Here is a 133,346-nt window from a genome sequence, read left to right as displayed (position 1 = left end):
CCCTCCCCTCTTTTCTGCTTGCTGGGAAAAAGATGGATATCCGTTCGGGTATTGAGAAAGGCTGCAAAAAACCTTTTATGGTAGGTTTTTGATCTGTGCAAAGCAGATTGTGTGGTGCAATAAAGGATTAAAGAGCAAAAAAAGGAGAATTCCTTAAAGCATTTGTTTAGTTGCTGCTAAATCTTCAATGTCCTGAGTGAAACTGTACCCCCAAATTGCTGTTGCTCCGTTAATGCAAACGCAGTATGGGCTGATGAGCCACGGGCGAGGTGTGGAGCCAGCCCTGGGTGTAAATCCTGTCTGCTGCATGTTTGCACCAGTGCATGGTGCATCCTCTGCCCCAGCCAGCCCTCCAACATTTGGCTCACTCCTGCCTGCAAACCAAGGGCCACTACCAGGCAGGGTGTGCTCATCCTGCCCACTCTGCTCCCTGTCTGGGCACCCAGCCTGTTCCTGGTGGGTGACACCGCAGAGTCCCCTGGGCCACCTGCCCGGCTGTGTCGGCTGTGTCAACCACCATGCTGAGAGGCAGGACCGTCCTCCCGAGCAGTCTGGTTTTGCTCCCACCCTTTGAGAAAAGCTGTATTAGTCTTCTGCCTAATTGAGACAACTGGGAAGTGGTCCCTGGGCTCAAATACCGGCCCAGGGCTGGGCCATGAGCCCTCCTGCACTCCCTGGGCTGCAGATACAGGTAGTGTGGAAGCAGCTTTGGAAAAATCCCACTGGGCATCCGAGTGCAGCATCTGGGGAGCCTAAATCCCTGGGCAAGCCCAGCCTGAAGCAGGAGCCAGGTTGCTCCCAGCTGATGGGGAATTAAAAGCCTTGTGGGGTGAGGGGCCAGGGCAGGGGCTATGGGGCATCGCCCTGCCTGCTCTCCCTAAGGGCTTGTCCAGGCTGAATCCCCCTGCACCAGGCCCTGCAAAGTCTGGCCAGGCCCATTGACATGATAATACTATTAAACTTCAGCAATTTGAAAAACAATCAGTCAGCAAGAGCCCAAAGGGGGATGCTGGAAACCCCAGGCAGCCTCTGAGGGCATTGACCTGTCCCAGGCAGGACTCCCTCCACCCTTTGCCCACCCTCTGATATTTAATCTGGATTTTTGGCAAGGAAAATTAGATTTGTGGTTGGCCGTGCCGGCTGTCGGCTACAGCCCTGCCCTTGGGGCCCAGCTCTGGTTCTCCAGCAGCCAAGGTCCTGCTCCCTGCTCAGAGCCACCGCACTCCCCGCAGGCTGGGATTCTCCCAGTAGGACTGGTCCTGGGAGTGGTGTTAACAGGGCTTATTTTACTGGTTCACAGCCCGCCTTTGCTCTGCAAAAGCCAAGGCTTGATGGCCTTGCACTCAAGTCATGGGTGTGTTAATTAGGAGGGAAACAATAGCTGGGTTCATGCTTCCCCTGCTCAGGGATGGAGTGGGAGCCTTGGGCTGGTGCACTCCTTCACCCACCTCAGGCAGAGCTTTAAAGGCAGGTTTAAAGGTTTGAAAGTGCCTGCTCAGCAATGAGACAGACAGTTGCATTAAAGTGCAGGTAAGGGCCAGTGCATGCCAGCAGCACCGCACCACGAAAACACCCAGCGTCCGACTGTTTGTGCCACAGTCCCACGGTGCAGGGCTCAGCCCAAGTCAGCTGTAGCACAAGCTGCTTCACCGCCTCCAGTGCCACATGGCTCTGCCCGGCTCCAGCACCAGAGCACCACGCTTGGGCACCGCGGCCCCTCCACCTCCTCCTGCCCCTTCCCGTGGGGCAGCTCTGCTGTTCCTGTTGCCCTTCCTGCAGACCGTAGGGCAGGGCAGATCCTCTCTCAGCAGGTACCGCCATATCCTTTGCCTCTCTGGTATTCCCATAACCTGCGTCATTGGACATGGAAAGAGGAGCCGTGGTGCTCTGGGGACATCAGCCCTGGAGAACAACAGTCTTGGGTCAGGGTTTGGAGGAACCCAAACTCCCTGGGCTGCATAGACAGCTCTTGTTCAGGCTAAAGGAGGGCATAATTCCCATGGGGAGAGCTGAGGTGACAGGAGCTGCCAACTAGAGCACCCTGGGCTGCTCTTGGGCCCCTGGCTGGACTGTGTGTCAGAGGAGGAGCAAGAGCTGAAGAAATGGGCCAACGGGAACCTCATGAAGTTCAACTAGGGGATGTGCACAGTCCTGCCCCTGGGAAGGAACAACCCCGGGCACCAGGATGTGCCAGGTGCTGCCCAGCTGGAAAGCAGCTTGGCAGGAAAGGCCCCAGGAGTCCTGGTGCACAGCAGGTTGACCACGAGCCAGCAATATGCCCTTGCAGAAAAGGCAGCAAACAAACGGTGTCCTGGGCTGCATTAGGAGGAGTTTCACAGCACGTGGAGGGAGGTGATCCTTCCCCTCTGCTCAGCACTGGTGAGCCCACCCCTGGAGTGCTGGGTCCAGTGCTGGGCTCCCCAGTGCAAGAGAGACAGGGACAGGCTGGAGAGAGTCCAGCGAAGGGCCATGAAGGGGATGAAGGGACTGGAGCATTTTTGCTAAGAGAAGAGGCTGAGAGAGCTGGGACTGTTCAGCCTGGAGCAGAGCAGGCTCAGGGGGATCCCACCAGTGTGTATAAATACCTGGAGGGAGGGTGCAGAGAGAATGGACCCAGGCTCTTCTCAGTGGTGCCGAGGGACAGGACCAGAGGCCATGGGCACAAACTGGAACAGAGGAGGGTCCCTCTGAACATCAAGAAACACTTCTTCACTATGAGCAGCTCCTTTAGATTGACCCAGAAGGATGGTTATTTTCTTAACTTGGTGCCCCTGCCCCAAGACAACATTTCTGAAATTAAATGTCTATATTTATTTTGGTGCTGTTTAATACTTTTGAAATGACTGAGTCATGACAGGTCAACCTGCTGGCCACAGTTCTCGTGATGCTGTCCAGGATATGGTTGGCTTTCTGAGCTGCGAGCGCACATTGCCAGCTCATGTCCAATTTGCCACCCACCAGTATACCCAAGTCCTTCTCCTTACAGCTGCTCTCAACCCATCCAGCCCCCAGTCTCTGCTGGTACTGGGGATTGCCCTGACCCAGGTGCAGGACCTTGCACTTGGCCTGGTTGAACTTCATGAGGTTCATATGGGCCCAAATAGTTTGGGGGTTTGCTGATGTTTCTTTCTCTCTCTTTGGATGCAGTGGTTGACCAAAGCAGATGAAGTGGTTTTGGGGAGTGCACAGGAGAACTGCCCCATCTGCTTGTGTTGGTGGCACCAGGGGCGTCCCAAGAGCATCAGCTGATGGGTGATGCGAGCCAACGTGATTGAAAAGGCTGCCCTCTGGCCTCTGCACTGCTGGAAAAGCTAGGAAGCCAACAGCTGAGCAAAACCAGCGGAAGGGCCTCAGTTAGTACCAGGACTAAGAAAAAATAACAAAGTGTAGAAAGGGCTCTGAGCATTGCTGGATGAACTGGCATGTCTCCTGGGGTCCTGTTTCCCACCATGGCTGGAAGCAGGTGCTGAAAGAGGGTGAGAACAGAGTCCGTGGGAGAGACGCTCCCGGCCACAGTCACCCTGAGCCAGATGTGGCTCTGGCTTCCAGTGCTGTGGAAGCAGCACCATCTCCACGCCCACACCCCACTCCCACATCTCCTTGCCAGACCAGAGTTCAGCCTGCCTGGGTCCTCCTCAGGTGCAGGCTGGTCCATGCTGCCAAACCTCCCAGTTGCCCTTCTCAGGATGCTTCCACTTTGGCTCTATCTCTTTTTTATATTCAAGTTGTGGGCAATAAAAGGACCTAGTAAATGGCTGAACAGTGGTCTCTCTTTTAATCTCCTTTCTTTTCCTAGGAATTCCTAGCATGTGATTTTCTTTCTCCTTTTTTTCTTGATTTTGACAGCTGCTGAGCTCTGACCTTTCCTCGGGGCTGTCTTGGGGCACTTGGAGCCTGTTGTCTCACCCGTGAAGTCAAGGTTGATCTTCCCCATGTGCTTCACTTTCTGTCAAGCCACCTATGACTGCATTTGCATTTCAGTGCTTTTCACTCAGCCTCTGAAGTCCTGCAAGCCACCCCCATCTTTTTTACCCAAATAATTTCTTGACCCACCTGCAAAGAGCTCCAGAAGGTGGGAGAGACAGGACTCCCTTTTGCAAGGACCATATTTACTCTTCCCATACTTACCCCAGTGACCATTAAGTTCCTCTACCTTGCTAGCATCAGGGTTGAAGGATGCCCTCTCCTGAGAGTCCTGCAGTGTAACTATGGCTGTGCTGGTGAAGGGGACAGCTCAGACACAGCAGCTTTAGTAGCTGCTTGAGACTGCTTCTGAATGCCCCATGCTGGAGCCTGTGGCAGCTCTCTGCTGGGGGCCAGCAATGCCCGCAGCCGGTGGTGGCCACCCACCAAGTCCATCCCACTCCTGACACTGGGAGAACCTGGGCTGGTCACAAAAGCTGATCCTCTGGGGTCAGTGGGGCTGAACATCGCCCCTGGATGCAGCTGCCTCCAGAAGACAGTTTGCCCATAGCATGGCAGAGACCCTGCAGAAGCTGGAGGCCCTTTCCCACACCACTCAGTTTATCTCCAGCATCAGCCCATCTGCCTCAAAGTGAGGTCTGTAAGACATTCACTTTGGTGTGCGTCCCACTGAACGGGGCTTTTTAAAAGGCATTCCACCCCCCAAACCCACCGCAGTGCAGCACGGCATGGCACTGGTCCACGAGGGAGCCACATACAGCATGTCTCCATATCACACCCATCAGGTGTTATATGCCACTTTGGCTTCCCAAATCCCTCAGATCACAGGCTCTAAAGCCATAAAACAGCCAGGGAGGAGGAAACAAAGTGGGTTTTCTTTCATGAAAGAAGGGAGCACGGGAGCAGAGGGGGGAGGTGCTTTCTCTCTGTGCTACAGCCCCGAGACAGGGATCGCTCAGGCTCAAGCCAGCCAAAATCCCCACAGGCCAGTGCTCACCTGGGATGCTCACCCCGGCCCCAGGGACCAGCGGCATGGTGGCTTTGAGGGAATCAATGGCTGCTTGGTGGGGGTCCCAGCAGGGTGAGCCTGTGGGTAGGAGAGGCAATGGGAGGGGAGGTCTGGGGCTGACAGATGGGCACACAGCGGTGCAGTGATGGGAGCGTTTCCCCTCCAAGCATGACCTGATGCAAGGTGCTGGTCCTGGGAGGTGTTTCCCATGGGGGGAGCCTGCTGTGGGGCAGCAAGGGGGGCTGAGGGGTGGGGGGTCGTGCACAGGAGGAGGCAGAGGGGGTGAGCAGCCCCAGGCTCTAATCGTCCTTGTCCTTGGCCCCATGCTTCAGGATGCGGGTGAACTCCACGTAGTTGAAGTTGCCTTTCTTGTCGATGGGCGCCTCCCGGTACATCTCATCCACCTCCTCATCGGTGAACCTGTCTCCCATGGTGGTCAGCAGCTCACGCAGATGGTCCTCATGAATGAAGCCTGCAGGGATGGCAGGGGGTGGCATTAGCAGGGGACACTGTGGGAGGGCTGAGTGGCAGGATCTTCCCCCCGCTCTCCCAAAGACACCCCTGCCCAGCTCTCCCACTCTGGAACTGCTTGGGGACTGTCCCCAAAGATCTGGCCCCAGCCCTCATCCTGGCTGCACACCTGAGGGGCAAAGCACCCAGGCAGGAGGCACGGGGCTGTGCAGGCAGTGCCCATACCTGACGCCTCCTCATCGAAGCAGGCAAAGGCGTTGCGGATGACGTCCTCCGGGTCGGTGCCGTTCAGCTTCTCCCCGAACATGGTGAGGAACATGGTGAAGTTGATGGGCCCCGGCGCCTCGCTCATCATGCCCTCCAGGTACTCGTCGGTGGGGTTCTTCCCTGGCGGACACAGGCAGTGGTGTGGGTGCAGGGCCCTGTTCACCCCTCCCCGGCACCCATCCCCAAGGCCAGCCCATGCACTCAGCTGGCTGTTTTTTTTAAATTGCAAATGAATTTGCTGGCACATGTTCACCCACCCCAAGAACAAGGGAAGGGGGTTTCCGCAGCGCCTGGTACTTCCCCCTCGTCATCTCTCCCCATGCTTTAAACCATGCTGGAGGACACCTGGAACCATGCTCTGCCAGGCTCAGCCTCAAGGGAGATGCAGGAATTCATCTGGGGGCTGCCGGGAACTAAATCCACAGCTTTTCTCCATTCCCCTGGCAGCTGACACCCAGCAACACCCAAGGAGAGGGGCAGCAATGTCCCCACATGAGCCTTGTGCTGCTGATGTCCCTAGCCCTGCTCCTACCATGGATGCACCAGGGATGGTTTAAGCTTCTCTGCTGAAGTCTGTGGGCCCCCAGCACCCGGCCCCTCTCTGCTCCCAGAACTATGGCTCACAGGGGAGGAGGGAGGTCCCTCCCACTGCCAGGCAGGACCTCCAAAACAGGTTTGGCTGCCAGGTCAATCATTGACAGACCTCCCAAAGCGCAGTGGAGGTACCGCAGGGAGCAGGAGGTGAAAGCCATGGCCTGCAGCGAAGGAGAATGGGCTCTGGGTGGGGAGCGCAGCCAGACCTGCAAGTCTCAACCAGCCAAGGTATCACACCAGTCGTGCAGGGACCCAGGCTGTCACCCAGGCTGAGAGCAACGGGGAGGCTTTGTCCTGCAGGGGATGACATCAGGTGATATTCTGGGGTGAGACTACTCAAATACTCAACAGCTGTGGCTGGTGGTTGCTCCTAGGGCAGAGCTTTTCCAACCCCAAGGGTCTCTTCCCTTCTAGTGAGGATGGTTGTAAGAGCAACACACCAAGCTGCTGCCTCTGAGTGCCTCCACAAACGCACCTTCTGCGGTCAACTGGAGAAATCTGCCCCCCCCCCCCCAGTTTTGTAGCCAGCATTGAGCTGGCCCAAAGCAGGAGGGCTGTGCCTCAATGGCAACCCACCAAAGCCGGCCTTCAACGCTGGGTGTGAGGCACTAGGTCACCCAGCAGCTCTCCCCACTTGCTGAGGAGGCATTGAGGGCAGAGGGGCTGAGGGACATATGGAGGCATGAGGGAAGGATCTCCTCACCGAGGGAAGCCAGCATGTCATGCAGGTCCTCCTTGTCAATGAAGCCGTCGCGGTTCTGGTCAATCATGTTGAAGGCTTCCTTGAACTCCTGGATCTGCGACTGGTCAAACATGGCGAAGACGTTGGAGGTGGCGCGCTGGGGACGCTTCTTGGTGGTCTTGGCTTTCGCACGTTTGCTGGACATCTTGGCGGCTGGGGTGGTACCTAGGGGCAGGGCAGCAGGCAGGAGTGTCAGGAGGGCTGGGGACAGGCAGAGCCTGACGGGCTGGAGCAGAGAGCCAGGGACACACAATTCCTGGCACCTCCAGTCCCGTGCCTCAGTTTCCCTGGCTGTCACACAGTTTGGCAACAGTGAGGTAAGGGGGTCGCAGGGTCGGACAGGCAAGACTCAGGCTCTAATGAGTCCCTGGGGAAATCACAAGAACAGGCAGTGCTCACTGGCACCTCTTCTTCCCCAGGGCAGTCCCCACGGGCTGTAGGCAGGGCTCCCTGCCTGCACCCTTGGCCTCCAAACCCCCAAACCTAATGATTGCTGCCTGTCCCCTTTGCGTCCCAGCCACAGGGACAGATGCCAAGCCCAGCACCCAGCATCCACCCACCGCCATCAGTCCTGGGGGGGGCCAGGGGGACGGGTGCCTCGGCATTTTAGGCAGAGCTTGGCCGTGCCCCTGCCCCGGCCTCCCCTCCTCTTCTGGCAGGGCTCTCCCCAGCCCAGCTCCTGGGGTGATTGGTCTCCCTGGCATCCTCCATTTCGCTTCGCAAAAGCAGCCCCCAGCCACGTCCCCCCGGGAGGTGGGCTCGGCACAGCACCCAGCACCCAGCGGGAAGGGGTTATCTGCTCTGGGCACATTCCTCACATACCACTGCTTCCCTTCCCCCTCCACCCACCCCACCTCCTGCCACCGCCAGGTCCGGCCGGGCCAAAGGCCGCTCGCCATCCCCCTCCCTACCGCAGCGCCGGGGTGCACCCCACGCTCTGCCGGGCGAGCCCACGGGAAGGGCCCCGAAGCGGAGGGGAGAGAGGGCTGGTGGTTCTCTGGGCGGCTGCAGAGCCCCTGCGGGGCAGGGGAGAGCGGCCAAGCAATGCCAGGAACCTGGGGTGCTGAGGACTGGTGCTGTTGTTACAGGTAATGAATGCCAGGAGAAGGGAACAGCCTGGAGGTGCAAAAAGACGGGGACAGCAGTGGGACAGACAGACCTTTGGGAACACGGCTGGGGCAATGAGTGTCCCATGGGGAATGGCAAAGGGACCATGCAGACCCCAAACACCACCGAGGCAGGACCACGGCAGGAAACCTGGTCTTTTGAAGGGGGGGTCCTGCCCCCAGACCAGCAGGGCGCCCAGCAGAGCTGGGCTGGAGCAGAGTGCCCATTCCCACCCCGAGATGACACCCATGCCCCTTCACAGCCTCCGAGCAGGGGTTTGGTGATACCCCCCCTCCACACTGCCAGGGTGAGGGATGCAGTCAGTATTTAAGACACCCACCACCATTAAGCCATGGGTGCTGGGGACCCAAACAGGATCCGTATGGGGTGCTTGGCATACCCAGCGACCACCAATGTTGCCTGAGAGGAGGATGCTCAGACCTCTTCCAGTCAAATCCCGCCAAGCATAATTCAGCAAGATGCCAGCAAAGACCAGCCTGGCAGAGGGACGGTGTCGGCTGCCAGCTCAGCATGACCCTGAGGGAAAGTCTGGGACAAGGTCAGCCCAAGGGAGAGATGCTGCTCAGAGCCCTCATGTTTCTACCACAGCCATTTCTCCCTCACACGCAGCCCTGTGCCTCAGTTTCCCCATCTGGGTCAGCAGCTGGCATGGGGAGCAGCTGGAGGAGGCAATGTTAAATTAATGGATTGTGAATGAATTCCGTGGGGGAAGAGGAGAGTATTACTACCCTGCTCTGCTGTGTGCCCCATGCCATGGCGGGCAGCACGGCTGCCTGGGTTCCTGCCCTCTCTGCCAGGGGACACAGGGTAGTTAAGGAGCCGCATCATGTTGCATGAAGCAGCACAAAGCAACAGCACCAGCGAGCTGCGTGCCAGCAACCATGACCGGCTGGTTTGGCCACCCTGGGCCTGCTGCTCCAGGATCCGCTTCCCAGCTGGGTCCTTAATGCTGATGCACCCAGGGAGGCTGCAGGGCCTTGGGGAGCATCCCTCCCAGCGGGACCCCAGTGCTGGCAGACTAGGCCAGAGCAAACAGCCTTCTGCACCCACACAGCTCCCGCCAGCCCTCCCCACACCATACCTGTTTTCCAGCTCTTTCCCTCCCTTCCTGCTATCCCTCTTTCAAGGGGTTGCAGAGGTAGGGGCTGTAGCGGCCACCAGCCTGGTCCCCACCCTGTTGCAGCCCCCAGCCTCCCCTAGCTGGGCTGTGCTGGAAGGACATCCTGGGAGCTGTGGTAAGTGCCAAATCCCAGCTACGGTGCCAGTGCCAGCAGGGCTGCCTGTCACCGCAGTGCCCAGCCAAGCTCAGAGGGGGCTGGGGACTCTCCCCCCACCCCCCGACACCAGCTCCCATCCCACTGTGGGAGCAATGCACCACACCAGAGAGCCTGGCAGCACCCGCCAAGCCCAAGCTGGGCCCTTCATCTGCAGGGGACATGCTCCATGTCCCCTGGGAGATAGTCCCCCGCCTCGTCCCCCAGGAGCCCCAGTGGCTGCAGGCATTGGGATGGAAACTGCACTGCCCTCAGCCCCCTCCCTTGTGCTGCCCCAGGCTGCCCTGGCCGGCACCCAGCACCTAACAGCAGTCATCAAATCACCCGGCCATCTCCCAAATGCTTGGTCCTTTCCCAGTGCCCACCAGGAAAGAGATGTTTGTCACCAGCCAGCTGAGGAGAGCGGCAGGACTAGAGAGCCCAGCCATGCCCACGGCTGGGTGGGCAGGAGATCTCACCCCCCATGGCCCACCTCTTGCCCCCTGCTTCCACCAGCACTGCTGCACCATAAAGCTCTTTGCAATCACGGCCTCTTTCTGCATGCCCTGCCAGACACCAGCATGCACTGCCGGCCCATAACCATCCCCCAGGCTGTGCCGTGGGGAAGCTCAGCTGAACACCACAACTTTGCTGTGCAGGACCAGAGCCAGCAATAAAAGCTCTGCTGCTGGCCCATGGCACTGGGCTCAGCTTTCAAAAGACACTAAATTATTAGCAGAATTATTAGCAGAATTATTAGCAGAAGACTAGAGAAATAAGCAGGAGTTTTGCTCTCACTACATGAATTAATATTATCCAAATATTTACCCTGCCCTGGCTGTGACCAGCAGCAGAAGCGTGGCTTGGCACTCTCTCCAGAGAGATGGTTCTTGTTAGGGGGATTAAGTGCGATTTTGACAGCACATGGTTTTGCTGTTTGATCCAATATATGCCCTGGAAAGATGCCTGGTCCCAAGGTCCAGCCCGGCCTGGTCATCTCCTAATCATTCTATTTCTGCTGTTAGCAGACCTCCTGGGGCTGCTAGCTGGGGCTTGGGAAGAAACTTTTTTGGGTCAGTGCAGGGAAAGGTGCCTCTAGCATGAGACAGAAGTGATTTGCAACGAGGCCTGATTCGACAGGGGTGATCCATGCTCTGCACAAGGGCTCAATGGCTGTGCTCCCCTGGTCTTCAAGCCCACGCTTTCTGGGATTACCAAAAACCCAATGCCAAGCACATTCCAGGGAATGCCCAGCCGTGATGCCCTGCACACTGGGGTGGACTTGGCTGAGCCAACCGGTGCAGTCACCAAACCTCCGGCTTCCTCCTCGGCAAGAAGGAAACCCACAGAGACTGGTCCTGCTCCTGCCACCCCCTGCTAAAAGCCCCATCCCAGCGCTGCTCCAGCCCAGGAGCTGCTGATCTCAGGCAGCAGAGTTGAGGAGGTTAGTGCTAGGATGAGACCCCAGCCACCCTGGCATGAAAGGTATGTGCCAATCTGATCACCACACTCGCCCCGTCACTGGCTGCCCTTATTCCCTTGTCCTTCAGCCACCACTCCTGCCGAGATGATCTCCCTTCTTCCTACACCACCAGGCTTGCGCCTTCCCCACCTGAGAGTCAGACCCAACGGGCCATGGGGCTGGCTTAAAAAGTTCATAAAATATAGTTCAGTTTTAAAGAGAAAGAGCAAAGACCCACAGTTATCAGAAAAATAAACCACAATGTGTTTCCTCCTTGGTAAAAACCAAACGAGCAACTCCATCCTGGTGCTGCTTCCTGACCGTACTGGGGAGGGTGGGATAAGCCAAAGAGACATCGCAGTCTGGGCCCCGTCCTCCTCCCTCCTGCCTGCTTCCACCCTTCCCTACCCCGCACCTTCTCCTGGGCTGCTCCAGCTCACTATCCCAGCTGACAAATAAAACAGCGCGGGAGCTCCTGCTGGGCCAGCAGGCTGAGTGGGCTTGTGGCTGGTCTGGCTGGCACGAAGGAAGGGTGCCTGGGTGGGGAGGGGACGGGGTAGCTCCCCTTGCAGTGGCAGCAGCCTGTCCCTAGGCGCCGAGGTGTTCCTGTGTATTCAGAATCTATGATCACCCGGGATATGCTGCTAAGGGTTTCCCAAATGTGGCTCCTCCAAAGCTGGCCATGCAACTGCAGGAGCCACCTCTAAAAAAGTGCTGCTGAGGCTCCGGCACCGCGTGGGGCTGCCCTGCAGGCTCCAGCACAGCCGGAGAGGGACATTGCCTCCTGCTCACAGTGAGCTCCTCTCCTCCATGAGATCCCAGCAGCGAGATGCATGATGTGCATCTGCTGGATGCTTTTGGTCAGGATAGAGAGAGCGATTCAACAGCCTGGGCTGTTACAGAGGACACCCCTGCAGGGTGAACGGTGGCCCCTTGCAGGGACTGTGGTTCAATCTCTGCCCAGTGGCTCTTCCCAAAGTTAGTTGCTAGTACCAGGGAGACACAACACAGCCACACCTTGACACTTTACAGCACCGCAGGGGTGCAGTCCAGCACAAGCAGCAGTTCCCATCCCCTCTCCCAGGGTGGGTGGCACAAGGGCCAGCGTGGGTGATGCCTTGCAGCATCCCACACTAGCACAGGAGGCTGCAGGGCAGTGCTGCAGCCGGGTCATCCTTCCACCCATAAAGCTTTGCTGTCCACCAGGCACCTCCCCCAGCATCAGGACTGCCCAGGAGCTGACATCCTGCCTCCGGAGCCAGCGGGACACGCTGGAGGAGTCAGCGGGGAGCAGCTTATCTTCCCTGCCTAATTTGTTGTTAAACTGTCCCTTTCCTCCAGCCCGGCCCCACTCAGGATGCCCTTGGGATGTGGCATTGCTCAGCTCCATCCCTGCTGCTGAGGGGTGCCAGGGGAGCCACACTGCCGGCCAGAGGCACTGGAGCTGCGGGAGGAGCCCCCCATCCCGCTCGGCACTGCGGGAACGGAGGCAGTCTGCCATTCTTGCTCCTTTTTTGGCCTTATTAGAGATGGATGTGGGAAAGTGAGTTTGGAGGTGAGGGAAAGCAGAACCTGAGCCCCAGGCTGTGTCCCCAGACCAGCCATACCCACCAGTACTGAAGCTGGTGAGCAGGTTTCGTGTGCGGACGGGAAGGAGCAGGGCAGCAGCAGGGAGCCAGAGCTAAGTGTGCAGCGATCCCCGGGAGGGAGAGTTCATCCCAGCCCTCCCTCAGCTCCTACCGCACACCGGGGACCCAACCAGGCCACGCACAGCTGTGGGGTTCGGCTGTAAGTTCAGCAGATGGTTTCTGGGCTGGCTCCTTCCCACCTAGTTTAGGGGACAAGGACTTCATCGTGCCTATGTGGCACATGCAAGCCCCTCCAAAGCGCAACTTCTGGAGCCACCACAAGACGACCATGCACAGACACCATCACCACGCAAAAGACCCAGCATGCAGCACTCTTCTGATGCCTGGGGAGCCTGGGAAACAGGACCATGGGGCAGAAGGTCTTCATGGCCTCACGCCACCAGCATAACATGCCCTAGACTGGATTTGATATTTTCCCAGGAGAATTAAGGGGCTCACCTCAGCGGGGGAATCTGGCCGCAGCACCTCAGAGGGGGAGGTGACCGCAAACTCCTCCTACAGCTGCACAGAGCCTGCCAGTGATGAGAGGAAAAAAATTCAAGTGACTGAAGAAACCCAACCATCTTTGGTCAGTGGCAGTGGTTGTTGACACTTGGGGATATTCCACTCCAAAGAATGCGGCTTCGGCCGCCGCCTTCTCCTACACATCCATGTTTTAGAGCCTCTCTGTCTTTTATCAGTCGTAAGATTTTGTACCAAAAGGGCATGCAGGGAGAGAAGCCAAGCGGACCTCAAGTTTTCACAGGCAAGGCTAAACAAAACACAACGTTCCTCCGTGTTTAAGACCGAGGGAAATGAGTGAAATAAAGCTTTTCTGCCTTACAACAGTTTATTGCCAGAAGTTGCTCACAGGTCACTGGGGAGATCTCTGGAGCATCATGCATGCATCTGGATCTTGTCTCTGGCCATCAGCACTTTTTGCTGGGGGGACAAGCAGATGTTCCAGGCAGGAACAGCTCTCACAAACCAGGAGGCGGGTGAAGCCATCGGCGGCAGGATCTGCTCTTGCAGCACTGCCTTCCCGGGGAAGCTGGGGTGTCCCCAGCTCCAAGTCATGGCAGACAGTTACCGAGGGCTTTGCTCAAGACCACTCCTCGCCTCCCCTGGCCCAGACATCCTTGCCGCGCCCCGGCGAGGGGCTCCCCCCGCCTGCCCGGGCAGAGGAGGGCCTGGCAGGGACGCACCGGGGCCTCTCCTGCCGCTCATCGCCCCCTCCTCAGGGCTCTCCCCAGCACCAGCTCCAGCACCGCCGCAGTGGGGGGCCGGCCGGGGCTGCTCCCTCCCGCTCTCCCCGGGGCAGCCGCCTCCTCCCGTCCCACCACTTCCCCGCCGAGCTGCCCCCGGCTCCAGCCCGCCCGATCCATCGGGGCTGTCCCGGCTCCAGCCCGCCCGCCCCGGGGCTGCCCCCCGCTCCCTCCCGTCCCACCTGGCGGAGCGAGGAGCAGCAGGACCGGGACCCCGGCGGAGCCGCCTCACCTGGACCGGAGCGGGGTTACTTGCAGGGCGGCGGGCGCTGCTCTGCCGGGGCCCGGCCCGCGGCGCGGCCCTTAGGGGCGGGTGGGCAGCGGGCGCCCGGGGCGGTGCCGCCCGCCCCGTCCCGCCCGGCCCGGCCCGGCTCGGCCCATAGAAGGCAGAAGAATGCGGCGGGGCCGGGGCCTCGGGGCCGGAGCGGCGGGACGGCGCTCCCAGCCCTTATATAGACGAAAGGGCAGCGGGAGCGGCCCACGCGTGTCCGCTTTCCCGCGGGGAGATGCGCCCCGGGGGGGGGGTGGGCTGGGAACCGGCCCGGCCCGGCGTTCCCGTGGGGCGTCCCTGCGGCTCCCAACCTGGTGACACAGGGGGATGCCGTGCTCTGCGGAGCCGTGGGCACCCACGGGTGACACCAGCCAGGGGCCCGTGGGTGGCGGTTCACCCCGGCGCAGCCCTGGCTGCAGCAGCACGGCCCCAGCAGGTCCCTGCCTGCGGGCGTGGGGCTGCCTGTGGACCCATTTGGGTGGCATGGAGGGGCCCTGGGGCATCCCAAGGCTGCACCACGGCTGGCCGAAGGCCTCTGTTAATGGTCCAGTGGGACCACTCTGCAAAGGGAACGGTGGCCAGAAGGACCAGCCAGCCAGCACTGAGCCCTGCCTCTGCCTGCGGCTGTGAGCCCCCAGAAGGACCCGGTTAAACAGCCCCTCAAAGGTCCTCTAAAAAGTGGCCTGGATGGAGAACTGCCAGGGAGCAGCGCTGTTCCCAAGCTGGGGTCTGGAGCCTGGAGGTGCAGGGATGGGGAGCTCCCACCTTTCACCCGAGGCCAGGCAGACACCAGTCCTGGGACACCTCTCCAGGGCAGCAGGTCTTGCCCACAGTTCCTTCCCATCAGCAACCCCGTGCCACATCCCTGTCCTGCAGTCACCAAGAGGAACTCCCCGTCCTGTGGGCTCCCCCTCGGAAGGGTGATGCCACCCACCAGACATCATCCCGGGGGGATTTATCTTTGGTTTGCAGGACCCCACTGGGTTCAGAATTCAGCCTGCAGAGGAGCAGGCAAGTGCAAGAAGGAGACACCAGGAGTGTTTCTGAGAGGGATTCACCCAACCTGGAGCAGGCAGCCGGAGCAAGGGCTGCTCTGCCTGGGCATTGCCAGCGGCTCTGTCACTCCCCATGGAGAGGTGGGAGCTTGAGGACAAGGAGCATACCCTGCTGTCGCCCCTGGGCTCTTCCCAGTGTGGCAGAGCTGTGTCGATGGGACAGTGTGGAGCGCACGGGCTGTACTTGCAGCAACACAGGTGAAGAGCAGACATGAGCAGTGACACAAATTAACCTTCAGCTACCATTCTCCTTCAGGGCATCACTGCAAGCAACAGTTAAAAAGCCAGAAAACCTGTTTCATCACTGACACAAAAGCAACGGCCATACCCTCCAGCAGCCTGGCCAGACCCTGCCCAGGGCATGGATTTTGTTCCCATTGGCTCAGAAAACCAGTGACCTGCTCTGCCAACAGCCTGCCAGACTTGAGGACATGCTAACCATGCCTCTGAGCTGCTTGGACAAAATCTGCCAGGGCATTGCCTCCTGTGGGGAGCGGGGGAGCCATGGAGGTCACTCAGCCTTCGCTGGAGGAAGGTGTCCCACCTGCATCCCCTCCAAAGGACAGGCTATGCTGGGGGAGGAATCAGGAGCTGGCCAAACACAGAGACGGGGTTGGAAACACCATCGAGTGCTGTGCCGGGCCACAGGCGAGCCAGGGATAGTGCAGAGCCTTTGCCATGCCCATGATCTGGCCATGAGGGTCCCATTTAATAAAAATGTAAGGAAAGAGAAAAAAGAAAGAAAAAAAAGAACAAATCCTAGGAGTCAGCAGCCTGAGCTGCCACCCCGTGGCTGGTCCCAGGTTTTTCTCTGCTGGAGGAAAGGCCCGGCCTCAGCCACCTCCAGGTGGTCCCCGGGAGCCCAGCAGAGGGCAGGAACCCCCTCCAGCCCCTCTGGAGTGGCCACTGTACCTCACCGAGCGCCGGTTCCTTGCCACTGGGCAGGTGTCAGGCCAGGTCCCGGAGGGGGGGAACTGGTGAGGAGGGGCAGTATGGACATGGCAGCTCCTTGCATGCTTTGCAGCCTCTGAAGCTGTGTGCACGTAAGAGGCTGCTGCTGGCCACCTTGTGCAGCCCCTCGGGCTCTCCCTTGAGCCCCATCCAGCCCTTCCCGCCTTCCCCTGCCTGTGCCCAGGTTCCTCATGTCGTCCTCCCTTACTTCCACGTGCCTGCCAACATGCACCCCTTACAAGGGGCCTGTTTGTACCCCTGTGACATTCTCTGGCACCTCTCCTGCCTCCTCCTTGTTCTTTCAAGCCCCAGTTTAATTTGTTTTTCTCTCTGGGCAGTGGATCAGGCAACGGAGATGGAGTAAAACAAGCTAGTTGTTTTTTTAGCATGTGAATTTTAGGTCAGTTCCCTGATCCAGGTGTCTCATCACCAATGCAAGCACTTCCACCCCTGCAAAGTGGCCTGGGGCAGGTGCATGGAGCTGGGCACTGTGAGACTCCTCACATGCCTAGGACAAAGCCTGAAGTCCTGGAAGAGATCAGCCATGGGGTCCCGCGGCTGCCACCTCTCCCTGTGCCCAGTGATGATACCCATCACAGAGAGGAGGGTGCAGAGCAGGAGGGGGGCTGCCATGCCCCAAGCATCTGAGGAGTGCCCCAGGAGCGACGCTGGAGTGGGGGCACATGAGACCTGGCCTCTCAGTGAAGGGCCGTCATGGTGGGGGTGTCAGGGGCAACGGTCCTGCTGGAGATACAGCGATGACTCCCCTTCCTGCTAATGCAACATGGGTCCATTGACTTGGACCAGCCTTTGGCTTGTGGCAAATGCCCAAGGAGTTGGACACGTGCTCAGGGGTCTGATAACCGGAGCAGGACAAGACACTTTTGAAGTCCCAAAGTATCTTGCATAATCTGTATTTAAATTACATGGCCTGGAAGTGGTTGGAGGTCTGGGACAAGGACTCATCTGCCTGCTCCCCTCTGTGATAACGACACATGGTTCGGGTAGGTCCAGTCTACCCCTGAGGGTTCCCAGGTCCTGATGAAATCAACAGCAAGGCGGCTGCTAGTGAAGTATTTAGCACTGCAGACAGAGAGCAGTCAGGCTCCCGAGATGCTCAGCATGTCATGCGTTTGCTGGTTTGTGCAACAGAAGGAAACGCAGGACCTTGGGCCTGGGGTTTGTTCGTGGTGAAATGAAACAGTGAACCTCATCATGCGTCAGCACCAGTGGGGATGTGCACGGGCAAGCGGTGGCTCCACATAAGCTGTTTTTGCAGGACTCGGGCTTCACCACCACCAGCAAGGTTCACTGCAGGATCGAGGTCTTCTAGCAATGCCTCGAGTGGCCCCAGCACTGCTGAGCTGAATGGCTTGTCATGCTGCCCACCAGAAGGAGGTGCCTGGACCCACACCCATGCACAGGCAGGCAATTCGATCACTTATTGTCACAAACCCAGGCGCTTCTCTGCCCACAGCTCACCCTGAAGAGGGTAAAAGTGAAAAAATCCCAATCTACCCCATGCTGAGGAAGTAATTCCCAACATGTTTTTTTTCACGAGGAATGCAACTGTTTTAAGTTGAATACCATTGCTCCTGTAAGGCAAGAAAATTAAAAAAAATAAAATCTTTAGGACTCCACATGCGATTGTTTTATTTGCATACACTTCCAAGAGCCCAACTTCTGCTGATGGCGTATGTTTGGCTGCTGTAACGTCTGCTCCACTAAACAGAGGTAACAAGCTGTACCGCCCTGCACAACCACGCTGCATTTTACAGGCTGTCCTGCTCCAAATGCCTCCAGTCCTGCAGCCTGTCTCCAGAAAGGAACCACTGAGAGTCTCGCAAGCGCGGCTACGGATTTCTAGCAGGCAGCGTAGCACAATGCCTACGTGCACTCAAAGGGTCCAGCAAGGGGGGAAGCTGTCCCCTGGGAACGCCGCACCACGCTTAGCCGCCTGTGCTGGTGAAAAGGCCGTCCCCTCTCCCACCCAACCTGCGAGGCCACCACGGGGGCTCTTCTCCCGCCCTTCCACCGAGGAACGGCCCTGCGAGGCAGCGGTGCCCGAGGCGGCCCGTTACCGACACGGGCCCCTTTCGCCTCAGGGCCGCTGCGGGCCCAGGCGCTACCGCGGCGGGGCCGCACACGCCACCTCCGCCCGGGCCCGGCGCCGCCGGCGGCCTGGCGGAGGGAGCCCGGCCCGGGGGCCGCCCCACGCTCCGAAGGCCCCTCCCCGGCCGCCGCCCCGCTCCCGTGCAGGACCGGGAACGGCGCAGGGCGGCGGGAGGGGTGGGGCCTTACCGAGCCCAGGCTCCGCCCCCCAAGCCCGGCGAGCGCCGCGCTTCAGCCTGGCCCCTCTCCCCTGCCGTAGGGGGAGCGGCGCTCGCCGTTGTCACGTGTGACGCCAGGCGCCGCCGCGATTGGCGGAACCACGGCGCGGGCGGGTGACGGTGCGCGGCGGCCGCTTCCGGACCGGCGGCGGGGCCGGAGCCAGAGCCGGGACCGGGATCGGGATCGGGGCCGGGGCCGGGATCGGGGCCGGGACCGGAGCCGGGACCGGACCGGAGCGGGGCGGGGCGGGGCGGGCGGGAAGGAGGATGAGCGGCGCGCGGCGCCGGGAGGAGCCGCCGCACGCACAGCAGCACGCGGTGGCCAACGGCGGCGCGGCCGGGCGCGCCTCCGTGTGGGGCAAGGCGCTGCGCAGCGACTCCGCCTGGCACGACAAGGTGGGGCGGCGGCGGCGGCGGCGGCGGGGGTGGGGGGGTGAAGTTGCATATTTGCAAATGCGTCTGACCTGTCAGGTCTGAAGGGAAAGGGCAGCGGCCAGAACAGGCTCGTCAGAGTTTGTCCGCTCCGGTGTCGCGGCGCGGGGATGCTCTCACGGAGCAGTAACGTCATGGCGGCCGCTCCGCCGCCTGCGGTTTGCTTTGCTGTTCCTAGCCTCGCCGTCCACCAGTGCAAAAAGAGCTTCGGCTTCTACAAAACTTCACGCGTGTGCTCAGCTTGCGTGTTTTGCTCGTGTTTGTCAGCGAGCCTTCCACGTGTGAGGGAAAACGTGTCAGCCACAGACTTCCCAGTGGTTTTAGCGCTGGTGAAGCCTTTTCTCCTGTGCATCTGCCCCTGGTCTGCGCCTCTTCCTGCTGCTGCCCCCCAGCAGCACACCCACAGGGTGCTCTGAGTTCCTGCAGCATCCCGCAGCATCCCGGGTCCTGCCATACCCCGCACACGGCCCATGTGCCAGGGACATCTGCTCCCCGGCTGGCTGGCTTTGCCTTTCAGCGGGGAGCAGGTGCGGGCTCTGCCCTGCTTTTCCTCGGGAGACAGGCGAATCTGTGTCACTTTTTTCTTATCGGTTGCTGTTGCTCACAGAACCGGCGGGGCTCTCCTGTACTCGACCTCATCTCCCTCTGACAAATTGGGCAGGAATTTCAGAGTTAGCACAGGCTGTGCCAATGTTTTTGATGCAATAGGATGTGAACTGAAGGCTAAAACAAGTGAGAAATTTAGTGACTGAGAGAAACGACTGTATCTGATGTGGATTCTAGTCTTCCACGTGGAGCAAAACGACCTCGTGCATCCTGCAGTAAAGTCACGAAGGCCGTTGGTCTTTGGGGGTATGCTGTGGCAGTCCCGTCCTTGGGGAGGCTAGGAAAAAAGATGTGAGCAGAAGTGAATTTTATTTAAAGCGTGAGTCAGCATTGTCCAGCTGCAATACTTAAAGTTGTATCGGCCCTGTGGACAAACAGGAATGACCACTTTGCTGCTGCTCTGAAAGAATGCAGGTGCGCTTGTAGTATGTGTGAGATATGGTTTGCAGTTTGGAGTTGGCATGGGTACTGGCTACTGGTAGCACTTGTTTCTGGGTGGGACAGAGGCTGGGGCACTGAGAGTGGTTATAACAGTCTTAAAGCATAAACAGTTCTTTAACTTTTTATTCCAGTGAGTTTTTATAGAATTGAATCTTTAGTAAACTAGGGGACTCAATACTTGTTCGCCTCTGTAGTTAGCCCATGGGAGGACAAAGCTGTATATTTCATTTGGAAGCAGAACAGCCCAGGGTGCATGATGTCATAAGCTGCTTTCATCTGCTCTGAGTACAATGTCTTATACTTTGAATGGAAAACTAAGTGTTCAGTGTGTTAAATTTTCACCTGTTAATTGTATGATGCTTTAAAAAAAGGAAACATAGTAAATGCCAAAATCTTTCTTGTACTTTATCTCCTCAGGACGAGTTTTTAGATGTGATCTACTGGTTCCGGCAGATCATTGCAGTTATTTTGGGAATCATCTGGGGAGTAGTTCCACTGAAAGGATTCGTGGGAATAGCAGTGTAAGGTTTATTTCCTTTTCTGTCTCCTGTACTTTCGCACATTTGGACTTTACTTGGTGTCTGGTTTAAAGTTGTGCTATAAACAGTGGGCTGGCCAAACACAGCCTCTGTCTGCCATGCATCTTAAAGCCAGCGTTGCATTCCAGATTGTTAATTATTATGAAATTCTTACAAATCATAACATGTCTTCATCAGCCTCTTTCTCTCTCCTCAGCCCAATTAATGCTTTTTAAAATTATTATTTATTTTATTATTTTATTATTATTAAAGGGGCAGGGGTAGAAGAAGGGAACGAGAGGTTCAACTGACTTCTGAAGTGGCCTGTTCCTGCCTGTGTGAATAGGGGCTATGAGTATGGTGCTTAGTGTGGCCACCTAAGAAGTAAGGACCATAGAGGGGAAGGTGTGGTAGTCCTCTTTGAGTCAGGAGCCCTCCTCAGAGAGGAGGTTCTGTTAGTAGACAAGAGGGGCAGCTTCTCTTTGAGAAAGAAAAGGTTTCTTCAAAACACCAAGGACCATAGGTAACAAGCAGGCAAAGTGGCACCATTGGCAGTGCTTCTGCAGTGCTCCCAGCTTGCTGAAGGTCTTCTTTCAGCCATGTGGTGGCGGGGAAGGCAGTACCTAGAAGGGTATGTACACATCGGATCCCCACCAAGACATGGGATTCAGGTCACCTCCCAGGAGGTGTGCAAAGGCTGCAGTGAGCACTCTGAGTTATGAAATGAAAATTTGTTTGGCCCTGGCATGTGCCTGAAAGCCTCTGGAGGGACACCAGAGATGGGAAACACAGGCCTGCTCTCTGAACACCGGGTGTGGGAAGATGCTGTGTCTGCTCTGGGGAGTCTCCATTTGCAAATGTCTCTGCCTAGTCAAGCTCACAACCTCACAGCTTTTCTTAGGCAAAGTTGACTTGTCATCTTGTGAGTGTCCTGGCTGTGGCAAGAAAGTGGAGGGAGTAGCAGCAAGTGTCTCTAAGGAAGAAAAAAAAACAACTTGAAATTTAGGAAAAAGGGGCTGTAAAGCAGTGATGCTCCAATAGGAACTCAATAGCTACATGCAAACAGTTAAATCTGAAGTGCTCCCAGTAACAGATGTGGAGTAGCTGAGAAGCATTGTTCTTACTTAGTCATCCATAAATTCATAAGGCACCTCAGCCAATTCCTGTGCTAAATGTTAATAAGAAATAGAAGTGATTTGGTGTACGGTGAAAAATGAAAAGCTTCTAGAACTCTGTGTGTGGTTTCTCTGTGGTACGCAGTCGCACAGCTGCTCACAGCTTGCTGCCAGTCACTGAACTTGTGTGTATGTCTTCCCGTATTGCCCTGCCTACACAGCCTTCTTTCCAGGAGCGCCCCAGGGTGCCCCAGTTCTAAGCTGGGGTGGTGTAAAACCAAACGTGTCTAAGGACAAACAGGACGTCATGTTTTTTTCTCTCTGTTGCAGTGTAACTGTTGGCACAGACTAGAGCATGCTAAAAGTTGTCTCAAGTTGAACCCCAGTGCTCTGACTCTGAGGGTGCTATTGAGTCTTCTCAGGCTCTCATCTCTAAGTCACTGTGTTTGGTCGTAGGACACTACCAGGGATCTTACACTGAGCATGGAGTCTATAACAGTCTTTCCTCTTAGCAGCCTCAAAATCAAGTAGCACACACACAACGAAATTGGATTTTCTGTGGGAGCAGGACTGCTGATGATCTGCAGGATAGGAAAACTTGCAGGGTTTGTAGATCTGCTGAAACTTCCATCTTTTGACTACTGTCTATTGAGCCTTACTAGGAGTAGGTTGTGCCTTGTGACGTGAACTTCATCCAAACCTAGCATGCTACGACAAGCTGACCTGGAGGTGCTCTTTTAAGGAATTGACTGAGCTGCCTGGGAAGCATTGCAGGAACAGCATTCCTCTTTGCTTCCTCTCTGCTGCGGATGAAAAGACGTTTCACTGCTACGTTGCTGTATGGCATGTTGGATACCTGCATCCTATATCACCGAAATGACGGTTCCTAACCTCTTTCTTCCAGGTTCTGCCTGATCAATGCTGGTGTTCTGTACCTCTACTTCAGTAGCTTCCAGCAGATAGATGAGGAGGAGTATGGCGGGACATGGGAACTAACAAAGGAAGGATTCATGACATCTTTTGCACTGTTTCTGGTAATGCCTCTTGCTTTCTTTTAAGTTGATTAGTGAATTGTGTTGGTACACTTTCTGAGATAAAAGACCTGGAAGAAAAGCTGGTGAGGTGGTACGCTGATAGAAGAGAGATCATCTAATCTAATCTAGTTAACGTCATCTAATAAGTGGAGTTCACTGGGAAAGAAAATCACAAAATCTGATGGCTACTGGCTATGAAATACAGTATTAATGCCTGGGATTTCTCTGTAGGAAAGGATGTAGGAACAGGCAGCTATACTTCTGCATCTACTACTTAACTTTTATGTCTTCCCATCCTCTGTCCCAGATATCCTGGCAGAGTTTCATCTAGAGCCAGTTACACCCAAACTGATTTTTGGGGTGTCTTCTTTTTCCCATTGCTCTCCTCCCTGAAGTCTCTGAATACGCTCAGCACTTGATTTGGTGGTGTTTCTGAATCACTAGAGGGACTGTGGTGGGATTTTAATGTGGAGAAGCTAGTCACCCCAAAAGGCAAGTTGAATGCCACCGTCTGTGGGACATGGTGATCCTAACATCTCTCCGAGACCATCTCAAAGCTGGAATTCAGTCCCCAAGTCCTCTGTTGAGAGCAAGAAGTGAGTCTTCCATGTCTGAACCCTCCCCAGAGGCATCAAAATAACCTTCACTTCCTTTCCTCTCCACAGGTTGTTTGGATAATCTTCTATACTGCTATCCACTATGATTGACACAGTCTGCAGCTTTTGCCTGTTAAATCAGTCGTCAGTAAATGGAGAAGGTTTTAATAAATCATAGTCTTTAGTGGACTGGTGGGAAGTTGGGGGAAGTCAAATCAACCCCCTTCTGTACGTACCAGTGGTCTGATTAGCCTGGAAGAGCCCCAACTCTTCTGCTGGAGAAGTCCGTCTCCGTTTTATATACCTGTTAATTGTTGGAACTATTAAAAAGCCATTGGAATTATTGGAAGTGGTTCAAGGCTGTTGAAATTTGGAACCTTCCATGACTCTAGCCAGTAACTCTTATCACTGTGTGGTGAAGGTTGAATCTGTTAATTTAATGTATGTATGCCCTTCTGTTTGAAATCTGTCATTAAATCCTGACTTGTCTTCCATTGTTGTCCTTCAGACAAACAGTTTTTAAAAAGCAGTTGTAGGGTACATGGGAGAAAGGCACTGCAGCATCCAGGATATGAGTTGAGTGGCTGTCCTTAGCATGTTCTTGTAGTAATCAGATCTGATTTGATTAAACAGATTGTGTTGTTACCATTTCTAGTATTTTTTGTTTTACATGCAAATCAGTTGTCGACCAGAATTTTTAAATGGTCTTTGCTGAAGACAAATTTTTAAGCAATTTTGCTAGAAAGAGCTGTGATTCATTTGGTTAACAAAGGTGTATTCAGGAGGCTTAGAAACTCCGCTGCATTCTGCTAGCCTGACTACTAAGTTGCCATCGTGTACCTCAGAGCTTGGTAGTCTTGAAGGAGAGTCATTCTGGAGATACCCTTTTAAAAGTCAAGCATTTAAATTCTTTTTTTTTTTTTTTTTAAGCTCTTGAATTCAACTGCTCCTTGTTAATAAATGCAGGAGACTAAGACACAATTGAGGCAGCTATTATCCTAAATGCAGAATTACTAACTTGCAAATCAGGCAAAGTACATAGCCTCTGGTTTGTGAGGTGCTTTTTGTGAGTCAATCACTTCATAGCTCAGTTCCTCCCCAGTCATGCCCTTTTTGTGCATCAAGGGGGGAGCCTCCGTTTCAAGATATTTTTAAGGACGTGTCTTTCAGAAATAGTTCTTGGGAAACACGCACAGTCCTTGTTATTGTCCCAGGACCTTGTAGTCTTGTTGCCATGTGGTCCTTGCTTTTCTAAACAACAACTCAGGCACCCAAAAAGAGTCCTGACCTAAAGCTGCCTTATAGTGAGGAGTTGAGTTTTAGTGTAATCTTGCTCAAAGTCTGCATTGCTTCCTTGCTGATGGAAGTCCAACAGCCTGGTTCTCACATATGAGTATGCAAAGCCAGGGATCTAAGTGCTGAGCTCCAGAATGGCCCACTAGTGCAGGCCTCCATTCTTACCAGGGAAAATGCTGTCTGTTCTGGGTGGAAAAAATGTGCCTGGCTATTTTAGGTCCTTGGGATGCCAAGGGAAGAGTGCAATAGCAGGCAGCTTCTGCTACTTTTGAGTTGCCAATTCAAGTAAGTGATCTCAAATAAAATCTTCTCTATTTCCTCCTCCCCTTGCTCAATCTTTTAGTCTGATCCTTTCTTTTCCTCTTCTTTCAGCTGAAAGCATTAATTTCCCACAAGAATTGCAAAGCCTGCTAGTTCTAGGTCACCCTTTCCTACTGGCATCTGTTTGCATCTTAGCTGCTCACAGCCATCAGTAAAATTATTGTATACTTGAAATGCTCTAATAAATGTTGCCTGGATAATCCACTGTGCAGCTTCTGTATCCTCCGGTCTTGGAAGTTTTGTAAAATAGTGGGAGTGTGGGATTCCTTTAAGAGTTTGATTTTTGGTAAATATCTAAGCCAGCAGCTCTTTGGGACTCTCAGGTCTCTTGTGCTGCAGGCTTGAGTCCTGCACTTTTAGAAAGGGTCAGAAGCATTTGTAGTGGAAGTAGTAGCTAATGCTTAGAGCCATGCTTTAATGGGTGATTAAGCAGATTAAGCCAAGTGTTGCCTGTATGTAAGCTGTTCTGCTCCTTCAGCAGCTGTCCCTGCCCCGTGACACACAACCATGGCAGAGCCACTGCTGCATTGCAGAGTGGCCAAGTCTGGTCCAGAGCAGGACTTCAAGCACTGTTGTAAAATGTGCAGAGTGAGAGAGTGCAGAGCTGGAGAGTTGCTTACTTGCCCCTTTGCTTTCTTCCTTGCTTGCCTGCAGTCCCACCAGCTGAGTTTCTTGGTCTTTGGAGTTCTCTGCTGTTCTAGTGGCTGGAAGCTGAGGCAGAACCCAAGCTGATGAGGGTCCTCTGTTGAGGAGGATCACGACCATGTGGAAGAGACGTTGGTCTCTGGATCTCCTGAAGGCTCCGTGTGAATAAGTGATTGCAGTTGCTCAGCTGCAAGCTTTCAATCTCTTAAGGTTTCTATTTTAAGGGGTGCCTCAATGGCTAGAAGCAGGTATCCTCAGTGCTGATGACCAAGAGAACTAAAGCTATGGTATCTGCCTCTGAAGAAAGGAGGTTAATTTTAAGAAGCTCAAGGGGATGTGGCAGCCTGTAGAATGGAGCTGAGCATCTTACAATGATAAGCACTGTAAAAACAAGGGGTTTTTGCAGGGACTTGAGAGATTGACACAGAGATGATCTAGCAGAGAGCATGAAATTGAGTGCTAGGAGGACAGAAGAGCAGCACCTGACAGGAGTAGTGACTGCAGTGGTGGGGACAGGGGCTTGGGCAACACCTCTGTCCTCAGCACTTTTTGGTATTGGCACAATGTGCACGCTCTGCACTTTCCTCTCCTTGAAGGGTGGGGGACTAAAGCAATGGCTGGTGGGGGTCTGCGCTACTATGGAGCAGCGACTCGGGAAGAAAAAGATCTTTCTTTCCTGCACCGGAGAGCTGAGCTGTGGGAGCCACAGCTGTTAGGATTTGGTTCTACCAGGAGGCTGCATCCTTATGGGGTCTACATGATGGTGCAGAGAAGAGGCTGTACTGCCTGCAGGCTGTGTGAAGCTCACTGCTAGGTGCAGACCTAGAGCAACATCACTTTGGCTTTCAGCAAAAAGCATCCAGTCCCTGGCAGGAAGGAGAGTGAGATATTCCCCAGCCTCACTTCATTGTGAGGAGAGGAGCAAATGTATTCTGGTGTGGAACTGGCAGAGAAATTTCTTATGGTCTTTCTTGGGCTTCAAGTGTATTATCTGTTAAAAGTTTAATGCAAGTTATTTTTGGTGTTAAAGGGAAAAATGGTGTGGGTGCAAAGATGTGCTGACAGGTATTGAGAGGTGGCTTGTGTGGCTGGGCATCTTGCGTCTTGGCAACATCAGTTGTCAGACCTCAGCTAAAACAGCTGCTGCCCGCCGCAGGGTAGCTCTGCAGCGGCGATGGCTGAGCATGCAGCATGATGTAAATTTGTTACCTGTGGGTTTGGTCCAGCAAGGGAATGTTGCTGATGTCAGTTGCTTTAACAGTGTTTGGGATGTTCTTAAAGCGAGTGGTGCCTGTTGGGGCTGGGAGCACACCACTGAGGAGCCTCTGTCCCCTCCATGGAGGTGTCATTATCTCTGCATTTCACCAGCTTGACTACCAAGCTTGCAAAGGCTGTGCCTACATTTGCTGGGATTTAGCTGCCCACAGGTGACAGAGCTGATCGGTTTTGGTTTGTCAGAAACACAAGAGTAATAGAGGCTGGGTTGGTCTGGGGCAAGCAGGGTCTCGAAAGCCCAAGAAGCAGGAAGTAGAGCTTTGTCTTCAAGCAGTGTTAAGTCACACGTATGTCTGACAACTGGGGATAGTGTTTGCTGAGTGAGTCCCTGCACGCACTTCCTAGGGTGTTTCATTTCAAGGATGTCTGTTAATAGTTTGCCAGGCAAATGGGCAGAGGAGGATGCAGTATGCACAAAGCTCCTGGCCTTGGAGGAGCTGCTTTGGGGTGGAAGGGACCACCTCCAACTGCTGGGGATGAGAAGGCTGGAGAGATGTCTGAAAATGGAGCAAGCTGAGACTGGCTTGCAAAAGCCGAACTATCCTCCCATGAGTATTTAGTTAATAACTGACAGTGCCCATTATGCCCTCAGGTTGCTGGAGGGCACTAGCAAAACCTTGCCACAGCCACAGCAAAGGAAGATTTAAATCTCCCTGCATTAAGGAGCATTGACCGAGCTAGTAGAGCTGCTCACAGAGGGAAGAGCAGGGCGCATTAGCTGGCTCTTTGGAGGATGAGAAAGTAGGACATGTACCTCTCAGGTGACTTCCCCAGAGCCAAACAGCCCAGCACTCAACACACTCCATCTCCCAAAACAACAGATATCTAGGATAGATCAGGGCAGAGAATGGATTTTTCAGATCTGGCAGCCGCACAGCCAACCGTGTGTGCCAAGCTGAGAGGGAGAGGCCAGTGTCGTTGCGGGGGGAAGTAATTTGCACAAACCTGAAGCGTTTTGTTCAGCCCAGAATGAAATAACCTCTTCCATCTTCCAGTTATTTTACTGCTATTTTTTAGGTCAACCTCTGAACGAAGCATAGGGGGAAAAAATGAAATGTTTCAGCCAGTCTGATTTCAGAAATGTCCATGCATACCAGGCCTCCCCTGCTGTATGCATTTCAGTCAAAACTCTTTGCCAAATGGGAGCTGTTGGCAACCATAGCTTGGGTTTGCCCCAGGCATGGCTGGTTCTGCGGCCCCAGTTTGGGCTCTGCCTGTACCCACCTGGCTCCGTGCTGGCCAGCTGCACTGCCTGGCAGCCTCAGCCCACCCTGACACACATGCTGGTGCTGCTGGAGGCAGCAGCAGCAGCAAGAGCCACTGGTGCCAGGGCTGAGCCTGGCCAGCTTCACCTGCAAAAACTGAAACCTGTTGCGCTGCGAGGAGGACTGCAATCTTCAGCTCTCATCTTCAGACAGCCATGCACGAGAGGTCCATGTTGGAAGGCCAAGCTGGCTGAGAGAGCACACACGAGGCTGCTTTGTGGCAATGTCACTGTGTCTCTTGCTGATGGTTTCCCACTGGGTGCTGGACCCCCCTTGCCGCCGTGGTAATGCATGAAAGGGTGGTGCGTGAGCCTCCCTGCTAGAGGTCGGCTTGAACAAGCGATGACACAAAGTATGTGCACGTCCCTCGGAAAACTCTTCCAAGCCCTCTGGAGACAGGACTAAGAAATCTCTGATCCAGCTGCCCCGGAGGCTTGGCCCAGAAAGCAGACGGCCCTGCTCTGAGGGGGGCCAGGGCTGATCCCCCCCAGCTCTGACCCCGCGTGTGGAGCAGGGGACAAGGGGGAGCTCAGACCCCCAGAGCTTCACCCGGCTGGAGCCCAGCCCAGCCCGGCCCTTCTCCTCCGCCCCGAGCCACCCTGCGCCTGGCACCCCCACGCCGTCCCGTTCCCCTCCCCAGGCTCCCCCGCCGCAGCGCTCGGGCTGCGGGGAAGCGCCCGGGACCGGGACAGGGCCCGCCGGCCAGCGTGGAGGATCCAGGCCAGCGCGCCGCCCCTCTGCGGCCCGCCCCGACCTCCAGCGCCCGCCACCGGCCGCTCCCCTCAGGGCCCCGCCGCGGGGAGGGGCCGCGAGGCCGCCGCGGCGCGGCCCGGCCCGGCCCCTTCCGGCGGCGGCGGCGGCGGCGATGGCGGTGCCGGCGGAGGCGGGGGGAGGCCGGCAGCGGGCCCTGGCCGCCGGCTCGCCCGTGGACTACATGAGCATCACCAGCTTCCCGCGGCTGCCCGAGGAGGAGGCGGGCAGCGCGGCCGAGGGCGGCCTCCGCTCCCGGAAGGAGGAGGACGCGTTCCTGGGCGAGCAGGACACGGGTGAGGGGCGGCGGCCGAGCCCGCCCGCGTGCCCCCGGCCCCCGCCGACCCCCGGCCGGCCCTCCCCCCCTCCTCAGGCCCCCCACTCCACCCGCGGCCCCGAGCCCGCCCGCCGCCGCCAGCAGGCCGGCTTCGGGGGTCCCCTCAAACCGCAGCCCCCCCGCTCGCCCTCCGAACCGCCTTCCCCGGCGCTGCCGGCCCTCGGCCGGGCAGAGGGGCTCCCTCTCCCCGGCCCCCAGGCAGGGAGCGGGGGGGCTCGCCGGGCTCCCAGGTCCTCGTTTCCCTTGCGGGGACGTGCCGGGAGCCGCGGGCACGGGAGAGCGCCAGAGATAGCGGGGGTCTGGCACGGAGCTAGAGGTCCCTCCCGCCAGGTGCGTGGCTGTAATAAAGTCGGGTGGTCCTGGATCCTTGTGAAAACCCTTTGCCTGTTTTTAGTCGATTGCTTCCTTCTCAGTAGTTCAGAGAAACGATTTTTCTCCCCCATGTCATGTTCCTCCAAGCAACGTCGCCCTTCACCCCCGGGGCTGCTCCGTAGCCTGCAGGCAGGTCTCTGCCCCATCGACCCTCAAACCCTGTTTGAGCAGGCCCCGCGTGCCCCGTGTCCTCTGCCTGCCCTGCTGTGACCACCGGGTGAAGTTCCCGTTGCCCGTTCTCGTCCTGTGCCATCCCGCACTGTTGGGGCGAAGCCACCGCATGCAGGTTTGCTGGAACAGCTCTTTGGAAAGCACAAGGCCTCTCGTCTCGCCGTGCAGATCACGAGCAGTGTTTGGTGCAGTTTTGGCTGTGCTGGTGCCCTGCCAGGCGCGGGGTCTCAGCCTCCCCGGGTGCCTGCATGTGGGGAGGCTGGAGGAGCTGCTGCTCTCCTGCAGCGTGGAAACTGGTGTTCATCTGACACTGCATGCGTGTTGCGAAAGCCAGCTGTGCTTCTCTGTGCCACGTTATCTGCTGGACTGGCAGGGAGGGAATCCAGACTTTTGGTTTCTACCACCCAGAGATCTCATTAATAGGACGAGCCCCTGTTGTGCTGTCGGTGCTGGGGACAGACCCCCCAAAGGACTCAACGGTCCCACGTTGCAGTGCCTGCCAGAGCCTGCAAGATGCTCCAGTCTCTGCTGACCCCTCTGCAGTGGCTCCAGAGCTGGGGTTGCCCTGGTTCCCCAAAGCACTGGTTCCCCCGTGAAGCCAATTCTCCTTCACAGCCCCCATGGAAGCCAAGTAGGGTTTGGTGGCTTCTCTTTCAAGTGTGGACATTGGTGGTGGGACGGGCACCTGTGTGTTGGCCTCGCAGGCTGCTCCTTGCCCTCTGTGCTCCTGACTAACCTCTTCCAGCTGCTCCTGTCCCCAAACCAACCACGGCCCTGCTGTCCCCATGCAGCACCAGTGGTCGCATAGACTAAGTGACTTGCCCAAGGCCGTGTGGGATGTTTGTGGCAGAGAACAAAGGGACTTGTGCTGGGTGGGAGAGGCCACCCTGGAGGGCCATGGCCTGTCCTTTCCCATGGTTGCTCCCTGAATATTCATGTCCCCTCGTGTTGGGCTAGCATGTCACCAGTGCTACAGAAGCAGAGTGGAGAGACTGTGTCCTGGAGGGGTGCGCTCCTAAATCACTGCAGCATGAATGAGATTAAATTCACCCTAAGGGGATTCCCTGGCTGCAGGGGGCTTACTTCTGGTTGCAGTATCACTGCAATTAAAACAAACTCCCTGCCTGGCCCCAGGAGAGCTGCACCCAGCAGGTCTTTTTAACATCATGGCAAGGACAGGGCTGGCAGTACCCAGGGAGATGCTGCCTGCCAGAGCAGATGGAGAGGCACGGTGGGATGTTGGGGGATGCAGAGTTTCCTGCTCACTCCCTTTGATACTGAAAAGCCGGTTGAAGAAACTCTCTAAGACTCGTTTTGGAGTCTTAGAGAGCAGGCATTCTTTATTGCAGTGCTGGATGCATGGGGGATAATTCCACCTAGTGTGCATGCCACAGCTTCAGCACAAACAGGTTATATGGAGTAACAATTACATATTAATCAAATTAGTATACATATACATAAAAATTATTGTAACTGATTATCATAGTACTGCCTACATCTGATCATGTGCAATGAAGAATTCATTTGAATCGAAGGGCTGCTTTTACGACCACTGACCTATTTGAGATTCTCTTGGCTGTCCTTGAAGTCCTTGTTCTTTGATCTTGAAGCTTAAGGCAGTTTCAATCACATGTGGTCAGTTTCAATATTGTTCTCATCTAGTGTACAGGAACATCTAGTCATAAGAGCAAAGAACTGCAAAACTTATGAGTAACTACCTCTACTAGTTAATTGCTTGGCTATACTTTTGTCTATTGTTTCAGTCATAGTGTTAGTGTAAGATTTCTAATAATTTTTTACCAAATCTCACTTTTACAGTCATCTAGCAGCAAACCAGTTTCCACAGCTGGTACAAAATATTAAAACCATCAGAATATTTAGACATACCATCAGAATATTTAGACATACCATACAGAATGTATGGACATATGCTATTACCTTCTCTCTTACCCCAAACCTGGGAAATGTCCCCTGTGTGGAGGGACAAGCTTCCTGTCTTTTCCACTTGGTGCTCTTCTTCTTCCCACCATGGATGCACGGGGCACTGCAGCCTCCGCTGGCTCTTGGCAGCCCACCAAAAAATTCATTCAGGAGCCCTGGATGATGCCCTGAGCCGCTTGGTCCCATTCAGTGCCTGGCAGGGACGGGCATGTCCCCACGGCTGCACCAGCAGTTCCACGTGCCCGGCAGCACTTGTGCGCAGGCAGGGCACGCTCAGCCAGCGTCCTCCCTGCCGCAAAGGCAGCAGCTGATGCAAGCAGAGATTCAAGGCATCTTTCAGAGCAAAAGAGAGACTTTTTCATCCTGCTGAGCATTGTTTGCTGTCTGGTGGATGCCCAGCAAAACCCTGCCCCATGGCATTTGCCATCTCAGAGCTGGGCATTCGGCAAGTGGCTTTATATCACAGTGGGCCTCATCAGCCGGAGGAAGCAAGAAATTAAAGCAGAGCCTTTCCTGCCATCAGAGCAGGTGGACGTGCCAAGGCCCCCTGGTTTGCAGGTTTGCTTCTCTCTGCCCTCGCTTTGCCATGCTTCCATAGAGGTATTTCCTGTGCCCAGGCCACACGTTTTGCTTCGCCTCTGTTTTGCTCAGGTGCTTTAGCTCAAGCATAGCTCCAAATAAGGCTGCTGGATTTTTTTTTTTTTTTAATCTTAATTTCCTCTTCTTCAGTCCTCCTGCATTTCAGAGACCTGTTTGCAAGTTGGTGCTGTTAAGAAACCCTCCAAATGGAGCAGTAACTGTGGGACCATTGCTGAAGACTGATGAGTGGACTGAAATGGAGCAAAATTCAGGGGTTTTTGCCCCTGTTAACTCCAGGGAAGTCAGTTTGGAATAACTAGAGCTAAAGGAAGGGATCAGTAAAATGACCTAAAGCAGCATCTGAGCCAGAAAGTCTCTTGAGAGCTGGGAACAATAGGGAAGGTAATAGCCTTGCTGGAAGGGGCACGGTGTAATGTTAGCGCTGGGTAAACACTGCAATAAGAGCCCCATGTTGCTCAATAACTAACACTTGTTTTCTCCCTGCTGCCCACAAAGACCCAGACTCCTTCCTGAAGTCTGCGCGTCTCCAGCGCCTGCCCTCATCCTCATCAGAGATGGGAAGCCAGGACGTGTCTCCTCTCCAGGAGACCAGCAAGGACCCTTTTTCTGGAGACTGCAGCTGCCGGCAGGATGGGCTGACTGTCATCATCACCGCCTGTCTGACCTTTGCCACAGGAGTCACGGTGGCCCTGATCATGCAGATCTATTTTGGGGACCCTCAGGTAAGACGAAACAGCAGCTTTGCAGTCAGGCTTTGGCTCCAAAAATAGGAGAAGCTCCCTAACTTTCCTCCTTGCCAGCAGTTTAGTGGGGTAAGTGCTGGTGGGCCCTGGCCAGTGTCAGTGAGACCCTGGGTGCTGAGTCTCTTTCTGCGATTCCACCTCCAGTTGTCTCAAAAGCTTTTTCCTGAAGCTGGGGGTTGTGCTCGGAGAGGTCAGCTGGGCTCTTGGCACTTGTCCTGTGGCCGGGGCATGGGTGGCTGTGCCTGGCAGGCTTGGGGATGTGGCCGGGGGGAAACGGGCAGCCCCACTGCTCTGTCTGCAGCTGTAGTTTGAGCCAGATGTGAATGCTTTCAGAAAGCAATCCTTAGTTAAGCAGTAGGCACCTTTCGTACATCTCCACTTGGAGAGAGTTTTACAGATCTGTATGCCCAGGCTTGCCTCTGGAAGGATCTGTCCAGGGCCAAGCAGGAAAATAGCTGAAAACAGAGCTAAGCCTCCTGCTAATCTGTCCCACAAAGTAGTGCTGAATTGCAGAGCAAAGGCAGCATTGCCATGGGGTCATACTTTCCTGGAGAACATCTCCTGCCAAGTACTGCAGCCTGAGAAGGGCCAAGGGGCAGCCAGTAGTCACCATCATCTTCTCCATATGCTGCCCAGCAGGGCAGAGCTGCCTGCAAGTCCACATGAAAGAGATCTGTTTTTTTTTAATTTATTGCTCTGTCACTGGCATGCAAAATGCAGCCGTTGGGAGTGGAGTGGCTTGGCCCTGTGGCTGACTGAGGTGCAGTGCCGGAGGGAGGCTGTGCAACACAGCCCCTTTCGTGGCACTGCTGGAAGGGCCAGTCCTGCCCACCGGCCTGCCGTGGCCCTTCCATCTTCGCACTTCCCACGGCCACTCTGGCTCATGCTGAGATGCTGCAATGTGTACTATAGGGTTAAAATGAACTTTTTAAAACTTTTTGTGATTGCATTATCACTGCCACTGGCACCAGGGAAGGATGAGAACAAGCTGTGGTACTGGGAGGGATGCTGCATTCTTTGCAGCGATATTCCTGTTTCCATGACCGCATTGCTGCAGTGCAGTGACAGCATGCTGTCGCCCATTGCTCTTGAGGATTAGTCCAACCCTGCTCTGGGGTTATGGAGGACAGGGTGAGATGTGGCCCACCAGCTTAGCATGTCTAGTGTTGAAAGCAGCTAAGTTGATGGCCGTGGCTACATGCAGAGATGCCACAGCTGCCCTGGTGCAGGGATGTGCCAAGGGACATGTTACTCCCACTGGCATTTGGAGGCACCTGCAAATGCAGATCAGCCACAGTCTTGGCACTGGCCTCAGGCTTCAGGTGCCAGAGAGCTGGGCGAAGATCTGGGCAGCCCCAGCACCCCTCCCTGGTCACAACCACTCTCCTTTTCCGGCAGATCTTCCACCGTGGTGCCGTGGTCACGGATGCTGCCCGCTGCACGGCGCTGGGCATAGAGGTGCTCAACAAGCAGGGCTCCTCAGTAGATGCGGCCATTGCCTCAGCCCTCTGTGCGGGAATTGTCAACCCCCACACGTCAGGGATTGGCGGGTAAGTGTTGGTTACTCACCCTCTGCTGTTGTCTGCAGTTGTCCTCAGGCAGGTGGTTTCCCTACCAGCTGAGACGTGCCTTCATGGTAGCCCGAGTCCCAGCACGTGGTACCAGGTCTCTGACATCAGGCAGTGGACGTGTCCACGTCTGCACAGGGACAGGGATCCTTCCTGTGCACCAACTTGACAGCGAGGGACAGAGACCCCCAGGGAGGGAAAAGCTGCGTCTGCCATAGTGGCTGCCAGAAAAATCCAAGCCTTAGGCTCGAGAGAGTTGAAAAAGTGACTACAGATTGCCGAGCCCCTCTGCGAGCGTGCCAAGAGCTTGCAACACCCTGGGCTCAGTCCCAATGCTTTCAGAGATTGAGTGCTTCCCTCCATAAGCTCTGCTCCTGCTGCAACAGGAGGCTGAGGTCCGAGCCAGGCTCTGGGCAGCAGCCAGGGGAGGCACGGCGGTGAGGGGTGGCCTCCTCCCAGCCCTCATCCCCAGGGTGGCATCCACGTGAGCCTGGTGCTCTCGGCTCTGCAGGAGGTCTCAGGAGCGTTGCATAAATGACCACCACCCGATAGCTTCTCCAGGCTGCGCCTCGGATTGCTGTTGTAAGCAAAAACCCTGTTCTGTTGCAAAACTGCTCAGATTAGAAAGAAAATGGCAGATATTCCCAGCCTGGCAGTGGAACACAACCAGTGGCCCTCTGGCCAGGCTGGCAGGGACTGATCCAGCCTTGCTGCAGGCTCAGCATGGGGGCTGCCTGCATCCCGCACTGACCCTGGCTCAGTTGTCCTGAACTGCTCTCTGGGAAAGGGCAGCAGCATTCCCCTGCGCCGCTGGCCAGCCCTGGGTTACTGCTGAGGCTGGTGACCTGCTACGATGGCCCCACCATGACGGGACTGGGCCTGGCCCCAGTGGCACCCGTGCTCTTCATTTTGGCTGTGTGGCCCGGCTGTTGCAGGGACAGCCGGTGCTGTGCCATGACCCCTGTCTCGCTGCAGGGGTGGGGTGATGCTGGTCCACGACATTCGGAAGAACAGGAGCTGGGTGATCGACTTCCGTGAGGTGGCTCCCCTGGGCATCCCACTGGAGGGGGACCTGCAGAAGGACACCAAGGTGAGGACCAGTGTCCCATGGCCGACCCCTCCAGGGCTGTAGCTGGCTGATGTCACCAGCTCTCCTCTTGCCACAACTTTCAGGCCGAGGGGGAGATGCCCGGGGAAGCAACAAGAGGCCTCTCCCACCATGGGAGATCCCAGCCCCTACAGACATGCAGAGTCCAGGGAAGATACTTCTTTGGCAGGCCCAAAACAGCTGGAGCCTGCAGGGCTTGGGGAGTAGAGGCATGTCCCTCTGGCAGTGGGGACCTGTAAGAACAGGAGTCCCAGGAAGGAGCAGAATCCCATGTCGTTCTGCTGAGTTATTTCTCCTGACCAGACTGGGTTGAGACCAGGATTGAATTTGCCTCTTTCCTTCCAAAAACTTGCTCCCTAATTTAGTGTGTTGCTACAGACCTCCTCCCCTCTCCTAAAGACCATGCAGACATTTCCCATGTAAACATGACTTGCATCTCCTTGACTTGCAACTGGGGACCATGTCCCATGACCTCATGGGAAGGAGACTACTCTTCCTTTTTGTCCTTCCTATTTTACAGCCAGGTCTGCTCGTGGGCGTACCAGGCATGATACAAGGAATGCACCAAGCGCACAAGTTACACGGGAGGTAAGACTCGAGGCTGGCACAGGCAGGCTGTCCTCATGCCACACAGGCTGTGCCCTGGGGTCCCTGTGGGGGAGCTGGGAGCACACGAGCCCTTGTCATCAGACCCTGTTCTCAGCCACCAGTCACAACCATCAGCTAAGGTGTATTTGGAGGCTTGTGTTGACAAATATGTTCATTTTTTGGTACTTCATTTAACAAAAGAAAAAATTCAGCTTGGTCAGGTTTTCTGCAAAGCAAAATCTTGGCTAACAAGACAGACAATAAATGTTCTCTTAGAAATAGGCACAGAACATTTTCATGCATGTCTGTGTATTTTCATTCTCTCTTTAGCTGGACCCTAAGAAGTGTGGCTCTCCTTGATGCCCTGTTGGGACAGGGAGGGAGGGATCTGAATGACTTGTTCAGGGCTGGAGCCTGGCTTGAGATTTTGCTCCAGAGATGCCCCCTCCCCTGTCTTTGCACTGACGTTCCTCTCTGATGCACATCGTGGAGCACTGAGTTGATCCTGCTAAAAAGAAACAACCCACTGAAAGCTCCTTTTGGCCACTGCTGGCTACACAGCCTGGTATTTCAGGAGCCTCCTGACTGCAGAGCTGAGCCCTGCGCTTGCTTCCCACCACCCTGCCCTGCTGCACCCCTCCAAGGCACGTTTCTCCTTGTCCTTTCTCCTTTGGCAGACTCCCATGGTCCAAGCTGCTGGGCCTCGCGGCCGCTGTTGCCCACGATGGGTTTAATGTCACACACGATTTGGGTGAGTACCTGATGGGGACCCAAGGGTGGCTGCTCAGCACGGAGGAGCACACTGGCCACTGTGCTTGGGTGCGAGGCAGCTGGGGATGTAGATGGTTATTCATGGGAGATTAAGGCTCTTTGCACCTGGAGATGGATGGTGTTGGGAGCTGAGCAACGCGTGAGCCATGGTCAGGCAAGGGGAGAGTGTGGTGGCAGCAAAACTGGAGCCCTTTCCCAGGGCTGGTCAGGGACAGGTCAGAGCAGCCCACGCTGGGCAGCTGCCCAGGGCCAGCCAGGGAAGGGCACTGGGGTTTCTCTGGGTTTCCTTCCCAGCTCTAATGGATGCATGATCCAGCCTCCCTCTAGTTTTGAAATAGGGCAAGAGGCAGCAGCAAGTCTCCAGCATCCCCATCAGGTGCACAGTGACTCCAGGTCCCCTGCGCGTTCCTGCACCCTGGCTTTTCTGGATGTCCTTCCCCTTCTCGCCCGCAGCCAAAGCCATAAGTGAACTGAAGGACCTGAACTACTCTGACAAATTTCGGGAGATCTTCCTGCCGGATGGCCAGCCCTTGGTGCCTGGCATGTTTGTCAGGCGCCTGGACCTCGCAGCTGTCCTGGAACTGGTGGGGGCAGAAGGCGTGTCAGCTTTCTACAGTGGAAATTTGACCCAAGAGATAATCTCTGAGGTGAGCCACGTCTGTCCCTGTGTCTGCCCCAGACCACACAGCACAGCCCGGGCTGGGGGTGCCACCTGCCATGTCATCTGCTGAAGGTGACAACCTGGAGATAAGCCATAGCCAAGTGTCAGCACAATGATGGGGACAAATGCATGGAGCATCTTTCTTTCCTGTCCCTGTCACTGCAGTGGTGTAAGTGACACGCGGGTCACATCCACAGCCTACAGAAGCAAAACCTCCATTTTGTCTATAACCAGGACAGACTGTTTTTTCTAAGGAAAAAAATCTTAATTTCAAGCCCCGCTCTGGGCTGTGTTAATATTAGTGGCAACCCCCTTTTCCCCATAAGGAGAGGTGTCCTGCTGTTGAGAAGCAAATTTTTCTTGTTAATGGGACTGTGAGATATAGACTCCAGGAAAATGGTTTAAAAATAAAACTGTGAGCCTTGGGAGCAGAAGATCAGACAGGCTTGGTCCCACTTAGGGTTGCCCTAGTTTAACTCCCATTGTTAGAGGTTCTCTGGAAAAAATAGCATCAACAAACAAAGTAATTATTCTGGTAAAAAAACCAAAACAACAAACAACTTTTATACCTGGGTGGCTGCAATCAGGGTGGTTGGTGGCACAATTTTTCCCTACCACCTTGGTTCAAGTGATGCACCTTCAACATGTCGTCAGTAATTGGGAAGGGATTCATTCAGCTCAAGCCTTAGATATTTGTGAGCTCTGTGTTTGGAGATCTCCTAAGGTTCACCTGGACCACAGCAGAGGTAGAGAACAAGGAACAGGAAAAGTCCCAAGCTTGTGGTGCATCTCCGCAGCTAAACCCTCCTTTATCACCCCGTTCCCCAGACCTGAGGGCTGCTGCAGGGACGCACAAACTCTCTATGGAGGAGCAAGGCCCAGGGTTGCAACAGCAAAGACCCTGCAAGCTCTGGGATCAAGTGCGCAATTCCAGCTTTGGTTGCAGAGCAAAGCAAAGTGCTGGCTTCCCACAGTGGTTATTGTTCCAGCAAAGGGAGGGCATCAACATGGTGAAATCAAGTAAAGCTCCAAAACACCCTACCCTTTGTTTCTATCCTGTGGCAGGAAGGCACGGGTGCAAAAAAGTGCTCTCTGGGGAATTTGAGATGGTGTCTGCAGTGTGTGGCTGGCCAAGGCTTCTCCCCTTTCTGTGCCATCAGGCTCCTCCTGCCCCACTCCCCACTGCTTTGCCCAGGCTTTCCGCTGGCTGAGCTCCAGGGAGCCAGCTCCTGGCACAGGCTCATCTCAGCTGTTGGGTTCAGCCTGGCCTGTTCTCTGGGACTGCTTTGGGAAGGAGGCAGGGATCCCCTGTAGGGGATACATCTTCTTTTGCAGCTTTGGGGTGGTTTGACATGCTGCCCCCCCACAACGTGCCCTGCATTAGCTTTCCTGCTCCAGTCATTCATCCATTTCTGCCACAGAAGGAGTTTTCTTGACAAGTTAGCTGGCTAGTTTAGAAATCAGAGCATGCACAGGTTATTTGTTCTTGCGCATTTTTGAATGGAAATCCAGAGGACTCATAGCAGCTACTCACCCCAGCAGAACCTCTCACCAGGTTGTGTCACTTCTCCTGGGTGGCGAAAGAGTTGGCCCATGAGCACAGTAGCACCTGTATGCTGACTGAGAGTATTACCTACTTCAGGAGATCTTAAGATCAGCGGAATGCAGTTGTGATGGTCCTACCTCATCTCCATCATGACTCAACCACAGAAGACCTGCAGTGGAGGGAATTACCCATCTTTACCATGTTCATGAAAATTACCAAGCCCAGTAAATTGTAACTCTGGGAGAGTCTTACAGAAAGACCAAGGGTACAGCAGACCCACTGTCACCTGAAATAATTAAAAATAAGTTGGGAATTGTATGCTAAAAATTTCTAGTGATGACAACCTGCTATACCCATGTTCCTTCTCTCCCGGATCCATATAGATCTTTTATCCTGGCAGTATTCAAATGCTTCATAACCTTTAACATACTCATGCTTGCCACCCAGGGGAGAGAAGGCTGTGAGGCAGTGCCAGTCCCCATTGTCACAGGTAGGCAGAACATCTACAAAGCACCCATGGGGTAGGTGAGCTTTTGGAGGTGAGCTGCAGAGCCTTCCAGCAGTGGTGAATGGTGAGCCAGGCCACCAAGGCCATGAAAGCACAGATTTTCAGGGTATGCTGAGGAACCTGGCACTTGGCTTGGGAATCTCAGTGGTATTTGTTTGACAGTGTGGTGTATGTTCATCTGGGCAAGCTCGAGGAACACAGAAAGCCTTGACCCAGCTTTCTCAGTGTGCGCTGCTTTACTCTCCTACACAGGTCCACAGCTATGGAGGAGTCTTGGTGGAGGAAGACTTCAGCAATTACAGTGTCACAGTGGAGAATCCCATCCACACAGTCTATCAAGGTAAATGCCTGACCCATTGCCATGCAACTCCAGTTAAAAGTTTGCTTCACCTGGCAAGAGGTGGCGACAGTATTTAACAAGAGTTGAAGTCACAGCTGTGCTGAGGCATCTGCAGAAAAGCCCTCCAGGGTGTTTCCTGCTATTGCCTGCTGACACTGATGCATCCTAGGCAGTTCAGGAAGTTTTCAGCACTTCAAAATGGGCCTGTTTTTTCCTTGGTAGTGACCAATGGTATTTTGATAGTGTTAAAGTATAAAGATGCAATATGATAACATATTGATGCAATGTCTGGATAGAAGCTGGACCATAGGCTAGCACCTACGTCAGAAGGCAGTTCCCAAAGTTGATCTACAACGGAGAAAAACATACTTTATGCAAAAAGTTTCTAAATTGTCATTCTTTTCTAGGAATCCCTGTGTTTACTCTCCATACAGCTGTAATGTTGCAAACCCATTTTATCTCCGTTTTTCCATACTGCAGCCCAGAAACCAACCAGCTAACCAAAAAGAACTGAATTTCAGATGTAAAAAAAGCATCCCTATTTAGGCTTCCTTCATCCATCATAGAGAAACAGAAAGATACAACAGGAATGTTTTGGGAAATCCTTTTCAAATCATGTTACTTTCCATTATTTCCCCTCAAATCTGGAAAGGTTTCCCTGTCCTCAAGGACACTAGCTTATGGGAAAGTGTTATAACTGGACAGTATCTGACAAAAGCAGCTTCATTCCTCTCTTCTTTCCTTCACAGGTCATCTTGTTTTCAGTCCCCCACCTCCACATGCAGGTCCTGCACTGATCACAGCACTGAACATCCTTGAGGGCTTTAATATCACAAGTCAAGTATCCAGGGGGAATATCTTGCACTGGATGGCAGAGGTGAGAGGAGATTCAACATTTGCTGAATTTCTTGTGCTGCTAGAGAATAATTTATTTGTTGCTTGGTTGTACAAAAATATTTGTAGGTAATTCCCAGAGGAGAACGACCAAATAGACTGCTAAGGTGCAAATTTGAGCTGTTCTCCTGCCTCAGGTGGGTGCAGGTGCTGGAGCCTCCTGCTCAGCTGAGCTCTTCCTTCCTTAGGCAGAGCTTTTTCAGAAGAACAGTCTGTGACTTTTGCCCATCTCTTGTACACGATCGTCTCTTCAGAATGACCCCACAGCAGCTCAGGGTGGTCCCATCTCTTTCCTCCACCTCTTATGCTCCAGTGGCCCTGGCCATACCAGAAAACCAGAGCTCTGCTAGGGCGCTGCAAGGAGAGTAGCAATCTGATGCTGCAAGCAAAAACCCATGTGTGGCAATGACAAGGAAAACTGACCCAACACTATATTTTTTCAAAATCCTTACATTTTACCCCACCTCATGATCTCAGTGGTCTAGATCATGATTTTTCTAGTATTTAGGGCTGTCAGCCCTACCAAAACATTGCAGCTTCCCAGGAAGTCAAGCAAGTGCTCTGTTTCATGCCCTGCAAGGAGTCCTACATTCTTAGATGCTTAACAGATCGACAGCTGGGTTTTATGAGTTGGGAATTTTAAGCAAGGATGTAACCACATCCTTGTAGCAGACAGGACAGTGGGTGCTTGGAAGTTATTGCCTCTCAGCAAAAATGCAACAGCTGGAGGTGTTACATGCTGCTACGCCTGTGCAGAAGCAGAGGAGGTTGACTCACCTAAATTATTTTTGAGCTCTCTTCAGGAAGCTTTGGATGAATCTGTTTGCTCTGCATTTGCACCAGGCCAAGAGTTTCACCCATTGGTTATCATGTCCCAGCTTAGGAACAGCAACCTCCAGATAAAGGGCAGTCACTTCAGAAGATGTGTAACCCTGATCTTGGGATCTTACTTGGGATCACACGGCTGAACACATGGCTGAGATTTAGTGCTAAGTCAGCACCAGATAGTCCAGCCCTGGGACAGCCATGACCAAGATGACCTTAACCTGTGCCTATGGGGTGGATGTGGTCTGCTTGTTTCAGTGGAGCTCTTCCTTGGCCACCAAGCCTCTTGTACCTCCTCTGTATGGTATGGTGGTCAGGAGACTGTTTCATGGAAATGCCACCTTCTCCAGAAGTTAATCATGTTCTACGCTGTACATCAGAAGATAAATGATGATGCTTCAGGAGAAGTTGTTGATGCGTGGCACATGTCAAAACAGAAGTCACATCTAGCTATCTACCTGCAGCATAATGTACTGTCTTGAATCTTGAATGAAAATGGGATGACCTGCAAGCTGAAAGTCTAGTGCATTTCTGCTAGGCCCAAGCTGGCTTGATTGAAGAGCACATTTCTCCTTGTGGTTGTCCCCTGGCTATGCACTGTAACACCAGGGCTGGATAAACTGTGTCTTTTGAAATTGCATCTTCCCATTTTTGATGGACTGGCTTAGGCAGGATTCTGCATGTATGAGAAACCAGATGCCTTCCCCTTTTTACACCATCATTCCCTTAAGTGTGCTGGGACTAACGCTTTCTGTTCAAACACTTCGGATGACTTACAACTAGGAACATGGGTAGCAGCTGGTGAGCAGAATAGCTCATTTCTGCTCGGCAGTAGTGCTGCACCAGTGGAGCTGCCATCCAGAGGCAATGGCAAGCCCAGGACCCACTGTCCCACTGGGATTCAGTGTGATCTCTGCTGTTGTGGCGACCACTCAGGAATGGAAATAGAAAGTAAGTGGCATCCTGGTGACCCTGTCTGCCAGCTGGAAATGCAGCTGAACCACTGAGCTGGGCTGAGCCAGCTGGTCAGCTCCTGCCAGGCATGTTCCACCTTGTGCAAACACTGCTGCATACGCTTGGCTCCTACAGCACACAGTTTGCCATGCCAAACTGATGCTTTTTGGTCCCCATACTCATGTGTGGCAGCCCTTTGCACTGAGGTATTCCCAGGACCAGGCTTTTAGACATTTTTCTTCATAGGCTTCAGCCAACATGCCAGGAGACCAGATACCTCTTCCTGTTTGGAGTATCAAAAGTTGTATTTCCAGGGCCACTTAAATGTTTTTCTTTCTTTCTTTGTGTGTTCAATTCAGACATTAAAAATAGCCCTGAGTCTAGCTAGCAACCTGGGAGACCCATCGGATGATGTATCCGTCACTCACGCTGCAGAAGACATGGTGAGGTAGGTCCGAGGCTGACAGGCACAGTGACAGTTGCAAGATATGTGGTTTGGATATCATTCCTGGATTTGCTCTTTTCAGTGCACAGGGGAAGCTGAGGTTATTCTACTTCTGTTTTACTGAGGAAAGGTCAGTCCTTGGGTGTCCTCCTAGGGCTCACTCTTCAACAAGGATCACAGCTGATAACATGGGGCTCTGGGGAATGGTCATGGAATGTCCTCACACAGAGGTTTCCTGGAGCCAGCTTGATCTTGAGGGTTCCTCCCACTTTCTCACCTCTCTAAATATTCCTTCTCAGCAGGTCAAACAAACAGCCATCCACATGACCATGACCACACATGCAGTTTCGGGCTCTCCCTTCCCCACCATGGGGCTTGGGTGCCTTTGCAGTACACCCAGACATGCGGGAGAGGCCAGGCCTGGGGTTTCAGCCCAGCCTCCTACCTCAGAGCCAGGTCCAGCCATGGGTGGTGGCCAGAGCAGGACCTGACTTGCCAGTCCTGGAGGACTGGCATTCAGCTGGGTGGTGCCAGCCCCTGTCCATTGGGGGTGAGTTTACCACTGTAGACAGAGCCCAGGACGTCCACAGCGTTGTCTCTCTGTGTGGACTGAGCCATCTTATCTCCTTCCATCGCGTGAACCAAAGGAGCTGCCTGTCCTCAGTGCCAGCCCTCTCAGGAAGACACCGCCAGTAGCTGTGTAGATGTACCCCCACAGAGAGACCAAGAGACGTTCAACTTCCTAGGCTCATGGCTTGCTTTCCTCTTTCCCTCCCTCATTGCTGAAGTAAATCAGAAGCTAATTCCCTGCGCCAGCTGATTAATGACTCCCAGTCCTTCTCGTCTGATCTCCGCATGCCTCACTTCTCCGTGGAGAGTGGACCCGCTGCTAGCCAGGTGCTTGTCATGGGGCCCGATGACTTCATTGTTGCTGTTGTAAGGTAAAGGATTTACTTCTTCCCTCCATAATGTACTCAGAGGGTGGGAGCAGGGAGAAGAAAACAGGTTCAACAGGACAGGATGGGACCAGACCTGGAGCAGCTGGGCTGCTCTGTCCCAGTTAGTCCTGCAACAGAAGAAATAGTGAAGATGGGGTGGAGATGTGTGAGCTGGTGCTACTCTGCCCTGTGCAATCCCACAGCCCTCTCATAGTGAAACATGTCTGGATTGGCCTGAATCTGCTCCCTGGATGGCCAAATTTAAGGACTGATGGGGACATGGAGACAGGTCCATCAACCTAGAGGGGAATCCTTAAACACAGGGAGGGACAGAGCTGCCATCGCCCACATGGTTTCTGCTCCTAGGTATGTGGAGACTTTCACTCCTCACATCTAGCCAGCCCTAAAGAACTACCGAAGAGTCTATCAAGCCAGGATGGGACAGAAAATTGGAGCCCTGAAAGCCTCGAGGTGTACAGAAATCTCTGGGAGGATTTTTATGAGATTTCTTCATGTTTCTTTCAGTTCTTTGAATCATCCCTTTGGCAGTGGAATAATAACACCCTCTGGAATCCTCCTGAACAGCCAGATGTTGGACTTCTCCTGGCAAAATAAAACAATGAACCATTCTATTCCCAGGCCGGTAATGAATGACATGACAAATTCTTTATTTGAGCTGTCTGTACCATTTTTTTCATTTTTATTCTCATCTCCACAACAGGGAGGCTATTTAATGCCTTAATAATTGAGAGACAATAGTCTGTAGAAAGCTCCTATTTTTTCATTATATGAGCCACTGAAACGGAGTAAACAGAAGGTTTCATGTGTATCAGTTATCATTATAATGCAGTTTTATCAAATGACGCTGTACATCTCAGCTACCTATTTTCCCTGCAGTCCAGATGCACTTTAAAGCAATCATCCTTTTCTGTGGACTTGAATTAAGGACTCTTTTTATGAATTGCTGCTCTTCAGGTTTAAAAGTAACAGATAGCAGAAAAAAAATCTTCAGGTCTTGGAAAGAAACAACTGCAGACCAGTATTGGTGGCTTCCAGTGCTGCCTTGTTGTTTCTTCTTGCCGTGTATTGAAAAACCATCCCACTTTGCTGGGTTGGTACTTTAGAAGTGGGTGAATGGGTCTGTGTACCTTCTGTAAAAGAGAGCGATGGTGTGAAACGGGACAGATCCTGTTAACACCAGAGAGCATTATCATAGCAGTGAGGATGTCAGCCTTGTAAAACTACACAAGTGCAATTGTTGGCTGAAGCATAAAGAGTAAGAGGTTAATCTGCACAACTTGAGCACCAGCAAAGCTTTAGTGAGCTTGCTGAAATTTTTTGGTCTGTCTTTTCTTCAACTGCAGCAAAATCTCATTCAGCCTCGGAAACGACCCCTGTCTTTCCTGTTACCCACCATCGTGAGACCATCCGAGGGGATGTGCGGGACGTACCTATGTCTGGGAGCTAACAATGGGGACAAAGCCTTGAGCAGCATCATTCAGGTCAGTGCTGCGTCTGGGCACCTGCCCTCTCAGAGCAGCTGTTGAGCTCAACACTGAATAGGGTCCCTTCCTGTAGTACAGGCTTTCCCTTCTTTACGTCCCAGGCTCTGTTGAAACTGGTGGCCACAGGATTACCAGTTCATTCTTTAATGTCACCAGTTCCACATATTTGTTTTTTCAAATCTCTAAAAGCTACCAGTTTACTTCTCTTGCACCTTTCCTGGTGGCACCACTCATAATTGTAGAGGAAAAGCATCTTGGCAAAATCCATAATAGTTTTGTGTCATTCTAATACCTGTTAAAAGCTTATTTTAAGGATCATTAGGAAAAAAAAAGGAGCATTTTGTATTCAGAGAATTGCAGGAGACTGGCAGCCCTTTAGACCTTTTCCCCATGAAAAGCTCCTTTTAGTGCATTCCCGACTGAATTGCTCAGCACTTGCTATAAATTGGGCAGCTCCTCCTAATTTATGATTTGTAATGAGGTGAAGTACTTGCCAATAGCTTGAGTGCATGCACAACGGCAATGGATTGCTAAAAAGAAAGGCACAACAAGAATGGCTCCCATTTTCCTTACCTTTTGGAAGGCATTATTCGGAGCAGAACTAAAGCCAACCATTGCTTCCTAATGCTTTGTTTGGAGAAGTCACGTCCTGAGCTTTTGGCTGTAACTAACAAGTATTTAGAGGTTACATCACATTCCAGACACACAACTCTCCTAATTTAGCAGGAACTATGTGACAAAAAGCCCATGCAATCCTGAAAAGGTACCACTTTTCCACCAACAATATACAGGCTGTATTTCAAGAGCCTCTTTGTATGTGCAAAACCCTGCATTAGTTCATGCAGTTTGGTAAATGGTTCAAAATGTTCTTTGCCTGCTGCATCTGCAGATGTTGGAGCCACCAATTAGGGGGATGCTCGGGAAGTTGGCTTCTCCTATTCTCATTACTTGTTTTTATTATTGAGGATCTTTTATTCTTTTGCAGGTTTTGGTAAATGTTTTAACATTTAACAAGAATCTGAGTGAAAGTTTGTCACTTGGTCGACTTCACCCACAGCTTCAGTCTAACATCTTGCAGGTTGACAGTGAGTATGGACACTGGGTGTGGTGCAGCCTACAAATCTAGCGTGTTTAGAAAAGGAGCAGGATTTTCTTAGCACACTGCTGTGGAAGTGCGGCAGCCTGGCACACAGCTCACTGTGTTCTAGGGTCCTCAGTGGGTGCAGAGGGTTTTGGGGAAGACAGGAAGCAGCAACCTAGCTTCTTCAAAGCTTGGAGCCCTTACTGAGCCATGCCCTCTCCCTCTTGTCTTAGGAATACTCCCTGGCCCCTCCAACACCACCTGTCCAAACTCTTCCAGGTGCTTCTCCCCAACCCTCCCTCTGTCCCAGCTCACGTCCTGGTAGCAGCCTTGTCCTGTGCTTAAAACCTTTTGCAATCTGATGCCACTGAAGATATCCAAATAAACAAGACTGCAACCACAATTTCACCCAGACAGGTCCTGAATGCTAGCAGATCTTCCTACACTTTATTACCACTGCCATAAATGATATTCTTTCACTTCGTAGTCCATGTCCCTTAACTCCACCAGCTGGGGAGAAAACAAGGCTTATGGCAAGGCTTGTAGCTTGACAGTGCTGGAAATGCAGCATCAATGCTGACACTCTGGAGACTGTACTGCCAGCTCTTGTCCTTGTTATTACAAGTCTTCATCTATCTGTTGTTTTTCACAAAGCCCCATACCTTACCGGAGTGAAACATAAGTGAAATTTGGTTCTTATTTCACACAAAATAGCCAAAGTTTCTAGGCCTTCTCATTTCAGAGGAAAATCTAAAATCGTCTGGTGAGTGTGACCTGCAGACTTGGAAACTAGAATTAATTGAACCAAATCCAAAACTTCAGAAGGTCCTAATTTGTGGGTTTGGACATTTGGCATCAACAAGATATATGTTAAGACACATCTGCAATGTATATAGCTTAAATAACTGTGGGATTTCTGTGTGCCTGCTCAGTTTGTCCAGTTGCATTCCCAGTTTTGTATCCTCAGGCACTTCTATTCAGGCAGAAATTACAAAACGTCAAACAAACAAAATAAAAGCAGAAGAGCAAGGAACCTAAGGTAGATGGCTGGAAGATTAAGAAATACATGAAGGGGAAGTTGGAAGGTTTATCACAAACTTTGTCATTTGGCAACTTGTTTTACTATCATTTGTTTTGAGCTGCCTTACGTCTTATTTTGACTAATAACTGTTAATACTATTATTTGTAACTAAGCTCTTAAGAGCAGGGACTGCCTTGTGTACTGTAAGAAGAATAACTACAATAGGTGCCAGATCCTTTCATTTCCCCCACCGCACAGAGCACTGCCCATCTCTGAACAGCCTTTGCTGTTTGCTGAGAGCTGAGAGAGTGAGTGCTGGTCCTCCTCGACTGCTTGGCTCTCCCTAGCTGGGATGCCTTCTGAAGAGGCTGCAGGCAGTTTTCTTCACACTGCAGATCCCAAAAGGGTTAGAACAGAGGTTTGCGTCAAAGGCAACACTGGTTTCAGTTACAAATTCCTCTTTCAAAATCCCTGCAGGTGAGTTTCCTGAAGAAGATATTGAATTTCTTGTAGCCAGGGGCCATCAAGTGGATAAAGTCAAAGTGGTCTCCCTAGTTCATGGGGCCAGAAGAACCAACAGTTTCATCATTGGCCTGAAGGACCCCAGGAGCGTGGATGCTGCCGGAGCCACAATATTGTAGCACCTCCCAGATGACATGTTCACTGAACAAGGCTTAGGCAAATCAACCCAAGTGATGTGCATGTTCTGAAATGGCCCCTTCTCCATCCCCAGGGTGGTAGCCCTGCATACACACTGCTGAGTAGACTTTCTGCATTCCCCACCCAGGATGACACCAGAGGGGTTAGCTGCACCAACATACAGCTCTCTGTTTTTTTAATTTATTTTATTTTTAAATTATTTGAATTGCAAGCAGCTCAGTCCTTGTTATAGGAACGCAGGGAGCACACTTTTCTTTTGGCAGAGTATTGCTAATAATTCAGTCTTTTCAAAAGCCCAGTTCTAGCCAGCATCTTCATTTTAGTGAGCGGGAACATTAGCAAAGGAGAAAACAGCTGCTGATGATACTGTCATCTTCATCTCCCTGTCTTTCCCAAGTTCATTCTTTGCCTCTTGTGTAAACCAATAATAAATGCAGCCTGATGTAGTGTTTATAGGTGCCTGTAGCTGGAATATCAGGGAGTCCATTAATACTCTGTATGGGCCAGCTGATTTTTACCGGCATGCAGCCTCCTGTGTTAGTTCCTTTTCTCACATCACTACATACCTTGAATTTCAGGAGTAAGTATTTTGAATCAAGTTACTGTGCAGACTCATTGGCAGTCTGATTTTGTAACTGGAGCAATGGTTTTCAACTTCTAACAACTTGTGGACCCCCCAATAGTTTTCTTATAGAGGTTCAGCCTCTTCCATGGTGAATTTAAGCTTAGTGGTAGTGGGCTTAATTTTTTTAGATGCCTTTTGGGGATATCTTAGCAGTACTCCACAAACTTGTAAAAATCCACACAAACCATGGACCGAAAACCACATGGAGAGTGTTTAGGTAGGCTCAGGGTTTTCCTTACACTGCCTTATCTCAGTCTGCTCTGAAAGCCTGAATCATGTAATCCCTACACAGAGGCTTGGGATATTCTGCTTACTAAATTCATGCCTGTACTTCAGCTCTATATTTTAATACTGGCGGCTCTATTGCAAAAGCTGAAGAGAGTGAGAGAAAAGGTACAAACCAAACCAAACACTACTGAGATAATTTTCTGTCTGCAGCATGTAGTGCAAAATATAAGAGTACTTCTTCATTTCTTGTCTGAAATAGACTGAGGAAATAATACCACATCCGACAGCTGCACCATTTCATTCAACCCACATTTGGACATTTCCTTCTCTTTTTACTAGCAAGTTAGACAAAGACACCCGACACTAAAATATTCTAGAATTTGATCATTTTCTGCAGTCTAAAATTTGATGATTTCCTTCATGGTGCAAACGCATCTATGGCCACTGTACATATTATATATGTATGTCTGCTTATGGTTGTCTTGTTCTTTCATTTGATGATTACACCAGTCACCCCCAACCCTCCTCCTGAGGGACCCTGAAACACTCATCTATTTGTAACGCACCTTCTAATGCTCACTGCCATTTGATAGGGGGAGCATGCGGGTCATTTTGGGGCAGTCAGGGCGCTACTGCAGATAATCGGACTAATCATTCCTGCCAGCTGAGGATCTCAAAGCATCTTATGTGAAGCCTTGCAAGTTGCGCTGGGGAAGGACAGAGATGCTTTTATGCTCCGCTGACATGCAGCTACCCGTGAGAAGAGCATGGCAGCTACCTAGCAGACGGGAACATCAATGGTGTTTTCTGCTGCAAATGCATCAGTGGCCTCAGCTGAAAGGCAGGAGAAGTACAACATTGTCTTTGGGAAGTTGTCTTCTGTGCCACCACAGTGCCTGTAGGGCAAGAAAAGACTTTCTTCACCATAGGGACATCAAATCTGTTTATTTGTTTTTCTGTCATCAGCACTAGAGTTGGTCACAGCCCAAAGTCAGAGTGTTCATAAAACTTTACCTGTCTTGGAGCAGACCTCTTCAGGTTTCACAGGAAGGGAAGGATGCAGTTATGTGCGTTGAATCTCACTGGTGGAAATTTGGGGTTTTCTAGTACGGTACAGCAGTAATCTATCCCTTGGGCACAGAGGTTTACTGTGCACAGCCGCAAAATAAGTGGTCAAGTCATCGTCACTTCAGTACTTTGCATGGAATATCACAAAACACTTTGAAAGATAAAATTCCTCCTTATTAACTGAATTCGCCAACTCACTTCTGATGCTGGAAACTGTGTATTCATTTGGGAGTTAAAGACTCTGGTCTTGATTCAAAAGGGCACTTACACATCCCAAGGTACAATTTCACAGCAGTTATTCAGAATCTGAAAATAAAGCATGTTCCTAAGTGCTCTGCTGGATCATGGACTATGTTGCAAAAAAGAGAAAATTTAAAATAATCGGAAGATGGGACTTAGGCCTCTAGGTCATGGCTAAGAGAAGTAAAGATATTTTTAATTATTTCCCATTTTCTCTGTTTAAAAATGGCATCAGTATAGCACAGATGTATTCGATACAGAAACCTTTAATCTGCTAATTGGCCCAGTGTCTCTGATACTTTGAGTCCATCTGTTGGGATGAGATCTGATGAATTTAATGTGAGGTACCAAGAAATACCCAATGTTTCCTTCTGTACAGGTGAGAGAGACATTGTGAAATAAAGGGCCATGTTCTGGAGACATGTGTGTACAGAGTAAATGCATTGATTTCAACCCAGCTATTGCAGACATCTAACAGCTCTGAAGCAGAATTTGTCCTGAAGCTTTTACATGCAAGTGTCAGCGAGGAGCTTGGAACACAAAAAACATAATATAAAGTGGCTGAGAAAAATAGTAAAGAAATTTTTTAAAGGAACAAAATAACCCCAAACAAAATAAAGAAGAAAAAAAAAAGACGCCTTTGCCAAATGTGACTATTATGATCTGGAATGTTATCAGCTTGCCTCTGCCAACATTTCCATTGCTCCCCATTAATGTATACTGGTTTTTACATCGGGATAAGCTGAAGACAGGCTCTGCCACTAAATGTTAGCTCAGTTTATTGGTATTTCTCACAAAGGCTCAATACCATTCATGAGCACAGATAACAAGCAGTGCTTTGCTAGCTTTAGATACCGCTGTTCACCTATGTGCATCAAGCACCAATCACTGCATATAAAAGCCTAAATGGGGGATGAGGCAGAAGTCAGCGCCACTGTCCTGCAGCTGGGGGGACGAGGATACTCTGGCCCCTCAGCTGTGCCATCTCATTCTCATTGCTGCCCCGTTCAGTGCCCAGACACTGAGTGGGGCTGGAGCCTGCCTTGCTCCCACTGGTCTGGATAGGGGCAGATGCTGCTGGGGCTGTCGGGGTGGTTAGAGCCACGCTGCCAGTGTGGCTTGGCACAGCGCCTGGCACAGGCGCTTGAAGGGCCAGGGATCCCCTGCTGCCCCTGGGCACAGGTATGAGACCGGCCGGCCCAGGGCACACTGGGTGTTTCTGCACTCTAGCAAGCAGCTCCGGCAGCATGCCCTGCTCTGTGTTTCAGGGGACCGGGGGCCTGCCAGGGTCAGGTGAGGGCAGAGCAGCCGCTGCCACTGTAGCCAGGGCAGCAGGTTCAGGTCCCCAGTCTCCAGGGATGATGACTGGTGTCCTACAGCTCTGCTGCAGCTCTGCCAGCATCTCTCTGAGGGGTCCCTCAGCTGGGGCGGTGAGTCCAAAAGTGCCTGTTAAGTGTCAGCTGGTCGGTCCGCTGGCTGCCAGGAGCTGGACCCTCCAGGTGGCTGCTGGGTCCCTCTGGCTGGACCATCTCAGAGTCTCCTTCCACCTGCTACACAACTCGACAGGCTTCCATGGGCTGATCCTGGACCCTAACTTGTTGGAGAGAAAGGGGAGTCAGGCCTCGGTAAACACCATGAGGTGAAACCTGCAGCTCTTTCATGAACACATCAAAAACACTGAAGATTTTGTAAGGTTTTGCAAAGAATCAGGTGGAGCGGGAAGAGTTCCTGTAGCACCCAGGTATTTTCATCACAACGGTTTTGGAAAGATCTTTCATACTTCAGTGATAGACATCTGCATGCTAGCCAGGGAAAGGAGAGCTCTGACAGGCAGAGCTGGTTTTTGAAGAGGCAGGGCACTATCTAAAATGAAATGCATCTGTGTGGAGGGCAGAAGAGCCTATGGAGTAGGAGCACTCGAGCACTGAAAAAAGCTGCCCAAGAAGGGCCCTCCAGTGACCACAGCATTTTCAGATGCAGATTGTCTTCACAGAGCTGACCCTGCTGCCTGGGGGCAATATCCCATTTGACAAGAGCTACTTGGCAGCTGTGACCCTTCATCCACCCCGACTGCCCCCAGCATGGCTGGGGCTCCCCACCCGGCAGCTCTCACCTCTCCGTCCATCCAGAAGGAAAGGATGACTCCTGTGTATCCCCACCCTATCTATCACGTCTGGAGCCAATTGCCCATTTCTCTCTTTCTCGCCATACTCACAGGTTAACAAAATCCCACATCAAAAGTGATTGTGACTGCAATGCAACAGGTCTCCCTTCCTTCTCTCTAAGTGAGCATCGTACTGGTATTAGAGCAGAAATTATTTTGTTCAAGTCATTGTATAATATTTAAGTTTGGAAAAATCTAAAGCTAGTCATGAGTCTACCTACTTTTTCTGTATAATATCTTTCCTTTGAAAATACTGTCATATGAAAATGCATGTAAATATAACCACAGTTTTGATTGTTGTGATCTCAAATGCATTTCTCTGTTCTTTTTGCGGACAATGAAGCTTTCAAACAGCTGTCTCTGTGTGTTGTATGTAGCCCTCCTTCTCTGCAGGTGATGTTGTATTAGTATGTATCCTTTGTTTTGCAGCAAAGCTTCAGAATCCAAACCAAAATGAGAGTCTGCTCATGGAGGGGCTCCACAAACACAGAATGATGGGACAGATCTAGCCCCCTCAAAATCTCCTGTCTTGGTTATGGTGTACAGAGGCCAGGTGACATCTAGAAATGTTTAAGCTACACAGCGTGGATCCAGGCTGTGCAATAACCTCAGGTCTGGAGATCTGCCTACAGTGCACCTTGGTGCAGAGATGCACCTGCACGTGCAGGCAGCAGGATGTCAGGGTGGTAGTGCTTGAGCTGTCCCATATTTCTTACCCCTTGCAGTCCTCCACATCATGTTATTCCCTTCTCACCACTGCCAGGTATCCATCTGTCTCCTGCTGCATGCATCGGCGGCCAGTGAGCTGCATGCCTTTCGCTAACTACAGCATGCAGGATGGCAATCCCACTTCGGGTTCCTCCAGCTGCCGGTCTTAAGCAGAGATGCCTCAGAAGGGTCCTCGGTCGTGTCCTGTCACCCTGGTGTCCCTTCAGCTCTACCTTCTCTTTACTTTCTTACACTTGCGGCAAAGCTATTTTGAGAGAATGGGAATTAATTTTAGTCATGTGGAGTTTCTGCCAGTTCTGGTCTTTCCCAACAGCGAGCAGCAGCATACGGAAAAGCCATCAGAAGCAGCATGCTGCAAAGCACTAAGTGGATGTACGAGGCTCCAAGCTGCTAATGAAGGAAGGGTTTGTTTGCAAACTCCATGTGTGATTAGGCACAGGAAAGCTACCTGTGTGTGACCTCTCAAGCCCAGATCAGAAAGTCACAGCACTTAAATGGCTTGAGCAGATCCTAGTGAGATACCTCAATATTGTGCTTCCAGAATACACGGGTTTTGAAAAATAGTGTTCTACTTGTTCTTGTTTGCTATTGCGTACGAGATGTGTCCAGTATTAATGTAGATAATACATACGAAAACAAGCAAACAAACCTTAAGGACAATCTTGCAAGACAAGCACAGCAGCATTGATGGGAAAGATGGGGATTTTTTGGAAGCAGCACTCTGATCTAACTGCGCCAGAATGGGAAATGCATGAGCCTTTGGGGGAAGATCAAGCTGGAGGAGGAGGAAGTTAAATGCTGCTGGGTTAAGAAGCATCTCCTCAAATAGCAGAAAGCATGAAGACAAGTGGGGAAGAAAGGTACTTCTCGGGTACTGAAGAAGTCTTCTCTCAGCTTCCTCGTGTTTCCAGCCTGTCTCAAAAGACAGAAGCAGGGTAAGGCAAGGCACAGGAAACATCCATGCTAATGGAAACAGAAACTCTCTGATAGACAATCAGATGTAATGAATGTTCCTTGTTACCACTCCTGTGACTGACGCCCTGTCTCCTCTTCTGACACCTCTGAGGGTCTCCCGGGGCTTGGGAAGGGCTTTTCACTTGTCCGTAGTGCAGCGGAGAGGTGCTGGAGGTGGGGTCCCTATCCCAGAAACTGGAGAAGGCATAAACAGACAAAGGCATGAACAGAACAGTCCTTCAGCAAAGAATTACTCAGTGCTTGTCTGCCAGCAGGGAGCTTTAGAGCTGCAAAAGCAAAAGAAACAAGCAATCTGCTTGCAGCTTTCCACACACCCAACAATATTTAATTATTAAGATAAGTCATATATTAACCATGATGTTCATTATTTTGTTTTGTTTTGTTTTTTTCTTTTTACAGAATGCATTTATATGTCAATTTAAAAAGATATTTTTTCTGTGTTGCGAGCTATAGTGACAAATGAGATGTGGGATTATTGTATTTAAAAGGTTTTGCAAAATAAAAAAAAAATTTCCTCTTTCCATGTCGTTTACCCTGCAGTAATCTGCATAAAGCCAATGTCAGGGGGGCTGTGAGGGCTGGCTCCAGCTGTGCAGCCCCATGGGCCTGCACCACCCCTCCTGAAGCCAGCAGATCCTACTCAAGTTACTAACGTTAACTGCACGTATTTTTGCAGGACTAAAGTCTTTATTTTTCCCACAAGGGACTTTTGATTGTTTTACTAGCCTGAAATAGTAATTGCCATGTGTTTCTTTACCACTGCCAGGTAACGGCCTTCTGCTTAAAGCAATGACCGGCAGGAAAAAAACCAGACATTTCTGCAGTGCCACTGTCTTTTTATACTAATTTATAATTTCTCCTATTAATAAAGGTTTGTAGGAAGAGACAAACCGGGAGACTCTGTGTCCAGCAAGCCATTCTGGGGGGGATCACCTCCACTGTAAAGCGCCCCCCGTGCCCTGAGGTGTCTTTTTAGGGAGGGAGCATCACCCACTGGGGACTGCCGACCTGTTCGTTAACCAGATAAAGAGACTTTTAATTAAAATTCAGCATCGTGGCCTCTGCTGAATCCGTATCAGGTTGCTCTCTGGCTTCTTTCCCACCTCCCCAGTGGTAAAACAGTGCAATTCATTGATATTTATAAAGTCTGAAATCTTCAGACGAAGAGTTCCTCTGAATTAAAACTCCTCTGAATTAAAAACCACGCTTCCTAGTCATTTCCCAGCAAAGGCCTTAATTATTACTTTTTCTTCAGCTTCATCCAGGAAACACTTTTTATTCCGTCGCAGAGCCGCAGGCCGTCCCCGCGGCCGACCCCGCCGCCGCCGCCGCCGCCGCCGCTGCCGCGGGCGAGGCCCAGGCTCTCCCCTCAGGCGGGGCCCCGCCCTGACAGCCCGCCCCGCCTAAGACGAGCTCCCGCCGCTGAGGGGGGCTCCCACGAGGCCAGCGGGTGCCCCGCCCGTGGGGCGCTTCCCCCCCGAAGAAGCAGGTGGCCGGTCTCCCCGGCGGGAAGGGCTCTTCCCACGGGCCGAGCGGAGCGGAGGGGACTCCTCCCTTGGGGCGAGGGGGCACGGCCCTCCCCGCGCCAGGCGGGGAAGGGTCCCCGACTCCCCCCGCGGGGACCAGGCTCACCCTCCCACGAGGGAGGCCGCCGCCGGGGTGGGAGGGGGTGTCCCGGCACCTCGGCGAGGGGACGCGCTCCGCCCGCCCACGCACCGGCCCCACGCGCGGGGGCGCAGCACCCCCACCCCCTCCGCCCGGGTCCGCGCGCTCGGACGCAGGCGCGCGCGGGTGGCGCGGGGCGGGCCGGGTCACGTGCCGCCGCGGCGGAGGGAGGCGGAGGCGGCGGCGGCGGCGGAGCGGCGCCGGCCTGCGCTGGCTCTCCCGGGCGTCCCCGGGCCGAGCGCGACCCCCCGCCCCGCGTCCGTCCGTCCGTCCCCCGCCCCCGCGGGCCCCGCGCGCGCCCCCGCTCGCCGAGGCGGCCCCCGCCCTCCTGCGCGCGCTCGCGGCGCGGGCGCGGCGGCGGTGGCGGAGGCGGCAGCGGCGGCGCCACCGCGGCCGCCACCAGCGGCGGCAGCGCCAGGTGAGGGCGGGGCGGGACCGGCCCTCGGCGGGGCCTCTCTGCCGCCCGCGGGGGCGCGGGGACCCGGCGAGCGGCGAGTGTGACAGAGGCGGCGGGGCGGAAGCGCCGCCCCGGCGGTGTCAGGGCCGGCGGCGGCCCGGGCAGAGAGCAGGCCGGGCCCGCGGCGCGGGCCGGCGGGCGCGGGCCGCAGGCGGGCGGCGCGGCGGGAAGGGGCGGCGGGGCCCGGCCCGCCGTCGGCGGAGCGCCGGGCCGGGCCGGGGGCTGCTGGGCCCGGCGGGGCTCCGTGGCTGAAGCCTGTCAGCGTGCTGCGGGGGACCGCGGCCTGGGGCCCCAGCGCTGGCTGAGCCCGCCCGGCCGCGGCCTGCAGCCTGCCCCTGCCCCGCCGGGCTGGAGCTGCCCCCGGCCGGGCTGGCTGTTGAACCGGCCCCGTTTCTCCCGACGCTCAAATCTCCACCTTTCGCTGCAACCTGTTAAATCCTGAAATCGGCCCTGCGCCCTCAGTCGCGGCCCTGGCCCCGGGAGGTGGTCGCTTGGCTCTGCGAGGCCGTGCCGAGGGCAGCCCTTTATTTCCCGGGGAGGAACGCGTTTCAAGTGAGACGTGGAAGGCAGTCGGGGTACTGTCAGCCACGGGAACTTCTTTTCGACTTAGGACGTTGTTTCTGATTTTAGTTTCTCAGCCCTGACCTCATGGGGGCATTGACGTCTTCGTGAGATGTCAGCGAGGGTGTGCTGACGTTTCTTTGAACCCAAGCTTTTGTTCGAATTCTCTCAGTAACTCTTTAAAATAGTCAGAGAAAGGCTTCTTAACTTATTCCGTGGGTTTGATTTCTGCATTTCTCTAAGTTTCATCTGCTTTTAGAACGTCTCTGAAAAGCCGGGGTTCTGATTCCTTCAGGCTTCCTTGGGGAGCAGGAAGTGGAGAGCTTTTCTGTCACTCACCTCGGCATGGTTCTGAAAGCTGACTGGAAATGGTAGCTTTATGAGCTTTGTCTCTTCAGAACCCCTCAGCTTCTGGACATGCACATTTGTGCTCATTCCCTGACTGACAACTGTAGTAAAACCTTTCTCATTTGAATTTTATTAGATGAAAGACAGTGCCTCTTGTTGGTATTTATCTTTATAATGATTGTGCATTGTAGGCTTTCTGGCTGGTTCTTTGGTTCGGTATTTCCCATATGAGAAAACAACCACAGAGAACAAATTTGGCATTTTCAAAAAAGGTCACCAAGTGTAATAACCACAACTTGTGGATTTAGCAGCTCTTTTCTGGTTATAGCAAGCGTTCCCAGCTTTTCTGTGCATCTTGTGGAGAGGGAGACAAAAGTCTCAAGGCATGTATCCAGAATGGCCAGGTCTACGAGCCTCTGGACTAAAGGCGCTACCTACAGCAAGACATCAAGGTGTTTGCTAGACAGTCGTACGCTCTTCAAATATTCACTGAGCCACGTGGCTTCCTTTGAAAGTTAACTGGCTTTACCAGGAAACCATTTTTCACATGCTGTATCCTGACTCTCCTATGAGAAAAAATAAAATGGGGGAGGCTGTACACAGACCTGATCATCTGTTGAGAGATGACGTTTCTTAATATTTTAAACCTACAGAAGGGTATTCTGTTAGGCTTCGGATTTTGACTGGAAAAACTCCCAGCAGCACTCTCCAGCCATTTTCTCTGGAAAGCCTGTTCTTGTATAGGACTTGGAGTTGTTTACAACAGGCCCTCCAACTGATACAGTAATTTTACGCTATTCTAGTAAAAAAGAGGTGCTTCATTAAAATAAACAACTGTGTGTGGCGAAACCTGTGAAATCCAGGCCACCCTGTACATCTCTAAACTAAGTGTTACTGTTTTCATTTTTCAGTGGCTTGAATACTTGAAAATATGGGGTTGTAGAGGTAAATTCTGCTGAACAATCGTAATGCCACTCTTTGTTCTGTTTAAGTATGATCCTGTCAAAGATTGCGTGCCTTTGTAGTAGATGTTAAATATTTGGAACTGATAACTAAACAGTTAAACAGGTTTACAGTATATTTTTATTTTCTAATACCATATTGATTGCTTTTGGATGGAAGCTGGAGTTACAACTGAGTTACACAGACATAATAAATTTAATAGATTTGCAGTGGCAAAGGGCTTGCTACTGAAGATATCAAAGAGTTAATGTGGCTGTAGCAGTTTGATTGCATTGGGAATAGTGAAATTTTGTAGGTCACTAGTGTACCTGTGAAGGGCAGAAGGCATGATAGTGGTGTCTGTTTCAAAATCATGTGGTCTCTATTGAGAAACGCAAATGCTGTGGCATAGAGAGAATACGAGTGAACAGAAGGCCTGTTAGTGTGTAGACCATTGAACAGCAAGACTTAACCCTGTGTATGTAAAAACTGTGTTCAGGCATAAACTTGTTCCTTAATGCTGGGCTAGAGCAGACGTAACAGGAGAGAATGCATAGGCTTGGGAAAAGTTAAGGGGCAGAAGTGGAAGGAGAAATAATCCTAGATGACACAGACCTGAGGCAGGGAAGATGCATCGTCAGACTCCAGGTGAGATATTTTCCATCTGTTAGCCAGAGGACAACTGTTCTGTGTTTTGTCTTGACACTGTTACAAACTCTGCTGTCCCCTCCAGGTCGGATCACTGATGCTCTTCAGCAGGAACTACCCATTGCAGATAACTGAGCGTTTCAGCCATCTAGTCGGCATGTTCCTTAGTTTCTACACATTGATAACTGAAGGTTTGGCTCAAAGTGGTGTATGAAAGTCAGATTGTCTAGTGTCCTGGCTAATTAGCAGGAAGGAAAAAAGGTATTTTCAGTGATGCTGCTGGAATTGAAAGTTCATCTAAGCTTTGGATTACATAGAAGGATAGTAGTGGAAGTTTTCCAGAGGTCCAGGAGCCTGGGATTTTTCTCAGTCCATGGGGCATTGGGGGTCATTTTCCATCCAGTGTGTCCTCTGTCATTAGTTGATGCTATTAACAGCATCCCGCCTGCACTCTGAATTCCACATCAGAAATGGCTATTGTCATAATTAAAAATAGAAACAAGAAGTAAATTCTGTCATGTATATGTTGCGGCCTTGAGGTTGTGTCACAGTAAATAACCCTTCTTCATGTGTTTGGGAAAAAAGAAAGGCGACCAGTGCGTGTCACAGTGTAGCTGGTTTGTTTGCTCAGGTGAAGGAAGGAGGTGCACAAGGGACTCCATAGCTTGTGAGAGCCATTGTCTTTTTGGAACTGAGAGGACAGTTGCCTGCTTCTCCAGCTTGAATGAGTAGTCTTGAAGCATAGCCCTACACAGCGGTTTGAGTCAGATTTGTATGAAAATTGAAAACTACAGGAGATGAATGATGCCTTGTCTAAATTTGTCTTCATGTAAACCAGTAATTTGGGACAGCTTGTACTGAGTTGCGTATGTGGGAGCCTGAGCATTAGGTTTGATGTATGAAAGGGAATGATTGAGTTATTGCCACCAAAAGATGCATGCTATTAAATTCTCCAAGTCCTATGCATATCATTGTAATTTTATAATTTTTATTCTTTAAAAATCAAATGACCTACCAAGACTGTGCAGCTGGCGTGAGATGGCGTTTCTCATCTTGGTTTCTGGGCAGTACTTGCAGAAACCGAATTAGATGCAAGCCTCTGTTCTGCATACATGTGTGCAGGTGGACTCTCGGAAGCCTCCTTCCTTGCTGGATGATACAAGGAAAATGTGAGGAGTTATTTCTGCCTTGCTTTCTGATCAATTGGAAGTTTTGGCATCTGTAATAACATCGTTTTTCCCAGCAGCGAGTGGAGAGCATGTGAGAGATGAGATAGAAGGCTTGTATTGGCAATTGTGATGGATTTCTTTCCCAGAGAAGTCAAGTTAGCAGTTCCAGTGTTGGGACTATGGCTGTAGGAGCTGAACCTCCCAAAGCAAAAATACTACCAGTTCTTTTTATTGAGGCTCAGTTAAGAATAATACTGGACAAGAAATAGTGCCTCATCTTTTGGTTGCAGCATGGGAGAGTGGTCCTTCTAAGGGTTATTTGGGGTGCTCACTCTTCCCATCTCTGCAAATATGCATTGCTGTGTAGTTCTGTTGCATCCTAGTTTTACCAGAAGGTGCAAAGTTGACCAGTGATGACGTGGTTATTAATAGCAGTAATGGCAATAAGTAACACTTTGGAAATTTGATTTTTCCAAAAGCCCAGAGCAGCACAAAATAAGCTGCAAGTTTTTATACAATCAGGAAACTCTCAGAACAATCTTGATTTTAACAAAACCTATACTTACTTCTGTTATATGAAGGTTTTATGGTTTTTTTTTTGGTCAGGGAAAACGGTCTCCTTATTACTGAGTGCCTCATACCAAAGGAATTACTTTTAAGCTGTTTGTTTTAGCTTAAATCTTTTTGTCATACTTTATAACATTTCAGAATTTTAAAAACACTAGTGAAATCTTCTAGACTTTTTATTACATGTAAGAAGGAAGAATATTGCAATAAACAACAGGTGCAGTTTTCTGTCAAACCTTACTTAAGGACTGGTAATCACAAGAATACCTGGACTGGTTATATTGGCATTGATGAAGCTCAGTGAGAATTTGGTGATAAAGGAGTATCTGTGGGGCATGTCAGCCCAGAAAGGTTTGGTGGAAATTAAATTCAGCTTTAAATAAAAAGCTTGTCGCAGCACAAACAATTAATAGATTGCTACTTGAAAATGAGTTTTCTCATAGTCTTTGGAAGGCAAGATAAAATATAGTTTCTTGTCAAGATGCATCTGATTTTAAATAGCATCTCATTTTACTTGTTTGCTGGTTGCATTGGTGGATATTTTTTAAAAGTTACATGCTGCAAAGCTCTGTCATAGTATCCATCTGTTACAAGCTATAGTGTATTTCTTCCAAATGGAAATATCCTTAACATGTGAAATTAATAATTCAGCTAATGGGAATTGACTGATCAAATATTACACTGTGTAGACTACAGCTTCCAAGAAAATTGCTGATTCCGAGTTAACTCATGACTTAGGAAGAAGACTGGCAGCCCTCTTGTGTTAGTTTCTTAGCTGCTGAAAGTGGGAATTTCTACGTGGCTAACTTAACTGCAGTTGAATCTCATTCTGGAGTTATCATCTTGTTTTTTAAAGCAACCCTGATGATCTTGGTCATTCAAATTCTGTTGAAATAAAAATTAATGGCTCAGTTGAGACGTGTCCATTGCAGCTTGGCATGAGTTGTGCGGTTTCAACAAACTTCATGAAACTTTAACAAACCAATGTTCCACTAAACCTGCTGTTAAAATACATCAAGATACCACTGCAAAAGGTCATATGTGTTATAACAAGCTGTAGTTTTCTCCTTGTCGGAAACACTTGGGTTTAGGTATTTTATGCTTGAGGACTGTGGGAGTGAGTGGCGAGTAGTTCTGTATCAGAATGCGTGAATGAAGCCTGCCTTCCTGTAGAGTTACTTGTTTGTTTCCTTGACGTTTGGGAAAGCATAAGCTCTGAACTGTTTCTGCAGATGGAGTGCTTCATGGGGCTGTTTTTATGGATTCCTTCGTGTCTGCTGAGGCATGTGTTCAGTCTCTCGGCATTTCCAAGTTCTCTGTCAGATAGCTTATTGTAATGAAAGTTGGAGTTGATGAACCAATATTGATTAGTTATTTTCCTTAACCAAATTTGGTATCGTCTTGTGTGTATGATGGGAATGGAGACATCAGCAGTTAATTGTTGTTCTTCCTGTAGCCCGGGCTGAGCATCCTCAGTTTCTTACAGGAGCTTGCTAGGTCAGCCCGTCTTTCCCAGTCCTCTCTTCTCTGGAGCAGTTGAGTGTCCGCAGACCATCTCATATGCTCCACCTGTGGTGAGGGAGAGTCACCCTTCCCCTCGGAAGGGAGAATTGAAGGAGCAAAAAGCCCCTTGGTTCCTTGCACCAAGGAGTTCAGATGATTTTCCCTCCAGTTCACCACCCTTCAGCCAAATGTTGACTCTTACCCCTGCCTTCCTAAGGCATAGATAGTTAGAATGGGGGCTGACTTCTGTCAGGTTTGAGGCTGCCTTAAAAACAGTTTTTACTTGGGAAGTAAGGACTGTCCTTTCACGTGAACTCTTAGCACGGCTTTGGAGATAACCAGCCAGTTTGTTACATGACTCAATTTTAGGCCATCTAAAGTAGTCCATGGAACATCGTTTTATAAAAAGGGTGGGGAAAAAAGAAGTGATGCAATATCCACTCTAGAACGTGGAAAGCTTTCTTAGGTTTGGCTTAGACTTAATAAACTATGTTAAAATTTCATATTTCAGATTTTGGTTTTGCTTGTCAGCTTGGTATCCGGTCGTGGTATTCAGGCAGGTTTGCTTATAGCTAGAAACAGCAAAGTTACTGCTTATGATAGAGCCACTCAGGTCTTATAATTGTACTATACTGCTTCTTGAATTACAATGCTGATTTAGAAATACAAGAAGATACCAGAGGTTGAAAAGTGTTAGATGACTATTAAAAGTGCTACAAAGCATATTGGAGCTGCTTTAATATGAATACTCGTTCCTTCCCTTCGAGTTGCTGGGCTGGCAGAAGTGCAAAGGCTATGGCACAATACTAAGGCTTTTAAAGCAATTTTACTTTGTTGTCTAGATAGAAGATAGCATCTTCTTTATGCTTTATCTTTCGGGGTGTTCTTCCCTCTTCTGCTTCCCCAGTTTGTTTTTGGGTAGTCCCCTTCCCGACTGATGAGCAGGCTGGTGTGTAAGCAGAAGATTTGCTTGAAAAACAGCACTGGGATGTTAATATAAATCATCTTGATTTGAGGGGCGGTGTTTTGTTTTCATTGAAGCCATTAGCATTACTGCTGTGTTTCTGTTACCTGAGAGGTGTGAGGGCAACTTGATGAGACTGTGAACAGGAGCAGGTTCTGGGGATGGATTCACCTTGCTTTGTTGGCCACCTGCAATAAAAATGTCTGTTTGAGGTGGTCCTATGGGCTTATAATGTGTTACGAGCTTAACCTGAGCTTGTTTAGGTGCCTGCTTAGTATGAGCTGAAGTGCATCCTAGTTGTGCCAGTTTCTCTTTTCTGCAGATAAATTTAGGCTAGAAGAGTTTATCTTAAGACTTAATAAAAACATTATTCCAGATAAAACTTGCCATGGTTAGAGGAATAAAATGGTATTTCCAACCAAAAGGAGTATTCGGGTTTTTGCCTGTAATGAAAGATTGATTTTTCAAGATCCTCAGTTTTTGCTGTTAATATTGGAATATGGTAATATGTGCTTTTTACATTACTAAGGAGAGAGTTGGATTTGGTGCAAAACTGCATATTAAAAATCAAGGTATTTGCTGTTATATTCAGTATTTTTGTTTTTTGCATCATTGTCTGATGAAATGTCATGGTTTTCTTTTAGGATTACGTTTTTGGGAGTTGCTGTTTAACCATGTTTGCCAGTCTGGAATTACCTGAAGACCTGTTGCATGTCACAAAATACTGAAGTTGTGGAATTTGTTTTGGTAAGTAAAATAAGTATATGATGCATTTGAGTATCTCTTGTTCTTATATATTCTCCTCCTAACTGTCCCACTAATAGGTCCTTGCCTCTAATGTTTGTGTGTGTTTGAAGGGCTGGGCTGTCTTTCAGACCTGACTTTTCAGTCTGCCGTAGAGGGTTACGGGCATTTGTCATCAGGTTTGTAGCTGTTTTCAGACCTTCCTCCCAAAGAGGACAGTTGAGACGCTTTTGTGGTGTTATCCCTCTTTAATGCTAAAGTTTGAAGTTCCAAATTGATGGAACTACTTCTAGCTAAGTTGTTCCAGAGGAAATTTTGCTGCATGTTTAAGTTTGTTTTTAGGTATTCTTTCATATTATAACAGTGATTCTTAGCCTTACTTAATCTCCTTGTGTAACAATATGACACTTGTCTAGAAGTTGTTTAAAAGTCTCTTTTGTGTATTTTTGCCAAAAACAATTATGTCTTTTTAATCTTTGTATCATAGAATGGTTGTGTGTATATAGGTTTACTCATTGGTCAGATTTAACAAGCTTCAGGATCACTATGCTAGGCAACAAAATGGTTGAAACAGTTGTAGGAGGATAATATGCTGTTAACAAATTTGCAATAAAAAGTGTTATGATCAGACTGTTTCTGGGTTTTATAGGTGGTACACTGTAAAAGTATGCCTGTCTGGGTGCATGTGAGTACATGTTGTGTATTAAAAGAAAGCCACCTTCTTAACAATATTCTGGCAATGCTGAACCTCCTCCATCCCCATCCTGAAAAACTTAATAAATGCCTTTACATATTTTCTCACTGGCACCTAAACCAAATGAAACAAGAAGACTTTCAAGTGGATTATTCAAGACGTTTTTTTTTCTGATTTCCTTTTTTTTTTCCTTCCTAGTAAGTTGCTTGAAAACTATTTTTCAATGAATGCGAAAGCAAGGAGGGTTCTGTATCCTTCAGAAATTATTTTGCTACTGCTATCAGAGACTTTTTCTCCTCACTCTCAGTTCTGGATTCCCCAGGGGACTTGATTGTAGTCTCATTTCTGGGCTGTTTTTTCTTTCTCTTCCCTGTTGCAGCTTTAAATAATAGTCAGGGTGAGGATGAGGACCCTGCTCAGTGCTAACTTCTGCCATCTGCTAGTGAAGGCCGACAGTCAATCCTTCCTTCTGCTCTCACCCTTTCCAAACTTTTGTGTAATTTGGAAGAGTACTTTTTCAGGTGTAGAGCAGGATTTTAGTACTTTCTATTTAATTGGGCTTCTTGCATGTTTGTTTTGAGAGGGTGCATGTTCTGGTGTGACATCAGTTGTGAAAGTGTTTATTCTGAGTTGCCTGAAATGTATAAACAGCTTGTAAATCAATAAATAGACTGTGTCGCAGAAAACCTTGGGCAAGTTACTAGACAAAGCCTGGTTTTGGTTTACTGACTTGTGTAGTGCCATGGTTAGAAGCAAGCAGCACAAGAGGTTTCACATTCTGTTTAAGAAACAAATTGACATAACCTTAAGTTTGGATCAGTTGAGGGGATCTTGGGATGAGGATACCAAGATACCAGGTTTGTTTGTTTGTTTTTTTCCTTTGTGGTTTTTGTTTTGTTTTGTTCTTTTTTTAACCCCAGAGACCAGCACTTCCGTCTGGCAGTGCTGGCACTCCAGAGCCTTCTGGCTTTCTGGTGTTCAGCTGTTCCCCAGCTAGTGACAACTGGCTTTTTCAGATTTTGCTCTAATCCCATCTCTCCCAGGGACTGGATGGGATTTTCTAAGTATTGCGCAGTCACGTGGGACTGGGCTTGTTGTGCAGGCTTCCTTTTACTATCGGGGCTGTTGGTGGGGGGCAACATGTAGTATGATAAACTGCCTTCTGGGTTCCCCGTGGTGTGCAGTGGGACCCAGCTGTCCATCAGCCCGGAACTAGACTGTGGCATTGCTGAACACTACACAAATTCTTCCTCTGGAGAGCGTCTCTCTTGCACATCTTAGTCTGTCCATTGTTTTATCCATATGCGAAGTGTACCTGCGAGTTTCAGCCTCCAGCAGCCCAGGGTGTGCCCTGTATCCTTCAGTTTGGACACTCTGGTCTTCATGGGCTGTTTCCTGCCACCCCCTACCACCATACAATACTGCAGGTGCATTTTGCTTATTAGTCTGTTATCTGGCTATTTATCCCTGCCTCTCTTACTTCGGTTGCATATTTTTAATAATTAGACTGTACTGAATAAGACCAACTTTATAATAAACAGGCTTAACACTGCCCCAGGCCAGGTTCATGAGTAGATCGTTGCCACGTGGTAGCACAGGACTTGCTCTGAGTTTCCAGAAACAATTGCATAATGGGAAATATTAAATCGGAAACTCTAAAACAACAGGGTGCCAGGGCAGGGAGGAGGCCATGCATCTTCTTTGAATGGAGGACGATATTCGGAGACCTTTTTGTGCTGCCATGTGAGCATGAATGCTCAAGTTCATGAAATGTGCTGTGGTTATGCAGATCAATTCAAGTATGGTTCTTACTCATCAGAGATACTCTATAGCCTGCTGGGAGTTCATCTCGTTTACAGGAATTGTTGAATGACCGGAGTTTTACCTGTGTGTGCTTATGCTAAAGGCTTTTTGTGTTTATGTGGAAGAGTGCTGAGCAAGGGTACACGCTAATTATGGTCATGTCCTGGCTTGTGATTTATGGAAGTCAACCCTATAACCAGGTGACAGAATTTGTTAGGACGAGGGATGCAGCTGGGATTCATTTGGTTTGAGATGGACAGTGTGCTGTGCTCTGCCTGAAGAGGAAGATTTCACAAATCATTACTTCCTCCTGTCATACTTGAGATAAATTATACCTGAATATAGGAACGGACTAACCTGTGTGTGTTTGAGAGGGAGAGAGGGAAGATGGATGTAGCAGAGATCCTTCAGGAGTGTAATGTGGAAAAAAAAAAAAAAAAGTGAAGGGAGCTGTAGCTACATGTTCTTGTCCAGAAAGTAACATTTAAAGCTCAATCTTGGTTTGTCTTTTTTTTCTTAACTCAAGCTTTTCCTGCAGTCCTATGATTTTCTGCATCAAATGAAACAAGGCCTGTGGTCCGTTGGGATTTAGCAAACTGTATATAAAATAGTGTTCATGAAGGGCCAAAAGTTCAACAAATCCTGTCAGGTTTTGGCACATTGAGGTGAGGCTGGTGGAATCTGGTCTAAGCTGCAGCATTTTCATGAAGTCTTTAGAACCACGGTTTAAGTAGTCTGGGAGTCTTCTGCTCTTTAACAGAGAACATGGATGCTTCAGACACTTCCATTCAGAAAAAGATTTGAAATGTTTGTGTTCTTATAGAGAAATTTTTATTTCTTTGGTGTCAGGGATTGTCAGAAGTACTCATGTTTCTTGCTGCAGTTGGAACACACCATCCCCTCCAAGTAATGGTGCTTTTTCAACATGTAAGAGCCTGTATATTGAGCTGAGATTTCTGTCCCTGAAAAACTTAATCACGATGTTCAGATAAATAATCTTCTGTGTAATTTTTCTCAAAATAGAGTGCTTATATTTCACAGGATGCTTGCCTCATTCAGTGCACAGAATGACTGTGCTTGGTCATTAAAAAGGTTATTTGTGTAGTATTCCCTCAAGTCAGTGTATATGTAATGAATGATGTAGGGATGCAGAAGGAGAAGGAATTCTATCTTGGTTGATGTAAAGCCAGCTCTGGTAAAGAAGTTCCCTGTCCAAGAAATTATGTGTGAAAATCAATTAAAACAGCTTTTCACAGATGCTTATTAATTGTTATTCTCATTTTCTGGGCATCTGACATGAAACTGAGTAGTTTAACTTAATGGAGGTGCCAAACACTGACCTGTAATTGAGATACAGAGCTGAGCAGCAAGGAGTCTGGGGAAGAAAAGAAGATGTAATTGTCTCCGTGTTCACCTGGTAATGAATTTTTTAAATTTTTATCTCTATTCCCCATCTTTAAAATTTCCATGGTAATAATAAGTAACTTATGAAAGCACTATGGAAATAGATCAGTGACTGTGAAACATTTTTACTTACTTTCTGTTGCAGGACAAGAAGAGCTTGTGAGACAAAATTAGCTTTGTTTTTAATCCGAGATTTGAGTCGTGTTTGAGAATGAAGGCCTGGTGCTGCAGTATGAAGAGAGTAACTATATGTAAAATAGGTGATTATTCATTAATGCCATTTAGCCTGCCTAGTGTGGTACAGGGTTGAAAGGGAGAAAAAAACCCTGTATTATGTAAAATCACAGTGTGTGCATAGAGGCCTGACCAAAAGCTGAGGGTATTTTGTGACTTCCAAGTCCTTGTTTTTTCATTTGTAATATTGTCCCTTCAGCAATGTTACACGAGTGTGCAAACAATGTAGATCTGAGTCTAGTCTAACGTAGTTAGATTTTTTTATTAGAAAAGGCTGTTTTCTGGCCAGTATCTACAGCTCACCTTTTAATCTTGGAGCTGTGGTTTTAATTTGTGTTGGGAACTTGAACCTCTGCCAAAACCCCAATCTGTATGCTATTCAAGGGTATGTCATCCCAAACTAAATGTTTTGGGTGGGTTGTGCTGAATACTGACAGCTTTGGAGTTATGAGGTCTTGACAGTCCTGGCCGTTGAATTGATTTGTTTTTGACAGCAGTGTTCAGGAACAGGTCCCTTTTTTTGGTTTTGACATCAGCTTTGGCTGTTGGTATAGATGGTTTTAATCTTTTAGCAATACTTGCAAAGTGTTGCGGGTGGGAATAGAGGTCTCGCCTGAAGGAGTTAGTGCCATAGCCCTTTTAACGGCTTCTGTTGGAGTGGAAAAATTTCTATCTTAACTAAATGGTATTGTTCACTATAGATGTAGGGAAAACTTTTATTGTAGGTTGTACTTTTGTACACATAACAGCTTAGATTACTATCATAATGTCAAGTAAAATTTATTGCGAAGTCTAGACATTTCATAAAGTAAAAAACATCCAGTATGTGACTTGATGTACTGATTTCATTCTTATCCAAGCTCAATAGGGGCACGGGGGGAGTTGTGAGCTAGCACGGGGGGAGTTGTGAGCTAGCACAGGGGGAGCAAATTTCAGGTTGTAATGTGCATAAGCAGGTGAAAACACCTAAATCTTTACAAACTTTTAGAAAGAAGGCATAGTATGCCTGAAATTTCCCTGGATGCGAGTTAAATATTTGTCAAATGCTAAACTTCTGGTGGTAAAAGTGCTATGGCTTTCCTACTGCTTTGCTGTACAAAGGAGTGCCTATTGCATCTGCAGTCCCTGAAACTAAATTTGCTGGTTTTTCCTATCTTTCTATAATTAAAGTATTGCTGTGAGTCTTAGAATTTCCTGGCAGTCAGGCACTGCGGAATTGGTACTGGGTGCTTGCTTGTCCTCTGTATGATATGGAGATGAATGTAATTGATTTTCTTGTTATTCTTTTTTTCCCTCTACCTTCCTTTCTACCTGACTATCATTGAGGTCAACTGGAATACTTCTCAAGTCACGTGCAGCAACATTCTGTCAGGAAACCACTTCTGCTTGTTCTAGTGGACGAACAGCTTGGATACTGCAATGGCCACCATTTTCAAAGTCGCACAGTTTGTCTCACAGACCCTAGCATTGGGTCAGCTGGTAGGTTTTTCTGTCGATGATCTATGTGCCATTGAAAGCAGTTGTTAATGTCTTTACACACTTATTATTGTACTTATTATAATTCTTTTTTTCCCTTCCAAGCATCATCTTAATGTCTGACAGGCTCCCATTGTTGGAAGCAATGGTTTTGGATGATCTACCTAACTTAAAAGATACATATGCCTCCTTGTACTCCTCAGCTATGGAAGACTTAGAGGTGGATTTTGATTCAGGACTGGAGGAAGATGAACTGAAACAGGAGGCTGCTCCTGAGGATTCCACGATCTTTGTAGCTTTTAAAGGAAATATAGGTGACAGAGACTTTGAGCAGAAGCTAGATACCATATTGGAGAATGTGCCTGGCCTTTTACACATGGGTAATGTACCTTCTTATAATTTTTCAACTGTCCTTAAAATATTTATTTATGTAGTCAGGGTGCTTATAGAAAGAAACAGATTATATTGTTTTGGAGTTACTTACTTTGTAATAAGATTTGTTGGGGTTATTCTTAGTGAATTTGGGAGCTGTTCTTCTCAGAGAGATAGAGTACAAGTTTCTGCAGTTGTTTTATTGTTTAAAACTGATTTCATTAGTGAGTTCATTTATTCCTGTTCAGTTCCCGTGTTTTACTTGGGTTTTTTCTCTTTAATTTCCCACCGTTACACATTGCTGTGTTATGTGAAAGTTAAACCAGGCTTGTCCACACAGATGTTTTTTACTACCAAAACCATCCAGTTTAAACCACTGCAGTTCATCTGAGAATGGGTTCACTCTCAAGTAACTGTCAGTTCGAGATGTTACTGCCCCTTTGCTGCTACATTGACCTATGCTACTTGATTTTTTAATTTTTTTTCCTAATGGAGGACATGGAGTGCTCTGACGTACCCCTGTATGCCCACGGAGGTCTGGGGACAGCTATGTAGCTAGTGAGTGATAATAGGCTTTTGGGACAATAACATCTTTTACCAGCACATCTAGATCTTGAAAAAGACATCTGCCCACTGTCTGAGCGTCTTTGTAAATGGTCTTATGATGACTACTTATAGCTGCTCAGTTATGTAGTCTTGCTTGTACAAGTACAATCTTTCTTGATAGACAGCCCTCCCTTGGTAAGGGTGCAGTGTTGTGATGGTTTGGGTCAGTGTGCTTGTATCAGTGACATGCTCCCTCCGCACTGCCAGTTTCCCCAGCAGTGTCCCTCATCTGAGATTACTTGAATGGTCAGGTTAATGGCTTAATTTCTTGCCATTAGTGTAGTTTGCTATAGAAACAGTTAAAGCTGGGTGGGTTGCCTAAAGTGGGGTGGCACGAACACATACCCAGAAGAGCCTTGGCAACTGGAACCACAGCAGTGCTGACCTGACTTGGCATGATGTCATAAAACTGCAGTCTAAAAGCCACGTAATTGCCCATACACTCTCCCTCTTTCTGCTGATGGTCATCCAAGCTTTTCATGATAACTACAGATTGCCATCCCAGCATGCTGCTCTTCTGTTGCATGGTCTTTTGAAATCACACCATACGATGAAGAATCCACCTTTCTTCTTCAGGCAGGCAGCCTTTGTGTTTAAACAAAGCTAATTTTCTAGATTAGGTTTTAAAATGTTCATTGCATTGCTCGTATTTTCAATAATGTAAAATACCTTTGACTTCTGAATAACCTATGTTATTCATATAACCTATGACTTCTGAATAACCAAACTGAATTTGTCACTTTGTTCTTTTCTTTCCTTTCCATTTTGTCCAGTTGTAGTCACTTGGGTCTGGCATCAATTGTTGGGGTCCTTGCTGTTACCTCTCAGGGAGATAAAAAAGTTGGGATAAGACAAAAATGCTATGAAGAAATACGACTGTTTTGAGCTGTATCTTATAAACAGTTGGAAGTAGATATAAAACTAACAGATAGTTACTGGTGTGAAAGGGTATGTGTTAATACCATAGATGAATTGTGTAGTTTTTCAATGGAAATAAATCCAATCTGTAGCTGTATGGAGTTGCCTTTGTTATACAGAGGCATCTGCATGCTGGTTTGTTATAAATATTAATGGCAGGATTAATAAACATGATTGAGACCTCAGCTGAGAAAGCAGAAGGCAAATTTTTAAAATCAGTGGCAAATTAATTTGAAAATTATCCATGTGACAAGTAATTTAAACTGATTCAGAGCAAAATAGGAAATTCAGAATGTTGAGTTAGTAAATAACATTGCTTTAGACTTGGCAGATGCAATATTTGAAAAACAAGACACTCAGGTACTAATATCTAGAAATACTGAAACTGATAATGCAATTTTTATATGTAAAATATTGGAACATTAATAACAGTAATATAGGACTATTCAAACTTCCACAATAAGTGGTTTTAAAACTACTCCTGTCGTGTTTCCAGCCAAAAATGTGTTTATAAGTAGGAAGAGGATGAATTTAATACCATTGCTGTAGCAGCAGGAGGGACTTGGTGAATTAGTTAAGGACAAGAGATTCCTAAATAGGAGTGAGTTATTGGCATTCTTAAATGACATGTTCTTCAGAATCAAAAAGTTAGCAAACTTTTAGTAAATCTGATGTTACAGTGGAGGAACTAGCTGACTAAAATTTGGGCCAATGTTTACTGGTTTCAGAGGGACTTCCTGTTCAGAAAGCTAGAAACTTGAAGCTTAGAAACCTGTATTAGGAATATACTTTTAATTATCTGTAAATGCATTTTTGTGGCAATAATTTAGGTACCACTCCAGATAAATATATCTAAGATAGCCCTACCTTTTTGCTAATTTCCACCTGTTATTTTTAAAGCAATTGACCTATGTAGAAACACTCGTATGTAGAATAGGTTTTCAGAAAACCTGCAACTAAATATTTTGCATGACTTTAATATGGGTTTTTTTGCAGTGGATTGAACATACCTATTCAGAAAAACTAAATAATATGGTAGAAATTAATTAATACTGGTAGGACTCTGTTAGCACTGGTGTTCTAAAAAGATGGTTTCACAAGCATTTGTAGAGCAAATATTTGAAGAATGAGGGTTTCATTCTTGTAGTCAGTTTTTTCACACATCCATCTGGTTCACTAACAGATTTACTAAATCTGTTTAATTAGATATTTTTATATCTTTCCAAAGTAGTTTATCCACAGAATATTTCAAGTTTTGTCAAGTGATTGCGTTGCCTATTGCATTGGTTATCAATTGGGTAGTTTTTATATTGCCAATTTTTGGGACATACATGAAGTGGTTTGGCAGAATCAGTCACTGTATGCCTTAGCTGGAGAAATCTCCTGTATCTGAGACTAACCACTTGATAATTTTCAAAGCCAAATAATTGTTTCATTTTTTTCAGCTGTGCTTTTTTTGCCAAGTTATTTCATGATATGTGTTTGAAAACTGCCTTTGCACTGACTCTGACTGTTTTTTGTTTAAGAATCCAACAAGTTAAAACTGCAGAAGATAGAGCCTTGGAACAGTGTACGCGTTACCTTCAATATACCCCGTGAAGCTGCTGAGCGGCTGCGAATTCTGGCTCAGAATAATAACCAACAGCTTCGTGACCTGGGAATTCTCTCAGTTCAAATTGAAGGTATTTCACACCTAATTTGCTTCCAAAGGCATTAAGCTAAAATATAAGTGTATTCAACATGCAATTTCGTGTACTGGGTTAATGTTGCAAAACTTCTAATTTAGTAGTTTGGAGAATGACTTCAGTGAAAAGGTGGCTCAAGACTTTTATTCTTTCAATAATAGGTTTAATAGTAAAAATGATAGCTGAAAATCCTCTGAGCATCAGGAAACCTCCTGAAAAATGTTTTTTGAGTGTTAGCTAGCAAAATGTGGCCCAATTTTTTTTTCCTCCTCATTCTTTCATATGAGGCTTTCTTAAGAACAAGTTTCAGTGGATTTCACAATTAAAATACCTATTCTGGACAGTTTTCCAAGGGCACACTCGGGATGAAAACAAGGGCATTTAATGCTTGTCCTGGTGTTTGTTTTTCTGAAAATTGAAATCCAGAAGATAAGAGTAGTACGATGCATAACTATCCTTCTGAAGTGTGCATTATAGGTAAAGTTTGTTCTTCCTTCCTTGACATCTTTTAAATGTCCTTTTGAAAATGTCTGTATTCTGCTTTGCTGTATATCGTTCAGTTCACCCAAATTGTGCATTACTTTTAGGGGAAGGTGCTATCAATTTAGCTTTAGCTCAAAACAGAAGCCAAGATGTCCGAATCAATGGGCCCCTGGGAGCAAGCAACTCAGTGCGAATGGAAACGGGGTTTCCCATGCAAGGGGGACAAGGTAAATTCCTTCGGTTTTTATTTGTTAGCTTTATACACTTTGAACTTTGTTACTAAGCTAAGTGTAAAATTTCACTGATTATAGCAACTATTGTTTGCAGAATTATTATTGCCATTTTAATTGATGTGTGTTCTTGTTTCTGTACTGTCAAACCATGTCCCACATTATGTAAACTAAATAGTTGGCTGCTTTTTGTCCTACAAACATTGGAGTGATTTGGGTGGGGCAGATTGTTTTGGTTTGGGGGTTTTTGAGGGTTTGGTGGTTTGGGTTTGGGTTTTGGCAGTTTGTTGTTTTGTGGGTTTTTTGAAATAAAGACTGTTAATGCAGATGAGTCTAGTATAGTGAATTCACTTAGAAATGTGCACAAATTATCACAGTTTTCTGTTTAGCTACCTTTATGAAAATGAGCATAAGCCTTTATTCAGTGTACAATAATAAACTATGTTAGATTAAATCTATTATAATTATGGGAAGGAGGACACTGTCTTTGTTAGTTTCAGTTTTTATTTTCTGATAAACTTTTGAGATCTGATCAGAGAGAATTAATTTTTGTGGACATAATAAGTAATTTCTAACTACAAAAGTCAGATTTTATGAAGAGTTAAAAGAAAGCTACTATGTAACATATTTTAATATCTTAGTAAATAGGATTTAAAGCAATTAAAAAAAAAAAGGGAGCTTTTTTGTCAGAGTTAATGTAAGATGATGAGAAGGAATGGAAAGAACATTTCACCTCTGTAGAAACCTGATTAAACACTAGTTTAATCACTGTGCATAACAAGGAATGTAAAACATTTAAAGAAGGTTTTACTTTGAAAGTGGCTGCTCTAATCTTCACTGTGACAATCATGAGCTTCATTTCCTACCTGCAGGTCAACAATATAAATGTAAACAGTATAAACACAACAACAGTATAACCAACAGGTCAACAATATAAACCATTTTGTAAAATAGCAGTCTGTTGAAGTGAAACATTGAAATTTTTCTCTCTTATACCACCTCAGTTACTTTCTAGTATCAGCTTTTGCAAAAAACACAGTACATGTATAACTGATAAAATCTTGTCACTTGGTGACTTTAGTGGCAAGTCAGGCTCAAATAATTAATGAGTCAGTAATGTCTCCTTCTGTAACCTTTTTAAAGGTTTGGAGCTAAAGGAAAAGCTTCAGCATGACCTTAACTTGTTTGTTTTATACCAGGGAATCTAAGCCTTCAGACAGAAATGGGTCCTCCAGTTATTTCAGACAAACAGTTCTTAAAGTTTAAAGAAATGTTTTATTAACAAATAGAATTTTTTTCTTGTAAAAAAAATATCTAAAATTCTTCTTTATGTAAAAACTACAAGACTTGATAATTTTTATTTTTATTTTTTAAGGTTTAATAAGAATGAGCAATGCTGCAGCTGTCATGATGTCCCAGAGTGGAAATGTGCCTTCCTCTATGGTGGCAAGTGGTGCTAGTGCTGAGCTGCAGCCAAGAACACCTCGGCCTTCCTCACAGCCAGGTGGTAAAATTTAGTCACAGTACTGATGTGAAAAAGTTCTTGAATTCTTATTCTTCAGCACACAGGCTTGAGCGTGCACTCATAAGAGTACTCCAGAATTGTCCTGGAGTATTTCCCCTGCCCTTTCTGGGAGTTACTCTTTCTGTGGAACCCTCCCTGCCCCCATTAATCTGGTAAAACTTTTCAAATAATTTGGGTGTCTAATAAGTCACCAGGTTGCTTAGTATTTTGTTCAAATGCATTGAGCAGCAGCAGTGGTATTTTTGTAGTAGAACTGTTGTGACTAAGCTTTATGTTTAGATAAAGGTGAGAGAAGGATTGATTGAATGAGGCAGATGTCTCCAGTAGGAAGCAAATGCACCAGACTGAGCACAACTGCTTTTCAGGAGGGGTAGGTAGACTGGAAGTTTAAGGATTGGGGATCTGGGGGTGTGTGAATGTTTAGAGTTTATTCTTCGCAATTCTGCCAGTACAAGTTACTTGCATTTTGGGACTACTGAAAAAGAGAGGGGGTTATTCCTTGTCGCTGCATAAAATGGTGGCAGTGCTTGCCAACTTCTGTAGATCTGTGCAGTATTTATTCTTACAGACAGCATTTTTCAGAAATGTTTTAAATACTCTGGGAATATTAGTTTATGATACTATCTTAATTTCTTGTCATGCCACTTTTTTTAACTGGTAGGGATAATAGCCCCAACAAGTGGGTTATACATACAAACTGGGGGACGAGAGGCTGGAGAGCAGCCCCGCGGAAAGAGAGCGGGGGGTTTGGGTTGATGGCAAATTGAATGGGAGTCGGCGGTGTGCCCTAGCAGCCAAAAGGGCCAGCTGTGTCCTAGGGTGCATCAGGCACAGCATCGCTAGCCAGTCGAGGCGGGTGGTTGTCCCACTCTACACCGCACTGGTGTACTGGGTGCAGTTTTGGGCGCCTCAATAGACAAAAGACGTCAGACTGCTAGAGTGTGTCTGGAGGAGGGCGACCAAGATGGTGAAAGGTCTCAAGGGCAAGACTTAGGAGGAGCAGCTGAGGTCACTTGGCTTGTTCAGCTTGGAGAAGAGAAGGCTGAGGGGTGCCCTCATCACAGTCTACAACTTCCTCAAGGGGGGCAGCGCAGCAGGGGGTGCTGATCTCCTCTGGTGACCAGCGATAGGACACGAGGAAATGGAATGAAGCTGCGTCAGGGGAAGTTTAGATTGGACATTAGGAGAAGGTTCTTCACTGAGAGGGTGGTCGGTCCCTGGAACAGGCTCCCCAGGGAAGTGGTCACGGCACCAAGCCTGTCAGAGTTCAGGGGGCGTCTGGACGACGCTCTCAGTCATATGGTTTAGTTTTAGTCCTGTGAGAAGCAGGGAGTTGGACTCTATGATCCTTATGGGTCCCCTCCAACTCGAGATGCTATGTGATTCTACTATTCTAAGCATGTAGAAGGCTTACATTAGTCTGTAGCAACAAGTATTGTGGAGCTATTGTGCTTTATTGTAGAGGTTATAAATTGATAAGATCTGGCTTCTCAGGATTCCCAAACATTTTGAAAACTTTCAGAGCATTGCCTGTTCTGTCTGTTGGAGAAATTGGAACACTGGAGCGTGAATTTTTATGCAGAGTAAGCAAATGCAAGCAAGCAATTTACCCTTTCTTGTTTTGGGCTGGGTTTTGTCTACAGTAGGTTATTTTTTTTACTTTTCTTTGCTATTTTAATAGATGCAATGGACCCACTCTTATCTGGGCTAAATATCCAGCAGCAAAATCATCCATCTGGATCTTTAGCTCCCCAGCTCCATTCAATGCAGTCAGTTCCTGTAAACAGGCAGATGAACTCAGCCAACTTTCAGCAGCTACAGCAGCAGACGCAGTTGCAGACACGTCCTCCCCAGCCACATCAGCAGCCACAGCAGGGTATTCGACCTTCATTTACTTCACCAGCACAGGTTCCAGTTCCCCCTGGCTGGAACCAGCTTCCTTCTGGAGCACTTCAGCCTCCTCCAACCCAGGGAGCATTGGGTACATTGACAGTAAACCAGGGTTGGAAAAAGGCCCCATTGCCTGGACAAATGCAGCAGCAACTTCAAGCAAGACCATCTCTAGCAACAGTACAAACTCCTACTCATCCTCCACCTCCATATCCTTTTGGAAGCCAGCAAGCTTCCCAGGCTCACTCAAACTTTCCCCAAATGAGCAATCCTGGCCAGTTTACTGCTCCTCAAATGAAAAGCCTTCAGGGAGGGCCCTCACGGGTTCCTACGCCACTACAACAACCCCACCTGACCAACAAGTCTCCTGCTTCCTCTCCCTCCTCCTTCCAGCAGGGATCTCCTGCATCATCTCCAACAGTTAACCAGACGCAGCAGCAGATGGGACCAAGGCCTCCCCAGAGTAGCACGGTTCCCCAGGGATTTCAGCAGCCTGTCAGTTCTCCTAGTCGTAATCCTATGGTGCAACAGGGGAACGTACCCCCCAACTTCATGGTGATGCAGCAGCAAAACCAAGGTCCACAAGGTTTACACCCTGGTTTAGGAGGTAAGAAGTACTGAGACCTTCTTTTATTTTAAAAAGAAAAGAAATATAAAATGGCTAGTACTAATGTTGCTGTTAGTTTTGAAAAGATCCTTTAAAAGACAGAATAAAGGCATAGATTGAGTATAAAGTGGGCATGGGTGAAATTAGCGTCAGCATCATGTCACTTCTACTACCTATCTCTGTCCTGCAGCATCACAGCGATAACCTAATGGTAGACTCTGGGCCACTGCAGAAATTGCTGTATGCAATTGCTGGTTATGACTGCCAGTCATCCTCTTGACAATTCTTCTGTTGCCTTTAAGCAAGTTCAGGATACTCAGAGATGGTGTGGGGTTTTTTTTTTGGTTTGGGGTTGGTCTTTGGGAAGGGGATTTTTTTTGAGAAAGAGAGAGTGAGTGTAATAAGAACAAATGAACATTTTATTTCTCTGTTCAGCTTCCTCTGTCACTATTTACATTTTCTACTACAGAAACAAGGCATTATTTTGCATCTTCCTTTCTAAGTTTTGGATGTCTCTTCTTGAGCCTGTCTTTATTTGTCATCAGTTTCTTCCCATATAAAAGAGGAAAGAGCTATTATTGCCGTACTGTTGTACTCCCTATTCTAAAATTAAGAGATCAAGGGGTGTTTTAATTTCCCCTTTGGCTGTGTTGTCTTTAGTTTTCTCCTTGGTCCTCCACACTCACATCTTTTACTTACTACTCCTAGAATTCTTCTCTAACAGTGAATGAATTTCATTTGTCAATCTCAAGATCTCTTTTGTGTCCTTGGTGTTTTTTTCCTCTTTTGTAGTTCTGTGCCAGACTTGTAGCACTTCTCTCTGCTCACTCATTTGTTCATCTTTCTCTGGAATGGCTGCTCTCAGATACCCATACACAAGGTCTTGCTTAAGCTTTTGAAATACTGTCTTTCTGTACTTAAAAAGTATGAGCCATATTCTTTGTCCACCTACACACAGAGATATATATATAAATATATATTCTGGTTTCTTGTATTCTCACATTGTATGTCTGAAATCTGTCCAAAAAGCTGTAAGGAATACCCGTTTCTTGGTCTGCTGATCTGGACAAGCTTTTTGTTTTCACTCTTTGTACCATGGGCCTCATTTGAATTCAGATGAATTTTCTCAGTTTCAAGGTTCTCCTCTTCCAGACTGTTCTTAGGCTCTGCCAGTGCCCTGTACTTGGTATAGCTTATCTTGTCTCCATATGGAAGCCATTATGTTTATTATTTATTATAGTCACATTTCCCTACAGTTTTGCCTCACTAGCCATATGTCCCTATTAGGAATCATTTCCTCTAGGTAGCGTAGCCATGACCTCTAGATAGTACAACTTGTGTATTCGCCTTCCTTTCTAAGTAAACCTACTACAAACAAAACCCTACTTTTTTTGAGTTAAAAATGACACCCCAAATAAACTATCAAAATACATTATTTGGACTCACTGTAGACCTTATTGCTAAAATCGGTAATCCTGCTGTGAGCTATATCCCCAGCTGATTTAAAAAGACAGGATTCCATTGGTTTGAGTAAAGCTGTGTTGCTTCCACTTGCTGAGATTTTTGCCTGGCTTCTGTGCATGCTCATTCCTCGCTGCAACGAATATGTGAATTAAATTGTAATTATGGATCTTTCAATTTTTGAGCCATCTCTTGTTATGTTAACCAAGTTATAATTACAGATCTTTCAATTTTTAAGCCATCTTGCATTTAAAGGTTTGGTGTAAATGAATACATTCAAATGCTTTCCATTTTGCCTAGTTAATTTAGCAAATCAGAATTTATATTAGATTTGGAATAGGCCAAGTTAACACTTCTTTTTTTCTCAGTTCAAGCATTCCTATGTGCAAAACTTTCCTGAAGGTTTAGCAGAACTAAAACTAGAGTCCAGTGATGTGATGTTTCAAGAAGTATATGTTCCATATTTGCAGATGTGTTTTGTTGTTTGACCTGTAAACTTGATTATCTTGAAATATTAATTACAAACATAAGACCAGATTAATTAACACAAGCAATACAATTAAGTGTGCAAGAAAGCTATAACTGTAGAAGGAACCAAAGTCAAATTCTGGCTGTATATTGTGGGTCAGAAACATAAGGGAGGACAGGGTTGCTTCTAGGTCTGTGGCATCGTCTATTTGACAGTGAGTTAAAAAGAAGTGGGTTCTGTTAAATCCATTTATGCTGCTGCTGCTCACATTGGTAGACAGAGGGAAGGTTTTGCGCTTTGTCCCAGGGCAGCAGTGATGTTTTGATACATCAAAGGGTGAGTGTTGTGCCAGGTAGGGGCCTGATAGAATTACTTGCTCTTGCAGTAAGAATAGCAGGGTTACTTGAATAAGCAGCTTTTGTGGAGGTTTTTGAGTGTCCGTACACACAGCAGCAGTGCCAAGGAGTGTGTACCTGGTGTGTTATGGTGAGAGTTGTTGAGAGGAGCGCATCACGGTAACAAATGCAAGTTACTTGTGTTTGCGTACATGGAGTAAGTTAAGGGCCTGATTAGAGTTGAGATGTAGTAGAGAAGAAAACAGCGAACTATGTTACTTCAATTTCTAGTTTCTAAGAAGTCAAACATGGACTTTTTGCCTTCTCTGTGGGGTAAGTTTTGTTTTTAAACTACAGTTTGAACTGAGTCATAGTAGTTTGTTAGGCAGAATTATTGCACACATAAGAACTATAAATGTCTTCAGTGGGTTTCGTGTATTGGCAAAAAACACTTTCTGCCTAAACCTGTAATGTGACAGTACAGACTCAAAGGTATCCTTCCTATCACAGTCCAATTGTAGATTTTTTTTCTCTTTTTTTTTAAGTCCTGTTTTCCGTTCTTACTAATAAGAAAATCCTTGTGTTCAGGAATACCCAAGCGCCTCCCCCCAGGGTTCCCTGCAGGCCAGGCTAACCAGAACTTCATGCAAGGTCAGGTGCCTTCCACAGCTCCAGGAACACCGGTGAACAGTGGAGCGCCGCAGCTGCAAACTAGCCAAAATGTGCAGCACACAGGTCTGTTTGGGATGTGGTGTTCCTCAGTTTTTTCTTTTTTGTAGAAAATTACGCCTTTACTTGTGTAACACAGATACCAAAACATTAAACTCTTGTCATTAATAGGGAGTTAACTAGCTGGGGCTGCAGGGGCATTCTGTGTGTATTGCTAAATGAAGAAGAGACAAGCAGGAGGCTGCTCATGGCTTTTCAAACAACCCAACTATTACTGATTAGGACTCTGGTGCTAGGATCCAGAAGTATCTGTTAAGAAGTGGAATGGAAGTGGCACTGAAATTTGGAGGCTAGGGGTAATGGTACAATACAAAAGGAACTTCTTTCCAGAAAAAAAAAATAATTGTGTTATTATCTTAGAAGCACAACAACAAAATAATCTTGTTCTGCTTTGAAAAGATAATTTATTAGTTCCTTTGAAAGCTTTGGAAGTCTGCTTATAGTCAGACCTGTAAAAATTAAATCTTTAGTTCATAAATGTCTCCATTTAACAATTCAATTATTAGTCTTTTATCTGGATTATGGGTACCCTGATAATGTCATTTCATCAATACTCTGTGTGTATTTATTTTTTAACCCATTATAAAATAACCTCAAGGTTTGAAGCTTATTTTGGTTAGGAATTACTCTGTTGAGTTAGGTGATATTATGGAAAATTTTCAAACTTACGTACAGGTAACAACTGAAATTAAATTTTTTATGTCTTCTGCAGTGGGGTACATGGGAAATACCAGTCTAAGTGTTTATTTTGAGAAGTATGATTTTCTCTTTTGACAACTGACATGTATCTGTAGCATCAAACACTGCATCACAGGACTGCAAATGTGTCAGATATTCCAGTTCATTTGAAAAGGGAGGAAAAAAATTTTGGAGTACTTACTCGACATCGAAAGTTGTGAAAACTCTTATACCATTCAAATCAGTTTCTTACTGGCAATTTTTAATTTTTTTTTAAGGTGGCCAAGGATCTGGACCTCCTCAAAATCAGATGCAAGCACCACATGGCCCACCAAATATGATGCAGACCAATCTAATGGGACTTCATGGAAATATGAACAACCAGCAGGCTGGTGCTAGTGGGGTGCCACAAGTTAACATGGGCAACATACAGGGACAGCCTCAGCAAGGACCACAGTCTCAGCTTATGGGAATGCATCAGCAAATTGTATCCTCTCAAGGACAGATGGTAAACATTCAGGCTCAGGGATCGCTGAATCCTCAAAACCAGATGATACTTTCTCGAACTCAGCTCATGCCACAAGGCCAAATGATGGTGACACCACAAAACCAAAATCTTGGTCCTTCTCCCCAAAGGATGACCCCACCCAAACAGATGATTCCCCAGCAGGGACAACAGATGATGTCTACACACAATCAGATGATGGGACCTCAGGGCCAGGTCTTGTTGCAGCAAAACTCAATGATGGAACAGATGATGACCACTCAGATGCAAGGAAATAAACAGCCTTTTAGTACTCAAAACCAGTCCAATGTTATGACGGGGCCAGCTCAACTGATGAGAGGACCAACCCCAAACATGCAAGGAAACATGGTGCAGTTTACTGGGCAGATGATGGCACAGCAAGGCCCTGTGAACGGTAATCCTTCTCAGGTTATGGGAATTCAAGGGCAAGTTTTAAGACCCACTGGACCTGGTCCTCACATATCTCAGCAACTTGGGGATACTACTACTACAACAAATAATGATGTGAACTTGACACAGATGTTACCGGATGTTCCTGTGCAGCAGCCAAACATGGTGTCTTCTCACATGCAAGCAATGCAAGGAAACAACAATGCTTCAGGGAGTCATTTCTCTGGCCATGGGCTGCCTTTCAATACAGGATTTAGTGGAACGCCAAATGGGAATCAGATTTCCTGTGGGCAGAATCCTGTTTTTCCTGTCAATAAAGATGTTACGCTCACAAGTCCGCTCTTGGTTAACCTTCTACAAAGCGATATATCAGCAGGACACTTTGGTGTGAACAACAAACAAAATAATCAGAATGCCAACAAGCCGAAGAAGAAGAAGCCTCCAAGGAAGAAGAAAAATAATCAACAACTAGAACAAACAACGTAGGTTTAATATTACATTGTTTTTATAAGGGGCATGGGGAGGCTCCACAGGCAACTTGTCAATATTTTTTCAGCAAGTATGGGGTGAGAAAGGACCTGTATTATTTCATACTCTAGCAGTTTCTCTCAAGAGTTAAATGATAACCCATTGGCAACTCTGCCACTGGAAAGTTCATTCAAGATTAAAAAAAAACCATGCAAACATCCCAGATGAATTATAAACCCAATTTTAATGGCACCATTCTTTATGTTTACTGGGTAAAGGAAGTGTAGAATGTGGCACATGGTGCCACAGCCCTTGGAAGAGGAGGCTGCCTTTTTTAAGCAGCCTGACAGCCACGATCAAAGGTTGGGAAGTACTTTCAGAAGAATTAGAAGCCTCCATGTCACATGTGCAGTAGAGATTTTTGCGGGGTTGTTTCCTGAATTATATGTATATCTGGATGTGTTTCTGCCTGGAATTGAGCTGGACTTCTCTCTTAGTTGAAGCTGCAACTAGAATATAGGGGGAGGAATCTGGTACTTCCTGGGGATGAGGATAACAGGCCCAACAGTGGTGGTCTTCCTGCCCTAGGAGAGATTAGGATGGAAAAAAACCCACAACTCCTGAGAGGGAAGAGGCAAATGGGTAATATTGAGAGATGAATGAATGTACCTGTTTAGTGGAAATATGAGATTGCTGAATCCTTTCATTCCTCTTTGGCCAGCGTATTCTTCGTTGACCAGCTGTCCTATAACCTTTTGCTGTTGACAGTCTACTAATACCAGCACAGGGTGGTAGACTAGTGCTGCTGTACCATTATTTAGCTAAAATGGTAAAGGCAGATATGCTGTATCTAATTATTCTGATGCTGCAGATGAGCCACAGGGGCATTGACAGAAATCCATCTGATGGAACATCTGGGGATTGTTTCCAGTTTGCTTTAGAAAAAATGGAATAACTCTGCACAGAAAATTATAACCCAAGAATATCGAAATTCCAAAGTTAAATTCTTAAACAAACAAACAAAAAGGTAGCAAAGGCACATTAAGCTACTGGTGTGGCTCTGGTTCCACCAGTCCCAATCCTTTGAATAATCATTGCAAGTCTTTAACCTGAAGTTTATGCCACCTTTTCCAGGGACAGATGTCCAGTTCAGTGCAAAGAGTGGATGGCATTCAAGTACTAAGCAACTGTTCGATATTTTATTTTTTCCCTTGGTTATTCAGTGCGTAGCCACAACCTGCATTTTATGCACAATGTCAAGATTCCTTCATGAAAATGGAATTAATTTTCTCATGGACATTTTAGTTCTGGACTGAAACAACTCGCATCATCTATAGCAAGTGATCTTCTGTGACAATTGTTAATTGGTTTAACTAGTACTAAAATAAAATGCAGGAGCTGTTACATGCATTTTACAGATGCAGAAATGCTGCATAGCAAAGATAAAGCAAAGATGCTAATATAATAGGCCTTGACAAAAGTCTTTCAAATACCTGCTATATAATTATATATGGTCCTGGTATGGCTTATCAGCTCAACACTGCTGCAGAACAGGCCATGTGATTTCAGATTAAATCTGAAGGAGTGAACAGTCTATGGCCAGCTGTGAAAACCTGGTTAAAGTAACTCACCTAGAACCAAGTGGCCAGTGTGTGATTAGACTGCAATGTTGGGGTGATTTGGAAACTGAGATACCAGCTTGTCTCTTGCAGTGCCTGACTTGTTAAACCTCATCAGCTTCTGCAATGTGTAGAACAGGGATCATTCATGCCCAGGTGGGCAGCTACGGACAGCCACGATCCATCCAGCTGCAGTGCTGCCACAAGGAGCAGGGCAGGCCTGTAGGGAAGGCCATAGGTGTTGATGTGCTGAGCTTTCTAGCTTTGATAGTCTTTGGCTCTGTGGAAGGGAGATACATGAGGGCATGTAAGTGTCTTAATTTTGCCATTCCAGAAATCTTAAATGCAAGTAATTTGGCAGGAGCAGGTGGTAACGGTACATTGCACGAGGTAGTGTTGTGTTGTCCAGTTGTAAAGAATAGTAGTAGCATAATGGTAGAATGTGCATCTTCCTGCTTTTGATACATTAGATCCTGCAGAGAGTCTCAAATAAATAACAAGCAGATACTTTCCTGTTTGTTGTTCACCTGACATTCAAAGCTATCCAGATGTCTTTCAAACAATAACAATGTCTTATTTTTCTTTGTATCAAAACCATTCATGTTGCATAGCTGCTACCCAGCAGCAATTTGTATAGTACCAGAAGGCACTGCTGATAATTTGCAGTGAAGTAAAATACGCAAACCTTGTATCACTATTGTCATCTACATCTTTCATGGAAAGTGGGATTTTTTTGCCCCAAACCAAAGACAAAAATGGCCTTGTACTTCTAGGTAGGAAAGATCTGGTGCTATGTGAAGGAAGGGAAAAAAAAAAAAGCTTCAATTTTAAATAGGTTCCAATAAAATAATAGTAACTACTACTGTAGTGAGCTGTCTTGCCAGGGAAATGACAGAGGATTCAGAGAGAGCACTCTCTTCTGAAAAGAAAATCCATTAAAGAAAAGCCTTGTTAGGATTTTGTTTTCATTGGTCTTACTGATGATCACCCAGCTTCAGTGTGGCCTGGGAATATCAAGAAAATATATAAAGCTCTCCTATGAGCTTACAAAGCCCCACAAGACTATTTGTTCATTAAAAAGTGTTCACAACAAAAGAAGCCTAAATTACAGCTTTTCTATTGAGCTATGACAACTCAAAAAGAATTCCTAACTCTTAAACCAGGCTTTTAATCAGATTTTGGCGTACTTAACAAAGGAAATACCACTTTGTACTTATTCCATCACTTAAATTTTCAGTGAACATTCTCTTGCGATTGCTACCTGCAGAATGCTGTTTTGGCACCTGGTATGGATTAGCATTTTGTTTCTCAATGGGCTGTATATTAATCACTTTATTCTTGCAGGAGCATTAAGAAGGGAGCTATCCTTAAAAATATTTTTTGAGATTATACTCCAGCAAAAGGAGGGTGACTGCTATGAGAACTGGCTGCAATACCTTCCTGCCTCATTTGCTCTTGGCTTCCCTAGCATTGTTAGGCAAGCTCAGCATTTTCCTCTCTTGGAACTGCTGATTCTTTTAAATTTGATTTGGATCACTTTCTTCTGTGTCAGAAGCAATCAGGATGCTTTTCACTTCGGCTTCTTCTCTGTCATTCTTCCTTAGAAATTTTAGAATTCAGAGCAGCAAACCTTATGTAGAAATGCAGCTAATTTGATAAACATGCTCAAAATGATTCTGTTTTTTTTCTTAGAAATAATTTCTGAGATGTAATAATATAATAACAAAAGTACCTTTAGCAAATATGGTTTGTAGACTGAGCCATATTGGAATGTATGTAGGATAAGTGAGCTATTGAAAGAGTTTATTCATCTGAGTCTGAAATAGTTTTAAGGGTTTGCTTAATTGAGGAACTTGTCTTGGTTTTCATTCCAATGCTATTTTGGAAAAGTAGGTTGTTTAAAAGTGCGTCTATTTTCTGAACTTGAAGACTGTAGGTAAGGGGGTGTAAACTGAGAAAAAGATGCTAAAGGAAATGTGATTGTAGATAAAACGTGTTAGTTAATTCTATTAAATACATGCACAAACAAACAGTTGTTTAATGTTCCCCTGTGCACAGACTGTAAACATCATGTACTTCTAGAACAGAAATAATACACTTGGTGAAATCACTGCTGGCATTCAGATTTGCAGTATCCAGTGTGAAGTGTGATGGGCAGCTGGTGAACAGCACTGCAGGACAAAGAAATTTTTCTCAACCAGATTTAGAGAGCTTTTAACTCCAGGTCTGGAGGTGACAGTCCCCCTGTACACATGGGAAATGAAACTCATTTAGCATCAGAGGATGAGTGCCTTTCTATAAAAGCAGCAGTTGTTGCAGAGCATTGTACTGTGTCGGCAGGGCTGGTTCTGCTTGCATCTGTACTGTAATTTTATTTTTGCATGCCTTATTTCAGCATCTGCAGTCCTTTTTGGTTTGGGGGGGTGGAGAGGGGGTGTTTTGGTTATTTTTTTGTCTTCTGGAGTTCTCTCTCCCGTCTGACGAGGGATTTTGTATCTGAAGAATGTGCTTGAGAATGCAGCTGGTGGAGCAAAGGGTTCACTTATGACAATCCATACTGTATGTAATGTGCAGCTGGTATTTTGTTTGGGTTTGGGTTTGTTTTTTTTTTTACATCCAGAGAAAAAGGGAAAAAAAAACCAAACCAGAATATTTGTCCCCCTCACACAAACTTCTCATCTTGCTTGTTATTCGTATTCAGAATTTGGGGGTTTTTGATGGGTGGTGGTTGCTAAATATGCCCAGTGAATTTCAGCTACCTTCAAAATTCAAGTTATGTTTAAGTTTTCCAGCGATTACCGTAGCAGTCTTTCCTATAATAACTGCTCTTCTTTGCTAGCAAACAAAACTCATGTCTGTTTTGCAAGGTTTGTACATTTTGCCCGATTAGACCCATCTGGCAGGAGATGTTTTCTAAGATCGATTTTGCACCATGATTGTTTTCTAGGTTAAACCTGTTTGCAGTGATGCTCTGCATTGGCTTTTATCTAATCTTTAACTGTAGCATTTTTAATCTCCCACCATTATCAAGAAATAATAAATGGCAAAATTACAAATTTAAGATTGTATTCACAATTTTAGGCAGTTATTCCAGTTATTTGCTGGCACCTACATCAAAGGCTGCAGCTCCTCTGGGTGATACTGCTGCCAGAATTTTTGTTCATTTGTGGCTGCTAATACAATGCTTCTGGGGCACGTGTATGTATTTTGCCAATTTTCATCAAATTTATTGGTGGAGGCATGTAAGCCTACAACAACTGCATCACAAAAATTGGTGGTGTGCTGGATTAGACAAAAGGTATAACTCTAACTACTTTCTTTGGCAATACTTGTCCGCTCAGCAGCAGCGCTTGGAATGGTTCTGTTGTTTGCCCCATTTCTTACCTTTCTTCTCTCTTGGCTTATGTTCTCCCTAGTTTTGACCCGTGAAAGTTCAGGGACTTTCAAGTCACACACTCCTTTTTGAACATTGGTTGGGTACTTAATAGCACATTAGGACAGGCCTGGGTCTCTCCATGTCAGCTGTACAGATGCCAGAAACTGTTACTCTCAAGTAAAATTAAATGAGGTAGATCTCTCCACCTTTACATGCTTCAAATTCTTATTTTGCTGAAAATTTCTTTTGTCCTTGGCATTTCTGCTTTATTCTGTCTCTGTTTGTTGGCAGTGGGCTTATTTTGATGTCTTTAATTTTAACTCGGAGCTTTTACTATGTAGATCTCCCTACAGCCTTCATATATTCATGAAGCCGATAAGCAGTTAAGGTCTTTTACTCTTCATCCGTCTTTATCTTACATCCTCTGACCATATATATTGATAGCTATGGAAACTTGTTTTTTCTAAGTCTGCAAAAGCTGTCTTGATCCAATGGAAGTATTAGGTGTTCAATCTGAACAATTTTAAATGGTCCTAGAGAGTCTCCTGGAGCATGAAGTACCCCTGGAGAAAGACTTGGGAGTACTGGTGGATGAAAGACTGAATATGAGCTGGCAGTGTGCACTTAACAGCCCAGAAAGCCAACTGTATCCCGGCCTGTATCAAACGAAGCATGGCCAGCAGGTCAAGGGAGGGGATTCTGCCCCTCTACTATGCTCTGGTGAGACCCCACCTGCAGTACTGCATCCAGCTCTGGGGTCCCCAGGATAAGAAAGACATGGTCCTGCTTGAGCAGGTCCAGAGGAGGGCCATGAAGATGACCCGAGGGCTGGAGCACCTCCCGTATGAGGACAGGCTGACAGACTTGGGGTTGTTCAGCCTGGAGAAGAGGAGGCTGTGGGGAGACCTTTCAGCAGCTTTCCAGTACCGAAAGGAGGCCTACAGGAGAGATGGGAAGGGAGTCTTTATCAGGGAATGTAGTGATAGGATTGAGGGGTAATGGTTTTTAACTGAAAGAGGGTAGATTTAGATTAGACATTAGGAAGAAATTCTTTACCATGAGGGTGGTGAGGCAGTGGACCAAGTTGCCCTGAGAGGTTGTGGATGCCTCATCCCTGGAAGTGTTCAAGGCCAGGCTGGATGGGGCTTTGAGCAACCTGGTCTAGTGGAAGGTGTCCCTGCCCAAGGTAGGTGAGTTGGAACTAGATGATCTTTAAGGTCCCTTCCAACCCAAACCATGCTGTGATCACTTACAGAGCCTCAAGTATCCCACAGAGGTCTGTGCTCTGGCGGGTGACTTACAATGTCTGACACGTCAGTGTGGTTTTGCTGTGATGTTAACAGAGGTCTCTGATACCCTGAGCTAGTCACTTCTGGGTACAATACTGGAAGAAATGGTGCTACCATTAAAATAAATTCCCATGCATTTACCTGTGATACTTACTTACCTATACAGATGTCACAGCAGTATTAGAGAGAAGCCTGTTTATTTTAAATATATTTATCTATATAATTTGGAATATCCGTTGGCATTCTCTTGGTTATAAAACTCAGATTCAAGGTAGAAACAAAGGAAAGAAATATTTAAGATCAATAGAGCACCAGGCAACTTGTTGTCTTTTCGGTAGTATTTAAGGCACAGGAGTGACTGTCAGCAGACGTAGGCTCTGTGTTCACATTTGTCATGTTATGCCAGAGGTAGCAGTGCATTTTAGTGAGTTACTTGCTGGTCTGTGAAAAATGCTAGGAATTAATTACTTGAGTACTTAGTTATGGAAGCAGAAGTCAAAGACTGATGTGAGGGCTGGATCTTAACTGCAATTATTTTTCTTTCAGTTCTTCAGAACCACGTCCAGCTGGCCTGGAGGAGAGTGATCAGTCATCGATGTCTGGAGAACAAGGAATGAATTTAGATAATTCAGGCCCTAAACTTTCAGATTTTGCAAGTAGGCCACCAGGTACTAGGATTTTTGTGTGTATTATCTGAATGTAATAACTATAGGAGAGCTTTTAACTGATCTTTGTGACAGTTCTATTTTATTTGTGTTATCACACATTCAAGTCCAAAGCTTTTTTTTCCTCCTAGTAACTAATTGGTACTATTGTTTAACTGTTTTCTTTGAATTAGCTCAAAATGAAGAGGTGGCCACATTCTCATGTATCATCCTGCAGAAATCATAGTCAATACTGTAGAGTTATTCAGCAATAACATAATTGGTAAAAATTTCTGTATTTCTAGCTGTAGCACAGACTGATGCCTTAAAAAATTCAGCATTAACCAATGGCTGATTTTTTAGAGTTAAGAAATAGAGGTTGCAGTTGGAATTATCCTTTGCACGTAGGGAGGATTAAATCCAAAATCCACAAAGGAATTTATATTATGAGCCAGACGGGTGATTCTTAGCACCGTTTTTGGCCAGGTAATACATGACAGATTCTACTTTGTACACTAGAAAATGTCAGACCTGTAGCAGGTATGCTAGTCCATGTCCCACAGGGCCTGTCAAATGTTTAGTTTGTTTTAAGGAATGATAATTAGTGAAAGTCCAACTCTGCATTTGTAAGTGAAAGTAAGCCCATGGACAGCTGCAGAGACTTTTCAGGTGACATGAATCTGGAGCTAGTAGCTGATATGTTACACTAAGAGATCTCCAATTAAGTGTCATGCAAGTCATTCACACATTAAGTAAAAATATTTTTAAGAATTAAGTAAAATCTTTGTCCTTATTTGTAAAGCCTGTTTCATTAATGTGGCTCTTCCATAAGATAAACAGGTTCCTGGCTATACTTTCTATCTGTCTGATCCTGTTTGTTACAGGAATTCTGCTTTCTCTGATCTTTGTTTGGTTTTAATGAATGTATCATCTTGTCATCTTAGGTTATCCATCTCAGCCGGTGGAACAAAGACCACTTCAGCAGATGCCACCTCAACTCATGCCACATACACAGCAGCCACAGCAGCAGCAGCAGCAGCCACCACAGCCACCACCACAGCAAGCCCAGGCACCGCCACAAACACCACAGCAACAGCAGCAGATGATGATGATGCTTATGATGCAGCAGGATCCCAAATCGGTCAGGCTTCCTGTACCACAAGGAGTTCACCCACCTAGAGGGCCTCTGAATCCAGATGCTCAACGAATGCCAATGCAGCAAAGCAGTAACATGCCAGTAATGGTTAACCTCCAAGGTCCTGGATCAGTGCCTCCATCTCCTGATAAACAAAGAATTTCCTTGCCAGGCAATCCTCCTCTGGGAAATAATGCAAGAAAAATGGTTTATCAAGATAATGTACAGAATCCTTCCAGCTCACCCCTTGGAGAGGTTTCATCAGTATCCTCCCTTCCAGAAGGAGGTGGAGCTGAAGGCCCCCCAGCATCAGTAGCTCAGAATAATTTGACATCTCATTTAGTAGTTTCACAGAACCAATTAATGATGACGGGACCCAAACCTGGACCGTCTCCACTTTCAACTGCACAAGGTGCAAGTCCCCAGCAGCAGTCTAATTCTCTGCCTAGTGCTCTTACACACCATTTTCCAAATGTTGCCACCCCATCACAAACTTCAAGGCCTAAAACCCCGAACAGAGCAAGCCCAAGGCCATACTATCCTCAGACTCCTAATAACCGTCCACCTAGCACAGAACCATCAGAAATTAGCTTGTCTCCAGAGAGACTCAATGCTTCTATAGCTGGTCTGTTCCCTCCCCAGATTAATATTCCTTTACCTCCCAGGCCTAATCTCAATAGAGGATTTGATCAGCAGGGTCTTAATCCCACTACTTTGAAGGCCATTGGACAAGCCCCATCAAATCTCACAATTAACAATCAGTCTAGTTTTGCTGCTCCACAGTCACACAAATTGGAAGGCGTGGTCATTAATTCAGGAAAACAAACCAACACTGGAGGAACAAAGAGAGCAAGTCCAAGCAATAGTCGAAGGTCTAGTCCTGGATCCAGTAGGAAAACTACACCAAGCCCTGGCAGACAGAATTCAAAAGCAGCTAAATTATCATTGACAACTCAGCAGAACCCATCTCTCTTGCAGAACATGGAATTACAAAGAAATATGATGGCTGGTCCCTCTTCTTTGCCGACACCTGTGACTACAAGTTTTCAAAATAATAACATGCTAAGTAATCAGAATCCTGCTATTTCTGCACCTGCTATGACTGGCATTCCTGAAGACAATAAAGAGAGCCTTAGTGTGCCTCAAGATAATGAGTGTCAAAGTGCACAAGGTGTCCAAGGTAACAAAGACCAGCCAAGTATTGAACTAAAAGGTATCCCTACTCCAGAAATGAAAATGTTGGTTTCAGAAGAACAGTCAAAAAAAGATGGGCAAGCCTTAGACACCAGTAAGCTTCCAGTCATGGAGGAAAGTAAAACCATGGTATCTCCAGCTATGAGGGAGGCACCAACTTCTTTAAGTCAACTTCTTGATAATTCTGGAGCTCCTAATGTAACCATTAAGCCCCCTGGGCTGACTGGTCTTGAAATGGCACCGATAGTCACTACTGGTGAGGAGCTAAAGAAGATAGCTGTCATTCCTCCACTACAAGATTCATCCTTGAGCAAAGAGCCATCTAATTCACTTAGCTTGCCTCAAAATAATGAGCCCTGTTCAAATCCAGGGCACCAGGAACTGGGAGAAATGAACTCAAATGTTGCACAGAGTGTTCCTCCAGTAATGCAAAGGCCTGTCAGCTCTTCTATTTCAGGTTCTTTACCCCCCAACCAGATAACAGTTTTTGTAACTTCAAACCCTATTACATCTTCTGCTAATACATCAGCACCGTTGCCATCTCACTTGCAACCTGCTTTGGTGTCGACTGTTGTCACAATGCCCAACGTAGGGAGCAAAGTTATGGTTTCTGAGGGACAGTCAGCAGTTCAGTCTAACTCCCGGCCACAGTTCATTACACCCGTTTTTATAAACTCATCGTCAATAATTCAAGTTATGAAGGGCTCTCAATCAAGTACGATTCCAGCAGCCCCGATGACTTCTAACTCTAGTCTAATGCCTCAGTCAGTTGCGGTTGTTGGTCCTTTGCATATACCGCAGAATATAAAGTTCTCTGGGCCCACTCCTCCCAGCACATCATCCAGCAGTCCTGTTTCTAGTATTCCCACCAGCAGGCCACTGGTTCTTAATCCCTTGGCACCTCCTATTCAGCTGTCTTCTCCTGCTACAACTTCTTCCAGTGTTCCTTCACATCCTCCTGCTCAGCAAGTCAAAGACTTCAGCCCAGAGGAGACCACTTCTCAAAGTGGTGGGTCAAGCGACCAGTGCTCTGTTACAGCAATGCAGTCTGGACCTGTGGTTTCACCTCTTCTTACAAGTAGTCCAGGATCTGGGAACAGACGCAGTCCTGTTTCTTCGAGTAAGGGAAAGGGAAAAGTAGACAAGATTGGCCAACTCTTGCTGACTAAAGCGTGCAAGAAAGTCACTGGCTCCCTTGAGAAAGGGGAAGAGCAATATGCTTTGGATGGAGAAGCAGAAGGTCAGGGACTAGAAATGTCAGTCCCAAATAGTTTGGGAACAGAGCAATCACCAGCAGAACTAGATAATAAAACTGTGACAGCTCCAGCACCCAGTCTTATAAAACAGAGCACTTCTGGGGCTGGCAGTTCGAGTGTCAGCACTGCGGCTGCTGCTCCTGCCTCTGCATCTCCAAGCGTACCAACAAGCACTCCTCCTACGAGCGTCCTGTCGGTTGTAACCACTCCTGCAGTCCCAGACCCCGTGCCTGCAGCACCAAGCACTAATGGTAGTAACCACAGCAGTTTACCAGCTGAGCAAACTGGGGTTGGTGTGGTGGAGGAAAAAGCAGGAGCACATCAGGAACTGCTACAAAGTACAGGTAAGTTCAGTGCTACCCTGCATAAATAGAAGAAACAAGATTGCTTTTGTTAACTTCCTAGGTGCTTTTTTCCATTAACATAATAAAATTTAGACACTGTAGGCAAGGCCGACAACTGCTTTTTTGTTTCTAATATCCGAGTGACACAGGCTTGTATTTCACTAAGATTCATGTTTCAGATGTTTTATTTCAGTTTCCATTTACTGCTTAGATGGGGTATTTGTCATGAACATATGATGCAGTAACAGAGAAGTGACTTCATGTAACTCTTAGAATTAAGGAGAAAACGTGGATGTATCAGTAATGACAAAAGTAGTACTTAAGGTGCCTTTTATACTGTTAGATATACTTGTGTTCTGCTTCAGTCTTGCCAGACTTTTAATTTTTGTAACTTATTTTGATTTATTGACTTAATTATGATATTTTGAGTTAATCCTAATAATACTAGTTCCCTTTTTGAATAACCTTAACCCTCTAAGGAAATAGCTGAACAACCTCCAGAAGAAAAAGAAACGCCAAAACCCCTTATGTCTAGGGAAGAATTAAAATGCTTATTTCAGAGAAATACCTGAAAAAGTTATTATAAGTGAATTGTGTCCAATTCAAAAACATAAAATACCTTCACATCTGAACTGTTTTCTCCTTTACCATTTTAATTTGAGCATCTGACAGACTTTATTTATGACATTGCTGCTATTTCTTGATGCTATTTTTAATCTATTGAAAATGGTGTGGAAATAAACCATCACTCTTGAAGTAAGCTGTCTGAATATCCATTGTGCTTTACATCACAAGTTTAGACACAAAAGATAAAATCATGGAAGATAAAATCCACAGAAGTCAGTGGAACTGAGAAGTTCAGCTTGAATGTGACTTTCCCTGTGGCTATTAGGTTGTTGCAGCTGTATGCCACGAGAAAATGGAAATTATTACTTTGAGCTTCACAGAAAGAATTCTGGTTTGTAAGGAGAAAAATGGAAGTGGATATTCTTTAAACAGGAATGTTTAACTTTTTATCTTGATGTTCTTTGTAAATTCATTATCACATATAAGAGGAGACTAGAAAGCATTAGCCCAACAAGAATTGTTTTTCCATCTTATTTTTTAACTTGGCAACCTAAGAAATGTTAAGTCACATGATCTTATTGCTAAAGGACTTTGAGGGAGCCTCTGGAGCATATTTTGCCCTCTTGCAATTTAATTGAAAGAGTGAGGGCATTGATTCATTAACAAAGATGCTATTATTCCTCAGAACTTCTGTTGAAATGAGCATTAAACTTAGAGGGACTAAACTCCTTAATTTTTAGGACTTTCTTTCATTTCTCAGTTTGGTGAAAAGCTGTTACCTTTAAAAATGTGGTTTATGATACTTAATTTCATCACTCATTCTAGTTTGAGAAAAGTCGCTTGGGATAGTTTTGCCAAACTTTTTTCTAAAACTGGGGAGGTATGTGTGGTGGGGGGAAAGTAGAGGGTAGGTTAAAAAAATTGCATCTGTAAATGAAAAAATGCAGTAAGCTGGAAGATAGAGCATTTTGTAAAAGCAGCGCAATTGCACAACGAAAATTCTTGTGACTCCCTTTGAAAATAATGCTTTTTCCCTCCACTTTTATTCTAGCATCCTCTCAGCATTTAACACAGAAAAAAAGTTCAGTTGCACCATCAGAAAGTACTGTTCAAAGAACAGGTAAATCTTACTTTGGAAAAGCAAGAATATAGGTGAACTAAACTCTGTAATTGAAAATTCATTTATTTTAATGCATATTTAATGGTCACTAATATGCTTGGTAGTTTGGGGGTTGTTTGGTTTTTTTTATTTTTTTATTTGTGCTTTTGGGATTGATTTTCTTTTTTAGATACATTGTGCTTTAAAAGTCTCCAAAGCCTTGTTGGAGATCCAGTATGGGATCAAGTAAAACAAATGAAAAAATCACCAGGACAGTTTTTAGATAGTCATAATCTGTGGAGGGACTGCATTTGTAATGATATGTTGTGTTTGAGTTTTGAAGTTTTGTTAAGAGCAAGTAGGAGTTTTTCTTTTATGTGGGACACTTCTGAAAATATTTTCAAAAGCCATGCTGGGAACATAAGTTTTAGAGTTGTAATCCTTTTATTTCTGTTCAACTTTTAATGAACCCTCAGCAGTGTGTCAAGGATGGAGCCCTGGCAGATTACTTTTTGTCATTGTCATCTATTATCATGGTGTCTCACCATCAATTCTGTGGTGTTTTAAAAAAGTAATTTCCAAGATGAGTAGGGAAAATGGATAGATGTGGACTTGTGGATGGGAAGTGCCACTCGCCTTCGATTTGCCATCTCTAATATGATTAGAAGCAGAGCTTTCAGAAAGTACAAATTGTACTAAATTCCTTTCTTTGAACTTCCACTTAAAGATGTTCACACACCCTGTCGATTGGCATCTGACTCATTGCCCCAGTGCTGATGTGGCTGCATTAGGGAGTTCCTGCTGGGAGGGGGAAGCACTGACATTACTGACTTTTATTATTGGATATTCTCCCCATTCAAATTTTGAGTAGAAAGAAAAGTAACTCTTTCCTTATGTTGCTTAGTCTATTCTTCTTTTGTTACCAAGAAATCTGTTTTTCCTAGATGGTGCTATATACACTTACAGTGAAGAGTCTGATATTCCAGCAATACAAATTGTAAGGGGTATTTAACATAAGGGAACAGATACTATCTGTTTTCTTACTTTTTTTACACCTTTGTTCCTTCTCCTTGGGTACTAAATTGATCTTAAAGGCAAAGCCACAGTTTTATGCACTTTTATCCCAAAGACTGCAGGGTGTTTAAGGGTGAGACGGAGTACATAAAGGCAATGTGACAAACAGTGAGTTAATACATTACATTGTAATGGTAGTCCCTAAACCAGTGGCAGTTTCTCATGAGAGGTGCTGTGTTTAGGTATAGATAATCCCTATCAACAAAGAATCTGGTGGATATGGGGAGAATTAAAAGATGGATAGTAAAAAGATTAGGTATCTTACATGATGAAAAGGAGAGCTGTTTATTGTGGTGAAGACTCAAAAGGAAACCTGATCTTTATGTATAAAATCACTATGTAAGAGAGAGAGAAAGAAGGCAGGTCAGACTTCTCTTTACATAATCTCCTGAGAGATTTTTTTCAATTCAGTAGAAGTATAATTGGGCTTCAGGAAATTGTCTTCCTTTGCATTAGAAGATATTGCTCCGACAGTTGGTTGGGTTAAGGCAAAATTTTACATGCATAATAGATCCAGATTAGCGTTTTTAAGGTTTAAAACTAATAAAACCTAGAAGTTTTAGAAGTAATAAACTGTCTAAAATGGAAGTTTAAAAAGGGAGAGGACAGTAGCCCTTGTCAGGAAGTTTCTCTACAGTTTTTTTTCCTTTTAACTTTTCTCTGTCTTAGCTGGTGCAGGCCATAATCAGAAGGAGCACTTGGCTGATGTGGTACTTTGATATGTTAGCTTGCTTTGCCTTGAGAGAGAGGTTTATTCTTCAGACCTAATACATAATGAGAAAAAATGTGAGATAGTCATGCCTTGTCAGCGGATATGTACTTCTACAGCAGACTTTAAAATTATCTTTTTCTTTTGTAGAACTTGAAACAAATGCTCCAGTAGTTGCTGGTCAAAGGTAAGGAGATAGTTTGTGTAGATTCAGAATAGATATAGCTTTCATGGGAGGAAGTCCCTTTCTCTTTGCTTCAGTTGCACAACTTTTGCTACTGCTCTTCATTTTCTTGTCCATACCCTTTCTGTCCTGCTAAGAAATTGGGATAGTTGAATGTTTCAAAACATTGCTGAAATGTAGAATTTAAGGTAACTTTTTCCTGAGTCTGTCTTCATGATTTGGGCAGTGTTTCCTCTTAGCCCTTCAGCCCTGAGTGTTGCATGTCTTGATGGTTCCACTGTTCTGATATTTTCTGAAAAAAAATCAAAGCCAGAACCCCCAAAGCCTGCAGCTTAGCTGTCATGTGAATCTTTGTTTTCTGAAAGTAAGTCTTTCTAAAGTTTGTTCTTCTTCTGCCTTTGTGACTGTTTTCTCCAGAATTCCTCTGTGTTTTCTTGTTGACACTTTGCCAAAACCTGATAGGAAAGCCAGGTTGAAACTTCCATCTTGTCCAGATTAAGACATTCAGTAATTAAAAGATCAAATTTCAAATGGTTCTGTTCTGTCAGAAGAAAATATGGTTTCCAAGATCTATTTCTGTTAGATTCTAAACCCACCTGGCTCTTAAATTCAGTCTAGGCAGCCGTAATGACAGACCTTCATAAGGTTTTTGGACCACTGTACTGGCACAACTGACCAGGTTTTTGATGCTGCTCTCGTCAGTGGAGTGATCCCCTAAGGCAGGGCAAGAGGTGCAATTCACTCATTTGGTTCAACAGGAAATAAGGCAGTGTCGTCTTTTGTAAGGGAGGTAATGCAGTACATTTTCTCAGATCAGGAATGACTCTGTATTCAGTATTTAACTATATTTACCTTCACATGGATAGGGATCTTTCTAGTTTTATCAAAGACGAACTGAAATTTCACAAGTTTTTTTTAGGGTAGAATTTTTCTAAAAAGCTGGAGGTGCAACACTTCACAGATGAGCGGATTCCCCAAATGAAGTGTCCCTTGTGTGACCATTCTCCAAACTCAGTCAGCACATCAAGTTACCATAAGTGCCTTTCTCTGTGGATTTTTCTGGACTGATGCTTTTCTGAGCACGACTGGAAAAGAAGGAAAGTTTTCAGGCAAACTGTGAATCTAGTGATGGCTGATACTCACAGCGGTCAGCTTTGAGCTCCTGGAGCTCAATGCATTATGGTAAAAACCTTAAGAGGAACCTTGCAACCTGCAAAGCACTAGAAATATTTTTACTTGGGCCAACTTGATTTCCTCCTATAAAAGCAGAGAAGTGATGTGTTGGTTCCTATGAGACAATCCAAGCAATGGATTAGTCACTAGAATCTGTAAAAATTCTCTGTAATAACTGAACTTCAGCTGATGATGCCTGTTTGCTTACCTCGAGGTATCCTCTGAAGCAGGTGGCTGTTGTTTCAGCTGCCCAGGTTACTTAGCAGACCAGTTTGTGACCTGTTTGGGGGATTCGCTTTATAGATTGCCCATAATACTGCCTTACAGGGAGATAGATTTCAATATTTATTTTGTATCTGAGACAATCCACGTGTTTCCATATTCTCCTCTGCTGTGTTTCCTTGCTTGGGAATGTTTGTTTCTCCTTTCATTGACAAACTGTGTTTTATTTCAGATGTCTGTTACTTAAAACTACAAGTATTTGTAGTAGTTTTTCTTCTCAAAGCAGGACTTCCTCTGAAACAGTGACACTGTAGTGGAACCTCTGTAATGCACAGGTCTGCTCTGTGTGTTTTCAGTCAGTTCTCTGATTCAGGTAGCCTTTCTTGAAATCTTGCAAGTATCACCCAAAGGGCATGAAATGAGTTTTATTTCTCATTTTCCATTATCAGCAGAATAATTTATTTGGCTAATTACTTACCTTTGAATTCACAGCAGATAAGTTTAGCTTAATCTTCAGAAACCACTTAGTCATTGGAAATTGTCTGGCATTAATGCATTAAGGAGAAAATACCCAAACCTCAGAATAAGGTTACAGGGTTAAGAGTGATAAAATAAAAGAGGAGTTTAATTACAAAATGTAGCACTCCATTTATTGTCTCAGTGACTAGAAACACAGATTTCCACACTACCTAAAATTATTTTTTTATACCAGAAAAAGTTTTCTGTTATTAAAAAAAGGATTTTAACTTCAAGCTTTAAAGCTTGAAGAAAGTTTTAAATAAACCTTAAGCTTTTTAATATGTGAAGATATCACTTGGATCAATGGAGTGAGTCTTTTCAGCAAAAATGAAAGCTGGCATACTCACAGAAGAGTTCATAATTCCTCATGTTCATCTGCAATTTCAACTCTGTATTCCCATATCATAGCAGTCTCTAATGTAACTTGTTTGCTTTTCCTAGACTTCAGTAATGGTGGCACCTGTGGAAAACAGAGCAGACAATTTATAATGCATCTAATTTCTTGGTCTTCTAATGTTGAAAATATTCTCTTTGAGGACTTCTCAATTCTGTATCCTCTGATAATTTTTAATAGAAATGGACTATACTCTGGCTTACTCAGGTCATTCTTCATCTGATAAAACTTCTGGTATCTCTAGCATTTCATATCTTCAATGCTAATAGTCCGGAACTGGTACCTGTGTTGGTCCATCCTCCAGCTTGTCTGAGTTGCATAGAAAAACATAATTCTTCTTACACTTCATCAGAAATATTTTGTCCCACTTTATTAGTAATGAGACAAAAGAGAATTGTGAAAAGTCTAAAACTCCAAATAGAAGAAATTCAAGAACAGAGGACTCTGCCGCTTCACAGGAAACTGTAGAGAATGGACAGCGCAAGAGGTCCTCCAGACCAGCATCTGCATCCAGCACTGCAAAAGGTAAAATGCACAGCCATCATTTCCCTGGAGAGGGCAGGAAGTAATGTACTTCCCCAAATAATAACCCTTTCAATAGCTGGCTCATAACGATGGTTTACAGCTTGTAAATGTTGTGTGCTTTAACTCTAGTTTCAATGATTTAGACACAGGTTGAAATGTTTACCGACATCTGTACTGGCAGTAAATCTTGTATGAATTTCCCATTGTTAAATTTGTGCAACTTGTTTTCTGCAGTACTCATCAACGTAGTGTTCAGCAAGCTTGCTTAGTTGAGGTTGAATTCTCTTGGCAGAAATGTGTTGCTATTAAAAGGACTGTACTCAAGTAAAAAAGTGACTTTTTTTTTTCCCTGAAGCCTGAAAGACACAAGACAAATGCTTAAGTCTTCCCAAGTGCATGGTCAGCTCTTGTGAAGCCAAATGCTGTAGTTCAGGCACGCTCAGAACGCTGCCTGGATGGCAGCCTGGAGCATCAAGGAGTGCTGTGTGCTAATGCACAGAGCCTCAGCTGTTCTTTCCAAGAACATGTGAAATCCTGAAGTTACAGATATTAACCCATGGCATTAGCAGTTGCTGACGTGCCTTATTTCTACACAGGTTACAATCTTTAACAAAGTATGCAGCATTTGTGTGATACACGTGGTCATTACCGGAATGCATGGTCCACGGTGCCATTCTGCATTTCTGAAGCTAACTGTGTCAGCTCCTTATGTTTAAGGGTCAGAAAAATTCTGATGGATGAAAGTTGTGCGAGAGGGTAGAGAAAGACCGTCAAGAGGCAACATGCGACCAATATTTTAAAGATAACATACAGAACAAAGAGGTATTAATACAAAATTATTATAAAAGGAAGTCAAGTTGAATTCAGCAACCATTTTCCATACTGAAGATATTAAAAGTTTGATGGTAAGAACATTTGCATTTAAGAATTTCACAGAAGACTTCCACTTATACGTAATTGTGCAATGACTCTCAAAGATTATGTAGAGGGACCTATATGTTCTGCACTTTTGTGGCTGCTGAATTTAATTAAATTTACTTCTTGTGGCAGGATTGTGCAGAAGAATCTAAATCTGTATTGTAAAAATAAATTATCTTTCATGATTGTGAAGAAAAGTTTGAAAAATGTGAAGCCAATGTAAAATTGATTTGGTGATACCTTCCTGAGTTTGAGGGGATCTGAAACGTATGACCTGCCCCACATACTGTAAGGAATAAACCTAAAGATGACAACCAGTGGCATGTCAAATTCTGAAAATGTGGGAACATGAAAGTACGTCAAATTTAAAAAATACCAGAACTCACTTAGGGGTTTTGTATTGACTGTATTATTCATTTACCTCTGTAAGTAAAATCATTGTTTTTAAAACATGCATCTGAAACTGCTGCAGTATCTAAGGGTTTTGCTTGAAAACATAGGTCCAGCTTACTGTGTAGTATCCTGGGCTTTGATTACCTTGTCTCCATGCAAGCAACTGCCTACTTTCAAGTTGTAGAGAAAATGAGCAAAACAAGACTCTCTTGAGGAAGAGGACAGGCTGGAGGATTAGTGAGGTAGCTAAAGAAGTGTAACAAGGTTTGCCACTTGTGCCTACTCTTTTCCACATTTTTATTAGTGAATCATAGTTTAAGAAAGCACATTTGTTTTGTATGCTCCTGGCCTCCCTCTAGACATCTATGGTTACATTATCTGTGTCCTGAGAAACTCGCTAATCCATGTTAAGGAGAATGCGGGGCTGGGAAAAGTTACCTTTCAAGATAGAGGCTGATTAAGGTCATTATAAAAATGGTAATTAGGAACAACTTACAGCAGGGAGAGAGAAGTAGACTTTGACCAGTTCATGTAGGAATTCCCTTGCTGAGCATCAGGAAGGAGGCGGAAGGATAACCGTAAGAGAAGAGGACACACTGAAAGTCAGCCCTCATCCGTAAATACACGGCCTGTTTCGGTGTCCGGTTTGGGGTTAGAAGCAGGCGAGGGAGATGCTGGTGATACTCACAAGATGCTGGTGATGCTCACAAGGCACTGGGGACTGGGACGGGTACTGACTGCTGCCCCATTCATTCTCCCAAATATGGAGACTTCACCAGCAGCAGGGGTGGCTACAGCTAATGCTGCTACTGGCCAAGCTACTTAAAAGTAGCATTGCTGCTTGGAGGGAGCTCCGGTGACTGGAAGTTGTGCCTGTTAAGATGTTTCACTTCTGAAAACTGATACTGTATTGGTATTTTCACTTTTTGCAGTACCTTTCCAGCAAGGGCTGTTTCAGCATTTACTGTAGCTTCAAGTTTGTTAAATTTTGCAATGTTGTTTGGTTCTGTGTTTTTTTGTTTTTTTTTAATATGACATTTAACAGGCATGAAGTTGTACCATGGCTTTCCTAGTTTTAGATGTCTTGGAAATTTTTTCCCTTTTGACTCTTAAAATACACACAGCTGTAATAGCTTTTGGAAAATATTGTAAAGATACATTGCCAACATTTAAAATCACATTTTTAAAAAATCTAAAGATGCAAATACCCTTGGTCCTTACTCCTTTTCTTTTTTTTGTTTTGAATGGAAACTTAGTGCCTTGGTAAGTGCACTGAAAATATCATCTGCTTTCACTGTAGGTTCTGCAAGTGCTTCTGGTTGTTCTGCTCCAGTGCTATATAATATTTTGTATCTTTCTGCATAAGCTGTTTTTCTGTGAATCATAATGTACACTGAAGAGACTTGTTTTGTAATGACCTGACTTTCCAAGGACTCAAACAACTAGATTCTTAACTTTCATGGCAGGTTCCAAAATACTGTCCTAAGTTTTTTTTTATAACACCACCTCCATGATGCTTGGGTCTGATTGGCGCAGTTTGTGCCCAGCGCTGTACTGCTGTATCATGGAGACTTCCTTCTGTGGTACAGCTGAGCAAGTCGTGGCATGTGGGGAACTAAAGTTAAAGAACAGTTAAAAATACATGACTCTTTATTTTTAAGGCCGTTATATTAGGACTTCAAAATGTTAAACTCAACACTCGGAAATAGTGTCCTAACAGAAGCTAGGGGGAACTTGGTGTTGTATCGCTGCTGACAGCTGTCTTCAGGGTAAAGGGTCCATTTGTGTTACGTCTTGTGAAGAGTCAGTCCCTGTTCTGTGGAAATCCTGGTCTTCAGAGGTTTTCACTCTGGTGTGATTTTTGGAAAAATAAAAGGGCAATCTGTGCACCTCTGGTGAATGGCTTACCGACTTCGTATCCATGCTTTTTTTCTTCTCTTAATTTCAGAGACGAGTGCCAGTGCAATGCAGTCAAAAAGAAGAAAATCCAAGTAAATTACTGCATGGAAACATGAAACTTGTAAATGAGTGTGAATTTACCAATAGCAATTTTGAGCTGTGATTTTTCTTTTTTAAATAAAATTCTGTACAGTAAGTCATTTTAATATTATACTGTTCCCAATAAATGATTTTTTTCTAAAAAACAGATAAATAGATACAAAAACTGGGTTCTTCTAAAACCCCCTGGATTTACAAAGTGAAGTCCAGGGTTAGCACATTAGGTTAATGTGTTTGTATGAAATGGAAGGGGTGGGGAAGACAATTGTAAATTTATTTGTTTCCACTTTTCATAAATTTTAGAATACAGGGTTGTCATTTTTAGGTATTAAAATAATGTATTGTGCTGTTGTTTAAGTACTGTATGTGAATAGCAGTAAGAGGGTTTATAAACAAACCTGATCTTGTTTGGAAATGTAAATAATTTTATTATATAGTAGATCTGATGTATTTGTTGTAGAAATGGACCAGTGAAACAAAAAAATAAATTTAAGGGTTTGTATAATGTGGAATCCCTCATGCTCTAAATAAATGTTATTGTCCTGTAATTTGGGTTGTATTATTATTAGCAGCAATAACAGCATCATTCCAAACAGGAAGATTGAAGGGATTATTTAGAGCTCAGGCCTGCAAGCTCCTTATATGGAGCTTTAGAAAGGAATTTGTTTAACCACAAATGAATTAACCGATGCAGCTGTTCCTGCAAAGCAAGAAAAAAAACGCAAAGGCCACCCTCCTGCCCTTGGGATATGTGCAATACATACATAGTGAGGAGACCCAGAAGACACTGCTCCCCACAAATAAAGCTGCTCAGCAGGAAAACACGGTAGAGAAGAATGCCATATTAAATGGTTTGAAGACTTTCTGAAATGCGGTAGCCTGAAGTATATTCATCTGGATAACTACGCTGCTATCGGTGGTGACTGGTTTGTATGTATTGCTGCAGAAAGTAGGTCAGCCTCTTTGTTCCAGGAAGCTCTCACAGTGAGAAACTGAGAAGCCAGTCTTTTCAGATAGTTTGTTGCTTTGTGCACAAATAGATACTTACGCCTTTTTTCTTTTCTTATGGAATTTTAAAAATATGTATATCAAAAGGCTGATTAAATATAATTTGTCACCTTAAATATAATTTGTTAAATATAAATTGTCACCTTTTATAATGACTGAAATTACCTATTTGTGCACAAGGTAAAAGACACTTAGCAAGGCTAATGTCTCCGGTCCTCACTGTCAGAGTTTGGATGCTCTGTATCTTTTGCACAGGAAAAGTCAGATGTTGGTAAAGGAATGCCACCTCCTCCCTTGCCCCAAGAGCCCCTGTTCTCTGAAGCCCTGGCTGTCCCCCAGGTGCTTGCGCTGCTCATACTTGATGGGGTGGGTAGTATGAAGTTGGTTTCCACAAAAAGCATCTACTCCTATTTATATATGCATGTACAAATTTATGTATGCACTCATGCACATGAGTTCAGTCAATAGGAAGCAGTTTCTGAAATAGCCCATTTTTACTTCCATCCTCCATGTTGTGTTTCTTAACCCTCTTCTTTAGTTGGCCAGTTTGCAGAATCAGTTTTATTCCACATGCCAGTTTGCTCCACGCCTGTCAAAGTCTTCGTTGGAGTGGGAGAGGCCCTGCAGTTTGATGTACCCATCAAGGCTGCCTGAAACACGAGGGGCAGCTGTGCAGGTAACCTGGTGTTCACCCTGCTCTGTGCTTGGCCTTGCCACTGCTATCGCTGGTCACGTCAGCTGGGAAGTTCTGGAGAATGAGGAGCTGGAGAAAGTCCACAAAACTGGAAGGTCATCTTCACAGGCGAGGTCCATGTACCAATAAATCAGGGGAAGAGAGGGGATGCATTCAGGTTTGTGGAAAACGCCACATTGAGGGAAGCAGACAAGCTTGAGGACGTGGTCACTGTTTACAGGACCTTGGGAAAGGACAAATGCAAGATCCTACACATGGGAAGGAGACTTGTACTGATGCCTACTGATGCACTTGGCAGTGACTGGCTGGGGTCAGAGCCCTGAAGGAGAGCAAGCTAAGCCTGATGTAATGCAGCGAGGAAGGCTGCTGTACCAGGCTGTGCTAGCAGAAGTGTAGCCAGTGGGTAAGGGAAGTGATTGTTGCCCTTTTCTTAGCACTTAGACCACATCTGGAATATTATCACCTGGCTTCCACCACTCCCCCGTCCCCACACACAAGAAAGATGTTGCTAACATAGAGGGAACACGATAGAGGGCCACCAGGATGGCCAGGGGCTGGGAACACCTGGCCAAAGAGGAGAGGCTGGGGGAGATGGGCTTCATCACCCTTTCAGGTACTGGAGAAGATGGACCCAGGCTCTTATGGAGGTGGGTGCTGGGAGGAGACGACACCACTAGAATAAATGGAAAGAGGAGGTTCTGGCTGGATAGAACAAAAAATTCTCCCTGGGGATGGCTGGGCACTGGACCAGGGCTCAGAGAGGTGGCAGGATCCCTCTTTGGAGATTTTCAGGAATTGGCTGGACAAAGCCCTGTACAACATGGTCTGAATTTGGTATTTACCCTGCTGTGAGCAGGAGGTTGGACTGAAGACCTCCTGAGGTCCAGCCCAGCCCAAATGACCCTGTGCTTTCCTGCTGCCGAATTTGGTTTTCCCATGAGAAGGTTTATCAAAGCTCACTCTTACCAATTTTTTTTCATTCCTGGTATCTAACCTCAGAGTTCCTTGAAGTGATTCCCCCAGCAGCTCGGGGATCATGGGTGTAACACCCAGAGCACCCCTTTGCTTTGGTCTCCTGGAGGCACTGGCGCAGCACTGGGCTGCTGGGCTCAGAAAGCCCTGTCCCACCCCTGCGCAAAGCAGGTTGCTGATGACCGTGTCCACTCTCATTTGGGGTATCTCCAGGGATGTAGACTCCTCAGCCTCACTGGGCAACCTGCTCCTGTGGTCAGCCACCCTTGCAGTAAAAAAAGTGGTTTCTTATGTTTAAGTGGAGTTTCTCTTATTTTTTTACTTCAATTTGTGCCTCTCGTCCTGCCCCTGGGCTGAGAAGAGTCTGGCTCCATCTTCTGTGCTCCCCCACCAGGTATCTGCACACATGGATGGGATCCCCCTGACCCTTCTCCCCCAGGCTGAGCAGCTGCAGCTCTCAGCCTCTCCTCACCTGTCAGATGCTCCAAGCCCTTAATCATCTTAGAGGCATCTCTCTGCCTCTGTTAGAAGGTGGGTGGTAAGAACGTGTCAGACTGTTGTGTATGTGCTTGGAGAAACAGCTGATGCTGTAGAGATCGGCTGATGTGGGACTTGTCTTTCTCAAGGCAATCGGCATCTGCTTTAGCCCTTTCAATCATCTACTGAGTTTTAGAGTTTGGTAATGGGGAGGGAAAAAAATCCCCTCAAACAACTCAGCCTGTACCAGCCCCTTCCCTGTGTGTGCATTCTTGTCTTCAAAGAGGACTTTTTTCTATTGACTTGTCTCTGATAGTTACAGCATTAACTTTTAAAAACTTATTTTAAAAAAACAAAGCTTTCTGCAAACAGGTTTACTTGCAGGCTTTAGATGAATACACATAAAATAAAGTTTAAATATTTTTTTATTTATTTCTTGTGGTTTTTCTTTGTATTAGATTTTTTTCAGTCAAAAGACAGCATTACAACCTAACAACCAAAACCAGGTTACAAACACACAGGCACACTACATAACATATTCCAGGCAGTCGTGTCCTTCAGTCTGTTGACACACAGCAAATGTTTAAACAATGTCCTACTAGAAGTAGGCACCCTTTCTCTACTAATCTTGCTTACACCAATTTAACATGTAACACACAAAAAGGACGTATTTTGTTAGCTTCGAGTTTCGGACAAGGTTTCAGTCCTACAGCATAGGTGATGTAGAAAAACATGGGGCTTTTTTTTCCTCTTCTCAATATCCCAATGTGGAAGTTGTCCCACTGTTGTAAGGCATTCAGCAGAGCACGGCTGATAGAGAATGGCTGCGTGTGGCATCTGCTTGATGGTGTGGGTCCTCTGCAGCACCCCAATCAGGCCAGCTGTGTGGCTGCTCTGCCCCGGGGCGGTGGTGGGCGCAGGGCTGGTGGCTGGGGACCATAACACTCTCCGATGCGTTTTAGGGAAGGCTTAAGGCAAACTTTTCTGACCAAACAGCACTTTCTTCTCCTTTCTCTTGAAAGTAAACACCAGCTATTGAACACACCCTCTGTCCTGGTGAAGCACTGGTGCTCGTTCTGCCGCTACTGCTCGCTCTCCATGCTCAAACCACTGAGGAACTGGGGTTTATGCTGAACTTTTCAAAGCTGCCTAAGACATTTAGGATCTGAAATGCTTTTTAGCTAAAAAAAAAAGGAAGGGCTAAATGCTTTTTAGGGCATTAATTCTGTTAGGCTTCTCTGAAAATCCCAGCATCTACTTTTAAAACAGCATAGAAACACAGAAATATTGAAACTGACTCCCCAGTCATCTCTTGCATAGGATTTTTAACTGTAGTTCACTGATTTATTCAAGTTCTGCAGTTGTGTTAAAAAAAGATGACAAACTATGAAAAAGGGTGAAAGGCACATGTACAGTCAGTCCAGCATGGAGATGGATAATGCGCGTGGATGAGTTTTACAAGCAGAATACTTAGGGTTGATATATACAAATAAAATATTGCAGTGCTCAGTGGCTCTGTACAGATATATTTATGATACAGGAGAAAATATTACTATTTTGCTGCTATGCCTTGTGCTGTTCCCTCATCCCTAGATTTCCTGAAGCATAATTGTGTTGATACAAAGCTGAAGATAAGATTTCAGTGAAACTTGGGCATAGCTGCTCCCAGCTTCCCTGATGTGGGTACACGAGGTGAACATGAAAGAGTGGAGAAACTTTGGGCTCCCCATTTTTAAGCTACACTTACAATTTACTGTGCTGGTTTCCCCCTCCATTTGCAAGGAATAAAATCCTCCCTCCACACAGGTGATAAAATACGATCAGAGTGGAAGGTAGAGGGATTTTTTGTGGTTAGCTGTAGCAGAGCCAAAGCTTCACAGCAGAGTTTTCATGCTCTAGGACATGCGGTAGCATCCCTCTAGCAGAGCTTTGCAATTGCTCTGGGTATGGCGCTGGAAAAGCGACCCCCCCCCCAACCAGCCCAGGAGTTACTAGCTCAGAGCGAGTGTAAGGGGGATACACCTGTGTGTCACCTTGCTGTAAAGAAGAATTCTAAAAAGGACTACACCTAGGAGCCATCTTTGTTATTAAATGGAACTGCTCATCTTTGTCATCCTCATCCTTTTAAGGAAAGAGTTGTGGGTTTAGTTAATGACACAGATCTCTTTTAAGAAGCAAAAAGAAAAGCCGTTTGATGATACATTGATGAATGGCATGAAACGGGAGGCCCTGGGGAGACCTCCTGCCCAAGCTGTGTCTGATTGTCCAGAGCCCATGGCTGATGAGTGCTCCCACCACTGGCATCCTGGAGTAAAGTGGAGGAGAAGGCAGCGTCTCTGACAGGTTTGAGGACACTGATAACCAAAAGAGGGACTTGCCAACCATGCAGAGCCTCTCCCACCACTTCATCCAGCTTCTGCAGCCACATTCATGCCACCTGTGACAGCTGCTCTGGTCATGTTAATGGGACGAGGACCAAGCCCTTGAGGATGCCAGGAAATTATTCATGACACTGACATTGTATTTAGCAGATCTAAGAGAAATGGGCAGAGATGGAAAGCTCGACCTTGAAGAAGACAAGCCCTGAAGCAATCAACCCCATTTAAGGCCCTTTAATGTCCCTGGCTGGTCTTAGGGAGAGAGTCCCCTGGGATGGAGAGGCTGTGATTGTGGTGGGTGTCTGTCCTTGGGCTCTGGTCCCCGTGAACAGCTGTGCTGAGGAGGTCATCAGACACAGTCCTATGGTGGAGAAGGACCTGAGGGGAAGCTCTGAGGATGGGGTGGGGATGCTGGAGTGCTGGCACGTCCCTCCCACCACCAGCAGCTATTTCTAAGTGCAGGCAGCAAAGGAGGTGCAGCAAACTGGAGGCACATCTGCGCCACCTGTGGAAATGGTGGCTGTTGACAATCCCCGGTGGCTAGAGAGCCACCGTGGCACCAGCTGAACACGGATGGCCTCTTGTTTTAAACCTGGACACTTAGGGAAGACTTGGGGACTGTCATCACCCCATCCCCAGCACAGGGGAGCGGGGCTCGGCGTTGCCTTCTGGCAGGCAGCAACAGGCAGATGCTGAGAATCATTTTTCTGACTTGAGGTGTCCTATTCCTTTTTACTGGCTGTTTTCTAATTATTATATGCTTTAATCTTTGGGGACTAGCTTGTTTCTCAATAAATTCACCTGAAATTTAACTTCCACTTTATGCAGGGCACTGGAACTGATATTTATCCTCCACAGAAGTGATAGCAAAGCTGTGTGATTCAAGTCTAGAACCTCACTGGAGTATTTTTTCATCTTTTTTTTTTTTTTATTCTGACTGATATGACAAGACATCTAGTGGGTTTTTTTCTCCCCAGTGGGGCTGGATGGAAGAGGAAAAGGTATCGGTAAGATATAAATGTAAAATTATCTATTGATGAGAAAGATGCCTAAAGGAAGAGTGGAGATTCCCACAGCAGTGATCTTTGGGATGAACCATGAGTTTATGTTATCCATGACGAAAAAGAAATGCTGACTCCCACGGAAAGAACCGTTTTCCTTCCAGATTAAGCTTTTACAGCAGAGTTTTTTGGAAAGCACATTTGTGAGTGCAAGATTCAGAGCATCGGGTGACAAGGACTTTTGCCCCACTTCCCCTGGCAGCTCCCCCCAGCCATGCAGTGCAGGCAAGAGCCAAAATTCAGTGAAAGGACTGTGTTGTGGCTGACGTGGCTGCCAGCAAGGTGTCCTGCGTGTGCTGTGGCTGTGCCGTGACCACTAGCCTGCCTTTGCATGGTGCGGCAAGCAGAGCCATGCAGGGAACTGCCCTGGGAGGCAGGTTTAGATGCGTCCTGGTGTGATCTGGTTTTCATCTTAAGAGGCGGCACTACTCCCAGAGGGCTGCCTCTCCCAGTCTTGCCCTGATGGCTGGGGGAGCCTCACCATTCACTTCAGCGGTTTCATCCACCGCACTGGTGGATGGGAAGCTGCTGCCAGGGCCAGAACCAGCTCACCCATCCAAGCCCCAGCAGCCATGGCTGTGGCAGTGCCACGCTGCCCCGGCAAAGCTGGCGTTTACTGAACAGAGATGTGCCCAGGTCTCTCCACTGGGGAATTTCTCCTTCTTTTTCCATGTTTTCATTGCAAAAAATACAAAAATTTCCTCCCACAAATCTGCCTGTCACCTGCATCGGCATTTCTCCATGATTGCTCTGATTGATGGCTTCCCCCATCCCAGCTGCCTTCTGATCGCAGGTACGCGGTGGGAGCCAGGCCAGCTGCGGCTGATGCAGAAAGCACAGCTCTGCTTCACTTCCCAAATCCTCAGGGGCTCATTGCTTAAAATCAGTACCTGGTTATTCACAAACAAGCCCAAGGAGGGACCAGCTGCATTCTAGCAGCTGTAAGGTAAATTTCTGAGACGAGCAAATGAAGAGGGACTGCTGCTCAGGGATGGCTTCACCACAAATGGCCACAGCTCCTTTTTCATGCAGGCACTACATCGGAGCATCAAACCCTGCAGTTCTAACATGCAGCAGCATGTGCAGCCTTTCACTGACACATGGTGCCAAAGGCTCCGGCCACATCCCTGCAGCATCCTTCAGGACTGTGCAACCAAAGGCCTCCTGGACAGAAACAAACCCCACAACTGAACAGAGAAGCCTGGAAAAAACCACATTTTTAAAGACCCCAGCATATTTGTTTGTCCCTGAGTCTGTGCTCTAGTTTCCCCCTATGCAAGTAAAGAAAGCGGACTCACCCTAGCCATTCAAGAAGGACAGCAGTCTAAGGGCCTCACTGCCAGCCAGCACCGCATTTGCTTCACCTTTCCATCAAGAGCATCACACAGCTAGTCACAAATTGAAAATACTGGGCGCAAAAAACCACAACCCCAACAAACCCCTGAAAAACTAAAACCCACATCCCTAAACAACCTACCAGACACCCACGCCGTGTTGTGAAATATCTACACATGCACACATGTGCACATACAGAAAAAGTTCTCAGTTTTTAAGCACCTTTCATTTGTTTTAAGATTCGAGGAGACTCATAACCTCAGTGTAAAGGGGTTTCCTTGCTCTGGCAGCACTGGGCAGGAGATTTTGTATCAGGCCAGGTCTTGTGCTCACTTGGGCAGGAGAGGAGCATTGCAGGGCTTCTGCAAAATGCAGTTTGAACACACCTTTGCCACAGCATAAGAAGGGTTGATCACACTGGTGGATTGACAGTCGCTTTGCAGGGGGTTAATAGGTGATTATTAGATGTTAATACATGAGCAAGTGTGCCAACAACAGAGGGAGGGATTGCAGGAGCCCATATATGCTGTGGTAAGCGCATTCTGTTGACCTGCAGGATGCTAGGACTCTGGATTAACCTCTTCATGAAAACATTATTAATAATTTATTAATCCTTTATAAACATACTCTTGATATAAAGTGTGATAATAGTTCTGCTTCATGTACTGTGTTGGCTGGGCACAGCGTGATGAAAGATGTCTCAGACTGGCGTGGAAAGAAGAAAGGAAAAGAAAACAGTTTGCATTCACTTCTGAAAACCAGGACGGAATAACAGAATCAGCCATTTGAAATGGATGCTGGGTGCCGGCTGTTGGCAGCCATGACTGTGCTGAGCCCCCCGGGAGCATGGCCAAGGGTTTCTGGCTCACGATGGATGAGCGGGACACAGAGGAGGGTTTTGATTAGGGGTTTCTCCTATTGGGGTACCGTTTGCAAGCAGACTGGTGGGTACAGGAAGGCCCAGGGACAGGTGCCCCAGGGACACCATTCCCAGCCAGCCTTGCTGTCCCCAGCCCATCTTCCCCTGGGAGCTGCACAGGGGGTGATGGTGTCACAGCCAGCCTCTGATTTTGGGAGCGCTCTGGAGGGACTGGCAGCACCTTGGATGTGCAGGAAGAGAATCTGCAACGGAGAACCAGCTGGGAGGCAAACCATTGCTTGGCTTGTCCACTTCTTGATATATATTTGACTAGACAAAAAATGCTTCCTCCAACGCTGTTGCCTGGTGGCCACAGAGCATATCACCAGCGACACGGGCAAGAGCAGCACGGGGAAGGCAGCCCCTCATCAGAGATCCATCAGACACCCAAGAGCTCTGCCTCAGCCCCTGCTTGTCTTCACAAGCACCTGTGCCAGTGTCCCTACAAATGGCATGTTCCTGGTTCATACCAGGCATCACTTCAGGGGGAAAAAAAGGCATTGAATGTGAAGCCCAGGAAGCCAAAGGATGTACATGTTCTCCTCGAGTCCGGCAGTCATCAGTCTCTTCACCAAGACAACAGAGATGAAATAGGGCAATCTCCAGCGTGGCCTTAGGTTCGGCGGCAAGGGATGGCAACTGCGACGAGGCCCAAGGAGCAGCGGGCGAGGCCAAGGGCTGGGAGGTAACGCCAGGTTCCCCAGCCTGCTCTTCCTCTGCTAATAACTTAATGCTAACGCACTGTGAAAAATCAGCTCCAGTGCCGCCACGCTTACCAGAAAGGCTGAAAAAGCAGCAGGCCAAACCAGTGTGGCAGGTGTAGAATACAGCCAGGCATCTCCACTGGCACAGCAGCCAGTGCCACACTTGCCCCGGTGGGCACTGGCTGCTGCAGCAGGAAGGGCAAGAGGCATCACATCACTCATGTGATGAGGGTGTCGGGTCTCAGGAGGAGTTGAAACAAGAAACTGGGCTGGAAGAATTGAAAGGGAAAGGCTTAAAAGGCATATTTGAAATTGGTTTTTTGTTCTTTCTGTGCTTTTAGGAATGCCATGTCATCGGAATGAAAGATAAACGCTGCAGGTGAGCATCATCAGCCAGCTCCCCTGTGGTCCAGGCTCCCAGGCACAGAGCTGGGGGGTGGTGCTCGTAAGAGTGTTCATTTTGTTTTTAATCTCATTAAAATAAAAAAAAAATCAATAAATATCACCTGTTTGAGATTGGGCTAACCACAGTTCCCTCAATCTAGGTCCCAAGCTGATATTAAGGGATTTAACATGGTGAATGGAAGAAACTCCTGTGAAATCAGCATTTTTTTGGGGGGTAGGGCTATTTCTTGTCTCAGAGGGTGGGAATCCAGGCTGTGAGCTGGCCATGAGCAGGACATGATGGCCAGACCTTCCCTGGGGCATGGGGTGCAAAACCAGTCCCTAAAGGGAGGGAGCTGGGGGAGGATCATCAAATTTCTGCTGGGTTTGGAGCCATCTCAGCTGGTGCTAGAGCCAGTGAAAAGTCTGGACTGTGTCCTTCGAAAGGCAGAATGAGTCCGTCATGGGAAGGGGAGGGATTTGCATTAAAAATCAGCATTGCCCACTACAGAATTCAGCCCTTCACAGGAAAGGATGCAATTTTTAGTGAGCAAAGAAGGCGTTCCTGTTAGGGCTCCCCTGCAGCGATCCTCTCGCCTGGCCCCACTGCCCAGGCCTGCCCCATCCTCTCCCTTTGCAGCCGCTCCCAGGCCCATCTTTGCCCCTACTTCAGCCTCTTCCCTCTGGCCTCCTCTTCGGCATCCCTTCACCACGAGCTTCAACGTGCTTTTGCCACCTCAGGGAAGCTGCACAGGTCCCTGCCTCCTCTCCCCTCCCAGGGATCAACACCAGGCAGCCAATGCTCCTTGGCTTCAACGGTGCCTCTTCCAAGTATATAGGTATATAGAGAAATACGATACGCACATGTATGTATGTATATAGGTGTGGCTTGGGCAGATGAGTGGCTCCAGGAGGAGGGGGCTCACTCGGACAAGGCAGCCAGCAGCTCGGCGGGACCACTGGCCATGGTGATGCTACCGCTGGCCCCGCAGCCAAGGGCTCCGGCAAGGTGCTGGGACAGTGCTTTGTTTCCTGAGATTGCTTTTAAGGTTGTCTTTAAAAAAACACCATGAGGCACCGCGAGCTGCCCGGCTGTCCCTGCCACAAAGGTTTCCACCAGCTCTTCCCCATGACAAGCCCTTTTGGGACCAGCACTGGGGTTTTTGTCTTATCATGGTAAAAACGTAATTAAGAAATCAGTGAGGGAGGGGGGTATTTGCTGGGTTTGGGGGGAAGAAGCATTATTTAGTGTCATTGATGAGATTTTCCTAAAAATCCCAAATCTTGTTGCTTTGTTGCTCGTTTCACTTCCGCTTGGTGTCTCTGCTTGTGACATCCCAAGTCTGGCTATCCGTGGAGTCATGATGTTATGAAGAAAGGCACTGATGTCACAGGCTCATCAGGACAAACAGGCTTCACCGTGGATTTTGGAAAGGGGTCATTTCACCGGAAATACTGATTTCCCGCATGAAGGCTGGCGTGGCTGCGAGGGTGGAAGGGGCAGCACAGCCCTCCACGCTGGTGGCTCCGGGAGTCGCTGGCCTGGCCGGTGTTGGGGACGAAGGTCGAGGGGAGCAGCAGAGGGAGGAAGACGAAGAGTGGGGGCCTGGGCATGCAGGTGGCAGGGGCGGGGGGGGGTGGTGGTTGTGGAGTGAAACCGCAGCCCGGTGTCACCGGTGTTTGTCGGGGCCGGCGCTCCCTGGGTGGTGTTGGGGCGGTGGGGTGAAGCCTCCCTCTGCCGGGGAAGGTGGCAGGGGGGAGCGGCGGCGCGGCCGTCCGGGCGAGGTCAGTAGTTGCAGTGGCGCTGGCAGGGCTGGTGGACGAAGGTCCTGGCGTGCTGCTTGGCCCCACGCAGCGGGCGCTGGTGGGCTCGGTTCTGCCGCTGCAGTGCCTTCTGGCTGAGCTGGTGCTTCTCCACCAGCTGCTTGGCCCGCTGCACCCGCCGCACCTGCCCGACCTTCTCCAGGATGGCAGCCTTCACTGAGAGGGACCTGCTGTGGTGGGGCATGTGCCGCTCCAGCCGGGGCTCCGGCACCTCCCTACGGAGAAAGGGGCCATCAGCAGCCGCTGGCACCCGGCCCTTGCCCACCCCGGCAAGAAGGGGACTGGGGTCTCCAACCCCCTCCCCGTCACGCCGTGCCCCCAGGATGTACCCGGCCCCCTCCTGCCCCAGCAGCCTGCCGAGAGGTGGGGAGGGTCTGGCACTGGCGCGCTCTAGAACACCCAGGATAAATCCAGACACCACCAGGAACGGGGCTATCCCCACAATCCCCCAAAGTGGCTAAGTCTCTTGAGCCCAGAAGAGGAAAGCCAAGGCCAGCCCCATTTCCATCCCGCTTGTGACCCGCTTGGTCTCCTGGCCTGTTTCGAGCTTCCTTTGTCCCCCCTTCTGCACCCTCCAGCGCTGAGGTTCCTCTGAAGCTCTTGAGATCAAGCTGTGGCCCTCAGGGAGACTTTGCAAAGAGAGAAGTCCTGGAGGAACAGTGTCCCCTAGCCCAGGTGGAGGTTCACCCCAAATTCGTCCTCCTCCCCAGCTGCCGTGAGGGGTTTCTGGGGGAGATGCCGGAGGGCTGGGGCTGGGGGACAGCGGCGACCCCACAGCACAGTGGGACCTGGGGCTTGGCTGGCAGCAGCAGGGCTGAGCGTGTGCACCATCAGGGCTTTCCTGGTGCTGCGGGGCAGTGGAGGGCAGCCATGGGGAGAGGGCAGAGCTCCCCAGGGGCTGCAGCGAGGCTGTGGCCCTGGGGAAGGATGGTGAGGGGCTCCAGCCCACAGCTTCAGGCGGAGGACAGGGCAGTGGGGCCATTTGGGGCATTTCTGTTAAACCTTTCCCGCCACTCCTAAGCTGGACTTTGAGACAGGGAGAAATGTCTGCATCCAGGGCTCCCCTGTGGCTGTGGGACACCCCTGTGCTGGGCCAGTATGGAGCCAGGAGGAGGATCAGGGGGGCCTGCAGCACCCTCCTGCCTGGGGGAGCTGGGAGTCTTGGGGGAACCACTGTGCCTAAAGGCCACCTTGTCCCGTTGGTTTTGCTTTGCTTGTGCCATACCTGTGTGAAGCCCCGTGTTGAAGCCCAGCCTGGCAAACCACCCGGACAGGTGGCATCAGCACAGGTGGCTGTGCCAGGAGACTCTGCTCGGGGCAGGGGAGGGAGATGCAGCCCTCTCCCACTGCAGCCCAGTGACAAGCTCACAGTCCTGCACTCACAGCCATCTCAACATGGCATTGACATTCCCTTAGCAGAGTATTTTGGGACATGGAGGCTGCTGCCCTTGCAAGGTGCCGGCTGGGGCACCCTGCCAGGTGTGCAGGGTGCTCCCTGAGGTGGGATGGGGGGACACTGAGGACCCCCACAGCCCCACTCTCTCCATGGGGATGGGAATGCCGGGACTGACCATCCACCCCAGTCCGCCAGCGGGTGCTGGGGCCAGGACCCCTCAATGAGCACCCCCAAGCCACACTCACCCAGCAGCATCATCCTCGGGGACCTCCCCGTCCACCTCAAGGGTGCTGGTGATGTAGACGGACATGCTGGGGTGCTCGATGAGCAGGTCCTCCATGGGGCTGCTCCCCACTCCGCCGGGGCCGGGCCCCTCTGCAGTAAAACAGGGGGGAGGGGTGACAAACCAACTCTCGTCCATCAAGCAGGGACCGGCCAGAGCCGGGGAAGCGGCCGACGGCAGTGGCGGACCGGGGGGTGCCGGGCGGGATCGCACCGAGCGCCCAGTACCACCAGCACCCACTCGCCGGGCTGTGCCGGGGCGGGCACGGCTGCCTGGGGGTGACAGGGGTGCAGAGCCATGCGGGGCACAGCGGGGAGACACACACATACCATGTACAGTGGGGAGGGGAGGGAGGGAGAGAAAGGGGCATCGTTAGTGCAAGAGACACCCCACCACCGTCACCACCATGAGAGATGGGCACAGCACCGATGGGACCTCGTGGGGAGGGAGACACCAGCAGTGTCCCGCACCACGCCCCAACCAGCACCCTCCACACCGGCGTGGCTGCTGGTGCTGTGGGGTCTGGCTTTGCTAAGCCAGCAAGCAATGGAAATGGTTCTGGTTAGGCAGTTTAACAAAAAACTGGGGGAAACCAGCAGGGTTTACCACAGCAATTTCTTTTTTTCCTTCTCAAAACGAAGGAAGAAATTCAGCTGTCAAGAAATGCTGCTTATGCCTGTTCTTACGGCATCTGAGCCGTGCCATGCCACTCCCGGAGACACACGGGCCCACCTGTCCTTGCAAACACTACCCAGCACTTTGCAAACAATGAAACCAAGCACGCACACAGGACAAAAACAGTTCACACCTTTTTTCTGGAAGAAATCAGGGGACTAAATTCTTCAGCAAAGGTTTTCGCCAGGCCTTCAGCTTCAGTCCATTAGAGGCCAAGTTTTGGGTGGTTGATCCAGGAGCTGCCCCCCACACCCCAGCCTTCCTCACCTCCACCTCACAAAAGCACTTGGGCTGGTGTTTTTCTGGGCTGCCTGTGCTGAGAATTACTGGTTGTGTTATGGGAAGAGAGCCTGCACCTAATGTTGGGCTCATCGGGATACCCAGAGCCATTCCTGGCCTCATCGGGGGATTCGAGGGAACTGGTCTCGGTGGGGGATGCAGTGCAGTATCTATATGGACATGTGTGATGCTGCGGCTGGGTAAGGGTGCAGGAGAAATCAGAGGTGAATGTGTTCTTGCAGTGGAGAATACAGCGCATGAAGCATGGGGCCGGCATTCACCCCCCAGCATGTCCCCGGCTTGTCCTGCAGACGATGCCCCAGCCCCGGGGCTTAGGGCAGGCCACAATTAGCCTTGTGAACACGAGAGCATCTTTCTTCAGGTCAGTGGATATCAAGCTATTAATAGTTGTTGGCATGCCAGGCTGGAGATTATTTGTCAGCCTGGAGACAGCCATTGAGCCCGGCTGGAGCATTCCCAGTCTGGCAGTACTCCCACAACAGGGGGGCTGCGGGCATGGGGAGCAGGGGACCCAGCATGGCTGGACCCTGCCCCAGCCATCCATGGCAACCTGTCCCCATTCTTTGCCAAGGTCAGTTTTAATGTCCCAAGGAAAGTTTCTGGATCCCCAAATCCCTGGGAGACTTGCAGCTGTATCGCTAAGCACTGGAAAATGCTCTTTGCTCCTTCCCTGGGTGCTGAGCAGAGCCAGGCCGGGCGATAGGGCGAGAGGGGCATCTGAAACGCTCCCAAGAGATCTGGTTAATCGGTTGCATTTTCCAATGTGTAGGTCAAAGACCTGGCTGAGAGGGAATGAATTTGGAGGCTCATTAGGCTGCCCTGCTACTGGGAGGGAGCCAGACTGTGAGATGCTTGCCAGCCGTCATGGCTTAAAGGTGAAGGACAAGGGCTGGAGCCAGCGGGTTTGGTTTTTAAAGTACTTTGGATAACTCCAGCCTCAGAAATAGGGCTGAAATAAATCAGTCCCTCACTGGCCAGGGAATGCTGCGGGAAAAGGCAGTGGGAGGGCTGGTGGCGATTAGCAGGTCCCAGGCAGACACACTGCTGAAAGCCAGCTCTGCACGGAGAGCTTGGCTACTTGGTTGCAAAACAAATGGAGCCATTTGTACCAAAGTCATCCCTGGATCCCTGCTGAGCTGGCTGCAGCCTCGGACCCAGGGATCAGGGCACAGCCCAGCGTTCCTCTGCCTGGGGAAACTCCTGGCTCCTCTGGCATGCTTTGGGCATGCTGCAGCCATTACCAGCTGGCCCAGACGCGTGGCAGCTGCATGCCTGTTGCTCCAGGGACCTCCTTGCAACCAGGGCCCTCCTGTGTCACTGCTGTGACCCCCCCCCCCGCCCCGCCAGGACAGTCACCAGAGAGCCCAGAGGACAGGAAATCCTCCAGAGCTGCCCATGCCAATGCCACCTATCCACTTCCACCAGCTCTCCATACATAGTGCTCCCACCAGGCACGGGGATGTCCCTGTCCACCATCCCAGGCTTGTCCATGCTCTGGTTCCCTCTCCAGCTCACTGCATGGGGGAAAAACCCTAACGAATGACTTGCAACATGAAAATGACCTCTGCTCACTGTACAGGCGACAGGCAGGGAGCATCTGCTCCCAGGACAGATGCCTGCAAGAGGGAGGACAAAACCCTCCTTCCAAACCTGCAGGATACATTTGTGGTCCCTTGGGCTGGGGCACCACAACTAACCAGAGGCTGCAAAAGCAGACCATGGTCATCAAGGAGCTCCTGCACAGGCAGGCTTGTTTGTCTAAGTTCACTGCCCAATTTGCAAGCAAAAGGTCATAAAATTATCATTGCAATTGGTTGAGTCATCAACCCTACAATAATAACACCAAGGTCTTAATGGAGCTGGAGAAGCTCTCAGCACACAAGGAATTTGATCTGCCTGGTTGGTGTCAAACAGGGCTAGATGGTTGTTGCCATCCCTGGGAAGAGGGAGCCCCTGAGGGATGGGGACCTTGCACCAAACATTCCTTGTATGAGTGGTGTTAGCATGGGCACTGGGAATGATTTGGGAAGATAAGCCCTTTGGAGTTGAGATTTGCTCCCCTGGTGGACTCAAATGACCCAAGCATGGTCAGATCACTGGTGGCACATCCCAGCTGGGACAGGCAGGCACCGCCGCTGCCTGCCCTCGCGTGCGGAAAATCCCCCCCCCTCCACCAGCGCCCAGGAACTGGGGTTTCCCCCAGGGGAACAGGCTCCCAGTTTGCTTTTGGCAGGAGCATCGCAGGGAGTGGCTGAGCCCAGCTCCTCCTGGCAAATTGCGAGCCATGGCACCACTTAGCCGAGGCCACAGCACTGCTGCAGCTCACAGGCAGAGAGCCCGCGTGGGTTGGCATCCCCCACCCCACCGAGCTGCTGGCAGGCAGGATTGCACTGAAACCCTGGGTGAGTCCCCCCTGGCTGGTGCTGTGCCAGGGTCCCATCCTGGTGCGGAAGCACATGAAGTCTCCCGGGCAGCAGCAGCCCCAGCTGGGGTCACTGCTGCTGCTGCTCCCATGCAGGTGGAAAGTCCGGATCCACCATTGGGAGAGGAAAGGGAAAAAGGAGGAGCAGATGGGGGGCTGCTGTGGTGACCACAGGGCTGGGTGCAGTGGGCAGGGCAGGGGGACCAGGCGAGGAGGGATGAAGGGCAGAACTCTTCACATGTGGTGAAAGCTCATCTGCCATCATCTCAAGGGGTCTGCCCAACTCCGGAGAGCCAAGGTGCAGCAGAGGCCGTGGGAAACCAGTCCCCCCTGCTTTTCTCACCTGCAAGATCAATTATGAGCCAGCCATCCTCCTCCTCCTCCTCCTCGACAAAGGGTTTAGGCTCTTCCAGGCCTTCTGGCATGTTGCTGTTGCTGAAGAAGAGACTGGTGAGACGCTGAAACATGATGGGGAGCGGTCCAGTGGGATAGACAGTGAGTTAGAGCTACTGCTGAGTACTAGCTTCCAGGCACAGAGATGGGAGCGATGGGCAGGGAAGGGAAAAAACAGCACTCGAGGTCTTGGTGGCGGTGGAGATGCTTTGCTGCTAACGAAATTGTAGCTGAGTTAAATGGTGTATAGTGCAGTTCTGAGGTTCTTCACTTGGCTTCAGCGTAAAGGCCTGTAAAAGGGAAAGAAAAAGGAATAATGCATTTGGACTGGTTGGCAGTGTGGCCCTCCTGCATCCCAGGGGCTCAGACAGGCCAGAGGGGATGGTGAAAAGGTGGCTCCAGCACTGATCTGCACCGTGGGCTGTCCCAGCTGCTGGCATCCCCAAGGGCAACACACACAAAGTCTGAAAGCAGCAGTGGAGGGCTGGGTGTCCATGCTCTGCAGCTCCCTGCCTGCACCAAGCCCCACATTGTGTCCCCTTCCTCACGGGCGGTGTGTCCTGGGGGATCCCATCTGCCAAAGCTGGCAGGGGCAGAGCCAAACACTGTCCCAAAGTCAGGCTGGGACCTGCCTCCCTTGACACTGAACGGGCACTAAGCATGGCTGGTGGCACTAAGCTTTGCTGTTAGGGCAGGGCAAAGGGTGCAATGCTGCTGTCGTATCTGAGGACCAATGGCACAAGCCGTCCCCAAAACCCACCACCCACCCACTGATGGCCACACCAGCATGGCCACCCTCCCCTCCTCGAGCTGGGTCCAAAGAAGCCCTTGCCAATGTTTTGCTCGAGCCCTGCCTGTGCCAATACCTGCTTGAGGTTGGTTTACTTTTGAAAGGCGTTACTGTTATTGTTGCTCTGTGTGTGTGTGTGTGTGTGTATCTGCAGGGATGCTCTTCTGATGTAGCTGCATTTCATTGCCACCCTCCAGCCCCAGAAGATAACACTGTCACCTGTCATCGCTGCTCCTTTACAAGGACCTTACAAGGAGCCATGGGACAAAGCACTTAGCTATGGGTTGTGTCTCGGCCCCGAGTGCTTGGGCATCAGTGTGCAGGAGCAAGTGGCAGCAAGTGTGCTGACGCCTCACAGCAGGGCAGGGTGAGGACAACGTTATCCCAGCCCTGGGTGAGTCTCTTCTTCATCTATGCTCATCCTTCTTTTACCCCTGGGAAAAGACATTCCTCCCAGCTCGGGGAGAGGCTAGGACTCACTAATTTTATTAATGACTGCAAAACTCTCAGAGAGGCACAGACAGATGGTAGCCACAAGGTGCAGAATATTATTTGTGCAGAAAAAATGCTTTTTGGTCCAGAGACATTAAAGGGCATTAAAATGCCATCAAGAGCTAGATGCGGGGAGGAGGGACAGCTGTGTGCTGCCTTGCTTGGCACATTGCCATGGGTGCATTTAGAGGGCAAACCCCCAGTTCACGGCTCTGTGGACCAAGATGGTGTAGAGTCTGCAAGTGATCCTGGACCCTGGTGAAGCCCCATCTGCTCTGCGCAACATGGAATGGGAAGGGTGCAGGGAGGCACGATGTGTCTGAGCCTTGGTCCATACACATGCCAGTTTTCCAACAGCTCAAGTTCTAGCTCAGACCCCCCACAACCAAGTGGCCTCTCCAGCCACTTCCTAATGTTGCTGGGAAGGGTGGTTGGCCTGGGCACTTGCTGCAGTTCTGGGGCTCAGGCATGCTTGTATTTATCCATCATGGGTTTATCCATCATGGGATTGCCGTGCCTTTTGCCTTTTCCTAGGTGCCTCGAGAGGTACAACATCTGCTCCACAAGGCAGAAAATGAAAAATCAAGAGGACCCTTTGGGTCCATGGGTGGGATCCCCTGGGGTCTGGGGGCTTATCCTGATCTCTGCCACCCCTGGGTGCAGAAGGGAGTGCCAGAGCATGAAGCAGCCTTGCAACACCCAGCTCTCCCTCCCTGGCACAGCTGGGGTAGCAGTGTGACACTACCTGTCCCCTTGAGCAGGTCTCAAGCCCCAGGTGACTTCTGTTGCCCCAGAGGTGCAGGGCAGACCACGTGGCTACAACCGTGCCCGGCTCCAGATCCCAGTACTCAGGGGTCTGGTCCCCCCCAGTGCCGCATGCTTCCCACTCCCTCCAGGATGGCAGCTTCCCACCTCAGTCGTTCATCCCTTCCACTCACACCCTGTTCCTGGATCCATCCCAGGAGAGGCTGCAGCTCAATTAGCTGGGCCCCAGCTGGGAAAGCATGTTCAGAACAGACTTGGCCGAGACTTATGGACCCTCTTGCCATGATGAATTGGAGGTTGGCGAGGATTCCCTGCTCCATGTCCTACAAGTGTTCCTGGCCTCCCCTGGAAGCACTGAGCAGAGAGTTTTGGGGCACTGAGACATGGCAGAGTCATTGCCTCCAACTGCAGCGAGAGCTGCAGGCTCAGCTCAGGCAGCTCTCACCTCCCAGCCCCCCCCAACACCCCCATAACCATAACAAAGCCACGGCCTTTCTGTTATCCTCCAGTGTGCTCATGATTAAATTAACCAGACACCCCCCTTTCCTGGAGCATTAAAGCATAATAATGTAAGTTAGGGAAACAACATGAAGAGGGGCTGCTATCCAGCTGAGCAATGAATGAAAACTGGCCCATTGGGCCCACTTGTGTGCTCCGTGCTGAGTACAATGGGGATTTCCCTCCCATGGGACCCATGTGTGCATCCATCCTCTCCCGGGCCAGGCTGGCAAAGGGCACCCAAGACAGCCCTGATGCCTGCGGTATACAGCCATGGCTTCATTACACTCCAGTTCTCGCTGCCTGCAATCTGAAATCTGACATGTGCCTGGAGCACTTGCCTATTTAGTAAATATCTTTTAATATTATATTAATATTATTTAATTAATAGATTTATTAAATATCTAATTGTAGAAGAAACCCTGTTGCTGCCAGGTACCTGCTGGTGATGTCTCAGGGCTTCCCGCTGTTTGCTTTTCCCCAGGTCCCCAGGCAGGAAGGAGAGGGGCAGGAAGGAGCCAGCAGCCTGTGGCAGGCACGGGGAGCTTCAGTCCCCCGAGACCACCATGGCCCTGGCCCCGTGCAAGGCCAGGAGCAGGTTCATGTGCTTTTTGAGCTGGGGCAGCTCTGCCTTCAGCATTCCCAGGCCAGCAGAAGTGCTGAGCCAAAGCTGACCGCAGCGTCACCGTGAAGCTTCTGAGGGTGACACACCAGGGCTGAAGGGGGCTGGGGACAGCAGCGTCCCCTGTGCTGTGCCCTGAGCCCACCTTGCTGGGGAGGACACCAGCAATGCTTTTGGCCTGCCTTGCCCAGTGGCCTAAGTGCAAATTTCAGTCTTTTTCTCCCCTCCTAGATGTGCCTGCCACACAAAAGCAGAGAGCTGGGGTCAAGAGCTGGCACACAGGGGACAGGAGGCTGGTGGCCCCAGCCTGGCTAAGGGGAAGGTCACCCAGAAAAGCACTCAAGCAGCTACCGCAGGCCAAGGTCTGAGCCAGGCAGAGATTTTCCCCACAGCCTCGGCAGAGCCAGCCTAGAATGAGCTTGCTGCTGGACTGCGGGCTGGCTCGGCACGTACAGCCCTGCTGAAGCTCCTTGCCTGGACAGCACCGGTGCACTCCCCTCTGCTCTGCGGGCTTGGCTTGGAGTTCATCCTTGAGTGAGTTCAAAGCCACGTGATAAATTACACAGTCAAAACAGAGAGGAGAAAACCTCTTCTTTTTATTTTGTTAAAACTTGACAGCAGCTTTCACTGAACAGTAGCAAAGCTGGTCTCCACCTCTGCCCCCTGCCCCAGCAGCAGTGCTCATTCCCCTGGCACCCACCTGCTTAGAGACTAGTCCCCCAAAAAATCACAGGGTGCATCAATGGGAAAGTCAGGAGCTGAAGTGTCTGGACTCCACAGGTGCCCACCTTAACCCAAAGATAACTTTCCTTTCCTGAAGACACAAGACATAGAAGATACTACTAGTTTCAATTGCCCCTTCTCCCAAATTCAACTTCCTTTTCCTTACCTCTGTAATTAAAGAGCCTGGGATAACCACGCTCCTGTCATGCACAGCCAACGCCATGAGAATGGGCTGTCAGGGGCCATCCTGCTCCAGAGCAAACCCACAGCATGCTGGAAGGGCTGGGGCAAGGGGGCTTACAGGCAGCTGCAATAGCTCTGGGGGCAGCAGGAAAGAGTTAAAAGCTCCCCCAAAAGCAAAAGTTGAGCTGGATCATTTTAAAGGAACGTTCCTCAGAGAATTTAAATAAGTCACCAGCTATCCCCCTCTCCATGCCAGGGAGCATGGGGTGGCCCTGAACCACCCACTGGTGTGAGGGGGTCTATGCTGTGCCATGGTGCATGGGTGGGCTACACAGGCAGGGCAGAGCTTGCAGGATCTGCTCCTTGGATAAAGCAAGCCTGCCTCACCCCACAAGCTCCTGCTGCCTGGGGACGTTGCAATCCTAAACAGGAGGTTGGTTAACTGGTAACACCTGCAAAAGCACCCATGCATTGGTGGCAGCATGGACAGAGCCGGCAAAGCCAGGGTGCTGTGCTGTGATCCTCACAGAACGGCTGCCCAGGGCTGCTTGGCCAGACTCTGCCTTGGCTGCCTGTCCTGGCTGGAGCAGGAGCTGGGCAGAGGGACAGACAGCACGATCAGACAGGCCTCACAGGAAGAGAGCAAAGGCTTCCCGAGAGTCGGAGGAGCCCTGCCAGGGCCAGCCCCAATGGCACTCAGGGACCTGCGGGGGAGCTCCTGCCAGTGCAGCTGGCAAAGCCTTCAGGATTAAACCTGCATGGCGGAGGCAGGAGCTAGATCCTGGCAAGCAAGGACCAAAATGAGCTTTAATCCTCACCCTCACTTTATCCTGTCTGCTCTGAAATCCCTCCACAACATCTGGTTAAAAAGGCAGGATCAGGCTCTTTATCCCTGAGATGCACCTTCAGCAAGTTTGCAGATGACACCAAGCTGAGGGTGCAGTTGATTCACCAGGGGGACGGGATGCCATCCGGAGGGACTTGGCGGGCTGGAGAAGTGGGCCCATCTGAACCTCATGAAGTTCAACAAGGACACGTGCAAGGTCCTGCACCTGGGTTGGGGCAGTCCCCAATACCAGCACAGACTGGGGGCTGGATGGGTTGAGAGCAGCCCTGCGGAGAAGGACTTGGGGGTACTGGTGGGTGGCAGATTGGACATGAGCTGGCAATGTGCACTCGCAGCTCAGAAAGCCAACTGTATTCCGGGTGGCATCACAGGCAGCATGGCCAGCAGGTCGAGGGAGGGGCTTCTGCCCCTCTGCTCCGCTCTGGTGAGATCTCCTGGAGTACTCTGTCCAGCTCTGGGGTCCCCAGCATAAGAAAGACACAGACCTGCTTGAGCAGGTCTAGAGGAGGTCACGGAAATCGTCAGAGGGATGGAACACCTCTGCTATGGAGAGAGGCTGAGAGGGCCGGGGTTGTTCAGCCTGGAGAAGAAAAGGCTCTGGGAAGACCTTGCAGCAGCCTTTCACTGTATAAAGGGGGCTTAAAGAAAGACAGAGAAAAACTTTTTAGCAGGGCCTGTAGTGACAAGACAAGGGGAAACAGTTTTAACCTGAAAGAGGATAGGCTTGGAGTGGACATAAGAAATGTCTTACAGTGAGGGTGGTGAGACAGTGGACCAGGTTGCCCAGAGAAGCTGTGGATGTCCCATGCCTGGAAGTGTTCCAAGTCAGGTTGGACAGGGCTTTGAGCAACCTGGTCTAGTGGAAGGTGTCCCTGCCCAAGGCAGGGGCATTGGACTAGATGGTCTTTGAAGGTCCCTTCCAACCCAAACTGTTCTGTGAGTCTGTGAGTCTATGATCACCCATCCACTCTAGAAGGGAGCAGCTCCTGGCCAATGTGTCCTCGAGCCACTCCAGACCCTCCCTGCAAGCCACCAAGAACATCAGCTCCTCAATGTCACCATCATGAAGGGTTGGCAGTGAGTCTTTCAGCCCTTTGCGAGGCAAAGGCTCCCTGGCTGACTGCTACCCATAGCACCCAGATGGCGAGACAGCCACACGCCACCTCAGTCCTTGCGGTTTCCACCAAGCCCTTCTCTGGCTGGGACAGCCCACAGCCATTGGCAGATCAAGCTCCAAAGTTTCTCCAGGTTTTTGGAAAGCCTCCGCTTTCCCTGTGGCAAATGTTTGCCCCATTTACAACAGGGGAACCTGGGCCAGCAGCCTCACGGGAACTGCAGTGTGGGAGAGACCCAAATGTGTCCCTGCCAGGGGATTTAAGTCACTGCTGCCCAAGTAGTGCCTTGTCACCTGGCAGAGATGGTGCCCACAGAAGCAGTGGACCAGGAGGTGACTTCTCTGCTCCTCTGGTGGCTAGGGCTGGTCAGAGCTCTGGTACCTTCTTCCAGCCCACCTGTATCTGCCAGATGTCCCACATCCACAGAGGAGGTATGGCCAGCACTAGGGCACAAGAGGACTGCCTGTGCGCCACATCCTTGGGGCTGAGCTGCCCCAGAAACCGCACATCCATCCCCTGTCCCCTGCCAGAGCTGGGTCACCACCACAGGACAGCTGCCATCCTTCCCAGGCTTCCACAAGCCCCCTTACTCAGCATGGCAACCCCATCCCAGGCCACTGCCAGCACGAGTGGACAGCCCACAGGTGACACTCACTTGAGGACACATGAGTTTCTTAATGAATCAAGTGTACCAGAATCCTTCCACAAAGTCCAACAGCCTTTTAAAACCAGCCAGAGGGTATTAAATATTAAAAGTTAAAGTAGGAGTAAGGAAACCATAATCCATCAAGTTATTTTCTTTTCCCCCTTTCAGAAACCTCAACACAATAATTAGTTTTCTGAGTCACCATCACTGCAAATAATCCCAGGAGCTAAGAATAGGCAAAAGGATTGGCAGCAGAGCCCTGGGATGTGCCAGGAACTTGCCAGGGTGGGAGCCACAGCTTCACAGGACTGGCAGCTCCCAAAAGTCACAGGCTACAAGAACAACAGCAACTCCACTTGGAAATGGCAACAGTCTCCCTTAAACTTTCCATAAATACTCTGCAGTGGGAGCGATGCTGCTGACAAGCGGCAGAAGTGGTCCTTCCTCAGCAGAGCTAAGAATACCCTGTGCAGTCATCACAGCAGGCGTTGGAAGTATAAATCAGGTGCCTTCCTCCAACCCACTTGGGAAATGTTATTTTCAACTCATTTTACCTAAATTAGACAAGGGTTTCACAGGCTGCTCTCACCATGCTGTAGGTACCAAAATCCTAAACCTGGCACAGAAACACAAACCAAAGGAGAACTGGGTCCAGCAGCTGGGCAGCTCGGGGGCAGGGGCTGCTCATCACCCCCAAAATGACCAGTGAGGCATCCCTGCGCTGTCCTCTATCTGTCCCCATCGAGGAAGGGACCAGAGCTGGCAGGGACTTGCCCAGGACAGTTTGGCAGGGCTGGATTAAAGCATTTGATGACTCAACAGCTGCACCACAGCTCCTGCTGATCCCTTTCCTTCGCCAGCAGCCTCGTTTATGGGGTTCCCCTGGGGGAACACTGACCACACAGGTAGAGCTGGATGCCGAGGCTGCTGCTGGCACGGACAGACTGATGCCAGCAAACCAGAGGCTGATTCACAGCCAGACCCTCTTCCACTGCAGAGCTGGGAAGTGGAGGCGGGGAGAAGGCAGAGGGTAATTAGAAAAATAATAAAAAAAACCCCTCTTTATCATGAGACTCATTATTAATGGCAGAGCAAGCCAGCACCTAGAAGGGTTTTCCTCAGCCAGCCCAGGAGCTCAGCATGGACTGGAGTCCCCACGTGTTCCTCCAGATCCCACCGGAAGGAGGGGGACTTGGGGTCACAGAAAGGGGGGGTGTTTTTCCTGGAGCTGGTGTTCCCATACGCACCAGCTCCCTTGTGTAACTGCTGCAGGAACATCCTTGCCACAAGGACAAACCCAACCTTCTGCTATTTGATGTCATTGCACAGATCCCAGGAAAATCTGTCAGTGGCTGGCAGGATCTGAGCAACCAGGAAAATCTTAGATTTGCCATGAGCTGTCCTATGAAATTTTAGAAGTTTCCTCCCTGGGATGCACTACGTGAAACATCCCTATGAGCATGCGCCTTGAGAGGGGAGCAGCCCCAATGTTACAGCCTCCGTAAATCACAGGAGGCTGAATACAAGTTGGACTTTGATATCGCAGGAGCTCTGAGCTCCCCTCCAGCTCCTCCTGAGCCCACCCGGTGCCATGTATGCACTGGGGCAAGATTTGCCTGTGCAGGTCTTGCTGTGCAATTAGCTCTAAAAAGCTCTTAGATAAGAATTCACATCACAGGTTTTGCCAGTCTTGCTACAAGCAGGTGATACTAGTTTATTCTCGAGGGGAAAAACTCCCATTATGTTTTTCCTTTTGTGTTCCGCCAGATAAGCAGCAATTTGATGCAACGGGTTCCTAATGGTGACAGTGAGCTACAGCAGAAAGCTTTTGTCTTTTTGAAGGGATGAAAAAAAATATGAAAGGAGAGGAAAGATTTATTTTAGAGCAAAAACAATTGTTCTTGGCACTTTGTAGACTAAGCCCGGTGGGAAAGAAGGTACAGCGCAGTCCTGTACCAGAGCCCAACACCTGTTTCTGGGATGGTTTCCTACCTTAGCAAAGCCTTGGCCAAATTAGCGACAGCACTTGGCACCTACCCAGCTCAGCCCTCACTGCTGCCGCTGTCAGCAGTGGGTGTTGCTGGTCCCAAGAGATGCACTTTAAGCCAGTAGCTTGGGACCCCAGGGTGCCAGTGCCTTTGCTCAGGCTCTCTAAGCAGGGCTGTAGCTCCCCTGCACACAAGAGACATAAATGTATAGATATAGGTATATGTATAAAAAAATTACAAATCCAAGAATGCCCTTTTTAACATGTTTCTACAATTACACTCCACAGAGTCCAAGTTTTTCAGCTGATGAGCCCCCTCAGATAAGAGCAGGTTTAGTGCCCAGGGCCTTCCAGGCTCAGCCAAGCTGCTGAGGACCAGAGGCAAGAGGCGTGAAATCCATAAGAAAGTTGACCTTTTAGGACTTAGGACATTTCTGAGATGTCCCAAAGCATGTGCACTTAGAGCAGTTATAACAAAAGTAGCCACTACATGCGGTACCCGACATACTCATGGGCTCAGCTTCCCAGGACCTGGCAGTGCCACACTGGTGACAAGGTGGGATGCCACAGCACGGACCGCAGCCTGGCACTCCCAGCATCCTTCACCTGCCATGCGTGGCCCCGTGGCTCCTTCCCGGGCGTCGCAGTTAAACTCAATAAAACTATCTAAGCACGTGCCCAAATCTCATTAAAACCGCTGGGATTCAGAAAGTAAATCGAGATTGAAAGATGGAGGTATTCAAAAGCACCGAGGATTTGCTGGAAAGCAGTGAGTTAAATAGAAAATACCGATGCAGCTATTTCTGTCTTACGTATATTTCTATGTTATATATTTACATTCCCTTTCCAAGAAGCCACGTTTTTCACCCAAACAGCCTCTAATAAACACCGGGTGACGCGTCCCACGCGAGACCGAGGCAGCACTCCGCGGGGTCACGGCGGGACAGCGCGCCCGGAACGCGGAGGTGGGGAGACACCAGCCTTCTGACGCCTCAATGTCATATGCAAATGACGCATACGTCACTACAGCGGAGCCAATGGGAGCGGAGACCAACCTCGAATCTTAATCCGGTGATGAAGAAACAAACAACAGGCGCGGGGGGGGGGGGAGGACGGCACGGGACCCACCCCACCCCCGACCCCGGCGGGAGGACACCGGGGCGGCGAGCGCCCGCTCAGACCGAGCCCTGCCCGCCGCCCCCGCCCGGCTGGTCCCGCCCGCCCCCCCCCGCCCCGCAGCGCACCGCACAAACCCCGGGCGGCGGGAGACTCACCTTGCCCGTCAGGCCGCCGTGAAGGGGAGCGGCGGGGAGGCGCTGAGGTAGTGCCGGTGCCGGTGCCGATCGCGCGGTTCTGCCGAGCGCCCGCCGCTCCCCCGCACAAATCGGGACCTTCCGACAGCTGATCGTGACGTCACAAAGCGGCCCGCCCGCCGACGGGTCAACGGCCAATGGGAGGCGGCGCCGGGAGGGCGGGATCGGTGGGGAGGGCGGGCACCGCCCACCTCGAGCGCGGGGTCTCGCTTCGGGGGGGTTCCGCTATGGGGACGGCGGCTCCCGGGGGCGGCTCAGCCCGGAGCCGCCGCCGCCGCCCCCACTGCCCCGCTCAGCCCGGGAGCCGAGGCGGCGGGCAGCGGAGCGGCCCCGAGCGGGGGGGGGGGATCCCGCTCCGGGGGGCTGGGGGGCCCGGCCCTGCGGGGGCACAAGCGCCCGACGCCGGCTGCGCCCGGGCTCCTTCCCTGCCAGAGGCGAGGGGTGGGCAGCGGGAGAGGGGGGACAGCGGCCCCCCCGCACCGGCCGGACACCCGTTTCCTTCTCGCTGTTGCGCTGAGGAGGCCTCGTTCAAAGAGCAACTCTGATGGGGCACAAATGAGAGGGGCGAAGGTGAGGGGGCACGCAGACTTTCGCCCGCCTTCAAAACAAGTGGGGGCTCGGAGGCACGGCTGGTACCTGCGGGCCGTCACCGGGACCATCCCGTGAGCATTGGGCAGCCCCCGAGATGCTCGGCAGCTCCGGGATCGCCTTTGTCCTCAGCACGGGCCGACCATGGGACGGAGGTTTGGTTTGACGTCGTGCCGAGCTTGTCACACGGCAGGAAATTGTCCGTATAAAGATAGAACATTTATTAAAACAGTCATTAATAGAGCAGTTTAAGCGTCTGAGTCATGCATGTTACAGTTAGGACTCATCTGGCATCACAGGTGAGAATTCCCCATCACAAATTCACACGAGGCAGAATTTAATTGAGCCTTACTCAAAATTAAATAACATTTAGTCTACTGTAATTGAAGGATCTTGCAGAAGGGTGTAAACCACCTCAGGAGGAGAGCTGCCACCCGGCAGAGCTCTTACCCTCCTTTGCCAGGAGGGGACCAGAAGCCCGTGAAGCTTGAAACATTTCTAAGCAGAAAATCCACTCATTTGGGATGTCCGTGGAGGGCATTTCCAGCTGACAACGGCATTTTCAATTAATGCCGCAAAGAGCTGGAGGTGCTTAGTGCCGCTGGGCGTAGTGGTGGAGGCATCTGCAGGAGACACCCAGAAGTTAGGGCGTAACGCACACTTGACCCCCAATCTGGTCCCTGCTTGAAGACAACAGCTCGTGCTTCTGGAGGGGTTTCATTTTGCTGCTTTTATTAGTACTTGTTTGACAAGGAAGGATTACAACATGGCTCTTACTGGCTGCAGCAGGAGTGCAGAAATCAACCTTTAATCCCGCTGCCATACAGGAGCGGATATAAATAAATACATCAGAACAAATCTTGCTAGGGTTAAACTTCTTCTGGGGTAAATGGTCCCATTCACAATGGCATGTCCCCAGAAGGGCTGGTTTAATGGGATGACCCTCTCTCCCCATTGGGATGGGAAATGCTTTGGCCTCTGCTGCACCCTGCCCTGGTCTTTTACTGCAAAAAAAAGGGAGGCAGCCCCCCTCCCAGGGCAGTTTTTAGCCGCAGTGATTCATTGCTGGGGGCAAGCTCCCGCAAACACAACAAAGCAGAGGAGCAAGCTTTGCACCGGCCTGGAGCAGTCAGCAGAGGTTGCTGGTGGCTGCTGGGCCTGGCCCTGGGTGCTGTGGTCGATGGGCCCAAGCGATGGTTGACAGTTGTGTCTATGTGGCAGCAGGAAATGGTGACTTTAATCTCGCCAGTGCAGGGAACAGCAGTCAGGAAGCTGTGGCTGCTCAGCCCTCAGTGACTAAGCTACCACCCTGAGCTGGGGTCCATGTCCCTCTGCCCTCTTCAGTCCCTGGGGACAGCAGTGTCTGTTGATACTGAATAAGGGAAAGAAAACCACAGTGACTTCTCTGTGGCATCCTGGGGTAGGATGCAGGGACACCCACCATAACAAAGGGGATGACCTGACTTTGGCTCCTGGATGGCCCTGGCCATCAGGTCACTGAGGAAAGTCACGCTGAAGAGGGTGAGCAGGCAGCTGACTGCACATCACCTGCCCGCAGGTAATGGAGAGGTAGCTGTAGCCTTGGTATGTCACAGCATGAGGCTACACCAGCAGGCACCTCAGGCTCTGCTGCTCAGGTGCGTAACCAGCAGCACTCTGTGACTGTTGAAAATAGGATGGTGATCACGTTGGCTTCTGCTTCACCCAAGAGGTTTTGGGAAGCAGCGCTGATAGCTCCTGGCAAGGTGCAGGGCCGGCATGTAAAGCATGTGCTTTGTTTCACCAACAAATGGCATGCAAATCAGTCAGGGCTCTCATTATTTGCCCATCCTTTATTAAAAAAAAAAAAAAAGGATGCTGGGTCCAGCTACCCAAAGCTTCTAAAAAAATAGGAGATCAGGAAATAATAGCATGACTGGATCTTTGCAAAGCCCTCCAAGAACACGTCTCCAGCGTTCAGGGTGGACTGAGCAAGGGTGTCCCAGGGTGTCTCTCCAGCCCCAGCTGTCTGCTCTGGTTTCTTTGCAGGTCCCTGGGGTCACCTCGCTGCATCCTGAGCAGATGGTGGTCCTGGCATCCCTGGCATGAGTTTTTCCCCTGGCCCAGGGAGCACTGCCTC

The 133,346-nt window shown here is 48.6% G+C and overlaps 5 protein-coding genes across 17 annotated transcripts; 3 read left to right on the top strand and 2 right to left on the bottom strand.

Annotated features, from left to right (window-relative positions):
- Window positions 1-4,781: 4,781 nt before the first annotated feature.
- On the bottom strand, window positions 4,782-14,110 carry MYL9 (myosin light chain 9). Of its 4 annotated transcripts, none has more exons than XM_075058149.1 (5): window positions 13,976-14,083; window positions 12,938-13,011; window positions 6,969-7,172; window positions 5,630-5,791; window positions 4,782-5,405 (listed from the first exon to the last, which is right to left on the bottom strand). In XM_075058149.1, exons 3-5 carry the CDS (start codon window positions 7,150-7,152, stop codon window positions 5,233-5,235), a joined length of 519 nt encoding a protein of 172 aa, XP_074914250.1. In that variant the 5' UTR covers window positions 7,153-7,172; window positions 12,938-13,011; window positions 13,976-14,083; the 3' UTR covers window positions 4,782-5,232. The 4 variants fall into 4 exon arrangements, with proteins under 4 accessions (XP_074914250.1, XP_074914258.1, XP_074914274.1 ...); XM_075058157.1 differs by having other exon boundaries at window positions 13,926-14,074; XM_075058173.1 differs by lacking the exon at window positions 12,938-13,011 and having other exon boundaries at window positions 13,976-14,110.
- A 4,478-nt stretch (window positions 14,111-18,588) lies between these two features.
- RAB5IF (RAB5 interacting factor) lies at window positions 18,589-23,737 on the top strand. The gene is made up of 4 exons (XM_075058139.1): window positions 18,589-18,746; window positions 20,247-20,350; window positions 22,367-22,496; window positions 23,162-23,737. Exons 1-4 carry the CDS (start codon window positions 18,618-18,620, stop codon window positions 23,201-23,203), a joined length of 405 nt encoding a protein of 134 aa, XP_074914240.1. The 5' UTR covers window positions 18,589-18,617; the 3' UTR covers window positions 23,204-23,737.
- A 5,004-nt stretch (window positions 23,738-28,741) lies between these two features.
- On the top strand, window positions 28,742-50,802 carry GGT7 (gamma-glutamyltransferase 7). 3 transcript variants are annotated; one of them, XM_075058127.1, is made up of 16 exons: window positions 28,869-28,940; window positions 32,195-32,446; window positions 32,561-32,787; window positions 34,207-34,358; window positions 35,352-35,466; window positions 36,005-36,072; window positions 36,750-36,823; window positions 37,297-37,490; window positions 39,811-39,898; window positions 40,648-40,775; window positions 42,931-43,019; window positions 43,805-43,957; window positions 44,480-44,597; window positions 45,319-45,456; window positions 46,445-46,544; window positions 48,039-50,802. In XM_075058127.1, exons 3-16 carry the CDS (start codon window positions 32,620-32,622, stop codon window positions 48,200-48,202), a joined length of 1,749 nt encoding a protein of 582 aa, XP_074914228.1. In that variant the 5' UTR covers window positions 28,869-28,940; window positions 32,195-32,446; window positions 32,561-32,619; the 3' UTR covers window positions 48,203-50,802. The 3 variants fall into 3 exon arrangements, with proteins under 3 accessions (XP_074914220.1, XP_074914212.1, XP_074914228.1); XM_075058119.1 differs by lacking the exon at window positions 32,195-32,446 and having other exon boundaries at window positions 28,742-28,940; window positions 50,762-50,802; XM_075058111.1 differs by lacking the exon at window positions 32,195-32,446 and having other exon boundaries at window positions 28,742-28,940.
- Window positions 50,803-56,079: 5,277 nt separating this feature from the next.
- NCOA6 (nuclear receptor coactivator 6) lies at window positions 56,080-103,981 on the top strand. Of its 7 annotated transcripts, none has more exons than XM_075058051.1 (16): window positions 56,081-56,333; window positions 63,719-63,821; window positions 69,280-69,432; window positions 69,535-69,809; window positions 72,852-73,007; window positions 73,598-73,720; window positions 75,099-75,227; window positions 76,930-77,745; window positions 80,599-80,745; window positions 81,696-82,815; window positions 89,632-89,753; window positions 90,674-93,658; window positions 95,277-95,345; window positions 97,258-97,294; window positions 99,976-100,124; window positions 100,721-103,981. In XM_075058051.1, the coding sequence occupies exons 4-16, from the start codon at window positions 69,545-69,547 to the stop codon at window positions 100,732-100,734; spliced, it is 6,132 nt and encodes a 2,043-aa protein (XP_074914152.1). In that variant the 5' UTR covers window positions 56,081-56,333; window positions 63,719-63,821; window positions 69,280-69,432; window positions 69,535-69,544; the 3' UTR covers window positions 100,735-103,981. The 7 variants fall into 7 exon arrangements, with proteins under 7 accessions (XP_074914171.1, XP_074914152.1, XP_074914130.1 ...); XM_075058029.1 differs by having other exon boundaries at window positions 56,082-56,333; window positions 103,384-103,981; XM_075058070.1 differs by lacking the exon at window positions 100,721-103,981 and having other exon boundaries at window positions 56,080-56,333; window positions 99,647-100,118.
- Window positions 103,982-106,991: 3,010 nt separating this feature from the next.
- Window positions 106,992-130,751, bottom strand: TP53INP2 (tumor protein p53 inducible nuclear protein 2). 2 transcript variants are annotated; one of them, XM_075058088.1, is made up of 4 exons: window positions 130,601-130,751; window positions 120,609-120,948; window positions 116,831-117,140; window positions 106,992-115,404 (listed from the first exon to the last, which is right to left on the bottom strand). In XM_075058088.1, exons 2-4 carry the CDS (start codon window positions 120,730-120,732, stop codon window positions 115,152-115,154), a joined length of 687 nt encoding a protein of 228 aa, XP_074914189.1. In that variant the 5' UTR covers window positions 120,733-120,948; window positions 130,601-130,751; the 3' UTR covers window positions 106,992-115,151. The 2 variants fall into 2 exon arrangements, with proteins under 2 accessions (XP_074914189.1, XP_074914197.1); XM_075058096.1 differs by having other exon boundaries at window positions 116,831-116,960.
- Window positions 130,752-133,346: the final 2,595 nt, after the last annotated feature.

Source organism: Buteo buteo, chromosome 2, assembly GCF_964188355.1.
Source record: "Buteo buteo chromosome 2, bButBut1.hap1.1, whole genome shotgun sequence".
NCBI classification, from domain to species: Eukaryota; Metazoa; Chordata; class Aves; order Accipitriformes; family Accipitridae; genus Buteo; species Buteo buteo.
The sequence above is the reverse complement of the archived record's forward strand: the minus strand, read 5'-3'. Positions and strand labels throughout refer to the sequence as shown.

Bases quoted from the DNA above. Each gene is read 5' to 3' on its own strand.
- MYL9 (XM_075058173.1), bottom strand. From the start codon at position 7,152: ATGTCCAGCAAACGTGCGAAAGCCAAGACCACCAAGAAGCGTCCCCAG. The intron at 5,792-6,968 runs GTGAGGAGATCC...TGTGTCCGCCAG, and splicing joins TGACATGCTGGCTTCCCTCG to GGAAGAACCCCACCGACGAG. The intron at 5,406-5,629 runs GTATGGGCACTG...CCATCCCTGCAG, and splicing joins CTTCGATGAGGAGGCGTCAG to GCTTCATTCATGAGGACCAT.
- RAB5IF (XM_075058139.1), top strand. From the start codon at position 18,618: ATGAGCGGCGCGCGGCGCCGGGAGGAGCCGCCGCACGCACAGCAGCAC. The intron at 18,747-20,246 runs GTGGGGCGGCGG...TTATCTCCTCAG, and splicing joins ACTCCGCCTGGCACGACAAG to GACGAGTTTTTAGATGTGAT. The intron at 20,351-22,366 runs GTAAGGTTTATT...TCTTTCTTCCAG, and splicing joins GGATTCGTGGGAATAGCAGT to GTTCTGCCTGATCAATGCTG.
- GGT7 (XM_075058111.1), top strand. From the start codon at position 28,760: ATGGCGGTGCCGGCGGAGGCGGGGGGAGGCCGGCAGCGGGCCCTGGCC. The intron at 35,467-36,004 runs GTGAGGACCAGT...CCTATTTTACAG, and splicing joins ACCTGCAGAAGGACACCAAG to CCAGGTCTGCTCGTGGGCGT. The intron at 39,899-40,647 runs GTAAATGCCTGA...TTTCCTTCACAG, and splicing joins CATCCACACAGTCTATCAAG to GTCATCTTGTTTTCAGTCCC.
- NCOA6 (XM_075058029.1), top strand. From the start codon at position 69,545: ATGTCTGACAGGCTCCCATTGTTGGAAGCAATGGTTTTGGATGATCTA. The intron at 77,746-80,598 runs GTAAGAAGTACT...CCTTGTGTTCAG, and splicing joins TTTACACCCTGGTTTAGGAG to GAATACCCAAGCGCCTCCCC. The intron at 80,746-81,695 runs GTCTGTTTGGGA...TTTTTTTTTAAG, and splicing joins CCAAAATGTGCAGCACACAG to GTGGCCAAGGATCTGGACCT.
- TP53INP2 (XM_075058088.1), bottom strand. From the start codon at position 120,732: ATGTTTCAGCGTCTCACCAGTCTCTTCTTCAGCAACAGCAACATGCCA. The intron at 117,141-120,608 runs GTGAGAAAAGCA...TGTCACCCCCAG, and splicing joins GCTCATAATTGATCTTGCAG to GCAGCCGTGCCCGCCCCGGC. The intron at 115,405-116,830 runs GTGAGTGTGGCT...CTTTCTCCGTAG, and splicing joins CCCGAGGATGATGCTGCTGG to GGAGGTGCCGGAGCCCCGGC.